The sequence below is a fragment of the Candoia aspera genome, chromosome 3 (genome assembly GCF_035149785.1).
Source record: "Candoia aspera isolate rCanAsp1 chromosome 3, rCanAsp1.hap2, whole genome shotgun sequence".
NCBI classification, from domain to species: Eukaryota; Metazoa; Chordata; class Lepidosauria; order Squamata; family Boidae; genus Candoia; species Candoia aspera.
The window spans coordinates 132,066,535-132,210,713 of NC_086155.1; positions in this window are offsets into that span (position 1 = coordinate 132,066,535).

A 144,179-nucleotide genomic window follows, 5' to 3' on the forward strand; every position below is an offset into this window, starting at 1 on the left:
GTTATTTCTGAATTTTGTTATAAAAATCACGGTGTAGAAGGACCAGATGGTGAGGGAAATGAGAATTCCCAAGCTACAAATACTATCTGACATAAAGAAATAAAACCACCTGTTATGGTATGCAAAAACAATGAATAGTCATCTTAAGTCAAATGAAGCTGTGCCTCTCTTGATTTTTTAATAGCCTGTGTAGGCTTATTACCCCATCCCTGCATTTTATTAGGGGACTTTACTGGTACCCAAAATGTATAATTTACTTATTATGAAATGTTTGCTTTTTTAGTGGAGGGATTAAGTACCATATTTGTTTCTTCCACAAAAGTGTGGAAGAAATAAATATAGTACTTCAAAAGAAGTCATTCTTTTGTTTCCGCACTTTTAAAATCATAGTCTGTCAGTTGAGAAACTTTTTACTTCTTTTTAAAAGATACATACAGAAGAAACCTAACGTTAGCAATTGCTTGGGAATTATTAATAGCTCTCCTAAGAGCACTTGTTTTATTACATATCCCCACCTTATCAAAAGGTCATGTTAATCAGAGGACCCTTGTTGAGAATAAATCAATGTGTCATTCAGAAGGACTCACAATGATGCTTTCAGTTGGGAGATATATAGACAGACTTACACACTTCCACCCATATACAGTACATGTATGCATATACAGAGCATAGGAAAAACTGGCATGCAAGAGAAACATAAAGAACAGATAGGTATACTGTATTCATAAAATCATAAGGTTGGAAGTGCCCTTGGAGGTTTTCTAATCCAACCACTTGCCCAGAACAGGAATCTTCATACCATCCCAGACAAATAGTTTCCAACCTTTGCTTGAAAACCTCCAGTGATGGAGCACCCACGACTCCAGCAGAAAGGCTCTTCCACTATTTTAATAGCTTTCATGGTTAGGGAATTCCTCCTTATTTTGAGTTGGGATCTCCTTCTATAGATTCCCTCAGGGGCTATGGAGAATAAATCCATACTCCCTTCCCTATGACTGCCCTCCAAGTATTTGAAAACTTTTTATCATATTTCTCTTAGGTTTCTCTTCTTTAGGCTAAACATACCAAGTTCACTTAACCATTCTATATAGGAGTTATTTCCAAGCCTCTCATCATCTTTGCTGCTCTTCTCTACATCCTTTTTAATTCCTTAGCAACCTTCTTGTATCATGGTCACCAGTACCCAGTATTCCAAATGTAATCTGACTAGTGAACCATACAGCAGAACTATAACTCCTCATGATGTTGACACTATAACTTTATTGATGCTGCCCCAAGTTGCATTAGCTTTTTTTTTGTTTTGGCAGCTGCACATACTGTTGGCTCATACATAATCTGTGGTTTACTAGGACACCCAGATGCTTTTCACAAGTAATACTGCTGAGCCAAGGACCATCTAGCTAGTACCCGTGATCCTGATTTTCCTTCCCAAGCATAGAATCCTAGATTTTTCACCACTAAACTGCATTTTGTTTGATCAAGCCCAATGTTCAAGTCTATCAAGATCCTTTTGAAACTTCAGCCTGTCTTCTGAGATGTTAGCAATCCTTCCCCCATCCCAACTTTATGTCTTCTGCAAATCTGATGAGCATCCATTCTATCTCCTCTGTTGTGGGAAAATTGCCCACTTAAAGTAGGAGTGAAAGTGATTGGAGTTAGATGCAACAAATTATCTTTTATTGGCATGCACAATTACAGTGGTCACTGGATTCCCCATTAAAGGAATGCAGAACAACCCCAAGCCCACAAGGTTAAGGATTATATAGCCCCTGGAAATGATATATAGGACTTACAAAAGCAATGTAAATTATGACATGGCCTTCACTGCAAGACTGTAGCATCTGATAGCAACATGGGATGACCTTATCATGGGCTGACACAACACCTCTATCTTCTGCTTTTTTAAAAAGACTCTGGGCCCACCCTATCTACTGATACTAGCAACTTCTAACAAAAACAGTGTCTTTTGTTGTAGCCATATACTCCCTTCACACCAAGGAAAAAGACCACAACCTGGTTTTGTTAACTATCTCCTTCCCTTCCAAGGTCACCAGGCAGCTTCAGTTTGCCTGCTCTGCTTAATATGGACTTCAGCCTCATGTATGTAGGAAGAATATTATTTGTTTTCCACAACTCATATAAGTGATATATCAAAATGGTGAAGAACACTGGGCCCAGGACAGAAGCCTTGGGTACCCCATTGGATACTTTCATCCATGTTGATATGGAACCATTAAGGACCACATGTTGGAAATAGTTTTTCAACTTGCTGAGAATCCATCTGGTAGTGGGATCATCCAACCCACATTTTTTTTCCATTTTATCAAGAGGAAAGCTCTGGTCAACTTCATCAAATGCCTTACCAAGTCTAAGAACACTATACCCACAGCATTCCCTTAGACTACTAATCTGGTCAGTTTGTCAAACAAAGGTCTGTCTGGCATTACCTGTCTTAACAACCTCTTGTTGGTTTCTAGTAATCACCTTGTTCTTTTCTAGGTGCTTGCAAATCTGTTGTTCAAACTTTTCTCGAATTTTCCCAGGTACCGATGTCAAGCTGACAGGTTTGTACTTCCTTGGGCCCACTTTTTCCCATGTTTAAAGCTATAACATTAACTCTTTCCACTCTTCTTGTGCTTCCTCTGTATTCAAGGAGTTCTCCAAGATTACAGTCAGGGGTTCTGAAATGACACCCTCCAGTTGATCCTGGGGACTTAGATTCATTCAAGATTTTAAAAGATCATTAAACTGCTCTTAATGGTTTCCCTCTGGTCTAGAAACTAACTGCACAGTTTTTGTTATGTTTCAGGTTTCTGCTCTTACTAATCCAGGTTGTTGAAAATAGAATATTCATAGGGTTTTCAGTATATGAACCTAAGTGATCTCCTGTGTGTAATGAAAGACTGTTTAGTTAGGCAAGCAGCTAAGGACAACTGAATCTGCTGCTTACAAACATGCAGATGGATGCCAATTCACTGCAGAGATCAGTTCACACTAACAATTTGCCATGGCATCAAGGTTCAGCCCTTATTGTTTTAAATAGATCATTATAGCCAGCCACTGTTAATTGAGGAGAAATAATTAAACCTTATTGAGTTAAATGGATAATTATGATGGGGTGCTCTAAACTGAAAAGGAGCAATGTATCTTATATCAAATGCTCACTAGAGCTGGTATAAAAGGATTGCTTACAAGGGCCCCAAATAGTTACAATGAAAACATGAATTGGATTCAGTATTTCCACTGAAATCACTGGAATATATCATTCATGATAAATTGATTACAGTGGTTTTATTTTAAGCATTACTAAATATGGCTCAAAATTATTGCATTTACAGTGCTTACACTGTTATTATTTCTTAGTTGGGGTTTCTCTTTTATTATCTCATTCTAGTAACCCAAACAAGATCTAAATAAAGAAGATGAAGTCACAGCTTTATACAGCCAGTCAGACTGGATATATATTAAAACGTAAAAAGACAAAATAATAAAATAAAATAACATATTTTTGAGGGATATACTTCCTGACAATACAAAGGATTTTCTTATTACCATTTGAATGGTGCTACCAACTAGAATAAAGAGGATCGATGAAATCATTAAGACTGATATTTCCTGAATAATTGAATAGTATTATTCCTGTTCACAACAATTCCCAAAAGTCTATCAAATTTGGAATTCTTTTTGATGCCAATAGAAACTAGACTGAGACATCCTTAATGTACTACATTCCTCATCCAGCAGCAGCAACATATTAAATCTGAGGGCAGTCAAATCAGAGCTAATTTACCCAAGCACTATTTTTCAGACTCATGAGGAAGCCTGAAGAAAGACATGGCTGCTTTAAAAAGGTGCTGCACTTGTATTATGAAGTTCCTCTTCTAAATAAGTTTTGATACAAGCCCAAGCTTAGTACATAATTATGAAAAGGCACTTCAAGTCGAGCTCTATTCCTGGAGTACATGAGCACATAGACAAAGTTTGCTTGGCAATAGTATGGAAGCGACAAAGCATACAATAACTTGGGATAGGGGGTTGGGAATTTGGATTTTGTGGGCAATAACTAGGGGTGGGTAAAAATGTTTGCACTTAATGAAATCTTATCCAGTTCTTACTTCTTGAAACCATATGCCAATGTTTTTTTAATGCTGTGATGCAGCCCATAAAGATCCAGAGAAAATGGCATGTGTTGGGAGAAAGTACATACACTTTGAGAAACAAACAGGTTGCAAATATAGGTTATATTAAGAAAACATCCTATGAAAATGCATATACTAGAAGGAAGAACATGAAACTAGTTTCAGATTTTTGCGGATAAATTATAAACTAATGTACTCCTTAATCTTAAAGGGCTAGCAAGATAGGTATATATTTATGTATCTATGTATAAACTAATTCAGAAACAGAATGGAGCAAACTATAGGTTGGAAAAATTGAAATAAAAACTAAGAGATTTTCCATTTTTTTAAAAAAATAGATAAAAGAAAACCCAACATGTATTATAAATATTATCTTTCCTATTCCCTCCCTTTCCCATATTAATTAACACTTTTACAACCCTTAAATTCAGGTGTATTACGTTGATTCAAAGGATTCTGAGTCGTGCAATACATAAACATTCTTATACAGAAAACTGTATTAATCACTCTATCACAAGAAGATTTGATTGAGGTCTAATTTATGTGCTAATTTTCCCAGCAAGTTAATGCAAGGTTCAATTTCTTCTCATCAGCTGCAAGCAACAGTGTACTGTAAACATGATTTAGGCATTTTCCTTTTTAGAGTGTTTGATTGCAATGGAAAGAAATATCTTGAATAGCTGGTCTTCTGCTATAGACAGCTTAATGTATTAATTTAGGATTCCAATCCAAAGAGACTGTGTGAACCTTTGGGCTCAGTTTATAGCTTGGATCAAGGAAAGATAGATGCAGCTTGCTGATCATGTATTGTGGCTGTCAGATGCTTGACAGCTTCCTGTTTCTGCATTCTTGGGGTTGCAGCAAGAAAGCACTTCTGAACAGATGCTGAACTGCCTAAAGTGTCAGACTGACTTCTGTTAGGCTTGTTGGGGCATAAGTGATAAAGGCCTTTTCACTTCCATGAGCCATCTATGGCCTTGCTTTCATATTTTCCTACTGAATGCAACAATAGTATCTGAGATTGTAAAATACAATAAGGTATGCCATGCCAATTGTTCCTCAACAGTATCTTACTATTTGCTTTTATTTTATTTTGTTGGTCTTTTTTAAATAGAACCTTTCGGCACAAGAAACGAATGGCTTTTAAGAAGATGCTAATTAACCACCAGTAGCATGAGAAGTCATCCAAAGATCACAACAGGTGGCAGGTTCTAGCTGACCTTGACTGATCTTGAAAATAGTAAGCAAGGTTGGATCTAGTTAGTTCTTCATTGACAAACCACAGGAAATCTCCAGCTATAGGCTAGGCTGGGAAATGAATATGTACTGGGAGAAGGCATTACACACAACTTCCAGATTATTCCCAAGAAAATTAAATGGAGATGTCCATATAGTCACCAGAGAGCAATTCAGGGGAGACTTTAGGGAGAGCTGTTTTGCTGTTTGCCTCACTCTTCTGCTAGAATGTATTTAGGCAGGTTTACTTGGAGAGAGATAAATTAATTCTGCTGCTTTGGTCTGGTTTAGACAATCTCACATCTTCCTTTTGAAAATCAATATCTATTTATCTTTACCTCTTCTTAATTTTCAATTTATCTGATGTGTTTTATGGACCATGGTGATTTTTCTCCAATCTGTTCACAGTTCTTCATTACTTTTCCATTCATCTCAATTTTTTTTAATGCTACTTGTTTATCTTCTCTTAGATTATAGAGTATAGAATATATAGAGAGTATCCAGAAGCTTCAGTTGGTTCAAAATGTGGTGACCTGCACAGTTTTGTGCACACCTAGATTTGTGCATGTGTCACCTCTTTTGTGGGAGCTGCATAGGTTGCTGATTTGCTTCTGGGTCCAATTCAAGATGCTGGTTATCACCTTTAAAGCCCTACATGGCTTAGGACCAGGTTTTCTGCAGGGCCACCTTACCCCAGTCACATCTACCCATCAGAGCAGAGAGGTGGGGTATGTTGTGGGTCCCATCAATCAGGGAAGTTCATCTAGTGAGACCAAGAAAAAGGGCCTTTTCCATGGCCTTCTCCCTCCATGGCCTTCTCCCTCCCTTTGGAACATCATTCCCTCAGATATAAGATTGCCCCCCTCCTCGCCCCTTTTCTGGAAGGCCCTGAAGACATGGTTTTGTCAGTGGATCTGGGGACCCCAGGTGACTATGGAGCTGATCAAGTGATTAATTTGAGTGTGTCTGTTGCCACTGTGGGGGGTGTTTTGTTTTATGGATTTTAATCTTGTAAGCCACCCAGAGTGGTGGCCGTATAAATTTGTTTAATAAATAAATACTTATATAAGAAACTATTTCTTTACATTAAAGTGCACTGTTTGTATATTAAATAATGATGTCACTCATTCATTTCTCAGACATTTTTTAAAAAGTGTTTTTTCACACAGCATTTGAAATGTCATTCCCAGAAGACAAAAGGCAATGAGATGTGCCAACAAGCCTACCAGCCCAGAAAAGCAAATGGTCAGAAGTTGGTGTACTCTCACAGTGGAGATGATGACTGCTGTGAAGAATGAAGACCAGCAAGTAGACCGGTCCTTTGGAATCTCTCTGGAGAAGGGAGAGAACAGGAGATTGCCCACAAGTGCTCTGAATGGCAGCTCCTCACAAGGGGACCATAAAACAGCAGTCTCCCATGGATTTGAGCACCAAGAGCCAGCAAAGACAACATCTTTGCTCTCAGCAGTGGTGGAGCCTATGATAAGGACACTAAGCCAGCTAAACTCACTTTCTAATCACATTCAGAAATGTTCAATTTAACTACTTCATGGATATTAGAGACCTTCAAAACAGAGCTTAATCTGACCCCTGGTGAGTTTTACTTCCTTCTTTGGATTTAAGATATTTTAAACAGAGACTTAAGAGTTTAAAATAATATACAATTGGCAAAAAGGAAAAAAAAATGATTTAAGAAAGGTTTAAATGGACTAGGAGACCAAAGAGATTTGGAATATTGGGGGTTTTTTTCTGTAAGATTTGAAAACAAGTATATAGTTAAATAATATACCCATGGGAAATGACTGAAATGAATGAAACCCATATTAGGAACTGAGGCTTGATAAAGGTTACAAATGGACACTAGATGGAACTAAAGGACCAGGCAGAAAAGAGTTAAAATGACTGAGCCACCTATAACTTTTCCTTGTCTCAAAGAATCCTCCAAAAATATGGGCTGAGATATTAATGACTAATATCTCAGAAATGATACAGATTTCAGTGGTTAAACTTTTCGAAGATGGTGAGAAAAAGTTTAAAAAACAACTCTTACCTGACACAAATATTACAAAAATTGAAGGCATGGAAGACAACAAAATTGGGATTACCAAGATGGGAATACAAAGGAGAAGTCAGGAAAAGAATCTGGGCATAGAACAGCTGTGACAAGAAATCCTGGATGATGTCTCTTTATGGGATTTACAAAGTAGGCTGGTAGGAAAGCTTTGAAGATTCCTCTTGAATGCCAAAGATTGATGAAATATCAAATCCTGCAATGCCATTGGGATGATTTAAAGGTCAAGGTTATGAAGAGCAAAAAGAAGGAATATAAAGTTGGACTATCTGAGTAGGGATAAACTGATGGTTTGATATTTCTGGTAACTCCTAATGGACTTTTTGCTGAACCAGGACTGAAAAGATTATGATTTGTGGATTGTGAATAGATTATGGGAAGAGGGTTTTTTTAATTATTATTTCTAATTTTAAAAGAGAGTGAAAAGTTATTATAATAGCTTATGCTTGGTGTGATGAAGGTTGGAAGCCTTTTCTTTTTTCTTTTTCTTTTCCCTTCTACTTTTTTTCTTTTTCTTTCCTTTTGATGTACTTTCTGAACTTTTCTTTTTCCTTCTAATTTAGTTTATATTAGTTTTTACTAAGTGTACTAATAACTTCAATAAAATTATTTTTTAAAAAAGAAACTGGCACATTCTGTATTAGGAGCTTGCTTTATAAACAGCATTTGAAAATGTCTATTTTAAGTCATGGTAGGAGACTTTATGCATTGGTTACACACAACTTTTCTGTAGTGACTTTTCTGGATAATTTGGAAGGGGTTGTGCTGCCATTATTATCCCTGCTATGCCTGTCTTAAAGGAGGTAATATATATTGATATATCCATCCATCCATCCCTTAAAGGGATCTAACTGAAACTTTGCAAGTTAATGTCCTCTAAAACAAGGGTTTTTAAACTTTTTCAGGCTATCAAACCTATTATTAAAAAATAAATAAATCCCAGAACCTCTGATCCAAAGGCAAAGCTCTAGAAAATTGTGTTCAGGTTATATATATATATATATATATATATATATATACATACATACATACATACATACATACATACATACATACACACACACACACACACACACACACACACACACACACACACACATATACATATACATATACATATACATATACATATACATATACATATACATATACATATGCATGCGCCCTTAGGTTCTCATGGAGCCACATCAAGTTGAACACAATCTGAAAAACCCTGCTTTAAAGCAGGGTTCCTCAATCTTGGCAACTCTAAGCTGTGTGGACTTCAACTCCCAGAATTGAAGAATTTCAATTCAATGGGAATTCTGGGAGTTGAAGTCCGCACAGCTTAGAGTTGCCAAGGTTGAGGAACCCTGCTTTAAAGGATCTCCCATCCCATTCATGCATTCATTCCCATCACATCAAGCCCTTTCAGGGTAAGCAGTATCAAGCAGAACACAGAAAAGGAATAAGGGTAACCCATTTAAACATATGAGATAAGGAGAAGGAAACATAGACAAAATTAGTTTAAAACATTATCCACTGTACCAGGGGGTATCCACATGGTACATGGTTGAAACAGTTAAGATGGTAGCTGTGATGGTGTGACTGAAGCTCTGCCTGGGTTTATGTAACATAACACACATAAAAACAGGCGGAACTTTGATCACACTGTTATGGCTGTCATCTTGATTTTTTTCCCCCTATACCTTGTGGCTATACCACTCCAATTTTGTTACCTTTGAGTCTTGAAACTCAATTATTGGGTTGAGTTCCATTTCTTGGCTGATATGCTTTCCCTTTATATTTAGAAAGTCAAGGGTTAACAAGGATTGTATAAAACTCTCACTTTTAAGTCTTACTTTTGCCATTGTAGCTGCCTGAATAGAGTTAGATTTCTTCTGATTATTACATGATCCTTTTTCTGTCCTCACAATATGCTTGTTATTTCTTCATCTACAATGAGATTCCACTGCTTGTTCTGCTTCTTCATCTAGCCACTTGACTTAAACCAAATATCAGTCTTTCCAATATGCTGCCTTCTAGATGCCTAGGCACATCAAGAATTCCCAGACAGCTGAGTCCATACTGCACATTTTTTCCATAGCATTTCTGATTTACTGTTTGATCATTATAAATAATTTTTACCAACTTTATTTTTTTTTTAAAAAAAAGTAACCCTGGGATTATGAATAACAGAAAAATAATGAATAACAGAAAAAAAAATTCAGCTAGTAATGAACACTCATATAAATAATCACATGAAAGGATATCACTGTAAGTTGAAAGCCAAGTAAGGATAATCAGTAGGGATAAATTAGTGTGTTGGATTATGACTTATGATTATTATTATGATTATGACAGAGTCAATAGCCATGGACAGAATTGTCCTGTTAAAGCAGGAAAATATGTCTAGAGTCAAGAGGACAACAAAGTGCACAAGATGGACCTTTCATCCTTTTAAAGAGCTCTATGACTGCAACATTAAAGCATATTTTAGTACTCAGTAAGTCATTTGTTATGGTCAATGACCAAAATTCATATTTTAGTAGGTGTCTTCACTAGGTCCTGCATCTTCTTCTGTGATGTGATAAAGCTACATTGCTAGGACACATGTTCTAGCCAAGATTTTGTTGTTACCTAGTTGTTTTTATATGTCTTGGCAGATAGTAATGAAATGGTTCATTTAACTAGGACCTATTTTTGAAGGAGAAAATGAGCACACATCCAGGATATAGTTTAAGTTCAGAAACTACACGTTGTTCAAGATTTACATTTGGAAACTCATGGCTAGTCAGAGTAAATAAATTACTACATACTTTAAAGCATTTTTTCTTATATTCTGGTTAATTTGATATAAGTTATTGTCAAAGAAATTAATCAGTGTGGCTAATAAGGTATTCTTTTTAATTATTACAATTTTCTAAGGAAAGGAAAATTGTTCATATGTAAATGAGGTCTCCACTTAATTAACAAAGGCACATTATCAGTCTTGGGTGCAAAGAGTGTGTAGGGTGGGAGAGGGGAGAGATTATTGTTTGGTAAAAATGATGTATTTGCTACTTTACAATCCTTGGTTACACATATAAATAAGTAAGAAAAGCTGAAACAGAAGCAAGAAAGAACTTTTGAGACATACAATATTACAGTGGGACAAAAGATACAATTTCACCTTGCTAAGCCTGCTGATAATTTTTATCTGGAGGGCAATTATGCTTTTGTATGGCTTCAGAGACAATCTTACAACTTGTGGTGAAATGTTTGGGGCTGTACCCTTCAGGAATAGGTGAAGGTAAATTCTGTGGACCATCCTTTCAACCTTTTAATGAGTGGAGTTATTCTTTGGTTTCTGATTTGCTCATAGAAGGAGCAGCTTAGAAGAATATGAGCCATTGGTTTGATTTCTCCCTTTCCACATTGGCAGACTCTTTCTATGTATGGAATCTTCTAATACCTGCCCCCCCCCAGTTTTTTCCCCCCTCTGTCATTTTATTGAAATAAGATTTAAAGCAGATTGTTATTTAAAGATGAACCTAAACTACAGTATATTGAAATTCTGAATGATTAAAAGATAACTCATCCAGCCAATAGCCAAACAATGCATACTCAGAAAAAAATCCCACTACATTCATTGGGGCTTGCTCCAAAGAAAACAGATATCAAGTTGTAGCCTAAGTGTTCAGTCAGAAGGTCCATGAAATTATATCCCAAAAGCCAGTCAGATGCTACAGATTCCTCCATCTATTGGCAGAGAAGGAAGTCCATCCACAAGGTCAGGCTTCACACTACAGGCAGGACTGAAACAATTAGGCAGGCTCAGAAGAAATCCAAGGACTTCTGCTAAGTAATATGTATTGAAGAAAGTTAGGAAGCCATAACCAAAAAATGTCAGCAGCAAGCCCTATATACAGAAACAGAATTCAAGACCTACTGTGTATCTTCTCTTTCCTTCCCTACTTAGCCCTCTCCTTTGAGTGGGTTAGCCTATGGTTTTGCAACTGTCAGTTTTGCTTTTTTTATTTTTTATTAACTGTCTGGGAACTAATTCTCACACACATTTAAGCAGGTCACAGATGGAAACTATCCCTCCTTGCCCAAAAGAGAATCATTTGCAGCATGGAAGAAGGAGTCACAAGAATTTAACACTGATTGCTATGTAAACAGAACACTTATTTGATACCTAGCACTCACAGGAATTCTTTCAGAATGGCTTTTTAGCTTTTCTACAATAAATCAAAGTTCTTGTACCCTTGTGTGCTTGTTTATCTTTTTCCATGTCTGCCTGACAGGAAGAAGTTATACAACTACCAGCTGAACTCCAGTGTTTCATTTTGAGTGCTTACAGGCATCAGCAAAAAGGAAAAAGGAAAAAAAAAACTTGTGACCACTACCTGGTGAGAGTAGAGATTTGGAATAGCAGCTGTGGGAAGAAAAGAAAGAAGCTAGGCTATCTAGGCTATCACTAGAGTGGAAGAGGGGAGCTGAAGGACTGGAAACTGAGTAGGATAGATTGGAACTTATTCACATGGAAGAGAAGGAACTGGGATGAGGAGGGCTATGAAAAGCTGTAGGATTCAACAAGGGAATAAGGAAGCAGAACAAGCAGGAAGAGATCAGTTATTTGTGGTGGGAAATATATGTAAGAAAGAATTTGGATAGGATTATCCTGAAAGAGAGAGAGAAACAAAAAACAAACAAACAAACAAACCAGTAGGGCAAGTTGATCTTTTGAGCTGGGATTGTGGACACAAAAGGAAAGGGAGAACTGTAGGTCCAAATTACAGATATTGCAATTATTCTGGCTTTGGAATAGGTTTGTTGTTTATTCGTTTAGTCGCTTCCGACTCTTCGTGACTTCATGGACCAGCCCACGCCAGAGCTTCCTGTCGGTCGTCAACACCCCCAGCTCCCTCAGGGACGAGTCCGTCACCTCTAGAATATCATCCATCCACCTTGCCCTTGGTCGGCCCCTCTTTCTTTTGCCCTTTAGCTTCAACTTTCTTTTTGTAACTTGCCTCCTCCACCTTGTTAACCATTTCATGAATGGACTCTCTGCATGACAGTCACTTCCTCAACATTTCTAATATGCCCATTCTTCCAAAACATTTGGGTATTCCCAGCCTAGCAGAAAATGGCTGCTAATGCAGTTACCCATATTAGATCTTTTTGTACTTTATAAATGAAGACAAAGTTTTAAACCAAAGGTTTAACAGAAGGTAGAGGTTTTGAAGAGCTTAGTTATTGCCTAAATGTTCTGGGTGGGAATTATAGACCTAATGTCTGGCAAAGGATTGTGGGAAACCTTCTAGAAGTGCACAAGATCTTTCAAAATACCCATTGACAACTATAAACATTATGATATACCTTATTTTGCAATACTTTAGGTCAATTCTGGTAATAACCCTCTCTTTGCATGATTTTTTACTGTTCTTGCTTAGCCAACAGGAGCAGTCAAAAGGCTAAAAAATTGTGCTGAAATACAAAGAGTTTGATCCATTGTCTTTGTCTGTTACAGAGATAGTGTGCACTGGAAGCAAATTTATGTACTCAAATCCTTGATATTATTTACTGCAATGCAATTGTAAATATATTATTTGCTTCAGGAGGTAGTTAGAGGAAGGCACTTGAGCATTTCAGTGTATATACCCAAGAGCAGCTTACATAAAGTAAAGGGGAAGTGGTCCAATAATGTATCTGACAAAACCTACTGAAGGAGCATCAAGTATGTATTTTTTGAAGCCTGTAATTTACACAATGTCTAACAAATTGCTTAAGTACCTTAGATTAATCTACTGTAGTTTACAACTGAATGCTTTAAAAAATACCCCCAAATGCTCTGCATTTCATAACTGTTTAATGTCAAAGCAGTGACAAATCTATACAGATTTTCCCAGCGGAGCAAGCATTTGCAGATGTTTTGCTTCTGAATTGCATCCTGGTACAGTTTTGCAAATATTGGAATCAAATACATTTTGTTACATATTTGTAGGGCCAAACATCCTCTACTGATATGCATACTAATAATTATAATAATACAATAATGGATGAATACTAATTAACAATATAAACAGTCTTATACTAAATATATTAAATATTTATTATAAGTGCTGCAACTTATTCAGACAACATATTATTCTATTCTATCATATTCTTAAAGGCTTTCCAGAACAAGCTGGTTTAACAATCATCTGGAAAATCATTAGGAAAGGAGCTACTCTTGTCTCTGGGAGCAAGCTGTTCCAAGGCACAGAAGCTCCTACAGGGAATGCCCACTTCCATATCTTTTTATGTCAGCCGTCTCAGTAAGAGGGACACTCAACAGGTTCTCTCTTCTTGGATGCAATGAGGGGGCATATTCTATGTGAAACAGGCAATCTTAGAGATAACCTGCACCTTGAATTGTACCTACAAACATACTGCTAATCAATGCAGTCCCTGCTATATAGAAAGGATGCAAAGTAAGTACTTTAACCATTTTGTTGCTGACATTTGCTTCTGCAAGACAGATCCAATGATTGTGGCTGAATAAACTTTTCTTGCTACCTGTTGGTCCCCACTACTCATTAGGTATGGAGTCATTTTTTGGTAACAGAAAGATCTGGAGAATTATGTTATAAATATATGTTGTAGTATCGGCTGAGGCAGTTGCAAAGAATCCCAGGGTGTTGCAGAAAATCCCAGGGCGTTGCAGAAAATCCCAGGGTGTTAGCAGCAAACAGTAATGCACATAGATAGCAAGCAAAGTATTGGCTAAGATATAACTTCCTTGTATCATTATCCCTCCCTATGATATCACTTCCTTGCCTGTTCAATAAAAGGGAGGTGCGCAATTGTTCTGGGCTCTCTCCCGCCTAAACGAACCGTTGTGCCAGTGTCATTCTTCCCGTGAGGAGCCCGCCCGGTCGGACCAGGCCGGTTGCGCCATCACCTGTTGGCAACACATCCCGCAGAGGACCCGCAACGCCACAACTGGTGACCCCGACGTGATCAATTCCAAATACACGGCGTGACCCCTGTCTAGGGGTGCGCTGCCTTCACTCTCATACTACGCACCTGGCATAGGCTCGCGCATCGTAAGTATGGGCTCCGCACTCTCTCAAGTTCAACGCAAACATAGGGATGAACTTCTCTCATTAGTGAAGAAGGCGAATTGTTTACAAAAGGTTAACGGCACAACTGTATACCCCGTGTCAAAGAAAAATCTGACCCTCTTTTTACAATATCTCGATAAGCATTGTCCAGCTTATCCGGCAGAGGGGACCTTTAAGCGTTCCACATGGGAACGTATGGGAGTTTGGCTTCATAAATCGCCTAGAGCTCCACCCGACTTCCTTTGTGTGTGGCGTGCCCTTATGGCAGCCCTCACGACTATATACCCTGACCCTTCCACCCTGCCCCTATTAGACCACGGGACCTCATTGCCACTGCCCGACTCCTTGTCTTCGGCTGAAGCCTCAAAGGCAGTCACCCCCAACCCTCCACCCCCTTATGGCCCTTCGGCCTCAGGCCCCTCCACTCTTTATCCGTCGCTACCGCCAGAGCCGGCGACAACACCCACTGCTCCTACCCCAACCCCGTGTCCGCCTCTAGATCGCTACCCCCCCCCCCCTGGTGTAGAACACCCCCCAGGAGGGCACATCTTACAAGCCTTGCAGGCCGCTCACTTGGCGGGCGAACTCGACCCCGATGAGTTCGAGACGTGTGCCGCTTTTCCTGTCACTTGGGGGCCCGCTGGGCAGCCGGCCCATTCCCCCTTGAATTGGAAGCAGATTAAGGATCTTAAAGAAGCGGTCCGGAATTATGGTCTTCAGTCCAGATATTCTTCCGGCCTCCTTATGTCAATGTCTTCCCACAACCGGGAGCTTTGTTTGGGGGATTGGCAGATGCTTTTTCACATGATTTTGACCCCTGCCCAGTATGTTCTATGGGAGTCGGAATATGGCAAACAGGTCATTATTCACGTCAACGCTGGCCTGCCCCCCTATGTTACCGTTGATGACCTCAAAGGGACCGGTAACCGGTCTACGATAGCCCAGCAGCTTATGTCTGCCAGGGCCTCTTTCCCGCTCATAAAGGAGTGTGTCATGGCGGCACTGCGGAAAGTGGATGACGTGCAGTCACGGCCCGTTCAGACCTTTTCCAAAATCATCCAGGCCCCGACAGAAGATTACTCCTCCTTTGTCTCTCGTCTGCAAACAGCTCTCGAGAGGCAAATTGACAACGTGGAGGCCCGCCATGAGTTGCTTTTAAAGTTGGCTTACGAAAATGCCAACTCCGATTGCCAAAAGGTCTTGCAGCCTATCGCTACCAAACCGGGCGTGACCCTGGCCGAATTTTTGCAGGCTTGCAGAATTGTTGGAACTACCGACCACAAAATGGCCGCCCTCGCCTCCGCCATTACCACCACCCTGCACCCGCCTTCATTTCCGGCCGCTAACGCGGCGGAAACGTATCCGGTGGCCCGCCCCTCAGGAAATTGCTTCAACTGTGGCAAACCTGGCCACTTTAAGGCGCAATGCAGAGCGCCAGGAGGGGGAGCCAACACACCAGCCCCTAGACAGCCTCTCAAGCCGAAAACAGTTTGCCCGCGGTGCAGGAAGGGCTTTCATTGGGCAAGCCAATGCCGCGCAGCCCCCCCCTCGCCGAGTCAGCCGGAAAACTATTAAAGGGGCGTTCAACCAGCCCCGCCTCCAAGGTTGACCCACTAGAGGGCGCTGTGGTCCCATCCTCCGTAGAGATGGTTGCTAACGATACCGTCACTTATTCCTTGCCCGCTCATGTCTATCACCTTTTTATTTCGCCCCGCTCGCCTCTCACATTGCCTCCGGGCCTACCAGTCCTCATATTCCCCAACTTGGACCTTGTATCTCAAGGAGTACTTGCCGCGCCGTTTTTGCGCAGCTCTGACTCCTTTTCTGATTTGGCTTTAGCAATTATGATAAATTCCCCGATAACTATAACTCAAGGCGAAGCAGTAGCCACTATGCTAGTACTTGATCGCCCCACAGATTGTCTGGCTTTAGAGCAAAATCTGAGACCCACCCGACCTACAGCGACCTTTCAGCTCAACGGCCGCTCTTTTTCTGGTCTTTTAGATACTGGAGCGGATGTTTCGGTTGTTTGCTCGGCTGAATGGCCTGCTGACTGGCCTACCGACCCTGCCCCGGCAGTTCGAGGGGTAGGCGGCACCCAGACTGCCCTTATTAGCACTAACTGGATTGCGGTCACTTCTCCTTCTACCGCTGCCACTGCCTTCATCAAACCCGTTGTGTTGCCACTACACACCAACTTATGGGGAAGGGACTTGATGTCCCAATTTCAGGCTAGACTCATTCTAAAATAGTCTCCCCGTCATGCCTGCCCCCTTTGTGCTCCGCTTGGACCTATTATCTCAGACACCCGTTTGGGTAGACCAATGGCCCCTGACTACCGACAAACTGCAGGCCCTTAAACAAATGGTCCAAGAACAACTGGATAAAGGCCACATAGAGCCTTCTACAAGCCCCTATAACACCCCCGTCTTTCTATTAAAAAAGAAGTCGGGGAGCTGGAGATTGCTGCACGATTTGCGAGCCATTAACGCCATCATCAAACCTATGGGAGCGCTTCAATGCGGCCTCCCTAACCCGAATTTAATCCCCCACTCTTATGATATGATGATCATCGATTTGAAAGACTGTTTCTTCTCTATTCCATTGCACCCTAAGGATACCCACATATTTGCCTTTACTGTACCAGCCCTTAACTATTCCCGCCCCACTTCTCGCTTTCAATGGAAAGTCTTGCCGCAAGGGATGTTAAACAGCCCCACCATGTGTCAACACTTTGTGTCTCAGGTATTACAGCCTTACAGGGATGCTTATCCCACTTTTTTAGTCTATCATTATATGGATGATATCCTGGTCGCCGCACCGGGACCAAAGGGCACTGTTTTTAAGACCTTGCCTCACCTACAACACATACTACGCCAAGGGGGCCTATTCATTGCCCCAGACAAAATTCAAATTGCCCCCCCTTTTAATTATTTGGGGCATAAGGTCCTTGCATCACATGCCACTCCGTGGCTGCCGGACATCCAATTACCTGCCACCCCAACCTTATTACAATTGCAGCAATATTTGGGATCCATTAATTGGATACGACCCTATTTAGGCCTCTCTACCAGCCAGCTCTCCCCACTTTTTGCAGCATTAACAGGAGGCAAACGCCCAGCAGATGTCGTTCCATTGCAATCTACCCAATTGGAAGTTGTTAAATTGATCAATCAGGCCCTGCTTACCAAATGGGTAGACCGCATCGAGGACAACGTCCCATTTTCTTTATTATTAATTAACACCCTTACATTACCAACTGCAGCTTTGGTTCAAGTGACCTCATCTCTATTGATCCTTGAATGGATCCACCTTTCGCACACGCCACGGGCGACCTTGACACCCAAGTCCTCTCAGTTTGCCTTTCTTATTCATAAAGGCCGTCAAAGGTCAAAAGCCTTGGCAGGCGTGGAACCCTCCGCGCTTTATGTGCCATGTTCGCTTGCAACGTGGGAGCTTTTATTCGCCTCCAGTGAGCAACTTCAATTTGCTCTTGTTGACTGGCCTGGCATTGTCTCTTGCCATCCCCCCCCTGACCCACGTCTCCAACTATTGAAGACCACGCCTTTTGTGTGGCGCTCTCCTTTTTCTTCATCACCCCTTTTGGATGCTGTTACGGTTTTTGCCGATGGCGGCAAGACCTATGGCGCGTGTGCCTGGCGGCAGGACGGCCGTTGGCACACCCAACTCACACCCCCTCAACCCTCTGCCCAACGTGCAGAGCTTTATGCCTCTCTACTTGTTTTCCAAGAATTTTCTGACCAGCCCTTTAACCTCATATTGGACAGTCTTTATGTCTCTCAAATTCTTTCTCACCTTTATGAGGCTTATTTGTCCCCCTCTATTGAACCCACCCTCATGTCCTTATTTTTGTCATTGCAACACTTTATCTCCGCCCGCATCCACCCTTTTCATGCTTCCCACATTAGAAGCCACCAGCCCTTTCCTGGGCCTATCCAGGAGGGCAATGATGTTGCTGATGCTGCGGCTGCGGCTGCATCTTCCCTTTTTTGCCTTTCCCTGACCACGGTTACACCATGGGAAAGTCACTCGTATTTCCATCAGAACAAGAAAGCCCTTATTAAACAATTTCAGATCTCTCCAGGAGAAGCGACGGCCATTGTCCAACAATGTCCAGCCTGTAGCAAACAAGCACATTCAATTCCCATGGGGGTCAACCCTCGTGGAACTGAATGTTGCCAACTCTGGCAGATGGATATAACCCAATATGCTTCCTTTTCCCCTTGGAAGTATTTGCATGTTTCCATCGACACGTTTTCAGGGTTCATCATGGCCACCCCCCAGAGAGGTGAGGCCGCTAAACATGTGATCAATCACTCTATTCGGACTTTTGCGACGCTGGGATGCCCAAAGCAATTAAAAACAGACAATGGGCCCGCCTACACAGGCGGTGCTTTTGCTGCCTTTTGTCAAAAATGGGGAATCACTCATAAACTTGGTATTCCATACAACAGTCAAGGCCAAGCCATAGTGGAAAGAGCAAATCAGACCTTGAAACATGCTCTTGATAGATATATTGACAACAAGGGGAAAGGGCCCCCCAGCCTCCCAGCGGTGCAAGATATTCTCAATCTCTGTCTCTATACTATCAACTTTCTCAACCTAACCGGACAGCCAGCGGCCTCTGCCGCTTCTCGTCACTTCGCATCGCAACCCACTGCTGACCGCCAACGACCACCTGTCTATTATCGACAGCTTCCTGACCTGACGTGGAGAGGTCCGGTGCAACTCATCACTTGGGGCAGAGGTTACGCTGCTGTTCAACTTCCAGACCGTGTCCTCTGGGTCCCTGGACGTCATATTCGACCGTACTTGGTGAAGTCCGCCCCTCAACCACTTCCAACCCCCGACCTTGCCTCTGAGGTTAACACAGGTAACCTCGCCTTTCAAGATGCTCAAGAGGAGTGATGGCCTTGTGTTTGGCCTTGTGTTTCTTTCCCTTCCTTTGTCCGCTTTGGCGCGACCCCCCGCTCCTGAGGCCCACCGACCTGTCAACTATACATGGACTGTGCGAGACTTCCAGGGTGTGTCCCTATTCAGCATTTCAAATCGAACTCTTTGGCCGTGGTTCCCTGTTCTTCATTTTGATTTTGCGGAAATGGGCTCTGGTTCCACTGCTTTTATAGATAAAAGCTCCTGTACCCCTTCGCCAAAAGACGTGTCTCTCTTCCATCTTTATTTTTGCCCGGAGCAGCCTGCAACACCAGCCCGATCCAACCAGTGCGGAGGCGCAGGCCATTACTTTTGTCGACAGTGGTCCTGCGTTTCCACCGGTGACATATATTGGGACCCCCCAACAAAACGGGACTATATAGCGATAACGCGAAGCCATGGTAGACCCACCATGTCTTGCAGGGATTGGCACTGTTGTGGTCAACGAAAAAATCCAATGAACTTTACCTTCACGTCCATTGGTCAAGCGGTTCCTCAAGCAACATGGCTTGCTGGCGTGCGATGGGGCGGCAGAAGATGGGACGGTGAGGGTGATATCGGACAGATCTTTTCAATTCAACTTTCTATCACTCCTGGGTTTTCGCGACCCATTGGCTCAAACAAAGCCTCTCCTTCCAACCCCCTTATTGTTCCGACTGATCCCCGACGAAACACCCTTTATAAACTTCTCGATGCCTCTTACCACATGCTTAACACCTCCCGACCCAGTCTCACTAATTCATGCTGGCTTTGTCTCACTGCTACCCCTCCTTTTTATGAGGCCTCCGGATCTTCAGAAAAGATCACCACTAGTACTCAGGACACTGACTGTCGCTGGGGCAACACCTTCCAAACGATTGCTGGCCTGTCGGGCCGCGGGTGCTGTCTCGGCCTCATACCTGCCAACCTCACTCAATATTGCTCCAAATCCTCACGCTGCGATATGTATACATGCCCCACACCCTGCTCCAAAACCTCCAAAACCATCTGTGGTTGGGCCTTGCCCTGGCAATCCGCAAACACAACTGCCGATTTTTCCTCTGCGTTTGCTAACCAATTTATTATACCAGGCAATGACTCTATGTGGGCATGTTCATTCGGCTTGTCGGCGTGTGTATTTGCACCAAAACTCGTGACTGACAATCATTATTGTATACAGGTTTATCTCTTACCTAAGATTTCATATCATACTGACTCTAATATGCTTTCCTTTTTTGCCTCACCTAATCCTATTGTTAAGCGTGAGGTAGTCACCACACTAACACTGTCTGTCCTGTTGGGTTTGGGGGTGGCTGGGGCAGCCACAGGCATCGCCGGTATTGTGGCTGGTCAACAAAGCTACCAATCTCTTCGTCTCAGCATAGATGAAGACCTGGAGAAGATCGAGACCTCCATCCTGCATTTACAGACATCCCTCACCTCCCTCTCGGAAGTGGTGCTCCAGAACCGCCGTGGCTTGGACTTGTTATTTTTAAAGAATGGAGGGTTATGTGTGGCCCTTCAGGAAGAATGTTGTTTTTATGCTGACCATTCTGGGGTAGTCCTAGATTCTATGAAGGAGCTCAAAAAAAAGGCTCACTGATAGGAAAAGGGAACGCGAGGTACAGCAATCTTGGTTTGAGGGATGGTTTAATATCTCTCCTTGGCTCACCACACTTATTTCGGCTATTGTTGGCCCTTTGATTTTGATTCTTATTATCTGTGCTATTGGTCCTTGTATATTTGGGAAACTTATAGCATTTTTGAAACGTCGCCTGCTGGCCATAGACACCGACATTACAAAGATCAATTTGCTGCTCAAAATCGAGGCTGATGCGAGGCTCTCCTCGGAAAAACAATCCCTACTGGCGCTCTCCTCTGATTCGGATGACTCAGGGGAAGAGTTTCCGCTCAAAGACGAAGGACCTCAAGATCCCATGTGTCACCGAGCCCTGGACTCGGAGGAGGTTTAGCCCCCGGAGACACAGGAATCAAAGGTCTGTAAACAAATAAAAACGGAGGAGATGTTGTAGTATCGGCTGAGGCAGTTGCAAAGAATCCCAGGGTGTTGCAGAAAATCCCAGGGCGTTGCAGAAAATCCCAGGGTGTTAGCAGCAAACAGTAATGCACATAGATAGCAAGCAAAGTATTGGCTAAGATATAACTTCCTTGTATCATTATCCCTCCCTATGATGTCACTTCCTTGCCTGTTCAATAAAAGGGAGGTGCGCAATTGTTCTGGGCTCTCTCCCGCCTAAACGAACCGTTGTGCCAGTGTCATTCTTCCCGTGAGGAGCCCGCCCGGTCGGACCAGGCCGGTTGCGCCATCACCTGTTGGCAACACATCCCGCAGAGGACCCGCAACGCCACAAATATAACCACGCCAAAACCATTGACTTTTTTGCTTAGCCCTCTTGCCCTTGGCAATGAAACTGGCCAAATACAAAATCATTATTTATATTCTAAAGGAAAGAAAGGCCATGGGACTCTGATAATTGGGATCAAAACCCAGTGTCATTCCCTTGTCCACGTTTGCCTATTTTGTATGAGCAAACAACAGTAGGGAATGGGCAGGCAAGTCCCACCCTTGATCACTCTTGCAGGTCATCTGCCAGGCCCTCAGATCAGATGGCAAGGTGCCCGTTCAGGTGTTTGAATCATCATCTTCTCTCAAGCATGTACTTTAGCACGTAGCAAAAAGAAATAATCTAACCCCTTCCTTTCCAGGTGGAAGAACTTTTGTTCTTTAAAAAGCTGCAGTTTGAGCTCCAGGTAGAAAGGAACAAGAAGAGTAAGCCAAGGTTGGGAAGAGGGCAGGAATCTCTTCAGCCTCTGAGAAACAGAGAAGAAAAATGTCAAGAAGATGGGGACTTTTGCTTTGGTCATCTTAAGGAATAGGTAACACCAGGGCTGCAACTAGGGTCTGTGTCACCTGGGGCAAACATGGATTCCACGCCCATTTTGCCCCCCACCCCAGTGTGGTGCCCAGGGCACATGACCCACTTGCCCACCCTAGTTGTGGCCCTGGGTAACACATTTCGATAGAAGTATTGTTTTAGATTACTTGTTTTAATTTTAACTGCATGTACCGTGCAAGTCAAATGTATGTTCAGTGACATTTATGTTCTCTGTACATGTTTGGTGAATTGTTTGCTTAAATGAAACTTGGAATCTTTTTCTTGTATCTGCACAGAACCTTACATTGCCCTTTATAGTTTTTGAATGTGAGATACTATAAATTATAATCTATTACTTGAACATCTATTACTTTATCTCCTTTGCCACTGTATGTTTTACACAGGACTACTGAAGCTGAACAGGATGTTTCCATGTTTTCCTTTCCTTCTTTTAATATAGTCTGACTATTTCCTTCTTTTAATATAGCCTGACCCTATTTATCTCTTGGGATTGATTTATCTTCCAAAGGAGGGCGGGGTATGATTTTGCAAGTTGCACACCTCAGCACGCAGGGCCTAGAGGTGGTTCTGTAGAAGTTATCTCCCCTTTTTCCTTTTGTTTTTTTTCTTCTTACTTGCCAGTAAGGCACATAGGCCATGGTTATGAGATGGTACCAGCTAAAGCAATTCCCTTGGAAGACACTGTAGGTGGTTGCAGAAGATGCTACCAAGCCACTACATCCAGACAGGAGGCAGAGCTAGGAAATTGAGACCAAGATGGCTTTTGGGAGAGGAAGTTGAGACCTCTAACTTTTTACTCTCTGGGTTCGGCCTGGCTGCTACAGAATGAGCGGGGACAGAATTTGGATCAGAGCCATGCTGTAGATGAGGGCTAAATGGTCAGTTGAAGCATTCTAAAAAGTGAATAAATGTGTCGGTATACTGTTACTGATTTAAAGTATCCTATCAAATCTTTCACTCAGCTTGATTCTGCACATATTCCCCTATTCAGCAGTGAATGTTTAGGTTATTTTACATATTTTCTATTTAACCAAAACATATTTTCTTGAACAAACTTCCCAAACATTATATTTTTAATGATATAGCTCACTACTTAACATCACACTCAGATAGCTGTGCTGACTATGAGAGCATCCAATTACTTTAAATTGGTATTAGGGGGATATACTGTGCTCTTAAAAAGGGAAACATGACAACTTGGGGAGCAAATCTGAATGTCAAGGATCACTTTGCTTAAGTTTATATTCCAATTAAAGAATAAAGATCCCTGTCTTGAATGAGAGTCATAATGTTTTGTTTATGGTTCAGACTATCTGCATTTATACCTCAAACTTACAGAGTATAACTGGATATATGTTTCCAACACTAAACTTCTCAGTAACACTCAAAATTATGCTGAATCCTTTTATTTATTTATTTTTATTTACTTTCACAATCTATTTTAATACAAATCAGGGGAATAATTTTAAAAACTCACAACCATAGCATACTGCAGAAATAACATGATTGGACCCTTGTTGTTTATTCGTTCAGTCACTTCCGACTCTTAGTGACTTCGTGGAGCAGCCCACGCCAGAGCTTCCTGTCGGTCGTCAACAACCCCAGCTCCCCCAGGGATGAGTCCGTTGCCTCTAGAATATCATCCATCCAACTTGCCCTTGGTCAGCCTCTCTTCCTTTTGCCTTCCACTCTCCCTAGCATCAGCATCTTCTCCAGGGTGTCCTGTCTTCTCATTATGTGGCCAAAGTATTTCAGTTTTGCCTTTAATATCATTCCCAAAAGTGAGCAGTCTGGCTTTATTTCCTGGAGGATGGACTGGTTTGATCTTCTTGCAGTCCAAGGAACTCTCAGAATTTTCCTCCAACACCACAGTTCAAAAGCATCTATCTTCCTTCTCTCAGCCTTCCTTATGGTCCAGCTCTCACAGCCATATGTTACTACGGGGAACACCATTGCTTTAACTATGCAGACCTTTGTTGTCAGTGTGATGTCTCTGCTCTTAACTATTTGATCGAGATTTGTCATTGCTCTTCTCCCAAGGATTAAGCGTCTTCTGATTTCCTGACTGCAGTCAGCATCTGCAGTAATCTTCGCACCTAGAAATACAGAGTCTTTGACTGCTTCTACATTTTCTATTTGCCAGTTATCAATCAAACTGGTTGCCATAATCTTGGTTTTTTTGAGGTTTAGCTGCAAGCCAGCTTTTGCACTTTCTTCTTTCACCTTCATCATAAGGCTCCTCAGTTTCTCTTCGCTTTCAGCCATCAAAGTGGTATCATCTGCGTATCTGAGATTGTTACTGATTCTTCCAGCGATTTTAAATCCAGCCTTGGATTCAACAAGTCCAGCTTGTTGCATGATGTGTTCTGCATACAAGTTGAATAGGTAGGGTGAGAGTATACAGCCCTGCCGTACTCCTTTCCCAATCTTAAACCAGTCTTTTGTTCCGTGCTCTGTTCTTACTGTTGCTACTTGGTCGTTATACAGATTATTCAGGAGGCAGACAAGATGATTTGGTATCCCCATACCACTACGAACTTGCCACAATTTGTCATGGTCCACACAGTCAAAGGCTTTAGAATAATCAATAAAACAGAAATAGATGTTTTTTTCTGAAATTCCCTGGCTTTTTCCATTATCCAGCAGATATTGGCAATTTGGTCCCTAGTTCCTCTGTCTTTTCTAAACCCAGCTTGTACATCTGGCAATTCTCGCTCCATGAATTGCTAAAGTCTACCTTGCAGGATCTTGAGCATTACCTTACTGGTATGTGAAATGAGTGCCACTGTTCGATAGTTTGAACATTCTTTAGTGTTTCCCTTTTTTGGTATGGGGATATAAGTTGAATTTTCCAATCCGATGGCCATTCTTGTGTTTTCCAAATTTGCTGGCATATAGCATGCATTACCTTGACAGCATCATCTTGCAAGATTTTGAACAGTTCAGCTGGGATGCCGTCGTCTCCTGCTGCCTTGTTATTAGCAATGCTTCTTAAGGCCCATTCAACCTCACTCTTCAGGATGGCTGGCTCTAGCTCACTGACCACACCGTCAAAGCTATCCCTGATATTGTTATCCTTCCTATACAGTTCTTCTCTATATTCTTGCCACCTGTTCTTGATCTCTTCTTCTTCTGTTAGGTCCTTGCCATCTTTGTTTTTAATCATACCCATTTTTGCCTGGAATTTACCTCCAATGTTTCTAATTTTCTGGAAGAGGTCTCTTGTCCTTCCTATTCTACTTCCACTTCCATGCATTGCTTGTTTAAAAATAATTCCTTATCTCTTCTGGCTAACCTCTGGAATTTTGCATTTAATTGGGCATATCTCCCCCTATCACTGTTGCCTTTTGCTTTCCTTCTTTCTTGGGCTACTTCTAGTGTCTCAGCAGACAGCCATTTTGCCTTCTTGGTTTTCTCTTTCTTTGGGATGGATTTTGTTGCCACCTCCTGAACAATGTTGCGAACTTCTGTCCACAGTTCTTCTGGGACCCTATCTACTAAGTCCAGTCCCTTAAATCGATTCTTCACCTCCACTGCATATTCCTTAGGAATATTAGTGAGCTCATATCTAGCTGATCTCTGGGTCTTCCCTAATCTCTTTAGTCTGATCCTAAATTGTGCAAGAAGAAGTTCATGATCCAAACTACAGTCAGCTCCAGGTCTTGTTTTTACTGACTGTATAGATGTCCGCCACCTTTGGCTGCAAAGGATGTAGTCAATCTGATTTCGGTGTTGTCCATCTGGGGAAGTCCATGTATAAAGCCGTCTCTTAGATTGCTGGAAGAGAGTGTTTGTTATGCAGAGTGAGTTGTCTTGGCAAAATTCTATCAGCCTATGTCCTGCTTCGTTTTGTTCTCCCAGGCCATGCTTACCTGTAATTCCAGGTGTCATTTGACTGCCCACCTTAGCATTCCAGTCTCCCATGATGAAAACGACATCTCTTTTAGGCATGTTGTCCAGTAGGTGCTGCAGATCCTCACAGAACTGCTCTACTTCAGCTTCTTCAGCATCTGTGGTTGGGGTGTATATTTGGATCACTGTGATGTTAGATGGCTTGCCCTGAATTCAAACTGAGATCGTTCTATCATTTTTTGGATTGTATCCAAGCACTGCTTTAGCCACTTTACTATTAATTCTGAAGGCTACTCCATTTCTTCTGTGGTCTTCTTGTCCACAGTAGTAGATTTGGTGGTCATTTGATGTGAAGTGACTCACTCCAGTCCATTTCAGTTCACTGATGCCCAAAATGTCTATCTTTAATCTTGACATCTCACCAATAACCACATCCAATTTGCCCTCACTCATAGATTTTACATTCCAGGTTCCAATGATGTGTTGATCCTTAGAGCATCGGATTTGCCGTTCACCACCAGCACCGTCAGCTGCTAGCCGTCCTTTCGGCTTTGAGCTAGCTGCGTCATCACGTCTGGGGCTAGTTGAACTCATCCTCTGTTCCTCCCCATAGCATTTTGACCGTCTTCCGACCTGGGGGTCTCATCTTCCGATGGTATACCGACATATCTCTGGTTGTACTGATCCATTGAGTTTTCATGGCAAGAATACTGGGGTGGATTGCCATTACCTTCCCCAGGGATCGCATTTAGTCTGATCTCTCTGTCATGACCTTCCCGTCTTGGGTGGCCCTTCACGGTTTAGCTCATGGCATCATTGAGGTGCTCAAGCTCCAGCACCATGACAAGGTAACGATCCTTTGCTAATGGATTGGACCCTACCCTTTCCAAAATTATAAATAAGGATCATGCTATAAAAAGAAACTTTGAATTGTCTAAGTATTACCAGCTGTAATTAATCCCCTGCAGGATGAAGGCCTCTTCCATTTCCCCATCTCATGTCCTAATCACTCTTGGAGATTCACATGGCTGATGGGGCTAGGGGAAGAGGAAGAAAGAAATAGAGGAAGGAAATAGTTGGATGCTCTTACATTAAAAAATGAATTTTGTGACACCTAATGGACTATAATCCTGAAGAATTTCACTGAATCTTGTAATCATAGAGTTAGAATAAGGTATTTTTGGAGGTCATCGTATTTTTGGAGGTAATCTAGTCCAATCCCTTGCCTATGTAAGATCTGCAGGGCAGGATACAACTATACACTTGATAGATGGCCATATAGGATTTGCTGTTGTTCTTCTACTACGTTTTAGAGCAAACTGATCCACCACAGAAAGACTCTCCACCTTTATTGAAGCCCAAACTCAGACAGACAACCTAGCTAAACAACATACCTTAGGGCAAAAGAATAATAAATCACAAGCCAATAAAGACGTCAACCTGATTACTGATGGAGGTGTGCAAGTACTCAAAGAAGTCACTCCATCAAAGCCGACCTGCCCTTTGCAATTAAATCAGGTTGCTCTTCATATATCCATGAATAGCCTCAATTCCAATCGCTGGATTTCCAGAAGAGCAATCGTAACTTCTCTGGGACAGCTTCTTTACTGCCACCACCAGCAAATAGATTTGTGCATGGTTGAGTGGTTTCCAGGCATGCCTGGCAGTAATGCTAGACTAGGCCCAAATGATAATCAGTTGTTTGCCAAATTCCTTCTAACTCCACCTAACCTGCAGACTGTCTCTCCCTTCTTAATTAGAGAATCTAAGGATCACATTGGAGATTTTAGGGGCCTATATATGTTGCCGACATTGTACAAGCTGGATCTCTAAATTATGAATGGCACCATCATTACTGACTATCCTGCAGATTTTTCACATTGGGCTGGTACAAGGCACTCTCTGATTGATTACACTGCAATATCAAGAAATCTATGTTCCTTGGTCCTTCAATTTCAGATTGACAACCACTCTGAGAGTGATCACTGTCTCAACATGCGGTTTTTGAATCCCTCTGGTGTTCCCTTTTTGGAAATATATCCTATTCCATCTGAAGATACCCCCATCAATCAAATACAAATGAAATGGACAGCTCACGTGAAGGATAAATTAACCCAAATGCTGTCTACTGATGAGGTATTCCAACTTTGTACAGCTATTCTAGATGACAGATCCTCCGACCAAATTTTGTCATCTTATACTCAACTAGTTCAGCTTCTTCAGCCAATCCTCTCCACTCGCCCAGCTGGTGTAAATAGGAGCCAGCGCTCTTTCAACCAACCCTGGTTTGATAGCTAATGTCATGGAGCTAAGAAACAACTGATCTCTTGCTTTAAGGAAAATAAAAATGATCCTCTCTCTTATTCAACCCAGGATCTGTTCCTCCTTAAGAGGAAATATAAACAGTTGCTACAGGCAAAGAAGAGGCAGGCTCCGAGAGAGTCTTGGAATCAACTAATTTCTGCTACTCGTTCTAAGAATTCAGCTTTATTCTGGAAATGTGTAACTCTCCAATCTGCTTCCTCTAATTTACGAATCTTGTCTCTTATTCCTGCTTCAGCCGGGGGAGACCACTTCAGATCACTGTATACACAGGAGGAATCATTTCACCCGAAGAGGGGATTAGACTATGAAGCTCACTTGCTCCCCTCCTGGCCCCCTGTCTCAGGCTCTGAGATTATAAACCTAATTAAACAGCTGAAGTCAAACAAAGCTCTAGGATATGACTTCATTTCAGCGGAGGTCATTCGCAACAATTTAGATTGATGGGCACCCGTTTTGGCTTCCCTATTCATCTATATTGACAACTATGCTAAGGTTCCTGATGATTGGGGTCTAGCTTTGGTTATTCCAATCTATAAAAAAGGAGGCAGAGATTTACCTGCCAATTATCAGCCCATCAGCCATCTCAGTGTGGTTAGCAAATTATATGCTAGATACCTATACAATAAGCTCCTGGATTGGGTTATAACTGAGAATATCTTGGCTGATGAGCAGGCAAGTTTTAGAGAAGGCCGCTCAATCTTTGACCACGTTTTAACTCTTCAACATCTAAAAGGTAAAGGTAAAGGTTTCCCTTGACATTATGTCCAGTTGTGTCCGACTCTAGGGGGCGATGCTCATCTCCGTTTCAAGCCAAAGAGCCGGCGTTTGTCCGTAGACACTTCCGTGGTCCTGTGGCCGGCATGACTAAATGGAATGCTGTTACCTGCCCGCCGAAGCAGTACCTATTAATCTACTCACATTGGCATGTTTTCGAACTGCTAGGTTGGCAGGAGCTGGGACTAGCAACGGGAGCTCACCCCGTCATGCGGATTTGAACCACCGACCTTCTGATCAGCAAGGTCAGCAGTTCAGTGGTTTAACCTGCAGCGCCACCGCGTCCCACATCTAGAGTTGAGAAATATTCCTCCAGAGCTCGCTCAACACTCTATGAAGGATTTATTGGTCTTAGATGTGCTTTTGATTTCATTGCTAGAGCCAAAGCACGGGAGAAATTGAACTCTTCCTCAACTGATAGAAGATTACTGTTCTTTTATATATACTTTATGAAAATATCTGGATGAAGGTGTGATGTAATATGTATGGATATTGCACCAAGGAAATCCCATTCAAGATAAGAGTGAGACAAGGGTGTATTCTAACTCCCCTTCTTTTTAATCTATATATTCTCTCATAAACAAACTGATTAGCCCATCTCTTTATCCCCCAAAATTGGGAAATAGACACATTGGTGGCACTGCGGGTTAAACCGCTGAGCTGCTGAGCTTGCTGATCAGAAGGTCGGTGGTGACTCAGCAGAGTGGGAGAAATCAGAGACACTGATTGGTCAAACTTCAGAGGGAGAATTAAATCCTCCAATCAGCACTCGAGAAAGACAAGCACAGAAGCGCATGATTCAAAAGGCAGCCCGATTGGTTGCAGGTGAGAAAAGGCTCAGAAAAGATCATTTTAAAAGGCAGGTGCACCAACAGCAAGCTGCCAGAGACAACCATCCTTTGAGCTCACAGCACCTGTGGAAGAGTCCTTGCACCAGTTGGAAGCCTTGCCTGCAGCCAGCGTGGAACCAGAGCCAGCACTTTCTGCTGTTGCAGACCTGCTTCCTGCACAAGCCATTCCAGTCAAGCCTCTCCTTGCATTGCAGTCTCACCTGCAGTTCTAAGCTTTGTCTCATTGCTCCAGCACGATTCAGTTTTACCTCTAGTCCCAAGCCTTGTCGAGACCATCCAGTCCACTCCAGCCTTGTCTCCAGATCCGAGCCTTGCCTAGATGCTTCACCCAAGTCCAGTCTTGCCACCAGATCCAAGACTTGCCTAGATGCTCCTGTCCAGCCATGTCTGGCCTCTGTGTTCCAACCTGGTCTAACCTGCATGCCTGTTTGCAGACTTGTGTGTCAAGCTTCCCCTTTGCCATGCACTCTAGCCCCTTCAAGTCTTGCAGCTTCAATCAGAGAACTAGCTGAGTTCTGCCTCACTGTCTTGCCCCAGTCTGAACCTGCAGTATCGCCTGAGGGTCCTTTGCAGCCTGGGTGGACTTGATTGAATTGTATTGCCTAATCTATTACAAGGACTTTTGCTATTGCAAATAGTTATTTCAATAAAGAATTTTACTAGTAATTCTGCCTGGCTGTCTCATAGTCTGAACAGAACATGCAGATGAAGCCGTGTTGCTTTCTCGGACACAGATTAGCCTGAACTGGGTGCTCTGTATGCTTGCTGAACACTGCCAAGAAGAATGGCTGGAAATAAACTACTCAAAAGCCAAGGTTATGCTTTTTGCCAAGTGCCCTAAGGAATATGTCTGGCAGGTAAACAATTATTTAATAGAGCAAGTTAAGACCTTTAAATATTTGGGGATTGTTTTTCATGCCATGGGTAACTGCAAATTCCATGCCAACTATGTCAGCCTGAATGCAGAAACAACAGCGTCAGCACTACAATCTTTTTATTTCTCCAAAGGTGCTCAATATATACCAGCAGCAATTAAAGTTTTCTTAGCTAAGATCTGAGTTCTGCTCCTTTTTGGAGCTTAGCTGGGCCCCTACAGGTCGTTCCTTTTTCTTTCGAGTCCAATCTAAGTTTCTTAGATCTAGCTTTCACATACCTCACTGCATCCCCAATGTGGTGCTTCGCCATGAAGCTGGCCTACAAAAAATAGAAACTTCTCTTTGGATTTACACTTTTTCTTTTTGGCTTAAGCTTTCTTTCTTCCCAGTTGGCCTGGCCCCTTTGATTATGACTGATAGTTTTCAGTCTTCTTGGTGCCAGGCAATACATGCCAAACTGCAATTATATGGCTTTTCAGGGGCAGCCATCATCTCATTGGGCTATGAAAGTGCACTAGCTGATCTCAGACAATGGGCCATTGATTTAGAGATACAATCAGATTTATCAGTTTTACCTAAAAACATTTTTGGGCCATTCTCCACATCTTCTCCAACCAGCCAGATATCTTATCAGCATAACGATTCCAAAATTTAGAAGGGCCTTATCTTTGGCTAGATTCAATGTCCTTCCAACAGCTGTTATTGAAGGGAGATATTGAAATATCCCTTTTGATCAAAGACTGTGCCCATGTGGCAGAGGAGTAATTGAAACGATGGAACACGTCATTTTATATCGTCCTCTCTATGCAGATGCTTGCCAGGAATTATCATCTCAGTTTTTTACTAAACATCCAGGTTGTTCGGATTCTTTTTATCTCAAGCTGTTTCTGTCTGACCAATCTGATTTTAGTTCATTGACCACAGCTAAATATTGCTCTATAATTTGTACAGCATGCCACAATATCTCTTCTAATTTTTCTTAGACTTTTTTTTAGAATTTTAAGTGTTTTTTTCTTTTATCCTATTCAGATGGGAATCTTCTGTTTTATTTGCTGGTCTATGACCAAATAAAAATTGATTTGATTTGATAATATAAGCTAGAATAGCTTTACATTCTCATGTTGTTTATTCGTTTAGTCGCTTCTGACTCTTTGTGACTCTCGCGAGAGCTTCCTGTCAGTCGTCAACACCCCCAGCTCCCCCAGGGACGAGTCCGTCACCTCCAGAATATCATCCATCCACCTTACCCTTGGTCGGCCCCTCTTCCTTTTCCCTCCACTCTCCCTAGCATCAGCATCTTCTCCAAGGTGTCCTGTCTTCTCATTATGTGGCCAAAGTATTTCAGTTTTGCCTTTAATATCATTCCCTCCAGTGAGCAGTCTGGCTTTATTTCCTGGAGGATGGACTGGTTTGATCTTCTTGCAGTCCAAGGCACTAATCAGAATTTTCCTCCAACACCACAGTTCAAAAGCATCTATCTTCCTTCTCTCGGCCTTCCTTATCGTCCAGCTCTCGCAGCCATATGTTACTACAGGGAACACCATTGCTTTAACTATGCAGACCTTTGTTGTCAGGGTGATGTCTCTGCTCTTAACTATTTGATCGAGATTTGTCATTGCTCTTCTCCCAAGGATTAAGCATCTTCTGATTTCCTGACTGCAGTCAGCATCTGCAGTAATCTTCGCACCTAGAAATACAAAGTCTTTCACTGCTTCTACATTTTCTCCCTCTATTTGCCAGTCATCAATCAAGCTGGTTGCCATAATCTTGGTTTTTTTGAGGTTTAGCTGCAAGCCAGCTTTTGCACTTTCTTCTTTCACCTTCATCATAAGGCTCCTCAGTTCCTCTTTGCTTTCAGCCATCAAAGTGGTATCATCTGCATATCTGAGATTGTTAATGTTTCTTCCAGCAATTTTAACTCCAGCCTTGGATTCCTCAAGCCCAGCATGTTGCATGATGTGTTCTGCATACAAGTTGAATAGGTAGGGTGAGAGTATACAGCCCTGCTGTACTCCTTTCCCAATCTGTAACCAGTCCATTGTTCCGTGGTCTGTTCTTACTGTTGCTACTTGGTCGTTACACAGATTCCTCAGGAGGCATACAAGATGACGTGGTATCCCCATACCACTAAGAACTTGCCACAATTTGTTATGGTCCACACAGTCAGAGGCTTTAGAATAGTCAATAAAACAGAAATAGATGTTTTTCTGAAACTCCATGGCCTTTTCCATTATCCAGCGGATGTTGGCAATTTGGTCTCTAGTTCCTCTGCCTTTTCTAAACCCAGCTTGTACATCTGGCAATTCTCGCTCCATGAACTGCTGAAGTCTACCATGCAGGATCTTGAGCATTACCTTACTGGCATGCGAAATGAGTGCCACTGTTCGATAGTTTGAACATTCTTTAGTGTTTCCCTTTTTTGGTATGGGGATATAAGTTGATTTTTTCCAGTCTGATGGCCATTCTTGTGTTTTCCAAATTTGCTGGCATATAACATGCATTACCTTGACAGCATCATCTTGCAAGATTTTGTACAGTTCAGCTGGGATGCCTTCGTCTCCTGCTTACATTCTCATAGTGTTTAACAAATTCTAGTATTACTTATGCCCTTTTATAGTTATGTGCCCTAGTTATTTATAGTATTTAGATTATTCATTGTAAAATTAATTGTTATTTTATAGGATTCTTTTGCTTTTTAATACCTGTACTCTGTAATTTTACCTTAATAATTTCATCTTTACCTTATTTTATGCTATCAATATGACTTTTTATTTTTATTTCTATTTTAGTGTAATTGTTACGTTACTAGTTGTATGCTGGTCTGTGACTGAAATAAAATTGATTGATTGATCCACCACCAAACTTTTCTTCCTGTCAGGGCATTTCTCCTAATATTGGACTTGAATCTGCCTCCTTGCAATGCCCATCTTTTGATTAAAATTTCCCATTCAGTACAAGTTAATCTCTGAATGGCAGCCCTTCAGATATGCATGAACCATTACATTGTCTTTCTTTAATTTTCTGCTGTCCAAGATAAATATACCAAACTTTTAAATCTGTTATTTATAGGACAGTATTTCTACTCACCTCTATAGTCTGACCACCTTCCCTTTGGATGATCTCAGTTTGTCAATGTTCTCCTTATTGTGGCACCCATGATTGGACAATCTAATCCAGATACAACCAGACTATCTTGGGGAAACAGCTTAACCTTGAAAAATGATTTTCTGGCAACTAAGTATTAATAAATATTATAAAGAGGACAATATTTGGACAATATTGTACCCAATTTATTATTAGGACAATAATTTATCTAGGAAAAAATATTTCTAATCAATAGGCATTAATGGAGAAAGTGCTGCAATTAGCAGTTAAACCTGGTTTTGTGGGTTGCCTGTTCTTTAAATTCCATATCCATGAGACAGCAGCATGAAGCCTCCCCATGATGGCCCAATTCAACAGAGATGCACATGCAGAAAGAAAGAGAGGTCCTGCAGACAAAACAAAAAGCTTGTGAAGTTATAGACCTGGGGAGACAACAGATTTTGGTTATGAGAGTTGAACCTTTTGGTTCAACCCCTCATACCTGTTAGCACATCAAAATAAGAAATAAAAATATATTTTGTGCATACAAAATGGTATTTTTTGGAAACAGGCAGTGGTATCCATAGGGAAGTTCAAAAGAGGCAACATGGAGGTTGAAGCACTGCAATCAAAGCCCTGGCCCTTTATACTTGCATGCAATGTCAACCTATAAAAGAGGTGGGGCTTCAATCATGATGACATGACCACCATCTTGCCTGTTTTGATCCACCCCCTGCACATGCTGCTGGAAGCAGTTTTTCCCTTAAGCCCAATCAGTGTTACTAATCAAGGTGGTTGGACTTTGTGCATCTGTATTTATATTTCTTAGTGTCTTGGTTCCTGTTCCAATGTTCCTGTGAACATCGTAACCAGTTCCCATGCCATGCTGGTGCTGAGACATGTTATTGTTCAGGACGGCGCTTCTCTTGTTCTTTTGTACCAGGCACTGATGTAGAGGCTTTGGAATGTCTATTTGGGTATCTTGCCTGTTCAAGGACATTTTCCTGAAGACTGGCAGGAACCGTTAGGAACACCTGCAGGCTGCGGGGAGTGGACTCTTACTGACTCTGGGGGGAGGGATTGGAACTGTCTAAGCTTTAATTGTTTGAAAGACCTGAACTTTTGCCATTCTCAGTGTTGCTCTTGAACCTGCATACTATCCAGTAATAAATCAGATATCCATAGCTTCTTGTGTGAGTCTGGTTGGAAACCTGGGTAGGTGTTCATCACATAAAGAAATACATGAACAATTTGGAAATTAAAATATTGTTCTGGCCCTCTGATATATCCAAAAAATAGATCCAATAAATATACTCAACCCTCATGGCTGACATTACCCATTGTATATGCTGATCACTCCCATCCACCCTATCTCTCCTGATAATGCTGTCCAGAATCAAGGGCCAAGAGGATGTCTTGTCACACGTTTGTGCTCATGGAATTCAGTGCACCCAGCGATCTAGGGAACACTATGAATCGATTTGACGATCTTCATTCAATTTGCATTTTTCCCAAAGAAGAAAGTAATAGTAGTGAAATTATCTTGAATAGGATGTGGGATTTTTGCACCTGTTTTAGAAGTGAGGTAGCCAAGAGGCATGTGGGAAGGTATTTCCTTAACTGCAGAATAATCTCTGCAGTGCTTGGAAGTCTCCCTAGTTTCCACCAGAAGCCTCTTTTACAAGAGAGGAAAACTTTATGAGAAGGGAAGAAATGATTTAAACATAATGTTATCAAATAACCAATAAAAGACAAAAAGGATGTTTCTGAAAGACATATTAGAAAAAAAAAAAAGTGGTCTTTCAATTCTGTTTACTAATGGTGTGCTGCTTTTTAATTTCTCAAATGTTTCCATGAGAAAGAGGCTTATTTTTTCTGTCAGTTTTTCAAAGTGAGCTGTGCTTGTCAGAGGCAGCAGAAGGAAGTATTGTTGATATTCTCTGTTATACATTTTTCTTTCAGTCTGCAGCTTTCCAGCCTAAATATAAGCCTTCCCTCATGATATCTCTTTGGGCCTAACTGAACTGTGGAGAACTAACGATGTTGCAAATGGCTGAAGAAATGATTGTGCAGTGAAAGACAGGAATTCACATGCATTTCGGGGGGTTGTCTGATAGCTAAATAAATAGTAAAATGCTTTCAAATGGACATTTCTGCCCTTTAGCATAACTAGTTCTTTCTTTTCATCTAAAATACAACCACTGGGTTGTCCTAAGCCAAATCTTGCCTTCTGAAGCCTGTCATACGCCTTGCTTTACACCAGCCACAAGTTCTTGTGAGGCATAGAATTTCCAGCCGTGAGAGAGGAGATGATGAAAAAGAGATGAAAATATGCCAGAGAGAAAAGAAAGGAGGGGGGGACCCTTTTCATGCTTCTCTGTTCTAATTGCAGGGGATCCTAGTGATAATGGAGAAAGGGCATAATAACTATTTAAAATGATCCTCTCGTTTGCTGCTGACTCACAGCGCAGACTGCATTTGTTCCATGCCTTCATATATTATATTCATTGCAGCTTCCCAGAAAATGTTCTTGCCCTTATTATTTCCTCTTTGGTCAGATGCCACTAATGAGGTCATTAATTTTTCAGTCCTGTGGTTACCCAGAGGTTGTTCTCTACCAGAGCTGAGTAAATGATTTGGGGAGGCTTCCTTTCATAGTACTCCAGAGGGGAGGGGTCTGCAGATCCTGCTACAGTACAGTATTGAATTACATCTAGGCAAATACAGCACCATGCATTTCTGTGTTATCTATAGCAAGATCTTTAATGACTGTAGGTCAAAGTGTTTGACTTTTATTTAGGGAGCATATTGGGTTGAAGAGGTTTGGAGGGTTATGTCTGAGGGGAAGAATTAATTTATCAGGCCTAGGTAAAAGATTTTAGAAGGGGATTATTGGGGAAAGTGAGTGGTATGGTATTTTTACTAACACACTGTGGAAGAAAATAATCCAGGCATGTGTGTCCTCTCTTAGAATTAATATTTTGGGACACAAAAAGCTTACAAGAAGTATATTTGTATTACTGAAACCAATTCTATTAATGTAAAAAAGGCATTATTTATGCGTACATTTCATTTACTGCGGGGGTTTCAGCTTAAGGAATCTCTAAGATGTTGCATATTCCCTCCCCACTTGAAACTTAAAAAGTACTTGTACATATTTATATGCACTTTTTATTAATATATTTATATGTATATACACTATTTATTTATTTGATTTCTATAGCTGCCCTTCTCAGCAAGTGACTCAGAGGGGCTATATATATTTTATTAATATATACTCTACATATTTGTAATGTTACTCTTTTTACTTTAAAATGTATTATATTAGGGAAATGTGTTGGCACAAATTTTAAGAAAAATGTGTAAAAAAATGTGTACCACAATTGATATATTAGGAAAATGTTATACAAATGGAAGTGGATCAGTTTTAGGGCTGCATTAAACCACCCAGATTCATTCATTCATTTTTTGAGGGGATGTGCAAGGACAGGCTGTACTCAAATTGTAGGCACCTGGGATCGCTTTCCTCCCCTTTTACTCCTAACGTTCCTCAGTGTAAGGATGGCAGGGAGATTGTTAAAAGCCCTGTGTTTGGAACAGCTGGGGGTGGGTGTGTATGGGGGAGGAGAAGAAGACAGGAGGAAGTGAGGGAGAGAGCAGCAGTACAGGCTTGCAGAAACACCAGAGAAGGAGCAAGTGAGACTTTGTCCTCTTAAAGGAGCACTGTGTCCTGGAGGAAGTTTTTATTTATTTTTATTTATTTAAATTTGTATCACCACCCATCTCCCCCAGTGGGGGACTCTGGGTGGTTAGCAGTAGAATTGTTAGTGTTTAATAGTTATTGTAATAGAGTACTATAGTGACAGTCAAAGCTTAGTGACCTACATGTATTAGTCAGGATAGACATAGCTTAGAGTAGTATTAGTGATAGAAATATAGGTTAGTTGGAAGGAAACCAAGAATTGTATTAGTTGGTCACAGAGTTAGAAAGAGCACTTTTATACTAGGAATAGTTGTTTATAAGTAAAATAACCACCAACATAAAAGGGGAGAACAAAAGTTTTTCATGTGCAGCGTCTCATTGGGGAACTTCTTGGTTGAGTCTGAATGAGCCACCCTTGGGTATCAAAAGAACCTGTGACAAAGGAGAACAAGAGTTTTGTTCTTTAAAGTCAACATGGTCCTGAACTGTGCAGACTTCTTCCCTCTTGTTAGAGATAATGCTTTCATAACTATCTAAACATTTCAGTGATTGCTGAGAAATACACTGCTCTTTCTCAGATTTGCTTCCCTATTCTGGCAATGGTTCTACAGGAACTCTACTGCCAGCAAAATGCCTTGGGGTAAAATGGCAAATCATCTCATGAATAAAGGGTACAAACCTGGTGGTTCAGCGAAATGACTGACAGAACAGCACAGATGTGCAGTCTTGCTAAATGTTTCCAGTAAAGTGGTGCTGGGCCAATTTATGATTCTTTTTGAAATAACTGTACTTTCACCCTGTTTGTGGGTTAATTAAGCCCTAAGTCATACTTCTGAACTTTCTCAGATTAATTAATTACAGAACGGTTATAAAATCAAAATGGGGGAGGAAAGAAACAGAATATTCAGAGAAAATAGAAAGTTGGGATATGTCACACGCTTTGTGAGAGTGACAGATACTCCTGTCAGAGGATAAAAGGGCTGTGTTAATTGGCTTCAGTAATGGCTTTTGGTCTGGAAGGACTATGAGTTCCATTCAGTTCTGATACTTAAAACAAATTTCTGAGTCCACAATTCCTTATTGTCAAGTTTGGCACTAGACTGTGGTTTGTTGTGGGGGGTGAATGGGGGTGGGGAGTTGGGTTGGGGGAAACTAAAGGGGATTTCTCATGCTTGAAATTTGTAGCCTGCCACTGAAAATGACAAATATAGTCTGTGGCTTAAGTATACACTGTGACAGTAAGTGTGCATTTGAGGACAAGAAAGGCTTGATTGGAGAATGTCTTGGCAACTATCCAAAGGGGTTCTTTATTTATGGAGAACAATAAAACACTGTTGAGATTTCAAATCCAGATTTTGGAGCAGATAAATAAATCCCATTTTTATAATCTCCTTAATCAGACTGTGCTCCTTTCTCCTTCCCCACTAGCATTCTCAATCCACTGTATGTGTTGATTGGTTTCTCTGCAATGTCATAAACAGTTATTTTATTAGGGCAATTAAGAAACAGTTGCAACAGCCAAATATTAGACCAAAGCAGAGCTGTGCAGGTTAGTTAATAAAAGTTATTGAACATAATTTGACCAAAGAAAAGGGTAAAATGCAACTATACTCTTTTGCCAACAATAATGGTTGTTACTTATATAATATGCCAAATACAATTTAATTTAATCTAATTTAATTTGGTCAGAATGAATGTAGAATATCTGGTATCTGATACAATGCTTTGCTTACTCATCTGGGAATGAGCATCATTGGACTCAAAAGGAAGTTAGTTTTCAGTAGACAAATGTAGGATTGCATTGTTCGACTCATTTTTATTTACCATGTATTTCAGAAATGTAATCTAATCCAGTAAATATTTAGAAGTAAATCTCACTGTGCTTATTTTCCAGTTAAAGTTGGGTTACATTTTAAGCTTTTAATGCTAGAAAAAAATGCCTCAGCTGAACCTGGTCTTACTTTCAAATGAATACATTTCAGATGTGAATATTAGTAATGGGTACAATTTCAAGATTCAGTATACTGTATGGAGATATGAATGAACTCACCTTTTACTTCTGAGCTGTTCAGTTGTATTTGTACTATTTGTACCCTAGTCAGTCTTAAAGTGTCCCCAAGTGATGAGATTTGATTTTCTTCAGACAAGAGTTATCCAAAGAGATCTTAGGATAGTTGATTTTGAAGCCATTAGTGGACAGCTAGGACCACTGAATGAAGCAGAGCTTAACACAGTGGAGAAGCTGCACACAGAAAAAGAATATTATCTTAAATAGCTTTAATGAGCACGTCAGAGAAACACAGGTTATTGATCTTACACATTCAGCCCTCCCAAGCATAAAGAACCTCATTCCTAGACAGAGTAGGTTCAGAGTAAAGTAAAAAGAGTCTTACTGACTTTATTCTTGGTGAATTTAGATTTCCATTCAGAAAGGATGAAATCTTTGTTTCTTCTTACTCTTAATTCACCCTTAGCCCTATAGCTGCTAAGAGCTATGTGGAAGAAAGGGGCAGTTACATGGCTTTAGGCCCAAGATGGAGAGAGAAGCAAAACATGCCTCTTCTCAGATGGTGAAGGAGGAAGAAGAGAGAGAGAGGAAGTGGGAGTGGCAACAAACAGCTTACTCTAACAAACATGGAGAGTTGCATCATGGAACAAACTCAATTTACATGCTAATTGAGGCATGCTGATTTGTTAACATCTCCAACAGATTTGTTGTTTGTTTAATATTGGAGTTTATTCACAAATATACAGAATAGGTAGTGTAAGCATTTGTATTACATCCACTCCTCATTTAGCAACAGCAATTTATTCCATTGAAATGGTTGCTAAGCAAAATGGTCACTAAGTGACTTAGAAAGAGAGAAAGATGCTGCAAAGATCACTGGCTGCTGCCAATTCTCTCATGCAGCAACACCAACATTACTCTCACTCTGGCATGCATTGTTGTCAGGCACACGGAATTTGGTCAAAAATGTGTGCATTGGTCAGAAAATGATTTTTTTTATTACCAGTTATTACCATCATATTTGCAAATGGTTTCTAACCAAGGCATTCACTATATGAGGACTGGGTGTAAAACAATCAAATTCATTGCTCCACAATAGATTTCCAGTTTTCTCACTATTCCACAGCTTACTTCTAAGATTCCCTCCTTCCCTCCCTCCAGGCACAGAGAGGGAGAAAACATAGAGAGACTACAGTGAGCTTTTCTGAGAGGGAAGTGATACTTGCTCCATGTAACATGGCAATTGTTGCTAGTTTCATTGTCATTACTGTCAATCAATTAATTTATTCTTTTGACCACTAGTCATAACAAATAAGATAAAACCTGCACAAAAGTGGCCAAACATTAATAAAATACATTAAAATGTACAAATAATAATAATAATAAAAAAAAATACAACAGTGTTATTACAGCAAATGCAATATTAGAAAGCCTTAGGAACTTTTGATAAAATATTATCAGCAAAAATCAGAGTCTTCCCCCCTCCCCAAATTGGAGCTGGTAATTCTGCCCTACTGCCTGCAATCGGTGCTTTCTCAAAGGCTACACCAATAGGTTCAACTTCAGGATTTTGTTGGCTGAGGGTGAAAGGCCATCCATAATCCACTGGCTCTAAACTCCCATGGCTTTTTCTTGGCTACGTTTGCGCAACCTGCAGATTCAAATAGCAAAATGTTTCCTAAATTGAACCATTTAACATACTTCCACACCATCATCAATTTCAAATGCTTAAAAGCCCTTGCACGTTGATCTGCGACTTTCAAATCTGCCAACCTCATAATACTGAAAAAAGGGGACAAAAATCCCTGCCAGGCTCATGTCACACAATAGGAATATAATTGCTTGCACCTATTAATGTTGAGTGTGTTATACAATTAGCCTTATACAAAAATATATTAATAGTTTCTAGAAAAAGAATTGAGCCACCTTTCCCTCTCAAAGACCTGAATCCCAGGAGTCATGGTGAGGCAGGAATTCCTGCAAATGGAGAAAGAGATTGAGCTTCATAAAGCTGCTCTTCCAACAATTACAGTGGTTAGTTTACTGTATTTTAAGTACACCAGAAATGGCACCCATGTCACACCTGAACTCAGATGCAAAGCTGCTTTTCATAGCTCAGGCTCCTTGTGTAGAAGAACTTTTAGATGGACATATTTGTATCCTAAGTAATGCAATAGGTAGACCAGAAGCTACCTTTTCTTACAATCAGACATACTTGAGGGATCTGTTCTTTGTAAACCCCACTGTACCCCGTACTAACATATGGCTGCGAGAGCTGGACCATAAGGAAGGCTGAGAGAAGGAAGATCGATGCTTTTGAACTGTGGTGTTGGAGGAAAATTCTGAGAGTGCCTTGGACTGCAAGAAGATCCAACCAGTCCATCCTCCAGGAAATCTAGCCAGACTGCTCACTTGAGGGAACGATATTAAAGGCCAAACTGAAATACTTTGGCCACATAATGAGAAGACAGGACAGCCTGGAGAAGATGCTGATGCTAGGGAGAGTGGAAGGCAAAAGGAAGAGGGGCCGACCAAGGGCAAGGTGGATGGATGATATTCTAGAGGTGACGGACTCGTCCCTGGGGGAGCTGGGGGTGTTGACGACCGACAGGAAGCTCTGGCATGGGCTGGTCCATGAAGTCATGAAGAGTCAGAAGCGACTAAACAAATAAACAACAAAAAAACCCACTGTAAACAGACTTGAGCTGTCCTTTCTGTACAAATGTATATTTTGTAATGAAATTATTCCCTGATTTTCATACACTGCATTTGGCTATGTAATTATTTTCTAATGAAATAATTTCATGAATGCTTACTTAGTAAGAAAATATGTTCAGAAAGATGTACCAAAATGTGTAATACTTTTTATGCACAAATGCTGAAACTCTACATGAATGTAGAAAGAGGATGATTTTTTTAATGAATTAATATCTGCAAAATTGCCATGGGTTGGAAAAAGCTTAGTTTGGCCATCCATTTCTAAAGCATAGCTGCTTCCAACTGCTGACACAATTAGCTTGATTTGAGTATGTGTTTGTGTTTCTGAAAGCATTCTAAGCATGTTGAACATTCTCATGGAGTTTGGTGCTTCTAAACAAACAAACAAAAAGATTTCAGTACCAAGAATATTTGCAGCTTCCTAGTTACTGCATTACCCTTTGTCACACTGCTTTAAATTGCTAGGCTACTAAATGGAGACATTGTATAAAGCTGGGAATGCAAGAAAAAGATGGGTTTCATACAGGCATAATATCCAGATAAGATGTAAATGTTTTGTTTTTTTTTAAAGGGGGGGGAAGTGAGCCTTGAGAGGAACAATTAGCAAAAAAGCAATTTTACCACAATAATTTCTTACAATCATCTCCTTCTTCTATATGGCACTCAAGAACCACTTCAAACATTCAAGTAGAACGCTTGTGGTTATGAGTGCAAATGATTGTAAACCAGGTGCGCTATTTAAAGTTAATTAGTCAACACCAGGTAATGCCATGAGGCTTAAAGCAACATCAACTTGCATATGCATGATCACTTGAAGATAGTCAAAGAGAGATAGAAAGAGGGAAAAGGAAGAGGAAATAAAGGCATAAAGAAAATATTTTATAAATGAGTCTAACTGAATTGTCTTGTGTCTTCAAATGGATGCCATAGAAAATCACATCCTGTGTAACAAAAAAAATTAGGATGTCTGTGACCCAAGTCATGAGCAAAATTATTCTCTGAGGTAAAGTAAAGGTAAAGGTTTCCCTTGACGTAAAGTCCAGTCGTGTCCGACTCTAGGGGGCGATGCTCATCTCCGTTTCTAAGCCTTGGAGCTGGCGTTGTCCCTAAGGACCCGTCCATGGTCATGTGGCCGGCATGACTCACGGAACGCCGTTACCTTCCCGCCAAAGCGGTACCAATTAATCTACTCACATTTGCATGTTTTCGAACTGCTTGGTGTGCAGGAGCTGGGACGAGCAACGGGAGCTCACCCCGCCGCGCGGTTTCGAACCGCCGACCTTCCGATCGGCAGCTCAGCGGTTTAACCCGCAGCGCCACCGCGTCCCTTATTCTCTGAGTATCTTGTCCAAATTGGATCAGGTAGCAGTGTTACATTTCAGTGATTATGTAGTAACAGAGGATTAGATCTAAGGACAGATCTCTCTTTATACATTCCTTGCCCAGTTCCTTACTAACGTATGCTACTTTATAGTGGGATTGTTGCTATCATTGAGGCAATAAATGAAGACATGTGTGTATATGCATGTATATATGTGTATGTGTGTATTTATTTATTTTATTTATTTATTTATTTATTGCTCAAATTTAGCCATCACCCATCTCCCCCAAAAGAGAGACTCTGGGTGGTTTACAATAAAATCCAGCACAAAATATAAACATTAAAATCACATAAAATGGTTATAATAAAATACGGTAACTAAATAAAATCCAAGAAAGGTATAAAATCCAGGCTGGTGGGAGGGACTCTTGGGTGCGAGCCACCCCAAAGAATGGTTATTCACGTTCCTGCCCCAGGCGAAACGGCAGAACCAGGTCTTCAGGGCCTTCCGGAAGGTCAGGAGTGAGGGGGCCTGTCTCACCTCCAGGGGCAAGATATTCCAGAGAGTGGGGGCCACTACAGAGAAGGCCCGTTTCCTGGACCCCACCAGATGAAATTCTCTTATGGACAGGATCCGCAACATGCCCTCTCTGGATGATCAGGTGGGGCAGGCCAATGTAATGGGGATGAGACGGTCCCTCAGGTAACCTGGCTGCATGCCATGTAGGGCTTTAAAGGTAATAACCAATGCCTTGAATTGGACCCAGAAGCAAACTGGCACCCAGTGCAGCTCGCGCAGCAATGGTGTTATATGTGTCGACCTAGGGGCACCAAAAATAGCCCGCACAGCTGCATTCTGGACCAGCTGAAGCTTCCGGATACTCTTCAAGGGTAGCCCCATGTACAGCGCATGGCAGTAGTCTATATGGGAGATAACCAGGGCGTGAGTGACTGTTTGGAGGGCTTCTCGATCCAGGAACGGGTGTAACTGGCACACAACATGAAGTTGCCCAAAGGCCCTCCTGGCCATGATTGCCACCTGCTCTTTGAGCAGGAGTCATGAGTCCAGGAGAACCCCCAGATTATGCACTGAGTCTGTCTGGGGCAGTGCCACCCCATCCAGACCTAAGGATGACAATTTCCCGGAAGATGAAGCACCATCAATCCACAGCCACTCCATCTTACCAGGCTTCAGTTGAAGCCTATTGTTCCCCATCCAGACCCCCATAGCCCCCAGGCACTGAGAAAGGGCAGTCACTGCATCACTTACCTCACCCGGGATAGAGATGTATAATTGGGTATCATCAGCATACTGATGATACCTCAACCTGTGGTGATGGATGATCTCACCCAGTGGTTTCATGTAGATGTTAAACAAGAGAGGAGAGAGAACCGAACCCTGCGGCACCCCACAATGGAGGGGTCGAGGGTCGGATCTCTCCTCTCTTATCACCACCGACTGGGACTGGCCCTGGAGGAAGGAGGCGAACCAGCGCAGAACTATGCCGCCCACCCCCAACTCCCTGAGCCGTCCCAAAAGGATACCACGGTCGATGGTATCGAAAGCCACTGAGAGGTCAAGGAGAGCAAGGATGGATGCACTGCCTCCATCCCGCTCCTGCCAGAGATCATCCATAAGTGCGACCAATGCAGTTTCTGTCCCATATCCTGGCCTGAAACCTGACTGAAAGGGGTCCAGATAATCCGTTTCATCCAGGACCCTCTGGAGTTGCAACGCCACCACCTTCTCAACCACCTTCGCTAAAAATTGTCCAGCACAGTTGGGTCCAGTGATAGCTTCTTGAGGAGGGGGCACACCAGTGCCTCCTTAAAGGTGACCAGGAACACCCCCTCACTCAAGGATGTATTTACGATCACTTGGACCCAACCACACGTCACTTCCCGAGCTGCCTTCACCAGCCAGGAGGGGCATGGATCTAAATGACAGGTGTTGGCATTCACAATCCGGAGGATCCTGTCCACTTCCTCAGGTCCAACTGGATCAAACTGGTCCCAGATAACAATGCTAAAACATTCCCTCAGTATCTCCACAGACCCTGCTTCACGCATGGAGTCCAACTTAAACCAGATCCGAGTGATTTTATCCTGCAGACTCTCAGAAAACTCTTCCGCATGGCCCTATAGGTGGGTCACTGGGCCCACCTTCTCCAAAAGGGTACATGTGATCTTAAACAGCGCTGTTGGATGGCAATCCGCGGATGCAATAAGAGCAGAGAAATACTGCCGTTTCGCCGCTCTTACCGCCACAAGATAGGCCTTAATAGCAGCTCTAGCTTGTGTTCGGTCAGATTCGGTCTTTGTCTTCCTCCAGCAGTGCTCAAGGCATCTCTTAAACCTCTTCAAAACCTTCAGCTCCTCCGTGAACCACGGGGAGTGTCGGGTTGGATGAGGCAAGAGAGGCCACACAGGCGTGATCCTGTCCAAGGCCCCGGCCACTTCCCTATTCCAGGCAGCATCCAGGGCCTCCGCTGGACCATGCAGCAGATCCCTGGGCACTACCCCCAGCTCCCTCTGAAACCTCACTGGGTCCATCAGTCGTCGGGGGCAGACCAACCAAATGGGTCATGCGTCCCTGCGGAGGGGAGCAGCATAGGAGAATCTCAGGGACACCAGGGCATGATCTGACCATGATGTTAATGTTTTCTACTACAGATTAAGGTTACTAAGGTAACTAGTCATTTTGGCCAGGTGAGGAGGTTGAATTCAACTGTCCCCTTTTCAGATGTTGATTTTTGCACCTGGGGGGAAGGAACTTGCTTGGACTTTTTTTAGTTTCTGTTTCCCTTCTGTGTAGGCATGTAGCTGCTCTAAGAGCCTGCAAGAATGCAGAAGCCATTTAAATATGTTTTGCTTTCTAAATAAAATTATTTTTATGGAAATGCCTGGTGTGTGACTTTTCTGATCTCTCCTGGGCCAAAGGCTTTCCCAGCAATCTGCCAACAGGTTCTGGGCCCAGTAAACAGCCCAGTAAGCCCAGTAAAACCCAGAGAGAAGAGAGAGATCAGCTCCACACCTCATGCACAATTTAAAGGCAGGTAGCAAAGACCTGTGAAGATTTTCTTTGGAGCCGCCTGGAGATTTTCCAGCAACTGCCGGTCTACAGGACAAAGAAGCCAGCTGAGGTGACTTGCAAAAGAAGGAAGAAGCCATGGCTACCTCCCAGCCCTCAGCGATGCCTCTGGAGCGCCTATCAGAGACCAACTATTTGAATTGGGCCCTGAAGATGGAGATGTATCTTTGTAGAGAGAAGCTTTGGCTGCCAATTGGTGAGCAAACCCCCCAAAATCCCAGTGCTGAATGGCTGAGACAGGATGAGCGGGCTAGAGCCACCATTATTCTGGGAGTTGAGGACAATCAGCTAGTCCACGTGCGAGGTATGCAGTCTGCAAAGCAACTCTGGGACGCTTTGAGAGACTTATATGTAAAGGCGACAGCAGGGAGTAAAGTTACTCTGACGAAAAAGCTGTACAGAGCCTACCTTGCAGAAGGAGATAGCCTTCCTGAGCACCTGCATTATATTCAGCAGCTGTTTGTTGAGTTGCAGGAGAGAGGAATGGAATTTATACCTCTGACAAAATCCTATATCCTCCTGTCCTCACTAAATGAAATGTGGGACACGCTGATTTGTACCCTGGAGGCTATGCCTGAAGCAGACCTCACCCCATCATATGTTACACAGCGCTTACTCACTGAATGGGAGAAGAGAGAGGAAAGATCCCCCCCATCTCTTCTGGAAAGCTGAAATACCAGAAAAGAAGGGAAAAGAAGGGAAAGGAAGCTGAGGCCACAGCACTAGCCAGCCAGCGATGCTTCACTTGTGGTTCAGCTGGACATTTGCAGAAAGACTGTGCCTTGAGACCCAAGAGTAGAAAGACAGAGAAGAAGAACACAAGGGCAACACAGAAGAAGGCTCTTCAGACAACCCAAATTGCACAGGTGGCTGAGAAGGGTAATTCTGACGTATGGGTGTTAGATTCTGGGGCCAATTGTCATTTATGTAATTGTAAAAGCTCTTTTGTGTCACTGTCTAAAACTGAAAGACAAAGTGTATCTTTGCCTGATGGGTCTGTGACCAAAATTATGGGACAAGGTGACTTGTATTTATCCTGCTTAGGAGAAACTGTAAAAGGTGTGTTGTATGTGCCAAATTTACAACCAAACCTTTTATCTGTGGCACAATTGGCTGCAACAGGGTATGTCATAACATTTAAGAAAAATGGTTGTGAGATATGTAAAAATGGAAAATTGTGTGCTACTGGTATATTAAAAGACTCCTTGTACATTGCGCAAAATGCAAGGAAGCCAAGCTGCAAGGCTGCAGTTGGCAACATGCCATATCATGACCAATGTGTACACCTGATGCACAGGAGATTTGGTCATGCTAATTTCAAGTATATAGCACAAATGCCACAGCTGTGTGCTGACCTAAAGATTTAACCCTGTGACAAATACTTAGACTGTGTAGTTTGCAAAGAATGCAAAACACTAAAAGCTCCTGTGAGTAAGCACAGTGACAGAGTTACAACTAGACCTTTGGAAATTGTACACTCTGACATTATTGGTCCTTTTGCTCCAAGTCTTGGACAAGCAAGGTATGCAATGACCATCATTGATGATTTCTCAAGATACACATTTATCTACATCTTAAAACATAAAGATGAGGCATTTGAGAAATTTAAACGTTTTGTGACATGGGCAAATGGAAAATTCCCAAGGCCTGTATCTGCACTCCAATGTGATAGAGGAGGAGAGTACCTTTCTCACAAATTCAAAAGGTTCCTAGCGGAAAAGGGGATAGAACAAATTCTTTCTAACCCTTACACCCCTCAGCAAAATGGTGTTGCTGAAAGAAGGGGCAGAACCTTGCAAAATGCGATGGAATGCATGCTAAAAGATTCACAATTATCTTTTAAGTATTGGGGAGAGGCCATATCTACTGCTTGTTATGTACAGAACAGGTTGTATAACTCTGTGTTTCAGGACACTCCATTCCATTTGTTTTATGGTGTGAAACCAAAGGTAAACCATCTTAGAGCGTTTGGTAATACTAAGGTAAAGGTAAAGGTTTCCCTTGACGTAAAGTCCAGTCGAATCCGACTCTAGGGGGCGGTGCTCATCTCCGTTTCTAAGCCTTGGAGCCAGCGTTGTCATAGACACTTCCGGGTCATGTGGCCAGCATGACGACTCGGAACGCCGTTACCTTCCCGCCGAAGCGGTACCTATTGATCTACTCACATTTGCATGTTTTCGAACTGCTAGGTGAGGAGGAGCTGGGATTAACAACGGGAGCTCACCCCGCCGCGCGGTTTCGAACCGCCAACCTTCCGATCGACAGCTCAGCGGTTTAACCCGCAGCGCCACCGCGTCCCAGTTGGTAATACTACATGGGTTCATATTCCAAAACAACAGAGAAGGAAAGGAGGCCCCACAACAAAGAAAGCCATCTTTGTTGGCTATGAACAAAGCCAAAGGAGCTACAGGTTCATAATGGGAGAGAAATTGATAATTAGCAAAAGTGCTTCTTTTGCTGAACAAAACTGGGGGAGATTAAACTCTAGCTCTCCAGTTGAACTGACCACCACGAGAGAACAGCAAGGACTTGCTGATGGTGATCTTTTGCCTGATGAGGACATTAAACCAGAAAAGCAAACTGAAGACCTGTCTGATGAGACAGATGCTTCTCAGGAAAGTGATAGGAGTCAAAATTTAAGCCCTGTTATTACCTCGCAGAGCTCAGAGAAGTAATAAAGGCGTTCCTCCATCATGTTTTCAGGCTGAAACAGTAAAGGCTTTTCACATATTCACAGAACCTGAGTCTTTAGAACAAGTGAATGCTTTACCACCTGAGATTGCACAAAATAGGCATTCTGCTGTGCAACAGGAATTAGCATCCTTGAAAGAAAATAAAACATGGAAACTGGTAAATCTACCTCCCAATGAACACTGTCTGGGTTGTAGGTGGGTTTTCAAACTGAAAAGGGATGCTGATGGCAAAATCCAAAAATATAAAGCAAGGTTGGTTGCAAAAGGGTTCACTCGGAGGAAAGATTTAGACTTTGACAAGACTTTTGCACCAGTTACTAAAGGTGAATCAATTAGATTACTGTTAAAAGTTGCTGCACTGAAAGAAATGTCAGTTCACCATTATAACATTCGAACTGCATTTCTCTATGGTGATTTAGACCAGAAATTATACATGCAGCAACCCCCTGGCTATGAAAAAGGGGAGAATCTAGTCTGTGAACAGCAGAAGTCAATCTATGGGTTAAAACAAGCTGCTAGATCCTGGAACCAAAAAGTAGATGAAAAACTGCAGAATTTTGGTTTTGAAAAAGGAAAAGCAGATCCATGTGTATATATGAAGAAAGAGAAACAAGGCTGTCTGTATCTGTGCATTTATGTTGATGATTTGCTGCTGTTCACACCAACAGAAAAACAAAGGCTTGATTTTGAAGCCTGCATGAAAAGCCATTTCACATTAAAAAGCCTTGGAACTATAACAACCTACGTTTGGAAATACACAGAAAGATTGATGATAGCTTTCTGTTAAACCAAAGGGGAGATGATGTTAAAATAATGTGAATGGAAAGACAGAGTTGTCAAAGAAAATTGGTTTGCATCTTATTCTGTAGTATAAAAAGGGGAGTGTTAATGTTTTCTACTACAGATTAAGGTTACTAAGGTAACTAGTCATTTTGGCCAGGTGAGGAGGTTGAATCCAACTGTCCCCTTTTCAGATGTTGATTTTTGCACCTGGGGGGAAGGAACTTGCTTGGACTTTTTTTAGTTTCTGTTTCCCTTCTGTGTAGGCATGTAGCTGCTCTAAGAGCCTGCAAGAATGCAGAAGCCCTTTAAATATGTTTTGCTTTCTAAATAAAATTATTTTTATGGAAATGCCTGGTGTGTGACTTTTCTGATCTCTCCTGGGCCAAAGGCTTTCCCAGTAATCTTCCAACACATGACAATGGGGATAGATGCAGCTCTCCCCTCAGATTATGTTGCCACTGGTCTGACAAGAAGACCAAGTCTGGAGTGAGACCACTGTCTCGAGTCGGGTCCTGGATGATCTGGGACAGGCCCATGGCTGCCATGGTAGCCATGAACTCCCAAGCTGCCTCTGAGGCACACCCCAGGGAAGGCAGATTGACTTCCCCCAGAACCATAAGTTTGGGGAACTCCACCGCCAAACCTGAGATGGCCTCCAGCAGCTTAGGCAGGAAGGTTGCTATGCAGAAGGGGGGCTGGTACAGTAGTAATGCTCCCAACTGTTCTCGGGATCCCAACTTAAAGAACAGGGTCTCACACCCGGCGACTTGTGGAGCAGGGCCCCTGAAGGCCACAAGAGACTCTCCAATGACAACAGCCACCCCTCCTCCCCTACCCTGGTATCTTGGCTGGTGCCACACCAGAAAACCCAGCTGGGCACATTTCTGAGAGGACTACCCCCCTTTCTGAGCCCAGCGAGGTTTCAGTGATACATGCCAGGTCTGCCCCCTCCTCTGCAATAAAATTGCATATGAGGGGGCTTTGTTGTTAACTGACCTTGCGTTAAGCAGCAGCAGCCAGAGACCAGGGCCCTCAAGGATCTGCTGTCCAGGGCCTGGGTCTGAACTCAGAGGGCCGGAACACGCCACCGGTAACAAACACCGGGGGCGTCTGTCCTAACAGTCAGAAATCACGCTGAGACGAGGAGTAGGTCTCTAGTGTTTATTACTGCTACATAAGACAGAATTCTAACAAATTGAAGAAGCATGGGAAAAACCCAGACAGATAAACCCCAAAAGTTAAGGCCGGTCTGATCTGTGTCTCTTTGAATGGCTGCTTAATTCCTCAGTACTACACATGTGTTTTCCCCCCTGGATAGAGGCCCCTTCTTGCTTGCCATCAGTACTCATGACAGTGTCTTCCCCAAAGATACACACACACATGCAGTACATACCCTTAAGTTGATGTTGAGTCTTAGCAGGCACATAAGTAGATTTTCTCCAGGAATATATGTCTCCAACAGATACATTTCTCAATGCAGTTTTTGCAATTGAGAGCAATATTGAAACTTTCTCCATGCAGGCACTTTTGTGTGCAATATTGAACTGAAAATTGTATTGCAGAACAATAAATTATATCAGTTTCTTTTAAAATGAATAGCAGATTGCATCTGCCAAATATGCTGCAAGCTTCAGCAATTTATCTTGCATATATTCAAAATTATCTTGCAAAAAAGGAAAGGGAAAGAAATAAAAGGTGAGTAGGAGGGATCTATGGACAAGCTGTCCAGGTTACTAACTATTGATTTAGGTTGCTAAACTGACTCTTTCACTGTTTCCTAAACCATCACCATTTAAGTTCAGAAGGTCTGTCAAATATACTGACTGCTGTAGTGTGGTTTATGTGCACTGTTGAGAAGCTGCACATAATATAGCATGCATTGAACAGCTGTTTCACAAAATGGGCTTTAGGAAACTAAAGATGTAGAAAAACTTCTTGTTTTCATAATCACCTTCATTTTTATAATTTAAATATCTTCTTCCATGTCCATTGGTTTTCACTTGTTAAATCACATGCAACTCTCATTGTTCCACCCTCCTCCACGTCTTCTACACATTCATTGTTTTACTGTTGTTTTTGCACACTGTGGACTCACTTCTAGGAGCTGATTTCTGTTTTTAACAGAATTCTCCCAAAGGAATAGCTGTAGGGCAGGCGTGTCCAACCCATGGCCCACATGTTGCCCTAAACAGCTAGTAATGTGCCCCCCCAAAATCGTAAAGTTTTAACATTATTTTGCGATTTTTTTGGAACCATCAGTGACTACTGTTGGAATTGCTGCTCCTGCTGCCTCTGCCTGGGAGCGAGAGCCAAGCGTGGCCCGAAAGTGGGAGAAAAAAAGAAAAGCGGGGAAAAAGAGGGAAGGAAAAAGGGGAGGAAAGTGAAAACAAGAGGCAGAGAGAGCAGAGTGCAGAGCAAGCTGCTTCCCAGGGGGATCCGGGAAGGAAAAGAAGAGTAGGCAGCAGGCGGCTGAGCCTCCTTCCCCCAGAGGGGAACTGCTGCTTCTGCTCCTCTTCCTCTTCCTGCATGCACAAGGTGCCACTGAGCAAGCAAGGAGGAGAGAAGAGGAAGGCGGGCACACAGGCGGGGGGCTGGCCCGGGCACAGGGCAGAGTGCACGCCCTCCTTCCTTCCCTGGCTGCCACAAGGGAGGGAGCACGTGTGGCTGCAGCGATGGCTGTTCAAGCTTGTGTCCACCACGCTGCACTGCCTTGCCCCACGTGCCCATCCTTGGAGAGAGGCAGCCTTCGCCTGCTGCTTGGCTTTTGGGGTGCACGGGGGGCTGCATCTGGACAGTGGGAGCTGCAGTTCCATGCATCGGGAGGCAGGGGCTCAAGAGTTTTTTTGGGACACTGCTGAGTTTGGTGGGGGGGGCAGGAGAAGGTGCGGGGCCTGGGAGTGGATTAAAAGGCATGGTCCTGGTTTATATATTTTATGTGTGGCCCAAGACAATTCCTCTTCACTCATTGTGGCCCAGGGAAGCCAAAAGCATGGACACCCATGCTCTAGGGCATGATCATAAAAATGGCTACTGCTTCCCCCTCCAGTCCAGACTGATCTAGGCTGACAAAGAATCTAGGGCATACTGGAAAAGTAACATAATGAACAGAAGATTATGGTCTCAGCAGAGAAAGCTGTTGCTGATAGAAGAAAAAAATAATAAATAAGCCATCCAGAGCAAATGAGTAAACAGTTGGAAAATGTAGAATTAAAAAAAAAATCCTTTGGTTAATTATAGTAGCTATTCTGTAATAAATATTAACTGAATTTGTTTTAGTTTTTCATTCATTATATATACTGTTATCATGAATCTTCCTGACTTCTTATGACTCAATCATTTGATTGCTTATTTGCTTTTGGACCCAGCTGACAGTGATTGTGATTTCTCTCCAAGCCTTAACTCAAGATGTCTAATTTGAAACTTAGGTACACATGACCCCAAAAGCTTTCTCAGACACCCAGTTGTTCTCAGTAAATTAAAATTAAAGTGATTAAAGTGGATAACATGGGAGGGGGTAAATACTATGGGAAATCATTTAACAACATGTAGCCTTCAATAAAACCCACCTGGATCTCTCTTATCATCATTCACCTCTATGCCCTACAAAGCCTGAGGCTTGTATTTTAAAACACACCTCCTTCCATATATTCTGCTTTTCTTCTGATATATCAGCTGAAAAATGAATTATTGTCTCAGATTCTTCGGAACCAACATGAGGGGTCCCATTTAAACCTCATCTTTCTTAGAAATCATTGCTGGCCTTATCAAAATACATCATACTTTCCTTAAAATAATTTAGCTGTTTTACTCAAGGAAAACCCAGCTTTGATTTGTCTAAAAAAAAATTAAGACAAAAAAAAAAAAGTGATAATTCCATACAAGCCGCCCAGAGTCACTTGCTGAGATGGGCAGCTATAGAAATCAAATAAATAAATAAATAAATACTGACATTGGCATCTGCTCCATTACATTGATTTGCTTTTCTGTTATCAAAAATAACCTGATATGTAATAATTCACACAAGAGTCTCCTATCAATGAAAACATCCTCCTTCCCACTTAATGTTGTTTATTTATTTATTTAACTTATTTATCAAATTTGTCACTGCCCATCTCCTCCTGCCGGAGGGACCGGTTTCCCAAATGCATAGCTATAATGAGTTTTTCCTTAATGCTGACATCATAAAGACTCACAGACCAAGACAGAGATGATTTCAGTAATTCTGCTCCCAGGAAGTCCTTCAGTATAAATTGGTTGTCTTACCTCTATTTGTAAGGTGGCAAAATTTTCAATAGCCATACTAAACATATAATTTGTGGTGACAAAATGTTAACCAGAGAGAAATTTCTCAACTGGAAATTGAAAGCTTCAGTGCTCTCTTGAAAGGCCCTCTTTTTTACATTAGCTTAGGGATATTTAAGCCCTCACTAGTTAGTCACTGGGAACTTATACTATTTTTTTTTCCAGGTATGAAAGGCAGTTTCTTGCCTGCAGCACATTTAATTAAAAGAACAGCTGGATATTCGATTTTGACATAGAAGAGGGAGTGGGAAACATTGTTAATACTGTGCAAAGTGCATGGAAGGGAAGTTGAGCTAGTACACAAAGGAAAAGTGAAATCTACCAACAATACCATAATCATCCTAAAAAGGTTTGGAGGTTACATCTCATGGCTATTCTATTCAAAGAATGCCTGAAACATGGCAAAAGAAGCAAACAGGTCACTATAAAATAGTCAAAGACAGTCAAATGCCCACCCTATTCTAAACCATAACTACGTGACTCTCAACACATCAAGCATGTCTCTCTAATAGAAAAGAAGGAATGAATGACTCTTGCAACTGGATGGTGATCAGAGTTAAAATCCAGGTGTGAAGTTCAAAGAACACACTATGCTGAAGGAGGAAGACACAAGCGAGATTGTCTTGGGTTTGGGCTCAGTACCCCCCCCCCAAAAAAAGACATCCAAGAATAAAGAATTGAGTAAGAATTTGCCAGAATACTCAGTTCCTCATAAGATCCAATTATAAGTCCCCCAAGCTCTAGGAGGAATGGCCATCTATGGGAAATAAAGAAAAGTTGGTATTCTCCAGATTGGAACTTCTTCTCCCAGGAAGTTCATTGTTCAATGTTTCTATTTGAAGTGATAAAGTCCTTACAATTGTGGAAAACATTTGGGAAATATAGCAATTAAACTACCTACTGAAAATATATTTAATTTGTCTATATAATTACATTTAGTGATTTTAAACTATTTTGCTGTTTTTTATTCTTTTGAAAAGCATGTTTTTTTTTAATTTCATTAGCTGCCTTAGAAACAATATTGTACATACTTAAATTCCATTATTTAGTTAATTTATACAACATTAAAAACAATTTGAGAAATTACTAACTTTTTGACACCTGACCTAGGCAAAAATGGGCCTTTTTTCCCCCTTTCTTGTTTAGTAAACCTAAATTAAAGATCTGCTACCATAGGACTGTGGAAAGAGAAAAGAAGGCTGCAAAGCCTATCCTGCTGTCTAAGGAGGTAACTGCTTGCTGGGATATGAGTAGGGAAGCTTGAGGAAAATTGCTACTCTGGCTTTTTACCAGGACTGTACTGCCTGTTTTCTATTTGTACATATTTGAAGAGAAAATACATTTAGAAATGCAGATTCAGAGAAAATGTGTGTCCAAAACCCAATATTTATACATAAATGAAGTTTTAGGCAGATTAATCTTAAATTTAAATTTAGATTGAGGTAGAAAAATTTACAGATGAAAATATGCAAGTTTGACATCACAAATGAATGGATTCCTCAATCCCTAAACACACATTGTGTGATTTTGACTTGAACATACATCCCTCAAATTCAGCAGTTTTCTTCATGGCACAAGGGTGTTGGACACTTGAAACAGCTTTTCTGTACAATAGAAACCAACTAGGTCAAGGGTATTGTTACAGATGATACCACATGATATTAAGGTATGAGTTCAGTGGTGAAAACAGAATTATTGTGGATGCTGGTTTGAATTGTATGAATGTACTGTAAGAATTCTATGTTAGAGAAAATTGTGTGTTCTTAATTAGCTGTTCTGTATCTAGCTTTAAATGGAGAAGGCAAACTCTATCTAAAAATAAATCTTTCAGAAAATGAATTTTAACTTTTGCTCCTAAGCACTACAGTGTAGTTCATATCCATTAGGTAGAAATGAACCTTTTGAAGTTGCAGGTAGTCCTCACTTAACAACCATACATTTAGTGATGGTTCAGACTTACAACTGTGCTGAAAGAAATGACTTATGACTGGAACTCACGCTTATGGCCACTGCAGCATCAGCATGGTCACATGATCACAATTTGGGTGCTCGGCAACTGGTTCACATTCATGACCATCACAGCATCCCATGGTCATGTGATCCCCAATTTCGACCTTTCCAGCCAGCTTCTGGCAAGCATAATAAATGGGGAACCATGTGATTTGCTTAATGACCACATGGTTCACTTAACACCCACAGTGTTCTGCCTAATGGCCACTGCAAAAAAGGTCATAAAGTCTGGTTGGATTTGCTTAATAACTGCTTCACTTAACAACCAATATTCCAGTCCCAATTGTGGTTGTTAAGCAAAGACTACCTGTATTTAGATTCCAGGTCAATGTTTCAAGGGCTGGGTATGTGTAGGTTCCCAGTTAGAAAGTAATTCCAACAAAGCCCTTGTATAATATTGTTGTTATGAAGAGGAAGAGGAACATTTCCAAAAGCATAGGCAGATTTTCATCAAAGTGTTAGCCCAATCTATTCCCAATTATTCAGATTCAATGTCATGCAGGCTGAACATAAATTGATTTTTTTTCATAGATTTTTTAAAAAAATAATACCTCCATAAAAGATTATGGATCCCTCTAGCAAAGCTTAAAGCAACAAGTTTGTAGCAAAGGCTTCATGTTCTTGGTAACACCTAAAGAAGTTTGCCTGGGAAAAAAAAAAAGGCTTGCTCCTTTTAAAGTTATGCTTAGAAACTCCCTGGCAGAAGAAGAAGAAAAAACCTTCATAAAACAGTATCAAAACCTTTGATCTTCTACATAGGTCTCCTGTGTTTTTGATTCAGCTTTCTGTTTTATCATATGATCAGGAAAAATCAGGGTTGAAGAGTGAGCAGAATCCATCTGGATCTGAGCTTGTCAGGAATAAATAAATAAAATTCTGATTGTTATCAGAGACAGCATATTAAAACAACTTCTGCGTCTGAAGGGTATGCTGTATAGAAATTGGTTTGCAAGTGTGCTTACAACAGCAACAGCAAAAGCAACACTGGTGGATTTAACTACAGTAACCAACTGATCAAAGGGGTATAAATGAAACATTTTAGTTTTTATAATTTTCCCCCCAAATCCTGGACTAGAAAAAGTTCAACAGCAACTAAAAATAATGCGCATGCTGGACTGCAGCCACAGCAGTAAACAACTGAAATGATTTGGGGTGCATGCTTAGGTCGGAGAAAAAGAAATGTTAGAACTCAAGTTGGTTTGGAATCATCACCGTGTTCTAGCACAAATGAAGACTTGGCTGTAGTTTACCCCACATACTCTAGTGCAGGAGTGGGCTATATACGGCTTTCATTCTTAGAAAATAAATTTTAAAAACTGTAGAGAGCTGTAGTTTAGTATTTTTAGAGGGTTGGGGGTTATATTTAGTGCTGGAAGGGAAGCAAGCTGAAGGGATTATGGTTTGGGAGGAACATGCAAGAAGATTAGAGAAGGCAAGGGAAGCTATTTTATTAACTGGCAAATCCGCCTCTCCACAGTGAGTTGTGAAGTTGCTCGTGACATGTTCCCAATCTGTCTACCAGTTCAAAAAGAAGATTTCTAAGGCTCCCTTAGAAATTCCAAAATAATTGAATCCCCTGCCAGTTTAACATTAAAACTGAGAACTAACTGTATGCCTAAGTAGAAGTATGACTAGACTCGGCCCAGCTCTCCAATACTGTCCTCCATAGCCTTTCTTAAATACACACCTAAGTTTCATTTATGAAGGATACACATTTCTGTCTTAGTAGATTTAACTGAATAACCCAAGTTACCAAGCCTAAAATGGATCTTGGCTATCCTAATGGGGACTAGGTTTTCCTTGAGGTGTGAGGGTTGTTGTTTTTTCCCCTAGATTTGCATGACTTGAGGGGATCTTGTCTCTCATATCTATTAACTGTTAACATGAAAAAAATTGAAACTTTATTCTAGCTTCACTCATTTTAATGGAAGTTGGAAGCCATATTATACTGTTCCCATAGGTGACAAATTTTGGTTTGATTTACCAGCCAACCACCATTTCTGGCTAAAGATACTGAAGACATCCATCACTAATACTAAAGCTACTGGAGAGATCCATCACTAATTTCTTTTCAAGCAAAATAGCATGATCTGCCAAGCTTGAATCTACTGAAGCTCACATTTCTGAACATTACAGAGTCTGCTGTCTTACATCTCATAACACTTCCTCTGCTCAATACCTGTATACAAAACTACATCTGAGGAAGTTTTATCAAGAAATGTACGTATTTGAGGGAGTTGTGTATTATTGTTGTTGCTATTTACAAGGCATAGAACAGATCAGATGAAAAATACAAATGCCTAAAATGCTAATCTGAAAGTTACCAGTCTTAATGAGACTATAATAAAAATAACCACACAGAAACCACTAGTCAAATAAGATGGTGTTTAAACCTTTTTAAAAGATTCTCAGCATTTCACAGACATTAAAGGAAAGAGAGAGATGATTCCAGAATTGGGCAGACGGGGGTGGGGGGAAAGCTCCCTAAAGTCTGGAATTGTAAGCACTAACACTTTTAGTTCCAATAAAAAGTGAAATGCAGATTCTAGGTTTAATGAAACATATGTACAATGCAAGAGAGAAAAGCCACAACTGAGAAAGGAGCACCAAATGGCTCCACTAAAAGTCTTTACAGTCCATCTCCCCCTTCTTCACAGATCCACCGGCATGACCCTGATTGCAGGCAATTAGCTCAAATAGCAATTTGCATTCCTGCCAGCCACCTCTCCCCCTCCTTTCTTGACATGCAGTAAATTATCATGACAGGCACACACGATCAAACGACGCAACCATCCTTGGATGTGGGGGGGAGCCTGACAGGAATCTGGAATCTAGAATCTAGAGGAGGGAGAAGAACAAAGGGTCTGTCCTGGGTTGTAGGTAGAAATGATGGCAGGAAGATACCGAGGACCTCATGTTTGGAGGGCTGTAAGCATAAGTTTTTGCTGGGCTCTGGCTCAAATAAGGAGCTAGTGAAGAATTCTGCAGTGTATAGGAACATAGGAATAGCTTGGAAGGTCCATAACAGTTTAAATGGCCTAGTTCTGGACTAGGATCAGGAGCCAGAGAGAGGAATCAGGAATGCCTACCAGGAGACTCTTGCAGTGGTCTAGGTATGAAACAACCAATGCATGCTTCAATAAAACTATACTGTAGCCTCCTCCACCAAAATTTGTTGAAAATCTGTGACTCTTGCTGTAAAATCAATAAACAGGCATGTAGTCAAGGCCTCCTAACTGTGGGCAGTTGAAGTTATTTGTTTCTAAATTTGCAGGCTGGTGAAGAACTTTGAATGGAGCAGAATAACACTGGAATCCATGTGAGAATAACACAGTCCAGATATAGTCTTTTTCTTATATCTCAGTTTGCAATTGCCAGTGATTATTCCTTTCTCTGGAGCCTGTGGTATGTACAAAAAATATTTTTTTTCTGTTTTTGAAAAAGCCTGGAGGGAAAAATGTTTTCCTACCTGAATTCTGCATGAAACATGAAGAACTTGGAATAGAGAGATGAAAAGATGTTTTTTAACTTAAAACAAAAAAAGCTTACAGTACTGTTCAACATTTTCATATTGGCACAAGTATCTCAAACCTTAAAAACAACAACTTTGGAATTCCAGGATTTATTAAAAATAACAAGAGAGAGAGGGAGGGAGAGAGAGAGTGCATCACTGAGGGTGCAACTCTTCCTAATTGTCCTTCAAAAGCTCTGTAATATCCCCATATAAAATAATTTCCTTCTTCCATCAGTAAACTCACTTTTATAGATATCCTGAGCAGTTAGCTCCTAATCACACACTTCTTTCCAAGCCTCAGGAAGTAATTAGCAAAGAGAAATGCTCAGCTACTCTGAGTAACTGCTGATTCCCATACTTTTATTAGTACAGAACGGGCAGCAGCACAGGCTAAAACAAGATCAGCTCCAGCAACCTTCTTATAGGTTTGATTTTTGGTATCATTGAAAGTCTAGCTGTTGATCATACGGCACTCCAAGAATTCAGTCTCTCATCTATTCAGCTTTTCAGATAACTTCCTAATCTATTTCACCATCCTTATAGTTGGGAGGGCATATTGCAAATTATAGGTGAGTTTCCTGTGGCAAACTCATAAGCCAAAGAAATTACAAAAGATTTTTAGGGCCCTTTCCCCAGATGGGAGAATCAGAACGAACTATGAAAATAATATTAGAAAAATTGTGCAAAATAAATGCAAAAGCACAATTCTGTTTACTTGGCTGAACTAAAGATCCAGTTGAAAATGGATTGCCTTGGCTTAACGTTTCTTTTCTTTCTTAAATGTTATTGCTTAGAGTATACACAGCCATGATTATTATGATAGAAAGCACTTGACATTATGCTTTATTGCTTATCAATGCCAACACAAAGCTTTAATCTTCTCTGCAGTGATAATGCCTGTGGTATGTTGTATCTCCCTGTGAACTGTCAAATTAAATAAATAGGTGTGACACATTCTGGACAAGTACTTTTAACAACTCATCTGGAAAATAAGGCATCATAATTTCTTCTCCAAATAATGTGTGCTTAAAACTGCTGCTGTGCACGTAACATCTGAAATATACCTCCTTTTCTGATTAACTGTTTCATTGACTTGGAGAACCCAGTTCCCTTTGATGACTTTCTGTGCAGTGCTGAATCTTGGTCACACTTTCTTAGCTTGTTTTCATGGCTCAGTTAAAAATCAACCAAGAGAAAATAGTGGGGACCTGATGTTTCTGAAAAATTATGTTAGCAGTTTTGGGGATTAGGCATGTCCTGTGGGGGATTGGCTGTACTACAGTTTCATACCTGAAGCATATTGGTTAGGGCTGTGCAGCACTTCGGATTAAGAGGCAAAAACATAGAGATCATGATGTGGTTCCAAGAAAACATGTATAGACTATGCTTATTTATTTGGGACGCGGTGGCGCTGCGGGTTAAACCGCTGAGCTGCCGATCGGAAGGTCGGCGGTTTGAAACTGCGCGGCGGGGTGAGCTCCCGTTGCTAGTCCCAGCTCCTGCTCACCTAGCAGTTCGAAAACATGCAAATGTGAGTAGATCAATAGGTACCGCTTCGGCGGGAAGGTAACGGCGTTCCGAGTCGTCATGCTGGCCACATGACCCGGAAGTGTCTATGACAACGCCGGCTCCAAGGCTTAGAAACGGAGATGAGCACCGCCCCCTAGAGTCGGACACGACTGGACTTTACGTCAAGGGAAACCTTTACCTTTACCTTTACCTATTTATTTATTTATTTATTTACTGACTTATTTATTTTTCTAGCCTTGTATGGTGTTCCAATCATGTCTGACTTGTCAGTGGCTTGTAGAACTCCAGCACAGTTATATGATTAAAATGAAACATAATAGTATGCACACTTTCTGAGCAATGATTTAATAGTTTTCCTAAGAAAACATAACAAATAAGATTTTGCAAAATAATCTTTTAAATCTGCTATGATTCATTTACTTCTTATTTATTTTACAAAGCTTGTATGTCACGCCAGTCATACCTTAGCAGCTTAGCAGACTCTTAGCAGCTTGCCCACCCCCAAAACAGTACCATGGCTAAAATGCAAGATAACAATATAAAGAAAAGCAAATAATAAAGTAGCCATGTAATAAACAAAACTCACATGCCAAGGAACAACCATTACTTCATCCTCATTGGGAAAGTCTAAAATAATCCCCCCCTGCCCCTGGAAGCCTACTGAAATAGCCAAGTCTTAATGGTTTTGTGAAAAGCTAACGTGGTCATGCCTTGTTTGATATTAGAGGGGAAAGAGAATGGGTATGGTGACTGAGATGGAGTAATCCTGGGAAACCTGCAGATGGCAGTCACTAAGGAATGGGATTTGGAGGCAGCCTTTTGTTCCAGAGTTAAATAGGCAGTGATTGCTGAGAGAATGCACCACCCCTGCAAACTGCAAACTCCAAATACTTGTGTGTGTGTGTACACATACACATACACACTGTACATACGCACACACACACAATTTTAATTATAATAGTAAAATCTAATACTGTACAAACTAAAAGAAAGAGAGAAAGAAAGAAAGAAAAGAAAAAGTGAAAGGTGCAAAAGGGAAGAAAAAAACATAGAAAATAGAAAGAAAAAAGAAAGGAATGAAAGAACATCACAAGTATAAACAATTTTTGTAACTCCTCACCCCCCTCTTACTTTACAACCAATGATCTCTTCATCCTATGCCCCATCTCTTATCTATAGACAGATCCACAGTGCATCATCTTTTCAATCCTAGTGTCAGCAGAAAGTCTATTAAGGGTTACCAGGAATAACAGCATATCTTATTTTAACTTTGATCAAATAAACCAACTTTATATCCATCCTTTTACTTCTAACATTCTTAATCTTTAGTCCATTCAAATAATGTTGTAGAATTTGATTTCTTTTCATTTCTTCTTTGTCCTTTCTCACAAGATTCTTCAAAGCTTTAACCAGCCTCTTTTGTAAATCCAATATAAATATAAATATATATCCAGGTCACTTTTTTGGCTTATTACTTATATTTCCCCTTTAATTTTTGAAACATCAATTGGTTTCTTTTGTATGTCCAGTGAGACATCATTCCCCATTCCCATAGCCTGTCATTTGTAGATCCACTTTTGATGCCATGTCAGTCTAGTCAAACAAAACTTCTTCCTCTTCTGCCATTTCTTCCATGACATATTTTGTACACAGTCTATCTATAGAAGCAAATGTCGCTATTGACACCATTGATACTAATTTCTGATTCCATTTTTCAAAAGTGTCCTTCAGTATTTTCAATGTTACAATGTTTTCCATCATTTTATAAGTCCCAGTTTATCAGCTATTAATCACACTGGCGTATTTTTCCCCTTTAACAAAAATCTTTAGTTGCCTCTAGTGTCCAGTTTTATTTATTATTCCTTGCAAAATTCCAAATAAATCTATTTCCCACAGGAAGGATTCTGGGAGGGCTGACAGATTCGTTATAATAAACTCCAAAATCTCATTCCATATTTATCTGGACCTTTAATCCATTTATAACTTTCTTAGATCAAAGTCTTATTTATCTTATTTATCATTTATTTCATTTTTTAAACAAATCTTAAGCTTATGATTCAAATTTTATTTTGTTAAGGATTGAAGGCAAACTCATCCAGTGTTTTCAGACTTGCCAATCTGAAGGTCTCTAATAGCTTAAAAGTAGTTAACAAGCAATTTCCGAATGCAATTAGAAAAGGAAGTTTGCAAACCTGGTGTCCTTTAAAAGGCAGTGGCCATGGTTGTGAGCAAGGCGGTTATTCCTGTTGACTCCCAATGCTCAAAACCCTTGCAGTCTCTTTGTGAGGAGCAATTGCTCAAAGCACATGTGGACAATCTTCCATCCTCTCCTTGTCTTGAGAGGTCCCAGTCTACTCACCAGCTCTTTGTTCTTCACTGCGGTCATTGGCTCTGCGTTTTGCTGAGCTGTCTTCAGTCCGCCATTTCTTTCTCCGGAAGTCCCAAAGCATTTTTTGTTCCTCCTTTGAATCCTATGGCTTGTTTGGCAATGTTTTTTTGCCATGGACTGACTTGCCAGGAGTGTGTTGTTCGAAATACAACAATAAATAAAAATAACAGCAACAATAGCAGCATCATATTTATTAAGAGTCAAAGACCAAAGGAAATAAAATCATGTCCATACATTAAATTGTCAGTTCTGTGTGGATCCTTGTGAGAACCTCAAACTGAGCCAAATATTCTCGCCCTGAACATGGGGTGTTGACGACCGACAGGAAGCTCTGGCATGGGCTGGTCCATGAAGTCACGAAGAGTCGGAAGCGACTAAACGAATAAACAACACAAAGTTTTTTAAAGCAGCTTTGGAAAGATTCTCAAACTTCAAATTCTCATGGATATTTCATTTAATTTATTTATGTAATATATCTGTACAGCACTTTTCATTTTGTGAGAAACATACAGGGAAAGTCATTCCTCTAACGAAATTCAGTGGAATGATTTATCTATTATGTTATATTCCAACTTGGCTAGAGAGTTTGGAGGAGCCAACAGTGAAGAGGTCTAAGTCTGTACTGAGAGCTAGTTTGGTATAGTAGTTCAAGGCACTGGGCTGGAAACCAGGAGACCTTGTTCTAGTCTCACTTAGGTATGAAGCCACCTGGGTGATTTTGGGCCAGTCATTCTCTCTCTCAGCCCTAGGAAGGAGGCAACAGCAAACCACTTCCAAAAATGTTGCCAGGAAAACTGTGGACTCATCCAGGCAGTTGCCAGGAGTCAAGACTGACTTGAAGACACACACATAGACACCCCTTTGGCCTTTTTCACATAGTCTAACAATCCACAGATTAAGGGAGGAGGTATTTGCAATAACAGCCATACCTTTCCATCCAGATTGGAAACTAGATTTGGGGTATTGATCAAAGTGAGTGTTATGTTAGGCCATGTCTTTAGGAGAAGTGTCCTACTGAGGCCAGATTGTCCAGGACTGCTGGTCTGGTCTGGTATGTCTAGTCTTCTTCTTTTAGTTGTGTGAAAAGAAAACAACCTGAGCTCATAAGAAAGCAGAGCCAAAACGAGGCTAAAAAGTCATGGAATAGAATGGAGACGTCCCTGGAAACTCAATGTACTGAAAAAGCCATCCGAAAGAATATAAGCCCTCAGGATATTAGCATATGCAATGGAGGAAGGCGACTGAATTTCTTTAAGTGCCTTTTGAATTTGCATTTTGCTGGTAAATCAGCATGACCAAGGTGGATAATTATTCCAAGCTGGTTATACATAGCACAGGGACTTTGAACAAGTGGGAAATAAAATGACTGCTTCTGCAGCCATCAATGGCTGACACTCATATTATGTGGATATCAGCCCTCATTCAGAGGATTATGATGGTAGTAAATGCTGTTTCATACATTAATGAAAAGTCTGCTTGATTTTTGACTGGAAAGCTGTTAGAGTACAACCACAAAGACCTTGCACATCTTTTTGGTGTCCTGTAACCTCAGTGGTTCCTTGTATTTTTGGATAAAGCAAGGTGGAGGAATAAAGGCCATTTTATGGGGGCAACAATAGGTGCAATTGCTCCCACAAATCAGGAAGACCCATTGAAAGTTTATTTCTGTTGGCAGAGTGCTAGAAAGCATTTGGCCCAGGAGAGATCAGAAAAGTCACACACCAGGCATTTCTATAAAAATATTTATTTACAGAAAGCACAAAAACATATTTACAGGCTTTGCATTTTCACAGGCTCTCTGAGAGCTGCTTACTCTCTACAAGCCTAAAGAGAAGGAACTGAAAACTAACAAGCAAACTGCCCTTGCTTCAGGCTATGCAACTATGAACACCTGAAAAAAGGACAATTAAATTCAACCTCTTCACCAGGCCAGAATGATTAGTTACCATAGTAACCTTAATCTGTAGCAGAAAACAATATACCAAAGAATTTCAACATTTAAAATCACGCAGTGGCCCAATACTTTTCATTCAAAACTGATTATCAAAACCAATAAGTTAAACTACATTCCCATAAATATTTGGCTTGTGAGAATCAGCTCTGTTTTGATTCAAATTGGAGACTGAAGATTTAAAGAGGACTTCATTTGATTTAAGATTCTACATTTGATAGAAACCTGATTCAGTTCAATCAAGATTAAATATACAGTTCAGAAGAATATCTGTCCATAGTCTATAAAGGGGAAGTTTCAAAATACCTGAAGCTGTCCATTTTTTGGCAAAATTAGATGAAAGTAATGCGGATGGGGATAAAACCTCTATGGGATATTTACCCTAACAAGTTTCAGTGGAAACATTCAAGGGTTTCACCACTACACTTCTTCTTAGGGCAGAAAGAGCAAAGGAAAACACAACAGACCTCCTCCACAACATTTGGAATAAAGAATTGGAATCTCCCGTGTTGATAAATCATAGTTAAAGTAAGTATGTGTCTTGTGATATTAAGATGAATTCAAGAAAAAGTTCTTTTGCCTGTTCTTTGAAAACCACAAAGAATGTTTAGAAAAGGGTAGCTGTCAGTATCATTATGTTGGAAGTATAAAATGAAGGAGGGAACTTGAGTTTGTCCACCTATTGTTCTCTTTTGGTTTGATATCTGTAACTTCATTAACATGGTTTTGGAAAAGACGAAGCAATGTAAAAAGTGACAAATGCCCTGATTAAGAGATAATAACCTATTCACAGCCGCAGCCCCAATGCCCATTTGGGAAAAGCCTTTTTGCTTGCTCATTAAGTTTGCTTTGACTTGAGGTTTAAACCTGCCCCAGACCAAAAGGCAGACATTCTGAGATCAATGGCTTGTATGTGGGCAGGGAGGCAGTTCTGAATGGCCCTTGAGAATACTCAATTCTCAGTTTCCAAAACCAATATTTTAAAGACTGTTGACAGGCTTAGATGAAGGAGTAAAACAAATCTGTGGGGCCAGTAAATGGGAGCAAAGTGTTTATGTTTTTTATATCTCTAAACAAACATGTAGGTCCTGGCCTAAACTAAGCTATAGCCTTTATCTCAGTTGGCTACCAAATTTGTGTGAGCTGCAAAAATCTATACAATTGCTAGATGGCAACAAAGAAATATCTTTGATGCCATCTACTGGATTTCTGTACCCAAGATATGGTAACCCTGATCCTTAGAAGTAAAACAATAACAGCAATAATAATAATAATAATAATTTATTAAATTTGCATGCCAGCCAACTCACAATGACTCTAGGCAGCTCACAAAAATCAAAAAAAGAAATTACAATAAAATCAATAAAAGATAAAGATAAAGATGGCAAGCACAATGAAGCCTGGGTGAAGAGCCATGTCTTCATGGCTCTTCTAAACAGTAGAGCAGGGCCCATCCATGGCCTCCATTCTAGTTCCAAACATTGTTGTCTTTGTTTAACAGCAACAATACACATTTGGGACCAATCCACTCTAGGCATTCACTCAGTACTGAGAAATTTATTTATTTACTTACTTACTTACTTATGCCTCATATTTCTTCATTGCCCATCTTGCCAAGCAACTCTATAGTTTTATAGCCTGTCCAAGGCAAATCAAAGAATTCCTTTCTCTTCTACTTCTATCTTTACCTTTTAAAAAAGATTACTGGATCTCTTTCTACAATCTCGACCAAAGAGGACATTAATTTGACAAGTACTAAATTACTTTTCCCACCTGCTCATTCCCAGAAGGAGTGAACTTTGTGAACCAAGACTCTCTCACTCAGTTCATGAATCTGAGTTCAGAGACTGTTTGATGAAGTCTAAGTTAAATTGTGTGACAAAGACTTCATAATGGTTTCTGCCTGAAACTATGTACCTTGCAAACTTCTGTGAACAGCTGAAAAACAAGACACATTGTCATCATCACCATCTTTAAAAAAGCAGTGCAGCATGCAACAGAATAATGGGGGTCACTCATTCTTCCTGAAGATCCATCTTATGATATCCAAACAGTAGGAAACTGTCCTTAAAAATGCAACTGCTGAACCATCTCATGCTCCAGGGAGGTTAGTGGAGAATGATGTCCCTCTCCTGGACAACCATGGTCAGATCCTACTACATGCAACTTTGAACTGAGAACAAAATAGTTTATGCCTCCCCTTCTTTTCCCAGGATGTCTCTCTTTCACTTCATTTCTTCTATCTCCCTTTCCCCAGTAGAAAGCTCCTCCCTCTCTCTCTCCCCCATAGTATTAGTGGTGCCTGCTAGTATAGGAGGAGCTGCCATTCTGCTACCTCAACCTAATCAGATAAGAAGACAGCAGGGAGTGGTAGACTAACTTGATAGTTTCAAAGCACATCACTAGTTTTCTACTCCCTCCCTGCCTGATGCCATAAAAAATAAATGTCTGAGCTGTACGAGTGCTAGTCTGTATCCTATGCACAATAGTCTAAGTTGAACATAATCCCAGACTCCCACCCCACCACCACTAAAGATTCATACTTATACTCATGCTCAAGATAAAGACAGACAATAAGTAGGCAAAGAACACAGGAATATATTTTTGGCTTTTTAAAAATAAATGAATGAAAGGGAATCAGTAGGGGGACCAAAAGAACTAAGTAGCAGGGGAAAAAAACCAGACAAATGGGATTTCAGTAATATAGATTTGGGGGAAGATAGAATTTCACACGAGAACAGTGCAGCCCTTGATTTGCTGCCCCTTTCCTAAAGCGTACCCCCTAACTGGGCTCAAGATTTGTGTGTGTAGTCAGAAAGATAAAAAATGCTGTTGGCAGCAAAGAGCTTATTCTTATAGTGAAGCTGGTATCCTTATACCCAAGAGGAAGGCAAGCAGACAACTCTGGTTGGCTGGCAGAGGACTCCAGACTAGTAACAAATCTGTGTACTTTTGGAGACTTTTTCATGATGCCCTGGGCTCAGGGAATTCTGGTAGAAATTGGGAACAAAATGATATTAAACTGTCCCAAGACTGATCTTTTCAAACAGCATCAGGACTATAAGATTGGGCAAAAATACTCTAAGCCTTTCCCCCTTTACAGATTCCATCTGTGGAATCTTTTTAGTAAGCAAATGAAGGAACCTGGAAATCCTTTCAGGCTACCAATCTCTTTATATACTTCTGTTTATGCCTGGGAGAAATGCCATGAGGCATACCAGAACTTTAACCCACCAATGGTTTCCCCTCCATCCTTCTCCTGACTCTTTTTCTTAGGTCCTGCCATACTCTCTTCTCTGAAGATGGGCTTGCTTGAATTATTTATTTATTTATTTATTTATTTATTTATTTATTTATTTATTTATTTATTTATTTATCCATCCAATTTGTCCCTGCCCATCTCCTCCCTTTGGGGGACTCTGGGTGGTTTACAGTAATCAATTAAAACAACAATCATAAAATATACATTATAAAATTACAATAATAAATAATATAAATAAGAGTAAAGATAAAAAGTTCAAGTGGCGAAAGAATCTAAAACAGTCCATGTGTGGGAGGAGTGGTCTATAGCAGCCATCCCCATCTAGATCTATTCCCCTCTCCACCCCAAGCGAGGTGGCAGAACCAGGTCTTCAGACTCCTCTGAAAGGCCAGGAGCGATGGGGCCAATCTCACCTCCGGGGGCAGCATGTTCCACAGGGTGGGTGCCACTGCAGAGAAGGCCCACTTCCTGGACCCCACCAAATGAAGTTGTCTTAGAGATGGGGTCTACAGCATGCCCTCTCTGCACAATCGGGTGAGATGGGGCTGATGTAATGGGGAAGAGGTGATCCCTCATGTAACCTGGCCCCATGCCATGTAGGGCTTTAAAGGTGATAACCAACACCTTGAATTGGACCCAGAAGCAAACTTGTATCCAATGCAGCTTGTGCAGCAGCAGTGTTACATGTGCCCTTCTGGGGGCACCAAAAACAGCTCGTGCAGCTGCATTCTGGACCATCTGCCTCCATCCCGCTCCCGCCAGAGATCACCCATAAGTGCGACCAATGCCGTTTCCATCCCATAACTGGGCCTGAAACCTAACTGAAAGGGGTCTAGATAATCTGTTTCTTCCAGGACCCTCTGGAGTTGCAAAGCCACCACTTTTTCAACCACCTTCCTGAAAAAGGGAAGGTGGGAGACTGGACGAAAATTGTCCAGAACAGTAAGGTCCAGCAATGGCTTCTTGAGGAGGGGGTACACCAACGCCTCTTTAAAGGTAGCCAGAAACACCCCCTCTCCCAAGGATGTATTAACCATTACATGGACCCAACCACATGTCACCTCCCGGCCTGGTTTTACTAGCCAGGCGGGGCATGGTTCTAGATGGTATGTGGTGGCATTTACTGTCCATAGGATCCTGTCCACTTCCTCAGGTTCAACAGGATCAAACTTCTCCCAGATAACTGGGTAAGCCCGTTCCCCTGGTATCTCTCCAGACCAAGCCTCATGCCTGGAGTCTAACTTGGAGCAGTTCCGAGCAATTTTGTCCTGCAGGTGCTCAGCAAATTCCTCTGCATGGCCCTGTAGGTGGGTCACTGAACCCACCTTCCCCAAAAGGGATCAAGTGATCTTAAACAGGGCCGTCGGGTGGCATTCTGCGGATGCAATAAGAGCGGAGAAGTATTGATGCTTCACCACTTTTATCGCCACAAGGGAGGTGTAATGTTTGCCTATTCTAAAACACTCTCAGACTCATGAGTAGAAATACAAAGATATCTGATTTATTAAAGAATATTATGCAGGATCACAAAGAAAGCTGAGAATGATGAAAGCACGCCAAAATCAAACTAAAAACCCTCGGTACAAATTAAATCCCTCCCCCCGTAGAATCTTCTCAAGTTCACAATCCCAGGTGCTCCTAATGGTTTCTGATGGTCTGTGTGAAAAGATCAAAATCATACTTTGTATTGAAACATACTGCCCCCCCCCCAAAAAAAGAAAAGACTAAGCAGCAGGCTTTAAAGGGTAAGCCAAGTGGAAATGGCAAATTAAATCAGGAGCATTAACGTGGTGAGCAGACACCCATTCAGGATGAGGAAAGTGTTTCCATCGGACCAGATACTGGAGGGTGCCTCGAAGCTTGTGAGAATCAACGACCTCCTTGACCTCAAAGTGCTGTTGGCCATCAATCATGATTGGAGCAGGAGGAGGAGGTTGGGGATGCCAGCAGGAAGAGTGGTGGACAGGCTTGAGCAAGCTGCAATGGAAAACAGGGTGCAAGCGTTTCAAATTGTTCCAGATTCTTGTGATCAGTCCAAACCTCGAAAGGGCACTTAGCACCTTCCAGAAGGTGACGCCAGGCTTCCAAAGCGGCTTTTACAGCAAAAGCCTCCTTTTCCCAAACATGCCATCAGCGTTCGGTTTCAGAAAATTTTCTGGATAAATAAGCGCAGGGTTTTAAGTGATTTTCAGAATCTCTCTGTAACAATATAGCCCCAACTAAGGAATCAGAAGCATCATCTTGGACCACAAAGGGGAGTTCAGGATCGGGGTGCTGTAGAACAGGCTCAGCAGTGAAGAGGGTTTTTAACTTCTCAAATGCTGCCTGGCATTCAGGCATTCAATTCGGCACTGCCCCAGGGTTTTTTACTTTGCGTGTCTCCCCCAAGCCCTTGGTACAGAGTAAATCAGTGAGGGGCAAAGCAATCTCAGCGAACCCCTGGATAAATTGGCGATAGTAATCACTGAACCTGAGAAAACCTTGCAATTGTCTCCGGGTGCGAGGACGTTCCCAACTTAAAATCACCTGAATTTTTTCAGGGTCCATTTCAATGCCCTTGTCAGATACCCTACAGCCCAGATAGTCAAGTTGGGTCTTGTGAAACTCACATTTGGGAAGCTTGGCATAAAGTTTGGCATCTCTAAGCTTGCTTAACACCTGTTTGAGGAGGCGTTCGTGTTCCTCCTCGGTTTCAGTGTAAATGAGAATATCATCTAAATAAACCAGGACCCCTTTAAACAAATGATCATGTCATACTTCATTAATCAATTGCATGAAAACTCCGGGCGCCCCTGCCAACCCAAAAGGGAGGACTTTGTATTGAAATGATCCTAGTGGGCAATTAAAAGCAGTTTTCCATTCATCCCCAGCTTTTATGCGAATGCGAAAGTAGGCTTTGCGAAAATCGAGCTCGGAGAAAATCTTGCCCTTTGACAAATGAGCTAATGTGTCCTTTATGATGGGCAGAGGTACTTGTTGCAGATTGAGACAGAATTTAACCCCCAATAGTCTGTACAGAGTCGAAGCGTGCCATCTTTCTTTTCCCGGAATAGCACAGGGGCCCCAACTGGGCAATTCGCAGGTTCAGTAAACCCCCTTGACAGATTTTTGTCAATGAAGTCACGTAATGCCTCAAGCTCCTTCTGAGTCATTGGATAAATTTTTGGCTTGGGCCATTGAGCATTGGGAACCAACTCTATTGCACAGTTAGTTTTCCGATGGGGGGGGGTAGCTGATCTGCCTCCATTTCCCCAAAGACATCTGCAAAGTCTTGGTACCGATCGGGCAAGCCTTCTAAATGTGCCAAGCTATTGCAGCCCTTCCAACCCCTGCATGTGAAGCTCTCTCCACTGTAGGAGCTTGGTAAAACCCATCCTTAAAAGTCACAGTTCTGTGTTCCCAGTTTATATATGGGCTTCGATAGGTCAACCAGGGGATCCCCAGAATTACCAAGGGATTGCCCACAGGTGCTACAACAAATTTTAAAGTCTCATGGTGGCTGCCCATTTGCATTGCGACAGGTCCAGTGAAATGGGTTGCTGCCCCCCACCACCATTGAACCATTCAACTGTGTGAAGATCAAAGGCTGCTGAAGGGGAAAGCTGGGCAGGTCCAAAGCAGCAACCAGATCAGGGTGAATTAGGCACCTGGAACACCCAGAGTCAACTAAAGCCCAGACTTCTGTAATCTTTGTGTGGGAGCCCAAGTTCACTTTTACTGCTAAAGTGGGACAGTCAGCACTCACCATAGCATCAATGCGCCCGTCCTCTTCCACCTGCCTGCAGGCGCTCTTCATGGCAGGTGGCTGGCATTTCCCGTCATCTTCAGCCTCTCCTGGGAAGTAGAATACTTCCTCAGCGTCGGCTGCCCCCTTTGCTGCAGTCATCCGCCACGAGGGGGGGGGTGCAATTTGGCTGGCAGCTTGCCCGCTCGATCTCCAGCCTTGGCTTTTGGGCAATCAACTGCTCGATGCCCTTCCTTTCCACATCGGAGGCACTGACTCCTCACGTAGTGCCGATCTCTCTCCTCTTCCCAGGCTCTATAGCCTGGCTGGGCAGCAGTTGCGGCACTTCAGGGTCCTCTTATGGTGGCTGGTGGGTTTTCAGGTTGTCTGGTTTGCATGAAGGTGTGCTGGGTGTGCTCAGCCTTGCCGGCCAGACAGATCCATTCATACAATAACTCTGGTTCATCTCTGCACAACACCCATTGTAGGATATCCCGGTTGAGTCCCTCTTTAAACCATTCTATTAAGGTTGACTGAGACCAGTTGGGGATTTTCCCAGCTCAAGCCTTAAACTCCAGGGCATAATCAGCTATAGACAGCTCACCCTGGGTAAGATCCTTCAGTGCCTTCCTAGCTCTTGCCTGGCCAGAGGATCCTCAAAATGCAGCTTTAACGCCCCCATAAAGTCCTCGAAATGCTCAAGTTCAGGGGAGTCAGCCTCACTTAATTGAACATACCAGTCAGCCGCTCGACCCTTCAACTTGGTGGCAATGGCAGTTATCTTAGCATCTTCAGAAGGGAAGTATGGTCCAAACTGCCTCATGTTTTAGCATTGGTTAGAAAGAAAGATAACTTGGTTGGATCCCCATCAAACTTGACAGAAAAGTCTTTCACCCCCACTCCTGTTGGAGCAGAACCGGTGGCTGCTTGAGTGTTTGGGCCCCTGATTATGGTGGTTGTCGCTCTGCGGGGTGGAGATTCATCCCGTAGCTGTCCCCGGCCCCACTTCGCTGGTGGTCCGGGTGGGAGGATGGGGGATGCTTGCGTGAGGCTGGGACCTCCGTCGTGCCTCCCCTGCCCCCCCAATGATAGAGACAGGTTTCTTAACATGTACTCCATTGATTCTATTTTGGCCTTCACCACTCTTAGTCTTTCAGGGATTGGAGATTCCTCCCTCCCCTGCATGGTAGGCTGTCTCTCTGTTGACACAGTGGTAAATTTTACGTCTTGGGTCAGCAGGAACCGATGCAATTCTCCCATTGCATCCCAGGTGATCAACTCTTTGGGCGATTCGCTGGGTGCCAGTTGCTCTGGTTCTCCCCCATCTTTAGATTCCTACACCTCAGGGCTGGAACTCGAATCCTGCCGGAAATCTGAAGGTTCAGGGGGGAGGTTCAGTTCTCCGCTCCTGACCCTCAACTCAGGCATCAAGCTAGCTGGCTCCTCAAGTCCCCCGGTCGTAAGCTTGGACTCGGCCATCGTTAACTATTTTCCTTCACAAGAAACTGATCTTGGTAGGAGCTAACAGTACAACTTTGGTGATTCTCAGCTTTATGTAATGTTTGCCTATTCTAAAACACTCTCAGACTCATGAGTTGAAATACAAAGATATCTGATTTATTAAAGAATAGCATGCAGGATCACAAAGAAAGCTGAGAATGATGAAAGTGCGCCAAAATCAAACTAAAAACCCTCAGTGCAAATGAAATCTCTCCCCCCGTAGAATCATCTCAAGTTCACAATCCCAGGTGCTCCTAACGGTTTCTGATGGTCTGCAGGAAAAGTCCTTGAGCAGAGAAGATAACCCAAACACATTCCATTGAAATACATTCCATTGAAATGAACATAGATACAGAGCTTGGTACAAGGTTTCACAGCAGCTCCTTCCCAAACAGAAACATGCATCAGCGCCATGGCATGTGAAACGTTATGATGTACAATGCACATTGAAACAGTGAACATGGCAGTAGGCCTTAATAGAGGCTCTAACCTGTGTTTGGTTGAATTCAGTTTTTGTCTTCCTCCAGTGGCGCTCTAGGCATCTCTTAATCCTCTTCCGAACCCTCAACTCCTCCATAAACCACAGGGAGTGCCGGGTTCAATGGGACAAGAGAGGCCACACAGGCACGATCCTTTCCAAGACCCCAGCCGCCTGCCTATTCCAGGCCACAGCTAGGGCCTCTGCTGGACCGTGCACCAGATCACCACGTATAACCCCCTGTGGTTCGATTAGTCCACCCCCTACCAGGTCCATCAGTCACCGGGCATGGACTAATCGAATGGGACCTGCCTCCCTGTGGAGGGGGGTGGCATAAGAGAATCTCAGGGCCACCAGGGCGTGGTCTGACCATGACAAAGGCAACAGCTGTAACTCTCCCCTCAGATTACATTGTCACTGCTCCAACAAGAAAACCAAGTCCAGGGTACTGCCACTGTCTCGAGTTGGGTCCCAAATTATCTGGGACAGGCCCATGGCTGCCATGGTAGCCATGAACTCCTGAGCCACCTCCAAGGCACACCCCAGGGATGGCAGGTTGAAGTCCCCCAGAACCGTGAGCCTGGGGAACCCCACCACCAGCCCCGAGATTGCCTCGAGCAGCTCAGGCAGGGAGGTTGCCACGCAGCAGGGAGGCTGGTACAGCAGCAACACTCCCAACTGTTCTCGGGAACCCAACTTGAAAAACCAGGTCTCACAACCAGCCATTTGTGGAGCAGGGGCCCTGAAGGCCACAAGAGACTCTTGGATGACAACAGCCACCCCACCTCCTCTGCCCTGGGGTCTCAGCTGGTGCCATACCATAAACCCAGCCAGGCACATTTCCGAAATGGACCCCCTCACTTCGGGGCCCAGCCAGGTCTCAGTAATACATGCCAGGTCTGCCCCCTCCTCAGTGATCAAGTCACATATGAGGGGGGCCTTACCTGACCTGGCATTAAAAAGCAACAGCCGGGAACCAGGGCCCCTATGGATCTGCTGACTAGGGCTTGCGTCTGAGCACAGAAGGCCAGAACACGCCACCGGTAACAAACACTGGGGGTGTCTTCGCTGAAGATGGCCCATCCTCCGGCTCCCACCATAGCATCCCCTACCCATCACCACCTCAATGATGCTCCCCGCCCTACAGCCCCCAGTGACTCCTAATCCATTAGCCCCCACTCCTGGACCTCGGGAGTCTCTGGTTCTAAGTAGGTCTCCCTCCTTCCATTCATACATCCTTACTCACAATCAATCACCCACAGGGCAATGGTAGGCCCTCCAGTTCACCGGCTTCCACTCTCAGTGCCGTCAGAGGCCAACCATCATCCCTCCATTTGTTATGCCCCCCCTCAAGCTCTCTCACTGCTCAACAGGGGGGCACTCATTCACTCCTCACCCACCCCCTGTCTCTCACTCAGGGGCTGAGTGCTCTTTTTCACAATTAGCTATCCTTTGGCTTCAATTCCCCTATAAGAATAATATTTCTGAAAGAAAAAGCAAAGCAATGAAAGTGATTGGGCTCATGTATACTGCTGCTGTCCTTTGTGTTGCTGTGGATTATCCCCACTATTATAGACCCACTTTTAGCATGACTCCTTATATCAGCAATACCAGTTCATTCACCCCTTCCCAGAAATCCTTGTTCCCCTTCTCCCCAGGAACAGAATTTCTCTTCTCTTTCCCTAGCTACACCATGCCTGCTCAAGCTATCCTCCTTTAGGGTCTGTGTGTGTGTGTAAGAGAGAGTGAGGTGAGTGTAAATTGTACATCTTTAAACTTACCTGCTTTGTGAGAGGCTTCCTATTCTTTCAACCTCACCTTCTGGCCTTGGTTAGGGTTACCAGCAAAAGGAGGACCTTTTGATTTAGCTTTAAAATCAAATATTTCCGGGCTTTTTGAGTGTCTTGGTGCTTGTTTTATTTCGTGTTTCTTTTAGTGTTTTCACAACAGTAGTCATTCAAACTTTCATGTATTGAGACCTTGTAAATGGTCTTCTTTTTCTACCTCTCCATTGACAGACTCAATAACCTAGATTTATGTTATTTAATTGATTTTCTGATTCCAGCAGTAGGCTTCAATCTAATCCCTTCAAATCTATGACCACTCTAATCTAGGGGTCCCCAAACTCTTCATCTCATTGACCCCTTTGCGAAGTTTCAGACTGTTCACCAACCCCCAAACATTTATTATAGGAAAATAATTTAATAAATACTATTTTAACTAATAGTACTACAAATAATAATAACATAGACCCCTTGGATAGTCCTATTGACTCTTGGGGGTCAATATTGACCACTTTGGGGAACCCTGCTCTAGTCTGTAGATCACATGACTCATCATATGTTTGTATGGTGAAATTTAAAAAACATGTCTTTGTCAATTCTGTTATTGCTAGCATATGTTCTTGAAAATAAAGATTTGTTGGAAAAATACTGCGATTGAAAAACCAGTTTTTCTGATGCTGGAAAAAGTAATTTCACATACATATAGGCCTAAATATATATATATATTTTGCAGTTTTTTAATGTAATTTTTGTTGCAGATGCCAAGAAAGTTAAACAGTTAGTGTATCCTCCCCACTCCCCTTTGTCTTCCTTTTCAATTGTCCATTTACTCCTTTGCATATTCAGATATCTGGTAACCCTGGCCTTGGTAAGATTTACAATGTCTTTTCTCTCCATTTTTCTGCTTCCTTCTTCTATAGCTGAACTCTTATATGTTCCAGTAAGTGAATCATTACTCAAAATCCACCACTTCTCATTTTCCTTTTTGTTCATCTTTCTGCCTGGGATTAAAAGGACACAGACTGCTTAAGATGGCTATGTTATCTTTAGACTTTCAAACACCCAGGTTGTTGAGTTAACCTCTACACTGTTGATTGAAATAATTGACTATTGTTATTGTTATTGTCTTGAATGTTATAACCTCAAATGTTATTTCATACATTGCATAGATAAATTATAGTCTCATTAACTTCCAGAATGGATAAGACTGTTTAATAACTTTTAGTGTTCATCTCTGATAGAACTGGAAAGAACAATTTGTCACATGAGCAAAGGATTTTCGACTCTTTCATTCTCTCCCCCCTCCTCCCAAATACATTTGAGCTACGATAGCAAGCAAATCCTAATAGATGAAGCAAAGAAAAACAAGGCATCAAGGACAGAAAATCAAAATTATGTTTGGCTCACAACAGCTCTGATTGGCAGAGTTTATTGAGGTGGTAAAATGTGTTGGCCAGCTGTTCATGTCAATGTCAGGGATCCCATCACACAATGCACCCTCTCCCACCTCCTCAGCTTTTTCCAGGATCTGAATTTGTGCAATACTGCATATTATGTATTGGGATCTCATTGTCATGTTCACTGTTGCAATGTATTTCAAACATCGTAACGTTTCACATGCCACGGCGCTGACGCGCGTTTCTGTTGGGAGGGAGCTGCTGTGAAACCTTGTACCAAGTTCTGTATGTGAAATCATTTCAATGGAAGGTGTTTAGGTTATGTTCTCTGCTCAAAGACTTTTCCCGCAGACCATCAGAAACCGTTAGGAGCACCTGTGGTTGCGGACTTGAGAGGATTCTAAGGGGGGAGGGATTTTGTTTTCACTGGGGGGGGTTAGTTTGAATTTGCCCGCGCTTTCACCATTCTCAGCTTTCTCTGTGATCCTGCATACTATTCTTTAATAAATCAGATATCTTTGAATTCACACTCATGAGTCTGATGGTGTTTTAGAATAGGCAACCATTACACTCATAAATTGGGGTGGGGTGGGGGCAGCAATAGAATCTCTAGATCAGTTTTAAAAGAACTGGATAGATATAGAGGCATCTAGTTTGATCTGTTGATGGATCCAGACACAGTTTCAATTTGTGAATCTAATTCAGATGACTGAGTTAAATGGATTTTCATTGAATCAAATCTCTGAATCCAATATTTGCACAGCCCTAATAAATATAAGCTCTTCACGTAGATGGATTTCAATTCCCAGAATTCTTAGCAATAACCAAGCTGACTAGGCAATTCTGGGAAGACCTCACCTTGAGGAAGTCTGCTGTAGAATGTAGTATGACATTCTGTCATACTAAGGAACTTATTCAAACCAACTCTTATGTGTTGAGAGTGGATTTGCCCATAACATTGATTTACTCCAGCTTTGTCTGCTGACATGTCTTTCAGCTTTCATCTCAGCTGACATGTCTTTCAGATTCATCTCAGCTTTCAGTATACACTTGAAGGATCTGTCCAGAACTTCTTGAAGGAACAGTTATTGGTTGTTACGCTCCTTTGTGGTCTGGAGTCCCTGCACCTATATTGTTGTTTACTCTTTCTGACATAGTTTGAATGTACAGGTGATGAGGTAGAGTCAGCAGATAAGGCTCTCTAACATGGCTCCATATCATGCTTCATGTTTCATGCTGCAAAAAGTGACACACAATTTTTAGTAGTCTCCTGTCCAGGCAAGCTGCATTTTGTGAGCAGAGTTCAACAATTCAGTTTTAAAATTGTTGTTTTCCATCATAAAGATTATAAGAAACTTTTTGGAGCTTGTCAATAAAGTCTATCAATAAGAAAGAGCCCTTTATCATATTTTCTATAGAAAGTTTATAACACAGTCAAGATATGCTTACATTTATTTGTCTCCCAACTTCCATGTCTTAAAATGCCAGTCCTTGACATTTCAGGCACACACTGAATATTTTATTATTCCATCCACTGTGTTATGTATAAACTTGCATGAAGCATAGTTCTGGGAATAATACAGGACTAATTATGTCATGCCTTGTTTGGCTATTTTGCCATTCTGTCATGAACTGCTGAAGACAGTGGTGTACTCTACAGGAATGCAGACATGAAGCTCAAGCTGCAGAAGTCATTGTTCCATGTGTGGGAGAGAATCATATTCAGTTTATTCATATTCCTATGGCTCTTTTGTTTATCATGTCTCAGGGTGCTGCACAAAATAAATGTAGTGCTTTAAATATATATGTGCCTCTCTTCCATCTGTGACAGCAGGAAGAAAACTGTGGAGCTAAGATCTTGTCCACATTCCAGTTTTTCCAGAAGATATCTTATTTATGTTTTTATCAAATTTATATGTGCCACAATCAACCAGACTCTCAGCAGGATTTTGATTAGTCATTGTTAAGGAGTTACATTGGCTGAATGTCACCAACAGATGCTTCTTTAAAAAGGAAGAAACTTTGCCTTCCCTGCTTGCTAAAAAATCTGGCCTGAGCAGAGACAATCAAGTGACGACCATAGCCATATTTATTCTGCCTCAACTCTCTGAGAGAGCCCTGGGATCTTAGACCAGATGCCTTATTCAGCACCATGCTGAAGGGTTGATTTATAGTCTGTCTGCTTATTGCACTGGGACACCAGGTCTGGAAGTGGACAGGGGACAGTATTTTAATTACCAGCTAAACTGGAGTGAGGTGAGACAAAGAGCCAACTGCATCCCACTAAAAACCTAAAAACTACCAATCTTCAGTCTGAGCATCTCTTGGACTGTCAGTTCTATTCTTACTCCCAAGTAAGGGAGCTTAGGACTTGAAGCACATGTGTCCAGAATAAATGTTGTACTGAGGAAAAGATTTAAAAAAAACACACAAAAAAACAATTTTTGCTCTTCTCTTTTACAGCTAGCCAATGACTCTCTTCCCCAGAATTACCTCCATGTCTACAGAATCCTCCTGCGACTGATTTCTGATCATTTGGAATACTATCAATCATCAAAATAGATCATGCATGCTCTTAGGACTGAAATAAGAATATGATGATAAAAACATGATTTGTATGATAAAAATAATTTAAAAACAGGATGAAGTAATAAGGCAGCATTGCAGGGCTGTTGAAACTACAGATGCTGGTATTCAGAGCCTTCCAGCCACAACTCACTCAGTATCTATCTGCCTTGATTTCTCCCTACAGTCCTGTTTGCTCCTTACATTCTTTAAAGCAAGACTTTTTTCAGTTTTTCTCTCCAGCACCCCCATTTTCGGGGATCTGGCCCCATCACTCTGTTGATAATCATTAACTGGACAAAGATGAGTCAGAAGGCTTGGTTTGTTTCTCTACACCCATTCTTCACAGTTCATCTCTGAATTGCTTCTTTGTCCTTTTTGTCCTGTCCAGGTAAATCAAATCAAATCAAATCAAAAAATAAATAAATAAATAAATAAATATTCAGTCTAAGAAAAATAAGACTGAGAGCAAACATGACATCAATGTTCAGTTGCACAAAAGGGTGCCATAGGGAAGGTGGACAAGAATTATTTTCTATTGCCATAGAAACTAGGGCCAGAAATAAAGGGTATACATTGCAGCTGATTTCTTTAACTATAAGCAACATTTTCTGATGTGAAGATCTGTATCACACTGCACAATCCACCTGCGGAGGTTGTGGGTTTTCCATCTCTGGAGGTTTTTAAAAAGAGGCTGGATGGTTTAAATGGTTTCCTGCACATTGCAAAGGGTTGGGCTAGATGATCTTTGTAGTCTCTTCTAACTCCCCACTTTATGATTCCAAGTTTTCTTTTGTATTCTCTCCAAGCCTCTCATGTCTCCTTCTATTTGTCTTCTCATAATCATATACTAAAACGTATATTCAGGAAACAGAAAGAGTTATGGCTATTTGTAGGTTGAGTTAATTTATTACTATGCCAGGAAGTAGTGTTTCCTAGTTCTTTATGTGCACTGGGTAGGCCTTTTGTATCCATGCTGCAAAAATCAGATGACCACTAGATGGAGACAAAGGGATGTAGACAGCCCTGCGCAACAAAATTTTTGCAGCCCAGATGTGTTAGGCCTAACTTTACTAGGAGAGCCAATCTGGTGTAGTAGATAAAGGCACTGGCCTAGAAACCAGGAGACCGAGTTTTAGTCCCGTCTAAGACATGAAGTTAGCTGGATAACTTTAGGCCAGTGGTTCTATCTCAGCCCTAGGAAGAATGCAGGGCTAAACATATTGCATGTTGTTCTATACCTATTTAGCTATAAGGAATGTAATAGAATGGATCAAATCTCCAAATCAAATTGACTTTTGTTTCTACCACAAAGCACCATCCCCCAACTCCTTAATACAGTATTTCAAATGCCTTTAATGCAATTTCACAAAGCTCACCTAGACAGATTATTAACATTCAGAATAAAGTAACACCACTGAAATGTCCTTCCAAGTAAATCAGCATATGCAGAGAATCAAGCTTCAACATCCACCAGTTTTTTTTAAACAACTACGTAATTGTTTAAAATATGTATAATCTGGTCCTTCCTTCCTTCCTTCCTTCCTTCCTTCCTTCCTTCCTTCCTTCCTTCCTTCCTTCCTTCCTAATATGCAAAGAGTTAAAAGTGCTTAAATGATATTTATATTGGCTGATGTCAAATGTATGGAAAAGGAGTTGCCTGTACATGTGTGTGTGGTATCAGTGAATGGTATAATAAGAGCAACTTCAGGTTTTAAAAGATAAAAGAATCTCTGACTAAATCCTTCTTATAATATAATTCTAAGACTGCAGTAGAAGAGGGTAGATAGGGAACATTGAACTACAGTTCCCCACAGGCAACATAAATATATGGACTAAACAAAGCCACAGTGAAAATAGTTTAAATAAGACTGTTTTAATGAGATAAGCTAAATGAATATGATCAGGAACTGTTCTTGGATTCAGTAGTAAAGCAGAAAAGTAGGAAATATTAGATACAGCTGCACTGAAATATCTTTCTCCTAGGAGTATGTGCAAAACAGGAGAAGTTTTTTGGGGGTTTTTTTGAATCTCAGAACAAAACAGCCCCATTCAGAATGTTTCATTGGAATAAAAGCCTTGAGAATGTTTTGAGAATCAGACAGGACACTGAAAACTTGAAACAAGATTTTACTTTCTTATTTTGAAGGGTAAGACCTCAAAGGGAGTTTCTGCTTATATTGCTTCTCTGGAATTTTTAAAAAAGATTAAACACTTTTTAAAAAATAAAATGTCATCTGTTTTGCCGGATGGATGGATGGATGGATGGATAGATATGCTAGATGGTAGTTGGTACTCAGCATAGACTACTATCCCACCTACTTTTATGGCTGTCTTGTTTCCTATGATAGAACATTTTAAAAAACACTCCAGTCTGCCCTGAATTCAGGATTTGTTCTGTTTTTCCCCCTAAGCTTTAACCATTTATATGCTCCCATTTTCCCCCTCATTTTTTTTTCTCCTCTTCCTCATCCTATGCCTTTTGTAACAGCCATGATAAATGGACAATTAAGCTAGAGAAAGATTTGTTCTTTTCTGATACACAACTACACCATTTGAAAATATTCAACTGTTATATTTATGTCAGGTAGTTGGTAATTGCACATTTGCATAAGTACTATTATACACATCTCTCAGAATCTTACCATCTGTAATTTCATGGTCTTCAAGCTCCTAAAATTTACCAGAGAATCCATGTCTTAATTGTTTTCTGCCTAGGATGGAGGCCATCTGGGCCTTGGATTTCTCTGGATCTGAGAAAGTTTAGTTCCAGGCTGCCCTTCCCAGTAGCTTCCCAAAGCAAGACTACCTGTAGCATCTGCTCCTGGGCTGCACACAGGATGGGCAGATTCTGCTTGGAGGAAATGGTCCTATAGATACCTTGGGCTCCAGCCAACAGTGTGTTGAAATGTTGATCATTGTGCATTACCTGCTTTCCCAAGTGGCCCTTAAACAAAAGTAAGAATGCGGTATACTGAACTTTTAATGAATGAAGTATTTCAGGTTGGTTCAAAAGGATTGAAAGCAGATTGCTGTTATGAAATTGAGGCTAAGCCTGTTAGTCATGGCCAGATGATGAATGCAAATATTAGCTTTCTTCTTAAATTTGATACTCTCAGATTGCAGCCTCAGATCCATATCCACCCAACCAAGCTGGCAGATAAATCCCTTCCTGCATATTTTGCTGTTCTTTGCATAAGCAAAACAGCAGGATTTTTGACAGAATGTTTGCTCTTGTCACTTGTAAAAGCAAGTTCTTTACTCATGATGATATTGACTATAAAATTGCAATATGGCATTGCAGCTTCCACCAATATGGTGAACAATCATACCTTTTGTTCCTCTTTGTGTGCAATTCCTAAAACGGTATCGTAAATTGGTCTTCTACTTCTTCATCTCAGGATCCTTTGAGTTTCACATTATAAATTAAATGTGAAATCTCAACTTAGCCTCTCTGGTCTACCTTCAAATAAAAAAGAGTTTTGTGTTAACAGCTCTCAGTTAAGGTATACTTTATTGCATGCACTATAGTAAATGTAGCTTCAAATTGCCTTTTGCACAGGGTATTTGTGTCCTTTTCTCCCTTTTTTAATCAATAAAACTTTCCATCTCGACCTTTGTACCTGAAGGACAATTATAAAACAAGAGATTGGGGCTTTTGATGCCAATTATGATGTCCTCCTACATAAGTGATAATGCTTTGGTTGGAGGGGGCAAAATATATATACATATTATTTGATTACACATCATATACTTTCAGCATTCTTCATTTTTTCAGTATGAGTTATTTCCCACATGTTTATGTAAGCTGCTGAATGGAAATTAATATTCCATTTGTCTGCTGGATTTTATTAGTTATGTCCGTCAGTTATTATGAATCTGAGGCTTTTTGAGAGAACATTTTTAATTCAGCAGTCATTTTATTTTAAAGTATTTTACTTTAAAACCTTAATTTAATATTTAAAGTATTTTAAAGTATTTATTATATTTACAGTAGAGTATGGAAAAGCAAGGACATCAGCCTAGCAATGAAATGCAGATTAGTTTGCACTATCATATTTCCCATAGCTACCTATGGTTGCAAAAGTTGGACCATGAAAAAACTAGACAGGAGGAAAACCGGCTCATTCAAGCTGTGGTGTTGGAGAAGGCTCCTGCACATTCCTGGGTCAGCAACGGTGACAAACAAGCAAGTACTGGAGCGTATAAAGCCAGACAATCAATCAATTTATTACAGTCATAGACCAGTACAAGCAGAGTGCTCTGTGACTATATATAAATCTATCTTAATAGATAATAAACAAAATAAAATTTAAGACAAAGTTAAAACACTTTTATAAAATAACCTAACTAACATACGTGAGTGGGCTCCAGAGTGCAGTCTATATTTAAATATAAAGCCAGACATATCCCTGGTGGACAAAATCACAAAATTATGCCTTACTTATTTCAGCCATGTCATGCAATCAAACTCACTGGAAAAGGCAGTTATTGTGGTGGAATGTGTCCCTGAAGGGCAGGGTGGTGGATTTCAGCACTGCCACTGGTTGTCAGGAAGGAGGGAGCGCATTCCAGGAAGATAAGGGAACTCTCAGCAGTCCAGAGAGTGTTGATGGGAAAGCAAAGAGATTCAGGATCTCACCCTAGATTCTTCCAAGTTATTTGTGCTTAGGTTCATCAGAGTAGCTTTAGTCTGGCAAGATTCTGTTTGTATGGTGAGAGCAAGTAAAGAGCTGGAGTTTGGAATACACTGATCTGGCATTGTTCTTGGGCTGCCCCCAACAGCTATGCTCGGAATGGTCAGTGGTAAAAGGAAACAAGGCTGCCAAAAAACATGGTGACTAGACACCATCAAAACCAGAGCATGAAACAACTAAAAGAAGCCATACAAGATCAGAAAATGTGGAGAGAGCTGGTCCATAGAATCGCTGAGAATCAGACACAATTGAACAGATAGCATCAGCATAATTATTTTACTAAACATTTACTATGTTGCAGACTGTTTTTCCTAACATAAGCTGATGTGATGTTTTAACTCCCCCCCCCTCCTTATAAAATCAATAAATGGAGTTAAGTACAACACTCAGATCTGGTGCAGTCTGTGTGATGTGGCACTTTTTTTTTTTTGTTCTCTTTGAAAATCCTTATGTCTTTGTTTACTTTATCCCCTGCCTTTCTGCTCAGATAAAACCATTAAGGGGGTTAACCAAATTTCAAAAGCAAAATACAAAACCAAGTTAAAAACACAACATTACATAATAAAGTTGGTTACAGATAAGTGACATTTTATGGATCAACTAAGTATTGAGAACTCCCCAAAACAGGCATTCCATAGTTGTGAACGAGAAGGCCTCTCCTGGATGCCAGACAGACAAGTCTCTGATACCAAGGTCAGAGTTTCAGACATCTTCAGCAAGGTCTCTCCCAACAGGTTTGTAATAGGAGAGCCCATTGCTCATATATTCAGGCCCTCAGCCATTTAGTGCTTTAAAGATCAAAACCACAGCCTTTAATTGTGTCTGGTAAGCAACTGGCAATCAGTGCAGATTCTCTCCCTTACATCAGTTAACAGACTAACAGCTGCATATTGTGCCAGCTGCCACTTCCAGAAAATGTCAAGGTATTTAGATACCCTGAAGTAGTCAAGATGAGATGTAACCAAGGTTTGGAGAAGTGTTGCCAAAATCAAATGGCTTAGCAATGATCACCAATGGTTTGCTAACCATAGTATAGACATGCTGTTTATCACAGCAAACCAATGACAACTGAGTATCGAGTTGTTATCACAGTCTGCAGGTCTGCACTTTCTGGACAAGTGCATTTCTTCCAAAACAGGCTCTACTTCAGTCCTCCAAATGAGTTTCTATTTAACAACTGTCTGTACCTGTTCTAGTCTGATTCCAGCTTGTTTTCTCTCATTGAGCTCATTATCAATTTAGACAATGTTCAAAGCTATTAATTGCTTCCTTGGACTTAGATGATATAGAGCAATACTGCTGGGAACCATCAAACTTGACAAAGTTGAAAGTTCCCCAGAACAGTCCTAATCTCAAGTCTTCAAGGGAGCTACCACAACACCTTGTGTTTTTATGTTACCTCCTGAATCTAGTGCAAAGGGACATAAAGCTCAAGTAGGGTTGAAGTTTCCTTCTTATTCAGCCATTTCCAAAAGATAAATCAAACTGTTTTACATATTTGATTTTATCCTTGAGATGGTATTTTATTTACAAATGGAACATTGGGAAAACATGTGGATGAAAGGGCTGAGATTTACATTGTTATAAGCTTAAAGAGATTTTTTATAAAATGATGTATCAATGGTATTTATCACTGGAAAGATTGTCAAATATATATAATGGGACTTCACATGTTTGTTGGAAATTTGTTCAACAAGAAAGGACTTTTTATCATCTTCGGTGAACCTGTAAAGAAACTAAAAAAAAATGGATTCAAATGTGTACATTAATCCAGAAGATTTTAAAGATTAATATACAATTGAAACTAGAAACATTTATTTTGGGACTGATGACTAAACAACTGGAAAAATCATATGGAACTTTGTTTGTATATATGACAGCTGCAGTGAGACTTCTATATGCTTAAAGGTGGAAAGACTCGATATTACCTACAATGGAAGAATGGATGGTAAAGTTGATGGAGTTGGCTGAGATGGCAAAATCGACAGCTTTGATTAGAGAAAAGACATTGACTAATTTTATGATGAATTGGAAGCCCCTTTTGGACTTTTTGCATGAAACAGAAAAGAATGAAATTATGATATATGGATGTGATGACTGGTGGTATATTGTTTTCTGCTACAGAAATTAATCTTACCATGGTAATTGAGTACTTCCTTAAGTATCTGCAGGGTGAAGAGGTCGAACTTAATTGTCCTCAATTTGGGTGTTAAAAGCTGCATTGCCTGGGGGAGGAACCTTGCCTGGACTTGTTTTAGTTTCAGTTTCCTTCCTTCAAAGCAGCCTTTCTTCCCAGTGCTCTGAGCGCATGTGTGAATGCACAGCTTGTAAAATATGTTTTTGTGCTTTCTGTAAATACATTTATTTTTATAGAAATGCCTGGTGTGTGTGATTTTTCTGATCTCTCGGGCTAAATGCTTTCTAGCACTCTGCCACAATGATTAATAATATTAGCTGACAATAGGAAAAAAATGGATGTTATGTTGTAACCTTAGAGTAAGAGTTTAATGTCACTTTTACCTATATCTGTTGTAAAATAAGTTGGGAGTTATTCCTTTTTTCTATTTCTTTTCTTTTCTTCTGTCCTCTTTCTCTTTCTTTATTAGTTTCTGTTGGATTTTATTTCTGTGTTTTAAAATATAATAAAGTTATAAAAAAGAGGGTATTTTATTTATAAAAAAATTAAAGCTCACCAGCTTTTTATTCATAACAATTTCAGTGTGGGCTTACAACAAAGTAAAATATATGTAGAGTGAATTAGAATCACTTAATATGACAGCAGCTTACAGTGATTATTAACCTGCCATTCTCTTTTAGTCTTCCCCTATATTCCAGGGCTGAGCTTGCAAAAAGTCCAGCCTTGTCTCCTAGACTTTCTGCAGCACTCCATCTACAAGCATGTGACCTTTTTTAGCTGTTTATTCCTCCTTTCTGGATTTTCCTGATTCTAGTAGTGATGCTAGAATGCAGAGAGTGATTCAAGGATGCAGGCCTCTGATGTGTAAATTTATTGTAGAAATCATTCAGAAAGAATACCAGCAACTTCCTACTATAAAATGCAAGCATATTTATGGGGAATTCAAAGTTTAAACTTTGCATCTCTTTCTCCATACCACATGGTGCAAGGGGCTCAGGGTTTCCTACTTCTGGATGTAAGGAAGGATTTCCACCTGTCTTTTGTTATGTAATGGACTAGTAGAGCTTCATGGTGTTTGTTTTCACAGCTGGCCTTGTTTATAACCTCTTGGGTTCCCAAGACATCCCCTGCTTCCATTGCCACACTGAGCTGTGGCAAAGGAAGTATGCAGAAAGCCAGATTGGTGGGTAAAGGCAGCCTCTATCAGATTCTGCAAAACATCCATGGTGGACTCAGCCCACCACCACGTTGTACCTGCAATGTTCATTTCAAAGTGAATAATCCTAAATCATTAGTAAATTCATGTTCTATTGCTTCAATTTGAGGTCCAATTTTGCCTCTTGCTCAGTTATACTTTTCTGTTTTCCTCTTGCTCAGGTATACTGAAGACCCTGACTCAAAAGCTTGCAATCTCCAGGATCATTAAGGGGGGAGAAAAAAAACTCTGAAAAACTGGAAAGATATCTGCAGTGCCCAGATACCATTTATAACACGCAATTGTCAGCACAAGCCCTGCACTTTTTAATTTTAGTGCTGCTGCTTATAGTTGCATAATGCACACTGTGTTGGGGGGGGCGGGGGGGGGCAGGTCCAAGCATCCTAGATTTCACTGTTACAGATAGGTGATTAGCTCACAATGCCAGAAGTAGTCTGAGGTCATCAAACCCAATTCCACTATAGCTATACAGCTGTTCCAGAGCAACTTTATCCAAACATTACCATTCTGTTACTTAAGGCAGCCAGTGTAAAATGCACCTCAACCAAAAAACAATGTCTAAAGATCATCACGTAATTCCAGTGCTCTGAATTTATATACCATGGGGTTGTGGTGACTTTACAGTATCATCAGGCACGAGTTCAGTTATCTTTGCTTATTTTTAGTTATCTTTGTTTATTCAGAAGTAAGTCTACTGGATTCAATGAGACATAGGGGCTAGAAAAGCAGATAAAAGATTGTAGCCTGCCCAGTATACTAACTAATATTTAATCTATACTTTTGTGTGTCCCTTTTTGTGCAAATGCTGATGAACATTTCCTAGGGGTTTCATCTACATACTTCAAGAGAGTGAAATACATGCTTCTGTTCCTTTGGTTATATTTCTGACCCTCCATTTTATGAATGGGTATCACTAATAACAAGAAGTAGATATTGGGGACCTGGCTGAGTTACATTTCCCTTAAATATACAGTACATTATGGGGCAAGGGGAGTGGAGGAAAGTATTCAAATGAACTGACACAGATGCTTTAGTGTTTCATTTTGTTTTTTTTAAGAAAAGAGGAGAGGAAGTTCAGTAGTGTGAGTCTGTTGCCCAGGTCTGTGAATGAAAGAATATGGTGTTGACTTAGTACAGTAACCAGCTTCTATGAACTGATTTCTCATGCTTGATGAGATGCCATGATACATGGAACATTAACCAGGAACTGTATATCTTGGTATGAGTGCATATACAGTGATACCATAAGAATGCAAACCAAATTAACCTTTTATCCCATTCTTTAGTTGTTCTGCTATATGTCAAATACAAAGGGAGAAGCCTGCTGTGTGCTAATACTTTGCCTTGAAAAAAGTTCCTATTGTAGATAATTTACCTTACAGGGGAGAGGATCTCCTTGAGTGTTTGAGCTGATCCAAGAACTAGAAAACTGGAGGAAGTGTAGTGATTAAAAAAAAAAAAAACCTGGAGAAAACACATGATGATGCCAAGGGTCTCAGTTTACATTGATTTGAGGGAACTCTTGCTGAATGTTTGTGTGGATAAAATCCAGTCATTATAAAAGATGGGCAAAGTATATCTATAGAAATAGATAGTGAATGTTTTGACTTTCTGTCTGCACTACCACTGTAGTAGGAGGAACTGCTTAAAATTTTGGGAATTATGTCAGCATAATTCCATCAGGCATATTTGTGTAAGAAGTGACTGAGTAGATGGTGGCTCTATTGAGTTTCTGCCTGCACAGTTACTATTAAAAATGGAAATTTGGGGGTATCTTGCACAAAATGTTAGGCACAAATTAATTAGGGACATCTCTCAAGAGATTGGGAAACTGCATGTCTTCAGTGTCCACCTGGATGCATCCCTTTCCAAACCAGGGTTGAAGACTAAAGACTAATGCACTCAATGCAGATCCCTAATTTATAAAGTCATTTAATATACAAGATTCAGTAAAGCATTTAAAGCTTATGTTATGAGGAATATTAAACTCTTGATCCTAATTTTTAATTTCCTGGGGTTTTTGAAGCATGAGTGGAAATTGTAATGATGTTAATACTCTCAATTTAAACTAAAGATTTTTAAAATTATTACTAAATGTATCTTCCTTGGTGCTGAAAACTTACACACCTTGGTACCAACTACAGCCAAACAGGGAATCAATTCCACAGCCAGAATATTTTTTTAAGAATTCTACCACCAGAACACAGATTGTTATGCAAAAGTGGACATGAGCGTTCAGCCTGATAGTTCAGTTCCAAAACTGTGTTGTATTTTCATCCTCCTGTTGGGAAAAAAAAAAGTATTTTTTTTTTTTTGTTTACAATATTTTAAACCAAATTGTGAAATTTTAGGTGGCAGGTCCAGAAACTACATATATCTGACTTTAAATTTGAATTTAAAAGGTTGAGTTATATTCTGATATTTAATGTCAAATGGAGCTATTCCATTGATAATAAATGGGCCTCACTTTGCCAAACAAAATAAAAAAGGAACAGTGGTTACATATTCTCCTGGGCATTTTAAAATCACTGTTTAGTGTTGCTACAACTTCATATTATTTTCATATTAGTCCCCCCCCACCCCCTTTGAGTCAGTGTTGACTCCTGGCGACTGCCTGGACGAGTCCCTACAGTTTTCTTGGCCACATTTCAGAAGTGGTTTGCCCTTGCCTCCTTCCCAGGGCTGAGAGAGAATGACTGGCCCAAAGGTCACCCAGCTGGCTTCATGCCTAAGGTAGAAGTAGAACTCATGGTCTCCCGATTTCTAACCCAGTGCCCTAATCACTACACCAAACTTGCTCGCTTCATATTAGCTTTAGGGAGATATTAATGAGATTCGTACATGTTGTGTTTATCTATATGCTACTAAAACTCTCATGTCTGTTTGTCTAACCTTCAGTTGGGCAAAGCGGTGCATCATAGGGCACAGTTTTTGAACCAAGGTACTTCAGATGGGCTAATTTGCAGAATGCATCCAAAATCCAGGACCCATTACTTCTGAGGGATTGAAATTTGGCCAAGTTGTTGTTGCTTCAGTGCTGCCACAGTCCGCTGCAGTCATGTGATTATCATGAGCATATCCCCAACATCTTTCCTGCCTCCCTCTGGTCTCTGTGCCCAATTGGTTGGCAGCAAGGCCCAACGGGCAAGCGGCAATTGGCTGCTTTGTAACTGAGGCTGAACTTTGAAGTCTCTTAATGTCTCTGGGTGGTGAGGGAAAGACAAGGGAGTGACTCAGATGCTTGCTGGCAAGGTAGGGCTGGCTGGGGGATGTTGGCAGTCAATGGGTGAGCCCTTTTCCTCCATGGAGGGAGGTGGCCCTTGGGGGCATGCTGGAATGGAGAGGGGGGTGCAGTTTTTCTCACTCACTTGGTTCCCCCTCCCCCCAGCAAAGTGGCAGGCAGTTTCAGAGGGGAAGGAGGAGGAGGAGGAGGCTTCTTCACCAGGGCTGTGCTGAGGGTTGTGAGGGGAGGGGAAATGGCACCAGCCTCTATTATAGGTGGAAAGAAGAATATTCCCTGCCAGCTTCCCATAAGTCAGTGGGGAAGCTGGCAGGTAGTGTGAACTCTATAACCGTATAACTCAGGGATTGAAATTTAGCAAACTTGTAGCTGGGACCCATTACTCCCGTGGGATTGAAATTTGACAAAGTCATTTCCAATACTCCCTGCCAGCTTCCCACAAGGAAAGTCAATGGGAAGCTGGCAGGAAGTCAGAATTCGCTCCCACACCCGCTGCTTTTTTGCCTGCCTGTGGTCATTCTGTTTCTCTGTTTAGGTAAGGAAATAAGACCCACCAAATCACAGGTTGTGTAGTTGTTATTATTATTGGTGAAAATGATTTTTACTTTGCTGATTTTCAGCAAAAGAACTGTTGTCTTTTGTTCCATTTTGTGATACATTCTTTATCTGAGCTGTACTTACAAAAGGGCCATAAATGTGTGATTTAGAAATAAAAGAAGTACATGCATGAGTCATTGAATAAGTAAATAAGAAATACTATCAGAGCATTGAGAAATCATTCAGTGAAAATGTCATGAAAATCATTGCTAGCATGAAATGTGATCTTTGAGTAGCGGACTAACAGCCATACTCCAAAAATGGATGAATGGGGTTAGGACGAAAAATAAATTTAATTTATTTTCTAATTAAACCGATCAGTAGAATTACTTAACACTGACTAATTATATCATTTTCCCCTTAAGTCACATTAAAAAAAATCAATTTAATAATAGCTTTTCTATGTCTGAGTTTGGCATACAAAGCTGTTGTGGTATGGGGACATCTAGACATGTGGGTTGAACAAGTTACCACACATTATCATCCTCCGAAGTATGTTAGCATACTTCATGTAAACCCAAGCCACAAAGGAGTTTCTAGGAAAAAAAAAATCCCTCACATGTTCAAAGTTTGGGTGAGAGGTCCATAAGGCCTTATTGCTTCCTGAAAGAGTAGGGGACTCTGCATATATTTATCATATAAGATATCCTCTCATGCTTGCTAAGTATTTGACTAGCAGGAGATGTGCCTGAAGATTTTCCACTTGCATATTATACAGTACTAGGCAGTGTTGAAATAAAGATTAATAGGTAGATGGTTAAATTTGCATACATAGCTGGAGGAAACTTCAGGAAATCACAAGATCAGATCAGCACTGTAAGATATACAAATATATTCATATTTATACATTTATTTAATGGATCCAAAATTTGTTACTCATTTCAGTAGACTGAGAATGACTAGAACTGTATGTGACTCCATAACTTCTGATGGTAAAGCTCTGTACAAAAAATTTAGTACTTTTTAATATCTGTATATGATAATTTAATACCTATATATGATAGTTCAGAGCTGATTTTAGTACCATTGACTTTGCAGAGACAGCATTATAATATTTAATTAGTAGCAAAAATCAAAAGTATGAGTAGAAGGGTGTGGTAGATGGGTGAAGTGGGTAAGTGTTTTTCAGATTTAGCTCCAATCCAGATTAGGAAAGTTTTTTAAAGCCATCCTTTTGTAGTAGTATTTACTGTTGCTAGTCAAAAGATTTGTCTAAGTAGATTGCAGATTGCTGAATCTGTGGAGATACACAGTGGAAAATGTTGGAGGTCCTGGAAAATCTGGCATGCCTCATTAGCATGTACATTAGCATGTAAATTGAGTTCATCCCATGATGCAACTCTTCGTGCTTCTGAGGAAGCTGTTTGTTGCCACTCCCACTTCCTCTCTCTCTTCCTTCCTCCTTCACCATAGGAGAAGAAGCATGTTTTGCTTCTTTCTACATCTTGAGCCTATAGCCATGTGGCTGCCACTTTCTTCCACATAGTTCTTACAAGCTACAGGGCTAAGAGATCACTAAGTATAGTTAAAGAAAGGAAGAAACAAGGAACATCATCCTAGCAGGCCACTAATGGCTTCAGAAAAGACATAATCTGATTTCATAAGTGTATAGAAAATGTTGTTCTGTGCCCCTTAACATTAGACTGAATTTGAAGGACCAGAGATACTGTATATCTGGAATGTCATTAACCCTTGGAGGAATGATCCCCTGAAGATGAAACTGCTGAATGAGTAGCACCATCCAGCAGTAACTGAGCCACTAAGAATGGAGATGATTGAAGGTTCAGAAGCAGGATTGGTTCACCTGCATAGAAAGACTTGTTGGATCTATAGTACACATGAATAAATCTTTACTTCCTTCTTGTCATATAATCTAAAAGTCTAAGTATCAGCAATTGAGCCTGAGTGGGGCTCTGAAGGTAGGTGCAGAAGAGTCTTCACTTTGTAATAGACCAGTACTGGAACAATATTGGCCAAGAGAGAAGCTATTTTGCAGTTAGTTGTTAGATTTTTCAGCTTCTTGAATCCTTCCATGACTTTAAAACCTTTAAATCTTCCAGACAGTAATTCCAATTTAAGTACCGTTGCTGCTTATATTTGTGCTTATTCCTCTCTGCTCTCAAGTTAATGATTCCTGCCTACAACTTGATACATAGCTATGTAATCTAGCCTTTTATTTCAGTGAAGCAATAACATTAGTAATATAGAGAAAAGTACACCAGATTACCAGCTACATGCTGCATTCCTGGTCAGTTCTAACACACTGATTGCCACAACTGCAATCAAAGCACAGTTTTATTTCAAGCATGCTTATGCTGTCCTATGCAAGTTAGGATCTCTGAGCTAGAAACTGCTTTGCCAAGTCCGTATCCCCCATCTCAGAGAGATATGCAATTTACTGAAGATACTCAGGATGCTTAACAGTTATCACCAATTTATATAATTTTTCAACAAGAGTATTGTAATGACTGGTTCATCCATATAAATTTAGTAGTTGAAGCTTGAAGCAATGGCTTATATGTCTGTCATAAATACAATATTCAGATCAGTTGTGAACCAAACCCAAGAACCTGGCAGTAGTTTTTTACTGAAGAATTTGCAAGCATAGACCAAAAAGAAAGCAAAATTAAGATGCAAGATATCCAAAATAAAAGCCTACTCACAGCAGAAGCTAAGTATGCCTGTGTTATTTTCAAAAACTGGCATATTTTACACAATTATGTGAATAGTTTAAGCTTTTTCCTTATGTCATATGCATTTATGGCACAGAACATCAGTAAAATGATAATATGCCTAAGTGTATTACATTTTTATTACATACATCTTTGCCAGTACAAAATTTTGATTGCCACATCTCTCTAATTCAGAGAGAGAAAACCCACTTTAGAAATTATAAAGACAGACCATGTTCAGTTGGCAATGTGTTTGCAAACTCTGTTCCTGTGTTGTCTATAGCCAATATGGATCCAATATCTGCACCAACAGAAATACTAAAATAATAGATTCATTGTACAGTTTTCCCACAATGAGACTTTTAAGAGAAAGAATGAGATATATTTAACTGAATTAGGCAATATTCGTGAACTCCCTTACTAGCCCAATAATGCTAGAGCTGTGGTGGGTTACTTGAACACTGGTTTTTAAGTGTCCAAAACATTTCTGACAAATTTAAATAAGATAATATTTTATAATAGGAAAAAAAAATCTCTGCTTGTGTTTATTTAATAAGGATGGCAGTTATGCTTCTCCATTCCTAGCCCTAGATTATATCACTATAGCTCCATCTTTATGGTCTGTAATAGCTCTGTCCATTAAACATTCCTCCTTAAATCAAAAACTTAAAAGATTCCTTGGCATTCATTAGGCTCTCTACATAATCTTAATTTAGCAAAAGTATTTTAATTAATGAAAAGTTGTTCTGACACCCAGTTAGCTTTCTTTGGCAGTGTCTTTTCACGTTCATCCTTAGCAACTTCTTTGATGGCATTCCACTGTTCCTCTGATTCCCTATCAATAAGTTCAAGATTTCAAAGCAATTCCTGATGTCCTCTTTTAAAACAGTGATTATATGTTCAAGATCATATTGTGGAAACTAGTCAGCTTTGCCCTTCCAGTTTAGCTTGATATGAAACTTTGACATGAGCAGTTTATGATCTGTTTCACAAATAGTCCCTTACCACATGTTTGCTGAGTTTTTTCACCACCTTGAACCAATAATATAGTCATTTGATTTCTGTATTCACTGTTTAATGATGCCCGTGTACATATGCATCTTTTTGGTGGTTTGAAGACTATATTAACAATTAAGAAATCATTTGATTGGCAGAACTTGATAAATCATTATTCTGCTTCATTTCTATTTTCTAAGGCAGACAGTCCAACCACATTTTCCTCCTTACTATTTCCAACTTGGCATTCCAAACTCTAGCTATAAGTAGCATATCTTGCTTACATGTTCTGTCAATTAATCAATCTCTTCTTCTGCATCAGTGACTGGAGCTAAACTTAGATAACCATCATTTAAAATATTGTTTGTGAAGTCTAATTGTTATTATTCAATCAGTGCCTGCACTGTGTATCCTTCTTAATTATAAAAGTAACACCATTCCTTTGTTTGTGTGTTTGTTTTTAGTGTTCTGAGTAGTAAATAGTATGATCTTTTGACTTGAAGTGTCCAATTCCAGTCCATATCAATTGACTGATGCCAATATGTCAATGTGTAGTCAATTCATTTTTCTTTCACTATGTTGAGATTTCCCTGTTCATGTTTCTTATGTTCCATGTTCCCACTGTAATTCAGTCTTTTAATCTTTAGCTTCTCTTTTCCTGCATAGTAATATCAGCAACTAGATGTCTTTAAGGTTCAATTGAGCTGCATCATAAACACATTAGTTATCTGAAAGATTCTTAGCTCTTCATCAGTAGCATGTTGAATGTCGTCCAAACTGAAGGGCCCATAATCTGGTACTATATTGTCATATCACTTTATCTTTTCTGGCTGTGTGATTTTCTTGGTAAAATATAGGAGTGGTTTACATTGCCTCATTCTTTGCAGAATGAAATGATGCCTTTGCCATTATCAGTAAAGTGATCATCCACCTCCAGTTTAGTCCTATATTGGGGCTGCCTGATATTAGTATCTGCTTGTTTTACATGGAGCACTGGGATGACCTTCGTGCCTTAGGTCACCCTCATAGTGGGACTCAAGGGGGATAAACAAACTTAAAAATCAAAAGTAGTCAATGTATTGTTTCGGAGGTTGTTTACTTCAAAGATGAAACAGAGAGACTGGGAAATAGAGAGCATACTGAAAAGTCAGGGAGTATGGCAGGAGGACATCCCTTCAGTTTACTTCTACGGAATGATTGTTTGTGTCTGTCCACACCCATTATGGCAGCTCTTTTGGTGAAATATATATCATATATATTCAACATTATAAATATGTTCACCAGCCTGAAATGATTGTCCATTCCCCAAGTCTCCAAGCACTTTTTCAAGTAAATAATTGAGGTCACAGGATATGAGAATGAAGAGAAGAGAAGTCTATGCATGGGGAACTGAATGAGATGAGGGTGCATATGGGAAAAAAAAAAACATTTTATTTTATTTTGTTTGTTTGTTTATTTCTCGATTTTTTACTACCATCCATCTCCCCCCAAAGAGGGGCTCTGAGCAGTTTAATTTAATGCAGAGGTAAGCATACAGAAAACTCTCTGCAAAGAGAGGAAGTGTGCTGTGAATGCAGAGAGAAAAGTCAATAGAGAGATGTTCAAAGGATCAGATGATTGGATGGCAAGAGACCAAAGATGATGCAGAGAAAGAGGAGGGACTAGCTCTGTACACCTGTTGAAAATGAAAGCAGAGGGAGTTGGAGGCTGTGCCCAGGGATGTAAAAGAAATTGGTCTGATATGTATCTTGAAATACTTAGATCTGCAGAAGAGAATTCATGGCAGGGAAGCCTGCATAGAATAAAAGCATGCATGAGGAGTAGTTGTGTGGAAAAAAGTATGTATTAGAATGGTTAATAAGTTACATAAGAAAATACATAAATTGTGTGCAACTCCTTAAATCAAGCATGGCTTTTCCTAGGATCATGAAGCTGGTTTAAAAGATTACAGATAGGCCTATTTGCTACATGGGAGTCCCCATGCACTCTGAAAAACCTTTTTGCACTCAGATCTGAAGTGCTGCACAAATCTGTTAGACAGGTATGAGGACAATTTATATTCTTCCCTAGTCCCTTTCTTATACTGAACTATTCTGAACTCAGTTGTCATAGTAGCTTGTTGGTCATTATAAAGATTCATCAGAAGAATAATCAGGTGTCCTGGCACACCCATTAGATTTAATAAGTTCTACACAATCAAAGGTCTTGCTGTTATCAATAACACAGAGGTAACTCCTTAATATTACATATCTGATTTCTTGTCCCTCTGCCTTTTCTGAACCTTGCCTGAACAAGCAGATGGATCCTTAACCCTTGTTTTCTGTACTTTAGAGAGCCTTAAGTAGAATCCAGGTGCTGCTTTAGCCTGTGTTAACATAAGATCTTTTTGCAAGCCTGGAACAATGGATCTTTCTAACTTAACTGTGATCATCCTTCCCATCCAGATCCTTTGCATTTTCAGCTATCAGGGTAGTGTCATCAGCATAGCACAGTTTATTGATGTTTCTTCCTCCAATTTTACTTTTAAAACTATGCTCATTGTCTTCCAATCTAGCTTCCCTCGATATATATATTCTGTATATAGGTTGAATAAATAAGGAGAGAGTATACAGTCTTGTCTCACTCCTTTGCCAACCTGGAACCAGTCTGTTTTGCAAAGTTCCTGACAGAACACTTAGCCACAAGATACTGTAAAGCCATTAGGAAGAGAAATGGCAACTTCTGGTTCAGAATAAATAAAATAGCATCTTGCAATTTACTTGAATTTTAAATGATGTTTAGATTCTTCTGACTTGCAAAGATATGTTGAATTATCAGGTGATATCCATGTAAACCAAGTGAGGTTAATGGGCAGAATAACAAAAATACTATATCATTTTGTTATTAGCATTTAAAAAGAAACTGTACAACTGAGAAACAGAAAGCCCCTAAGAAAGGCTGTGAAAGCCTCATCTCTTTCAAATATGAATCTGGAGAATTTTAATAATAATAAAAAAACCCTTTTCCAGCTGTTTCCTTATTTGCAAAATCAATGCAATGAATTTTAGAATATTTCCACCAGATGGAGAAAATGCCCACATTTCCAAAACTGTTAATGTAACTTAGATAGAGTTAATTCTGAACCATACGTTAGGAGAAACAAAACGTGCATCTACAGATTTATTTTTTTAACAGCTCTTCAAGAGCCATCTGTCACCATGAACTCAAATGCAAAACATGAGAGATTCCCCTTGCATGAAAACACCCCTGCCTCCCTCCCTCCCTCCCTCCCTCCCTCCCATTATCTCTCTCTGTGTTTTTTTCTCTCTCTCACACAAACACTGGTACCAAAGATATAGATATGAGTTTGTTGATTTATATGGCTGCCCTACTTGGCACACGACTCAGGGCTGTGCAAATCATCAGTAACAGTAATAATCAATAAAGACCACATAACAAAACATTTAAAAAGCTACACTCCAAAACAACATACATACAAACACACCAAGCAACCAGAAACAAGTTATCCAGTAGGCCATACAATTCCCAAACCCAATCTGAGGGGTGGGGGGTGGGGGGGAGGTTTTTAATGCCTTCTGAAAGGTTGCCAGGGTCAAAATAACCAAATCTTGGGAAATCCAAAGGGTGAGAACAGCAACAGAGAAGGCACGTTTCCTGGGCCCCACCAGATGCCTTTGTCTCTGTGACAGGACCTGAAGCTTTCCAACCCTGTTAGACCTTGTTACTGAACATGCAAATGTAATTAGAGATAGATGGCCCTGCAAGTAACCTGGCCCTGTGCCATGAAGGGCTGCATAGGTAAGAACCAGCACCTTGAATTGCACCTGGAAAAAAAAAAAAGGGAGAGAGAGATGATGATGATGATGATGATATAGGTATACAATAGTCATAGATATATCACATACACACAAAGGCACACACCCTTGCAAAGACAAAAAAGGGATATTTTATATCTAAAGATATTTTATATGTGTATGCGAATCATTTATATCTCAATGATTATGGGCCCAATCCAGCCATAGCTAAACTCTTTGCAATGACATTGTTTACAATGAGAGATGTTTAAAGGCATGTTTAAATCTGTTCTTGTCATGAGTGAAGGCTAAAATCGTTCAGTTCTACCTGGATCACACCGTATGATTTTTTAATAGTTCTAAGGTCTCTAAGGTTCTAATACTACATACAGGTTGCCTTTGGTAAAAACATTATGCTACCATTTATATTTTCTTTTAATAACCTAATGGCATACCAATCCAGCCTTCTAAAGCAATAGTTAAACAACTATAGAGTCCCCAAAGGTTGTTCTGATGGGCCTTCAGCCTTGGGGCACAGTTAGGGAAGCTGAGGCAGGATAGTCATTGACAATGACATTCTGATGGATATTGAGGTGGATGGGTCAAAAAGGCCCCAAACCTCCAGCACTTTTTGTTTCTCTCTCCTGTCCAGTTTTCTTTGCTGACTTTTGCACTGAATAGAGTCATGAGGTAAAAGTTCAGTCCAATGTGTTAAGACTCACCTCTTTGTCTTACTGCTTTGCATACAAAAACACTTGTTCTGACCCACCTCTTGCCCTTTATGGGAGAAAAATAAGACGTTTAACAGAAATTAATGAATACGTTTTATATGAATTTGCCATGTAAAATCTTGTAGAATACGAATGTATAGGTTCAGCAGAATGTATGTCTGCAGAAGTATACACCTTTTGAAGTTCTGTGATAAAACTATTTCCCTTCAAGTCTGATAATAATGCATATAAACATATAATTCAGGTTCCTTGGAAAATGGATATTTATCTAAAAATGTATCAAAGATATGTGCTTTGGGGAAAAGATTCATAAAAATATTTGTGGATTTTTAAACAAATCTTCAGGCACATTTTTCTTTTCAATTGTAAAACTGATAAATAAGTAAAACTAAATGTGACAGATTTGCCTACCCCTACTTAATATAAACAAAGGAAGCTCTGTTACATTATGTTGGCCTAATTCTGTCTTCAAAAATTTGCAGTAGGCAAACTGACATATAAATGCAGGTTCCCCACATTTGCTGTAGACTGTGATAGACCCTGGAGATCAGCCTTCTCCATCCTAGACATCCTTCATATGCATCGACTCCCAGAACTACCCAGCCATCATGACCAACTTGGATGCCGTCCCCAGTAGGGGCATCACCCAAATTGGGGAAAACTTGTCTAAACCATGTACAGCAGGGACCTGAGATCTTCTATGTAAGGTTCCAGCCAACCAGCCAAGTTGTTTTCCAAGCCATTCCATTCAGTTCCATTCCTCTTCCTTTTTGTTTTTCTAATGTTCTCCTCCAAACAGCCAGCCTGTTCAAGTTATGAATACAGGAGGAACTCTTCTTAGATGATGTGCATATGCAGAGTGCTAAAAGAATACCAAGTAGTTAAGCAGCAGAAAGTCCCATTAAAAAAAAATAATGTTCATAATATAGTTGCTGGGACACAGAATGTAGGCTTAGCTATCAGTGAATACTAATATACATTAATTACATTTGATTCAAAGTTAGATATGTTAAGGAATTCATAGGATAGGAAAGTCTCACTTCTATCTAAGCTTCTCTTATGTTGAAGAGAGGGAAGTACAAGGGGTGGGAGAAGGAGTGGTTCCATTTTTCTCTTGAACACAGAGACTCATTTAACTAGCATAAGCCAGATGAGAGAGACAGGCACAACTTGTGAAGACCTTCCTTTCATCTGCCTGTCGCTATCTGCCCTTGTGGTCAGAAGGCTTTAAAGTGCAAAGATGACCTAGCTCCAACACAACAAAAGTCATAGCCACTGTGTATTCTGTCCTCACTGAGATGATTTGAATTTTCATGCTCAGGTTTTTCTTATTGTCTCCTCTTGTCCTTTGGCAAAGCTTGTCATCTTCTCCTCATGGCGTTCTTTTGCCTACATGAGGAAATGCTTGCCATCTCTATATAGAATACTCAACTAAATGGAGAAGGATACCTTTACTCTTTTTTTGCAATTGCTAATTTCATCACCAAATGTCTCAGTGAAAAAATTAAAGGAAAATGCAGCTCCATGCTATTCTCAGGCACCGGAAAATGTTTAGGAACATAGATGATGTAGTTGTGTTGGGGCAAATGAAGGCTCAGTCTTGACTGATTAATCTGAACAAAGATGGTGTGCTTTGGAGGAAAGCCCTTTCAGCCTTTTATCTGTTCAAGGTGGGATACTGGAAAGTTAATAAAATCAGTCTGCTCTGGCTCATTTAGTCTTACCTAATAACATGTATGTACCATGAACGTAATCTATTTGACTCTAGGGTCTGATTAGAGCATTTATGGCTCTCATGAAGTAGCTCCCCATAGATGGCTCATTAGACACACACACATACACACACACCATCACCACCACCATCACCCCCCCCAAAAAAAAAAGAGTTCATTTTTTGTATGAGACCTCAGGCATACTTGTCATTGAAGCAGTTAAACAGAACTATTCAACCAGTGCCAGGAACTGTGTGCACTCTTCTCAAAAGTTACATAGTGCTGATCAATCAAAATTTGAGGCAGAGTGGAGCAGAAAATACTGATAAAAATTATGGTGCATTAAACTGTCTGATTTAAGCAAACAAAACGGTTACAAGTAGGCTGGAGCAAAAGATGCTAATCAAGCTCACTGAGTTTGAGATCGAAAATGAGCCTTAAGGGCTTATAAATCTCTTCTGGAAGAAGAGGCTGATTTTATGAACCCTAAATTCTTCTCTGACTCAGCCAGAGAATTCCTGGTATCTTTCCCGTTCTCCATGCCAGGTCTCAGTGAATTTCCCCACCCTCCCCTGCCACAATGCCCAATTTCTTCTCACTATTTTTATTATTTATTTATGGTCCCAGACCAATAAAACACAATACACAATTTGTAACACAGAAAAACCAAAGCTGAAACAATAATGGAAAAAAAAAAAGCATAAACCAACTTCTGCAAGGCATAGCTATTGCTAGAAACCTGGCAACCTTTATAGTAGTTGTCTAAGTTAGGTCCTGCAGGAGGAAGATTGTAACCTGTTGATTAGAAAGACAACTAACATTTCTTACAATCAGGTTGATGGGTGCCAGATGCCATGGGTGGTACAAAGGGCAATGTATACCAATACATGGGTTACTGACTCAACTTCTGTATCTGTCAGCCCTTCAAAGCAGATCAGACTAGGAAACCACTGTTATTTCGGCCAGTACTAATTTTATTGTAGGTGTGGGTTAAACCGCTGAGCTGCTGAGCTTGCCAATCGGAAGGTTGGCAGTTCGAATCCGCTTGATGGGGTGAGCTCCCGTTGCTAGTCCCAGCTCCTGCCAACCTAGTAGTTCGAAAACATGCAAATGTGAATAGATTAATAGGTACCCCTTCGGCAGGCAGGTAACGACATTCCGTTTAGTCATGCCGGCCACATGACCACGGAAGTGTCTATGGACAAACGTCGGCTCTTCGGCTTTGAAATGGAGATGAGCACCACCCCCTAGAGTCAGACACGACTGGACTTAATGTCAAGGGAAACCTTTGCCTTTACTATAGTAACAGAATCTTGCAAGTCTGACTGTGCTTCCCCCCACCCTCTGTATATCTTCATGTGAATTAGGGAGGAGCTTGTCTGAGACATTTGCGCATGTTATATTCTTGCCTTGTACTCAGCTAACCATTGCTTGATAGCAACTCTTACTCCTGTATCTCAAAGCCATTCCCTCTTCCCTCTAAAGTACCTTAGCATGTATTTATTTATTTAAAGGATTTATATGGCTGCCCATCTCACAATTGTGAGTTACACATACAGTCACTGTGTGGGACACTACTGTATTTGCCTATAGTCTATAATAGGTAGTGCACCAGTCTGAGCCAAGCTAAAAATTCTCTTATGTGGAACACATAAGATGTTATAGAAATAACTAGGGATTGTCCATGGAGAATTTGAAATTACACCATTTGGTAGATCTAAATTCCAAATCCTCTGTTTAAGTTTGATTAAGGCTTTATCTGGGCTGAGTGACAATATTGCCAGGAATGAGAAACCATAATATGCTCAGGTGTGGTAGCCAGAGCAGAGGCAGTTTGATAGGAGAAAGAGAAATGGATGCTTTCTCCTCTTCTCTATATGGACAAATGACCCAGTAGCCCACAACAAATGAACTTCAATTAAACTAATTTCCTGTTAAACTTTTACTTGGTTGTACATCTGACTTTAAAGACCAAATCTGCTGTCAATGTATATTCCATGGCTTTGAGGAATATTGAAAAGTTGGATGACCATTGGTCTCAATGGGCTGCAGGATTTATGGGCCTGGATCTTATATGAGAGTGATATCCCTGTGCATTTGTCATGTGGATCTTACTGGTGATTGTATGACAGCAGTTTTCCAGCTTTCTTCTGGAGAACCCTGATGTTTTTCAGAAATACTCTAGTGCTCCTTCTCATTTCCTCCATCCCAGAGACATCCCAAACCATTTTCCACATTGTATCTTTATGATGAATTTCAACTACTGTCAGTTGCTTTATAAGTTAATCTTCTTGAAAAGCTCACAAATGACATGCCAGTGCCAACTTTTTGATATGGTCAATTGACTAATCAATAAAGTTCTATTACTTACATGCCAGTGCAGAGGAAAAGATTTACTTACTTTCCTATATGCAGGTCCAGCCCTAGATATTTAATTCCCTGAGAGGAAAGGCAAAATTGCACTTTCCCCCTTCCTATTCAACATACATAAACTGATTAAATTTGAAGTTAAATCTTACTGAAGATTGAAAAACATTCTGTGCTATAGGAAAGGGGGGCTCAAGTAGTATAATCCAAATGTTCTCAGCATGATTTTGTTACTTCTTATCCTCCAGCATTCTGCCTGACAGTAAGGTCAACCCTAGTAGTATTTATGTGTTAGATTTGCATCTGCCTTTTCTCTAAGAGCTTAAGGCAGCTTACATTAGCATGAAGGTCTCCCTTCATTTTATGCCCTATGCAAAATGAAAAATGAGAGAGAGAGAGATTGCTCTAAAGTCACCTGGTGAGCTTCCATAGCTAACAGTGAACTTGAATCTCCCTCATCATAGTCCATCACCTTAACTACTAAACCACATGAGCTTTGAAAGTCCAAACATATCTAAAAGTCACATATAATGCTGAGGGTTTAGGAGGCCAAAATGTTTTGATTTTTTGACAGATAAATCAATTGGAATTTGTGTTGCTTAAAGCTAGGAAGCTGGAAAATGTACACGGTAACGGTGATAACTCAATAGTAGCAGTAGGGACAGAATAAGGTATTATCTCAATTAGGCAGCACCTGGTTCTGATATTCATTCATTTATTTGGTTTGATTTTAATAATTTGGGGGAAGGTGCTCATAGAGGAAGTAGCTACCTTGCCTTTTTAGTTTTCTAATATCAGTGTTATCTCCCTCCTGCAGGACTATTTTATTCTGACTTACCTTGTCCTTTTTATAAATAACTTTTAAAAGTAGCTCAGTGTAAGAACTCCTGATCCAGTCTCTTAAGGCTGGCATAGAGTTGGGCAACCAAGAACTGTCCCAATGAAATGCTTGTATGTAGCAGTAGACATCTGGCTAAAACTCACGTTATAGAAGATGCATTGAAGCAAGTAAAGAAAATACAAATAATTATGCCCCTGTTTGATGGTTAGATCTCTCATGACTGCCAAAGGAATTTGGAGTAACATTTCAATGGAGTAGTATAACAAGCAATTCATATGCACCAGTTGGAACCAGCTGATAACATTCTGGGATAGAAAGAAGTCAATGTTCAATCTATGGTACGTTTGCATGAATTTGATTCAAAGTTTGTAAAATTTTGTTTGACTATGGTGATGATGATGGTGATAATGTCCCATAGCTTGTATCTTGCTAGTCTTGCAAGAGAGCTGCATCTTAAACCATCAATAAAAATAAACTATTACAGGCACAGTCCTAAAGCAGAGATTTTGACCATGGGGACATCACAACCAAGAAGACCTTGAGTTGAGTTATGTCCCCTAGACATTGCCCATCAGCATCATGATGAACAGAGTCTTTTAAACATCTCAGAGTGTCAACTGGTACTTGCTAAGACAAACTTTTTTAAAAAAGCCTTCAACAATTGTGCAGACATTTTTTTTTTTTTTAACTTTAAAAATAAACACTGTTCCAGGGACAAGACAAAGACAGTCCTTGGGGGGAAAAAAAGGGACCATTGGAATGTAAGTTTTCTTAAAGAAGACTTAAGGACATAACTACTTTCCTATTTTTTAAAAAAAATAATCAAGAATGTGCAGCTAATATTGTTGAAATTTAATGCTTTCTGTAGAAATTCTGGGAGCATTTCCAACATTCAAAGAGGGCACTGAATTAGGAATAAGGAAGGCTTGCCCACTTCTGCCAAGCTAGTTACATTGCAAGATGACTAGATTCAGGAAAACAAAGTATACCAATAAACTACCATTTGAAAAGTACCCAGGATTTAAGTACTGATTAAATCAAAGTCCTTTCATTAAAACAGAAATGAGCAATGGAGGTGATTAACATAAGTGGACATTTTGAAGCCTTCCTGTTTAATGAGGAAGATCTAAAGAAATTGTCCAGGTCAACACTTCAAAGAGGATAAATGGACTTTTTAAAATGATACAGCTCATAGCTATTTCTGAAATGCTTCTTGAACATCAAGATAATTTCTGACTACACCTGCAAGTTTACAGAAATTTCAAGGCAGACTTCAGGATTCAGACTACATGTTACGAGAGAAACAGAGCTGCCAAAACTTCATATAGATTCCCTTTTGTTCCTTTATAATATTTAGAAAGCATAAGGTGGAATAAAAAATCACTATAATATGTGATGTCATAGCCCCAATTCACAATCATGAATTATTCCAGCATCTACACTGGCATAATCCATAACATTGTAACAAAGCATATACTGGGTTCAATTATATTTTGTGTAAAAGTAGAGGAACAGTCCATTGGTAAACTTAAATATCTTCAGAATGAATGGGATGCAATCTCTTACGTATAAAGCCATAAGCATTTCCAGTGTTTGATTCATATTCAGGAAAATGCAGCTGCCAGGCAAAATATGGATGGCAGATCAGTCTATGGGTCCTTGCTACTTTTCCATGTGCTTACTCAGAAGTCTGTTCTGGATCTTTTCCACACCATTCTATAGCTTAGAAAAATGGCTGAAAATATATAAATCTCTCTCTTTCTTCTTAAAATAGGCTTTCTAATTACCTTTTTTTTAAAGGTGGTGTAGACGTTTTTCCAAATGGGTGAGAAGTGCGAAAGCTAATGGTTCAGTTTCAAATTGCACTTGCAAGGACAGCAACTCCCAAATGCTGTCTTCTGCTGCCCTTTATACCCGATCACATTTCTCCAAACCACTTCTTTAAACTCCAGTCAAACCACAGTTATTTTGCAAGGCTTTTGGTAAAAAAAAAAAAATCTTAGTCCTCATTCTGCAACTTCAGTGAATTGTAACTAAGTATTGTAACTGCATTGATTCACATCAATCCTGTTGTTTCATTTATTTTCTCACCCTTCCTTCCCTCCACTTAAGCTGTAAATATCTTGGAGTAGTAGAGCCTTGTCTTTACTTTGTAGACCATATATTAATCGTGCCTCACTAGTAAATATAGCAGAAGAGAAAAGCAGTGTTTTAGATGCTGTATAACAGAATGCACAGACTGATATAAATCCTTCCTCTTTTGCTGTCCATGTTAGTAGGACAGTATTCTAGCCCACTGGTTTTATTTACAGATTTTTTTTAAAGGATTTCTGGAAAAATATCCCCAAGGAGAGGTGTTTTTAAATGTATGGTTCACAGTGTGTTTGTCTATGGCTGGGTAAATTTTCTACTGGGGAAAGGGGATTGCTAGTAGACTTTGCCCAATGCTCCCATTTGTGCTATAGATGGACTTGACAAAAATTGCAGATCTAACAAAATTTGCAGACCTGCTTCCATAAAAATTCACAGCCAATTTAATTCTAGTAGATCTTTCTTCCTACCTTAAAAATAGACATTGAGGCTCTAGAAGTCAGCAAATATAGCCTCTGGGGTAAATCCGGCCCATTGCATGTTTTTAGTGGTATCATAATATAGTTTCAATGGTGGATCTGGCTTGCAGTGTGTTGGCAAGGAGGAAGACCTTCTTGGTGGCAGTAGCCAATCATGGAATCAGTAAGAACAACCCCAGGTCCAGAACTTTGTATTAACTTTTCGTATTTTTATTATTTTTTGTATTTTTTGTATTTTTTTCATATTATAGCAGACCGTTTATTGTTGGTCATTTTACTGTTCATTTTGTACATTAATATGGGATAGTTTAAGAGGAAGAACAGTTAATAGTGATGATGTAGGTGATGATGATGATGGAAGAGGAAGGGAGGAGGAGGAGGAAGAGGTGGAAAGATTTCAGGACCCCTAGAATACTTAAAGTAAAAAAATATAACTGTACAAATAAAAAAAAAAAAGAGTCCCATGAGCCCATGAGCTAAGAATGGTTGGGTGAGCATGAAGCAGATTGCCAGGAGAAAGCCTCAGCTGGGCTCCAGGGACAGGGACAGGGCCAGGACCATGGTGACCTGGGCAGTAGCAGGCCTCCTTGCTGGTCGGCCAGCAAAGTCCAATGGTTGCAGTGCTCCTTGGCAAAACAAAGCATTTGACTTTCATATTTGCACAACTTGGGCCGAGTTAGTTTAGCCCTTTACAAAACCAGGTCTGTTTTGGATTAACTCCTGCAGGTAAGTCGACTGAATAAACTGCCCCCTTTCTGTGTCAGCACAACACAGGAGCCCTGATCTTGAGCTTGTGGGAAAGGATCATAAGTCTTTGGTTTTTAGACTCAACAGTGGGTTTGCAAAGAGGTTGAAGTTTTAGTAAAATCCTGGCTCAGATATATGTTTTGGGAAACATAAGATGGTGAATATTCAGCTTCAATGGCATTAGTTCTTTGTTAGTTATATTGGACCATAGAAATTGCTTATCATGCATGGCAGCTGTTTTCTACTTTCTTAAGAAATGTCTCTTAATAAAGATCTTTGGGACAATCACAGGTTTGGGGGAAGGACAGAGAGAGATATTGTGTTAAGAACCTGTTCTATATTATTTTCTTGGATACAACAAGTACATTTATTTCAGAAACTCTTGCTTTATATCACAGAAGCCATCGAATAATCCCCCAGAGGATATGTGCCTTCTTATTCAAATGAAATACGTTCTGAAAATATTTTTATTAATGTTAGATGATGTGATCATAACATTTAATTATGACTTGTACTGTTGCTGGTAATTTTTGTGCTGATAGATTTAAAATGTATATTCTTCAATTTGATTGTTTAATGTAGATGTTTTCATTTGCTGTAGAGGTGTTTTTTTTTTAATATGTTGCAAGGGAATATAAACTATTTTATTTTGCCTTTCTCCCCAAAGCAAAATAAGGAGATTGGTTTACCCCAGTGACAAGGAGAAGGAGGAGGAGGAGGACCCCACCCCCCAAGATTTGTTTGTTTGTTTGTTTGTTTTAAGAAATAAAATAAAATAAAAAAGTTTCAGACTGAAGCAGCTTGGCTAAAATAAAAATAAAACAAAATAACTATTTCCTTAAAATGATTGTTCTGAAGTATGATGAACCAACTATATGGTATATAGGCAATGAATACTAGCACTTACAAAAATAATTCTCACAAGCTAGAGTGTGGCATGATTTTTGTTGCTATAAGAAAAATTCCTTTGGCGCTAGTGATACAGTGATAGCTTATTCCATCCACACCATTCCCATCTGTAATGCCAGCTTGCTCACTTTCCCTTAGGACTGTGCAGTGTTTTAATAATAGAGTTGCAAGCTTCCCATTGCAAAGGGAAATATGCTAAAAAATAGGCAGACAAAAAGTGCCAAAGCAGTCCCCACCAGAAGTTAAACACTGGCTTTTATTTTCCTCTTCTTTTTGGCATGAAAAGAGTGGGACAAGATAATAGGAGCCTGTGGGCATTTTGACAATTTCAAGTACATTATGTCTACAAGCTGGTAATTATGCATTTCAAACACATTTGAATGAAATCTTAGGGTGGCATAATCATGGCTAGTTTGCTATCTTACAAATGTTATGAGGGCCTGGGAACCTGGCATTACTGCTTGGCTGTACCCATGCCTTACCCAGTTCAATGGACAACAGAAAGGCCTGGCTTATATTTTTCATGCCCTCTCCCCTAAATGAAAGGAAGAAGATAAAAATAAGGAAGAAGTAGGGGAAATCAGCAAAGTGCTTTAGCTTTACTATGCCATCTGCTGCCTTTGGTCATTGTTCTGCGGCTGGAAATAAAAGTGGTTTTTTGTTTTGTTTTTTACAATGGACAGATTGGTTTATTTTGAATATTTTTCTTGCTGCAGGCTAAGTTGTACTAATATTCAGAAACTCTGGCAATATTTCTCAGCAAGAATGTAGAATAAGGGAATCATTGATGCAAATGACAGATCCAGCATATTGGAGATTCAGAAACCATTGCCCTAACTTTCAATTCACTAGACAGTATTTGTTCTTAGTGATGTCATGATATAGTTTCAGTGGTGGATGTGACTTGCAGTGTGTTGGCTAGGAGGAAGACCTTCTTGGTGGCAGTAGCCAATCATGGAATCAGTAAGAACAACCCCAGGACCAGAACTTTGTATTAATGTTTTGTATTCTTTATTATTTGTATGGTGTCATATTATAGCAGGCTGTTATTTTATCAAAGTGTTTTTATTGATGGTCATTTTACTGTTTGTTTTGTACATTAATATGGGATAGTTTAAGAGGAAGAACAGTTAATCGTGATGATGGAGGTGATGATGATGATGGAAGAGGAGGGAAGGAGGAGGAGGAAGAGGTGGAATGGTTTCAGGACCCCCAGAATACTTAAAATAAAAAACATAACTGTATAAATAGAAAAAAAAAGTCTCTTATCAAGTGGCATCTTAATAATTATGCACACTTATATGTTTTGAAATGTATTCATTTTATTTATGCAATTCATCTATCGTCTCAATCCAGATGGACTCTAGGCAATCTACAGATACAAATAATGCATATTTGAGGTTTCAGCCAACCTCTGACTCAGAAAACAAAACTCTTTCTGAGTCAGAGGGGGAAACAGAAACTTACCAGGCAGAAACTGGGAAAGCAAAATCCAGAAATGACTCAGCAGCATGGGAAAAGTCACAGACACTGTTTGGCCAGTCTTCGGAGGAGGATTTGAACCCTTCAATCAGTGCATGCAAAAAATGTGCAGAAAAGCACACAAAGGAGAAGGCAGCCCAATTGGCGGCAGAAGGGAATAGGCGCGCAAGTGAGCGGCATAAAAGGCAGATGTGTGAAGAGCAAGCTGCTGGAGACAATTGATCCTTCGAGCTTTCAGTCCCAGAGGAAGAGTCCTTACCTTCATCAGAAACCTTGTCTGTAGCCAGAGGGGAATCAGCGACAGTGTTTCCTATCAAAGAGGACCTATATCCCACTACCGCCACTACAAAGGATCTTCTCCCTGCCAAATCCAGCAATCTCAGCCTCATGTCCAGCTTTGGACCTCACCATTGCCCCTTGGTGCATTCCAAGCACACTTCCAGCCTTGTTTCTAGCTTCCAGTCATGTCCAGAACCTTCAGTCCAGCTTCATTGTGCTCCAAGTCCTCAGCCTTGCCCAGGATCTCCAGTTCAGCTTTATCATGCTTCCAGCTCCCAGCCTTGTCCAGAGTCTCCAGTACAGTTTCATCATACTTTCAATCTCCAGTCTTGCCCAGGATCTCTAGTCCAGCCTAGCCACATCCCGGTTGCCCAACATTGTTCAGGAACTTTCAACCTATCTTGTCATGAAGTGGGTTCTCAACCTTGTCTAGAACCTGTGGTTCAGTCCAGTTGTGTCTCAAGCTCTCGACCTAGCCAAGAACCTCCAGTCCAGACTAGTTGTGTGCCAAGCTTCCAGTCCAGCTCAGAATCTCCAGTCAAGTCCAGCCTTGCTTTGAGTTATCAGCCTTGTTCTGAGTCTTCAGCCCAGTGTATCCAGTCCAGCCTGGGTCACCTAGTTCAGTCCAGTCCTGCCTCTAAAGTCAAGCCTTGCTCAGTGAATCCAGTTCAGTGTCACCCAGCTTCCAGGTGTCAGCCTAGTTTGAGTGGTGTTCCAGATCACAGACCATCATCTCCAGTTCCATTTGTGCCATGTGCTCTGGCTTCTTCCAGTTCCACAGCTCCTGTCAGTGAATTCCGCTCAGCTGTTTTACCATAGTCTTTTCCTGCAACCTTGCCGGTTCTCCCATTGTTGCCCAGTTCGTCTTGATCGGGAAACAGCTGATCTCTTGACCATAAGGACTTATTTATTGTAAATAGTTATTTAATAAAGAGTGGTTTTGATAAGAACCCTGCCTGGCCACCTCATAGTCTGAACAGGACAGCATAAAACAACAAATGACACAAAATTACATATTCTAAACAGATAATGCTTAAAAAATTGTACACATCAAATTCTAAAATATAATACCAAACCCCTCAAAAAAACTTAAATTGTCACTATCAGATATTTTGAAAATAAAACTATAATATTGTATGTATTATACTGAAAAAAAAAAAAAAAACTTTTATGAATAGAGTGCGACCACATTTTGACTTGGCTGATACAGAGAAAATCTAAGCAGGTTAAGACCTGGACAATACTTGGATAGGAGTTATTAGGAAATTCCAGGACTGTAGGCTAAATTAGAAAATTCTTAAAAAAAAAAAAAAATCCCTGAATTGCATACTGCCATATCTATGTAGTTATCAGGAATTCATCTCAAGCTGAAGGTCAACCTTCATACTGTAAGACTTAATTTGTGGTTGAAATTCTCCTTGTTGTATAGATTGCTCCTCTCTTCAATTCTCCTAGGCATCCACCATTAACCATGGTGACAAGAAGATAAGAAAATGAACTTGATGATGTTCACAGCACAAACCCAGATCTTACAGACTTGCTTCCTGATTGCAGAGACAAATATGCACATCACAGAGTTTGTGTTGGGATACCAAAATGTATCATCGCTTGCCACTCTGTGGATGCCTATAGATCCCAGTTATGATGGTTTTCTTCTGTTCCGGAGAGAATATCTATGCAAGCAAATGTTGTTATGGCTTGAGTAGAAGCGGATCATAGCACATATCATGAAGTTTGGCAATTGTTCCATATTTTATCTGCACAGGATTCTTCAAGGGTATGTTACATCAAACACATCGGGAAAAGTACACCCCCTATCTGTGGATGCACAGGGCAAGAAAGCACTTTTAATGAAAGTGACCAGGGCACTTAACAATTAGTCACTCCACTGGCTACATGGACCTGCACATGATTAACATTGCTCACTAGCTTGCAGACTCTCCAGCAGGTAAGATTGAGGTTCATGAGGTTCATTGAGGTTGGACTTGTAGATTAAGATGAATGTTTGGCTAGAATGTTGTGTTTGTTCCTGACAATACCGATTTTGACAACAGACCTACCATTTAAACAATGGCAGAAAAATATCTCTAAGTTCATTTGGCAAGGGAAGAAACCAAGAATCAAGTCTAAATTGTTACAAGATGCCAAAGAATGGGGAGGTCTAGGTTTGCCTGATTTGAAATTGCATTTTGTTGCCTGCTGTTTGCTATGGATGAAGGATTGGGTGACTCTGGAGGACACAAAATTATTGGAATTAGAAGGATATGAGCTCCAATTTGGGTGGCACTCCATTTGAGGTATGATAAAGGTAAAGTTAATAAAGATTTTAAAAATCGTTTTTTTAGGCGTGCCATACTGAGGGTTTGGGATAAATATAAACCAATATTGTCTCCTAATGTACCTATGTGGTTGTCCCCTCAAGAAGCTTTTTTTAGAAGAGAGATGGCAGGCAGACCAAGCTGGTTGAGATATGAAGATCTGCTGAATTTTGAAGAAGGGATACCTAAACTTAAAACAAGGGGACAACTGAAATTGGAAGGTTATATTTGTCACTGGTTTAATTACGCACAACTGTCAGAATGGTTTAATTTGGATAAGAAGGTATATAATTTTGTTCATGAAAAAATACAAATTGGAGTGGAACTTTGTACAAACGATGAGCATCTTATTAAAGAAATGTATAAATGTTGTTGCAATTGAATTTAGAAGATGAATATGTTAAAGATTGTATGATCAAATGGGCTAAGAATTTTGGATATAATATTATGCTTGAACAATGGGAGAATATGTGGAACAAAAGTATGAAGTTTACTCTGAATTATAATTTGAAAGAGATTTTTTATAAAATGATGTACTGTTGGTATTTAACTCCTAATAAGCTGTCCAAAATGTATAATGGGGTATCAAATGTTTGTTGGAAATGTTTACAGGGTGAAGGAACTTTCTATCCTTTATGGGAGACTTGTGGAAAAGCTAAGAAATTCTGGAATCAAATATGTATTATTATTCAAATGATTCTCAAAGTGCACTTACAACTGAAACCGGTGTTGTTTCTCTTGAGTTTGATGGACCAACAGCTGGAGAAGCAACATGGAACTTTGTTCTTATATATGATAACAGCAGCAAGACTCTTATATGCTCAAAGATGGAAGGATGCACAAATTCCCTCAACGGAGGACTGGATGATTAAGTTAATGGAATTGGTGCAAATGGCTAAACTGACAGCACTGATAAAAGAAAATACTGTAATTGGATTTGTTTCTATTTGGAAGTCACTTTTGGACTATTTGCTTGTAACGGAGAAAAAATGAAGTTCTGATTTTGGGTTTTGATGATTAAATGGTTTGATTTTAGAGAAATAATGATACTAAATGTTTAATTAATAGCAAGAAATTAACTGTTATGTGATTTTATATCTATGTTGGAGAAGGTTGGAAGTCACCTGTTTTTTTATGTTTTTCTGTCTATTCTTGTCCTGTTTTAGTTTCTCTTGTTTCTTTTTTAGACTTGTATCCTATGTGTTCTATATTCTGTGTTCAATTGATTTTATTACGGTCACTGACCAGTACAAGATACAATTCTATAAAAATATGCACATTAGTCATTAGCCATAAAATATGAGCCATCTAAATTAAAACAATTTTAAATTTGAGTTTACAAGTTCCAATTAGGTGTTAAAATACGTTTGGATCACAATGTAAGTGAGCCCCTTAATCAAGTTTAAAAACAATCTTATTATTTTGCATTATCATGACTAATATTCTATCAGGTATAAGTGTCTATAAATATATATATAAAATATTAAAAGGAGTGATAAAAAGAGTAAAATATCATATATAAAATGTGTTATATAGACCACAAAGTTATTACAAAGGATACATTACTACATTTTTCCAATCATAATCTGACATATCTTCATAGCAGCTGCGCAGAATCTGGCTACTTGCGCCATGACAGTTGGATATTCATCTATAAGTAACATTTGCATACAATCTATATCTTTCCATCTAGGGCCAAAGGTAATATTAGTTTACTCCTGAGCTCTTTATAAAAAGGACAACGGAGAAGCACATGGTCTGTAGTTTCTATCTCTCCATTGTTACAAGGGCACCGCCTTGCAGCTATTGGGATTTTTTTGTATCTGCCTTCCAAGACTGCAGAAGGGAGTGCATGGCTTCGAGCTAGGGAGAAAGCTTTCCACTGGCTAGGAATTTCAAGTTGAGAAAGGTAGTTAGCAGTATTGACAATATATTTATTATTCTCTGAAGATAGGAAATGAGGGGCCTTCTGTAAATCCATTTGTCTCTCTATATCCTTTATCCTTTGCTTCAGGGTCAATTTTGCCTGTTCGTAATCCATCCTATGAATTGAATCTGTAGAAAATCCTAGCTTTGTGAGGCTAAATTCAATGTCCTTTAACCAAGAGGATTGGAAGTAATCTTGAAAAATGAGTGGTGCTAAACCTTGGGGATAATGCTTGAGTTTTAGCCAAAGGTTCAGGGAGGCTAGACACACTCTTGCCTCAACTTTTATCATGCCGACTTCCAATCGAAGTTGAGTGTTTGTCACACATTTGGGCATTTGGAGTATTGCTCTAATAAATTTGGACTGCACTCTTTTCAGAGGTGTAATGCTTGAAGTCGGAGCACCAACGCAGGACCCGTAAAGGAGCTGGGCTAATGACTTCACCTGGAAGAGCTTAAGAGCTGCTGGAATATAGTGCCCGCCTTTGCTTCGGAAAAACTTTGGAATGGCATTGGCTGATTTTTGTCCAGAATCAGCTGCATACTCAAAGTGAGGTTTCCTAGATCCAGTGGCATGCACAACTACCCCTAGGTATTTGAAGCTTGTCACTTGCTCTATTCTGTGCCCATTTATATGCCAGGAGCGAAGTTTCGGCCTTTTAGCGAAGGTCATTATCTTTGTTTTCTGATAATTTATTTCTAACTGATTATTAATACAATATTGGGCCAAGGATGTCAAAGCTCTCTTGAGACCTATAGGAGTCCTAGAGAGTATGACCGCATCGTCTGCATACAGCAGCAGGGCAATACTTTGGTCCCCTAATTTAGGAAGATGAAAGTCTGGGTGACTTAGGCATCTTACCATATCATTAATGTAAAAGTTAAAAAGTAGGGGAGCCAAAATGCAACCCTGTTTCACCCCCTTTTGTAGTTTAATCGGCTTGGACAGTGACCCAGATCTATTGCACCTGACCTTCAAGGCCGTATCTGAGTGTAGGGCACGTATTAGGTAGAGAAGCCTGCTATCTATTGAGGTGACTTCCAACTTCTCCCACAGCTTAGGCCTAGATATAGAATCGAAAGCTGCCTTTAAGTCTATGTAAACAGCATACAATGATGTTATCTTGTTGGAACAATATTTTTCAATCAAGTGTTGAAGAATCAGGCATTGTTCAATAGTTCCTCTGCCCTCTCTAAAGCCAGCCTGTTCGTCCGCTATAAGATTTCTCTGGTCCAGCCAGTCTTTGAGTTTTCCTTGCAAATGTCTAGCATATAGCTTACTAATTATATTCAATAGACTAATAGGTTGGTTATTGGCAGGATCATGTATCTTCCCTTTTTTAAAAATCAGGACTATAATAGCCAGGCCTCAATCCTCTGGGATTCTCCCCGAATTATCAATATAGGTAAAAAGTGATGCTAAAATTGGGGACCACCATTCAACATTATTCTTTAATACTTCCGCTGAAATAAAATCCATTCCCGGAGCCTTCCCTTTTCTATGTTGTCCAATAAGAAATTTGATTTCAGCCACCAAGACTGGGGGCCTATATTCTGTATTTTGTGTTTTAATTATACCTTGAAAATTAATAAAGCTTTGTAAAAAAAAAAAAAAAAAGATAGAAGCCAGGATCTGGATTGTTATCTTTAATCACTGGCTAAAACCACTATTTAATGCAATGGCCTGACGTCCCTGTTAAATTCCAATCTATGTCATTGAATTGAATTGAATTGAATTGAATTGAATTGAATTGAATTGAATTAGGTGCTCCTCAGAGAAAAACTGGCAGCCTATGGCTTCTCTCTTCAGCAAAGGATCGTTACCTTGTTGTGGTGCTGGAGCTTGAGCACCTCAATGATGCCATGAGCTAAACCGTGAAGGGCCACCCAAGACAGGAAGGTCATGACAGAGAGGTCAGACTAAATGCAACCCACCCCAGTATTCTTGCCGTGAAAACTAAATGGATCAGTACAACCAGAGATATGTCGGTATACCATCAGAAGATGAGACCCCCAGGTCGGAAGATGGTCAAAATGCTACTGGGGAGGAACAGAGGATGAGCTCAACTAGCCCCAGACGTGATGACGCAGCTAGCTCAAAGCCGAAAGGACGGCTAGCGGCCGACGGTGCTGGTGGTGAACGGCGAATCTGATGTTCTAAGGATCAACACACCATTGGAACCTGGAATGTAAGATCTATGAGCCAGGGCAAATTGGATGTGGTTATTGGTGAGATGTCAAGATTAAAGATAGATATTCTGGGTGTCAGTGAACTGAAATGGACTGGAATGGGCCACTTCACATCAAATGACCACCAGATCTACTACTGTGGACAAGAGGACCACAGAAGAAATGGAGTAGCCTTCCTAATTAATAGTAAAGTGGCTAAAGCAGTGCTTGGATACAACCCAAAAAACGACAGAATGATCTCAAGTTGAATTCAGGGCAAGCCATCTAACATCACAGTGATCCAAATATACGCCCCAACCACAAATGCTGAAGAAGCTGAAGTAGAGCAGTTCTATGAGGATCTGCAGCACCTACTGGACAACACGCCTAAAAGAGATGTTATTTTCATCACAGGAGACTGGAATGCTAAGGTGGGCAGTCAAATGACACCTCGAATTACAGGTAAGTATGGCCTGGGAGAAAAAATTAAGCAGGACATAGGCTGATAGAATTTTGCCAAGACAATTCACTCTGCATAACAAACACTCTCTTCCAACAACCTAAGAGACGGCTTTATACATGGACTTCACCAGATGGACAACACTGAAATCAGATTGATTACATCCTTTGCAGCCAAAGGTGGCGGACATCTATACAGTCGGTAAAAACAAGGCCTGGAGCTGACTGTAGTTCAGATCACGAACTTCTTCTTGCACAATTTAGGATCAGACTAAAGAGATTAGGGAAGACCCACAGATCAGCTAGATATGAGCTCACTAATATTCCTAAGGAATATGCAGTGGAGGTGAAGAATAGATTTAAGGGACTGGACTTAGTAGATAGGGTCCCGGAAGAACTATGGACAGAAGTTGGCAGCATTGTTCAGGAGGCAGCAACAAAATACATCCCAAAGAAAGAGAAAACCAAGAAGGCAAAATGGCTGTCTGCTGAGACAATAGAAGTAGCCCAAGAAAGAAGGAAAGCAAAAGGCAACAGTGATAGGGGGAGATATGCCCAATTAAATGCAAAATTCCAGAGGTTAGCCAGAAGAGATAAGGAATTACTTTTAAACAAGCAATGCACGGAAGTGGAAGAAGACAATAGAATAGGAAGGACAAGAGACCTCTTCCAGAAAATTAGAAACATTGGAGGTAAATTCCAGGCCAAAATGGGTATGATCAAAAACAAAGATGGCAAGGACCTAACAGAAGAAGAAGAGATCAAGAAAAGGTGGCAAGAATATACAGAAGACCTGTATAGGAAGGATAACAATATCGGGGATAGCTTTGACGGTGTGGTCAGTGAGCTAGAGCCAGACATCCTGAAGAGTGAGGTTGAGTGGGCCTTAAGAAGCATTGCTAATAACAAGGCAGCAGGAGATGACGGCATCCCAGCTGAACTGTTCAAAATCTTGCAAGATGATGCTGTCAAGGTAATGCATGCTATATGCCAGCAAATTTGGAAAACACAAGAATGGCCATCAGATTGGAAAAAATCAACTTATATCCCCATACCAAAAAAGGGAAACACTAAAGAATGTTCAAACTATCTAACAGTGGCACTCATTTCACATGCCAGTAAGGTAATGCTCAAGATCCTGCAAGGTAGACTTCAGCAATTCATGGAGCGAGAATTGCCAGATGTACAAGCTGGGTTTAGAAAAGGCAGAGGAACTAGGGACAAAATTGCCAATATCCACTGGATAATGGTAAAGGCCATGGAGTTTCAGAAAAACATCTATTTCTGTTTTATTGACTATTCTAAAGCCTTTGACTGTGTGGACCATAACAAATTGTGGCAAGTTCTTAGCGGTATGGGGATACCAAGTCATCTTGTCCGCCTCCTGAAGAATCTGTATAACGACCAAGTAGCAACAGTAAGAACCGACCACGGAACAACGGACTGGTTTAAGATTGGGAAAGGAGTATGGCAGGCTTGTATACTCTCACCCTACCTATTCAACTTGTATGCAGAACACATCATGCGACAAGCTGGCCTTGAGGAATCCAAGGCTGGAGTTAAAATCTCTGGAAGAAACATTAACAATCTCAGATATGCAGATGATACCACTTTGATGGCTGAAAGTGAAGAGGAACTGAGGAGCCTTATGATGAAGGTGAAAGAAGAAAGTGCAAAAGCTGGCTTGCAACTAAACCTCAAAAAAACCAAGATTATGGCAACCAGCTTGATTGATAACTGGCAAATAGAGGGAGAAAACGTAGAGGCAGTGAAAGACTTTGTATTCCTAGGTGCAAAGATTACTGCAGATGCTGACTGCAGTCAGGAAATCAGAAGACACTTAATCCTTGGGAGAAGAGCTATGACAAATCTCAATAAAATAGTTAAGAGCAGAGACATCACACTGACAACAAAGGCCCGCATAGTTAAAGCAATGGTGTTCCCTGTAGTAACATATGGCTGCGAGAGCTGGACCATAAGGAAGGCTGAGAGAAGGAAGATCGATGCTTTTGAACTGTGGTGTTGGAGGAAAATTCTGAGAGTGCCTTGGACTGCAAGAAGATCCAACCAGTCCATCCTCCCGGAAATAAAGCCAGACTGCTCACTTGAGGGAATGATATTAAAGGCAAAACTGTAATACTTTGGCCACATAAAGAGAAGACAGGACACCCTGGAGAAGATGCTGATGCTAGGGAGAGTGGAGGGCAAAAGGAAGAGGGGCTGACCAAGGGCAAGATGGATGGATGATATTGTAGAGGTGATGGACTCGTCCCTGGGGGAGCTGGGGGTGTTAACCACCGACAGGAAGCTCTGGCGTGGGCTGGTCCATGAAGTCATGAAGAGTCAGAAGTGACTAAACAAATAAACAACAACAATGGCTTCTCTAATGAGGCAATACAAAGGATGGGATATGACCAAGCAAAAGATCATTGAAGGAGAAGATCATTGATATAGGATGGCAACATGACATCAGTTTAGTACCAAGGCCACATAAGTCTTGGAGACTATCTTTCACCACCAAGCCAGCTGATTATTGCCAATCTTTAATAAACAATAAACATTGCAGAGCATTTGCTTTGGCCAGATTCAATGCACTTCCTTCAGCAATTATTGATGGTAAATACAAAAAGAAAAAAATTCCCTTCCACAAATGACTTTGCCCCTGTGACTCCCATGCCATATGTTCAGCATGTCCTGTTGTACTGTAATTTCTATCTGAGCCTGCATGAGGTATTAATTCAGCCACTCATAAAGGAATTCCCAGGGAGAGATGACCAATGGTATCTCTCCTATCTTTTAGCAGTCCATAAAACCACTACCAATGATAATGTTGCCAAATTTTGCTTTGCTGCTACAAGAGTGAGGCAACAAATATTGTCAAATAAAACTGGATTTATTTGATACCTTTTTAATTTCCCCCTCCCCTCCCCTTCCTTTCTTCCCCTTTAAGTCATTTAACTTCTTTTAATTGCCATTTTAATGTATATTTTATGTATTTTAAATGTGTGTATACACACACACACACACACAAACATGTTGGTCAAAGGTGGTAATAAAGGTTTACCTTAACTATGTTGTATTCAAATATAAGTCAAGTAACTGATAAATGTTTTTTACTAGTTAAGTGGTTGACCCCAATAATATAGTATGAATGTAAATCATGAAGAGTAAAAGGAAACAATCTCATTTGTTTTATTTCTTTTAATTTTTTCCCTCTTATATTTCTACAGTTCTGTTTCTCTTTCAAATCCATATTTCCAACTGCACAAAAACCCTAGTTCCAACTGCACATTTTTTCCAACTGCACAAAATGTGTCCAGATTATCATCTTTCCAAACGTTTTCCACTTTCTCATTACAAAAACTGGCTTTAACTTTCTGGCTTGAAAAAGAGAGGGGCCTGATCATAGTCATCCTGCCCTGAGGGCATATTGAACAGGCTGAGCAACTGCAACAGACTTGCCAGCAGTAATAGCAGATAGTTTAGCAACAGCTGCCTGACTTTGCAGCCTCCTCTTGGACATCAGTTTGAGCTGTGCTGGGAACCCACTTGTAATGTTTAACCTCAGCATGGCATGCTGGACATAATTACATTATTTTTGTACTGAACAATAAAGATGCTTGTCTTCTCATTGCCTGCACTGCCACATTCTAAATGACAATGAGAATGTCAGTGACAGGCTTTTGAGTCAATGAGGTGGCTGTCCTCAAAGCCCACTGTGAACACTAGGTTGACAGCTGAATTTATATCCTGGCCTTGGTATGTCTCTGCTTCTATTTCACTTGCTATGTATGTAAGACTGGCTCGCATTACTGCCTCAGTCTCTATGTGCATTTATCTTCACAATGTCTGTTTGATTCTTTATCTTTCTGTGTTGGACTCTGTATTTGTGCTTCAGTGCTTCTTTAACCCCCAGTGTGCATGCTATCAGCATGATGCAGCTCCTAAGTCATGTCCTGTAAGGGACCTTAGAAGTTGATTTATAAATTAACATGGGGCTTTGGTAAACGACAAAACACTGATGGTATGTGATTCCATCCTGGATCTTCTTGAAATTATACTGATCATGATGCCTTAGCAGTTGTTGAGGACAAGGCATTTTTCATACTATTTCTCCCCATTAAAAGTAATTTACATGTAATGCATGATGGGCCTTTCCATGTTTGTACCTAACCATGGCATGACATGTTCTGGCCACATCTTTTTTTTCTGCTGTGTCCCCATCATTTTGCCCAACTCATTTCTTATGAGTGAGACAGCTTTATGTCATCCTTAGTTACACAAATGTGCTGCAAGTAAACAATTTGGTTTTTTCTCCATTTATTTCAACCCTGTGCAAGGACTCAGAATTGATGGCCATGTCTGAACCCAATATATCCCAAATATGTGTGGTTGAAAATGATCCATGACAGAGAATGTGGTTGAATGTACCTTAAATTCAGGAGACTCTTGCATGCTTAAAATATGGTATTTCACTAAAATATAGTTTTTAGTGAAAAGGGATTTAGGTATAAGGGCAAAAATTACAACCAATGATTTGAAAACAGCTTTTTAGTCCATTGAAAAAGTAAATTTATTCTATTTCTATTACTAAAGTGAGAGTGAGAATTTTTCGGTTATTCCTCACTCCCCCCTGGATGCATGTGCTATATTTTTCATCTCAACTTTTCTCTCTAGAATAAGTTTATAGTCTATCACAGGCCATTTCCTTGAAATAGCACAGCAGTTCTTCATGCCATAGGCCGTTTAATGCATATATTTTCAACACATTCCATTTTTGTTATTAAGAGCATCGTCCTTGACCTATTTAATCCACTCAGTCTTGGAACATGATTTCAGAGCACTTTATCTTTCTTTTCTTTTTTTTTTTTTAAGACAAGCTAATTGACTTCCCAGGTGTGGAATTATGACAAATTATGAAACATGCCTGCTATGGTGTAGTAACACTGTGTATCACCATTGAGTGCAGATGGACAGATAGTCCATTCTTCCACCATACCATGTTGTGCAAATTTTTGTAAGTCAATTCTATTCTATTTTTGCATCAGTCCATAAGTTATTGTTTAAGTTATTATAATTTATAATGAATTCAATGTATTTATTATTATCTATTTTTTTTTAATGTACATTTATATTTGTACACATTTTCCCCAAATGAGCATGCATTTTGCCCTTCAGCTTATATACTTTTGATCAGAAAATGGCATCACAGAATTTGGAGAATTGCAAATCCCAAAGGACATTTGAATTCTAATCCATATATTAGTCCAGTAATAAATCAGGCTTGCTAATTTTAATTTGAGCTACATAAAACATTACTGCAATTCCAAGTTTTGTCTTTTAGAAGATTCTGCTGCTTCTTAATTTTACAATATTTGCCTCATGCTAATGTTATCTTTTCATATTTTGAGGCTATATAACAACTCTACTTATGTAAAATATATTTGTGTTCTGGTTAGACTTAGCCAGTAGAATTCAATTAGAAATCTTTATTTACAAGCAAACTATTTACAGTAACAATGTCCTTTATTAAATGTTAGTTCAAACCCAAGTGGGAAATGGTGGAGCACTGGGCAAAATGACATTGCCAGGATCAACTGTGAACTACGGCAAGGCGACTGGATAAGACCCAACTGGAGACAGCGGCAAAACGGCTGGAGATCATGGCAAGACGGCAAGGCAAAATTCAGCTAAGGATCACAATGAGGTGGCAAGACTAGGCTTGACTGGACTCCATGGGAGGGCGGCAAGACTCGACTCGGTTGGGCTTCTGGGCAAGGCATCAAGACTCAACTCGGCTGGGCTTCTGGACAAGGCAAGACTCGACTCGGCTGGGCTTCTGGGCAAGGCATCAAGACTCAACTCGGCTGGGCTTCTGGACAAGGCAAGACTCGACTCGGCTGGGATTCTGGGCAAGGCGGCAAGACTCAACTTGGCTGGGCTTCTGGGCAAGGCAGCAAGACAGGATGTGATGGGGCTTCGATGCGAGGCAGCAAGGCAGAATTTGGAAGGCTGGGAAGGGTCTGGTTCCATAGTGGCTACAGGGCAAGGCTCTGAGGACAATTCTGGCTTGTCTCCAAAAGATGCTGTTAGCTCAGTGGAACATTTGTCTCCAGTGACCTGATCCACACACTGGCTCCTTTTAATCCAGTTCTTTTCGCACTATTCCCCTTCTGGAACCTATCGGGGTTCTTTCTGTTTGGCGCACTTTTCAGCTCGCCTTTCCCTCACACTGATTGGTGGTTTTAAACCAGGCTCCTATTTTCTTCCAATCAGCTGCTCGGAACTTTCCTGCACTGCTGAGTCACTCTGAGTTTCAGTTTTGTCCTGACTAAGCAAAGACCACTCCGAGATGAGGAGAAAGTCTCTAGTGTTTTATTACTGCTATTGTAGACGGGAAATCCTACCAAACTGAAGAAGCATGGGAAAAGCCAGACAGATAAACCCCCAAATTCAAGGCGGGTCTGTTCTGGGTTTCTTTGACTGACAGCTCAAAGTCTCTAAACTATGCCTGCATTTTCTCTCCTGGATAGGGCCCCCCTTCTGCTCACCATCAGTACTCATGACAGGTTTCCCCATTTTTCTCAGCATAAGTTTCGGTTTCCCCCTCCTCAACCTCAGAGTCAGACTCAAACCTTACAATTTGTAGGATTTTGAGAGACATTTATAGATTTTTTTTTAAAAAATCACAAAGTTTCCTAAAGGACTTCCTATATCTTTGAGGCTATATATGTGGTATTCTGGTCAGAATGCTTCCATTTTGCCTTATCATCTTCAAACATTGATATGATTTTTAATAGCCCCAAATCATGTTTGTGTTCTTCCCATCCAGTGATTGCTTCCAGTCCAAGTCAGATGGTGATTATGTGATGACAGCAAAAGTCTTTTAAAAAAAAAATTATCAGAAACATGAGGCTGTAGTGAAGCTGTTCCCATGGCAGTTAAAGCTTAAATTTATCCTAAGGTAATAGAGGTGACAAAGGTAGTGCTTACATACTTCCTTTTTAAATAATTTTTTAAATGAATGTTAAAAATATGAAGAAAATTCCATATATTTTCAGCAAAATTTCAGGGGGATGCACAGTTTTATCTCAACAGTTTTTAACATATAACATGCTAAAATGTTTAGTTACTCCTCCAAAAGTATCTTATACTTTGTCTTGCATTTATTCATAACATAAAGTACCATACTGATTCTATGGAAGTAGTTAGAATTTAGAAGCATTATATTACTTGTTTAGCCTCTTCTCATCAATTCATAAGTGGTATGCAGTCCTATTGAGATGAGGCTGGATATTAGCCATTTCATCTAAACACTTTCTGCATCCATTGAAATTTCTTAGAAGAATCATAAAATTGACCTGAGATGTTAGTTTAAATTCAGCAATTGTATTAACCTTTACCTCAAAACTTAATTTAACTCAAAACTGAAAGCTCTAGGCACACAATGCTACCTAGCAGGACACAGGAAATGGGCCTTTTCTATCATAGCACCAGCACTCTGGAACAACATTCCCCTGGAGAGGCACATGACTAGCTTTTAAAAAAGTATTAAAAACATGGCTCTTCTCCCAGGGCTTAGGGTAGTATGACTGCCCCCCCCCTTTTTTTTTCTGTTGTTCTACATCCTGATATGGTTGAGAGAGTTGGCTGTTGTTTCCTCTGGATTAAGCTATTTTGGGGGTTTATTTATTTTTTACTGTTTGTATATGAAGCTGCCCAGGGTTGCTAGAGCTGGGCAGCCTAGAAATTAAATAAATAAATAAATAAAAAATGTACTTTTCAACTGTTGCTGGATGCTGTCAGTTTAAGAGGGAAAGCACTGTTTTAACACTAGTACAACTGAGGATAAGTTAAGGTTTCCTAGCTTATAGGTTAAGGAGAAATGAAGGCAACTACATGGAGACATGGTAATAAAAAATACATTGGCATGGCATATTTGTACCATAGTTATATGCCAATATTCACTGTCAACCCAGTCATAAATGGAACAGTCTCACATTTAAGAATACCTGCTATTTCTTTCTTTTGTTTTCTAAAACATCACTTTATTATTTCTTAGAGCAGAGTTGCCTGTATAGAATGTATGAAATAAATCTGAAAAGATTGGAACCTGTGTGCAAAATGCTAAATCTAAAAGATTTAAACCCTGGGGCAAAGTCCCCTGGCCCCCTCCCCCCAAGAATCTATATTAGTATGGCATTGCTTTAGTATGGATCTCCTTCTTTAGGTAATCTGAATGGACCTGCTCTGCTTGTTCAAAAACATGCCCTTTTCTTACAGCAACAGGGCAAACATTTATACCTTGTTGTGGGGAAAAAAATATCCCTTTAAATAAGGAACCAAAGCATGGAGATTCAATAAATTATGTTTTATTGGCCTGTACAACATACAGTTATTACTGGGCTCCTCACCAAAGGAATGCAGAAGAACCCCAAAGCCCACAGGGTTACAGGCTATATACCCTCTGAAATGATACATAAGACATAGAAAGGTAAATTATAGCATGACCTTTTATGGCCAGAATGTAGCATCAGAGAAGAACTTGGGGTGATTTTACTAGGAGCTTCCTTGGCAACTCTATGTTATACTTTTCTAAGAAGGCTGCAAGCCTGCCCTTTCTACTGATACTAGCACCTTCTAACATAAACAATGTCCTTTATTGTGCCCTTATATTGACCCCTTTCACACCAAGAAAAAGACAACAACTTGGTTCTTGTTATCTGTCTTTCTCCCCTCCAAGGTCATGAGGCAGTTTCAGTTTGCCTACTCCTCTGCTGTGCAATTCGAAATCCCTCGCAGAAATTATGTACGTAAGGATGGAATATTATTCAACCCCACCCCCCTTCTGCAAAGCCAAGATTACAATTATTCATCATGTCGATGTTCATGTCCACATTTTGCTCCTGGCAATTGGGGATGGGGAGGAAAGCCTTGTGGCAAGCTCAGCTAACAAGTCTGAAGGAAATGTGCTGACCCACTTGTGCTGTTTCTTGGAAGCAAATTTATTTTACTCACTTTTCTCCCCCTCCCCCATTTTTGATAGATACTATGGTACCTTTTCATGTTACAAATAGGTTGCAAATTATGAGCAAGCTCATTTCTAGTGAGGCAAACTGTTGATCCATCTAGTTCAGTGGCAAAAGGGATTGAAGCATTTTTAAAGTCCAGAATGAGGTAACATTTGGAAGTGGGTCAAAAGGATGCCTCCTTAATTCATTGAACTATAAGGGGGAAGAGGTACAGCAAGATTCTGCTATTACAGCCAATCTCAATAAAAGTAGTTTTACCCTTCTTGTGTTGATTCCCTGGCCTGGTCTATCTGGTGGGGCTGACATCCCATGACTTCTAGGGGTTTGGACACAACCAATAGTAACTTTACCTGGAAAATGAATTTAAGATCTTCTTTTGTTGCAGAAACATGTGCTCTTCCATTCAGTTATAGTTCTTAACATTATTATAGTGGATAAGAGATTGAACTGTAAACCCATAAATCTCTATTTTTTTAGTGTTTGGTCATGGTTGCCTTTATCAAAACACTCTGTCTCAGCTTTAGGCACCTATCTATAATACAGATTATCAGAATAAATGGTTTAGTATCAAAGTAACTGAGACTTCACATGAAGTAATTTAAACTCTGTGGAAACATGAAAATATTTGAATTGTTCTGCCCCAGCAGCATTTAATGTGGCAGGAATGACTAAGGGAGGATGAGGGAGCTGAAGTAAATTGTACATCACCCATGTTATATTTAGAATAAATTGGAATAAAGTGGTTAAAAATAGCTGCATTTTTACTGGTCTTCCCTAGCCGAGCTACTGAATTACTTTTGGGGTGACAGGACTTCAGTTGTTCCCTGGCATGATTCTGTTCTGCAACTGGGGCATGTTTCTGGCATTCCAAACGCCAAGCTGGTCTGGAGCTTTGTTGGTCATCCTATGGCTCCTTATGAGCCTCCCATTGCTGGTTCATGAGATACTGTAACTCACACCCAATTACCTTGGAAATAGATCTAATCTAACTCCTCTACAAGTTGTGGTGTGAAAATGTCCTATCCCTGTTCATATTTATTTTTATCTGAGAAAGTATGGGTTGTCTCACTGCCAAACCATTCATTCAACTTGCCTAGTAATGTCAACAATTTTCTGAGATCTATCACCTGATATCTGATCCTGTTTTAATTGGAGATGGCAGGGCTAACCCTTGGATCTTCTACCTGCAAAGCATGTGTTCTATTACTGAGTTATAAGAACCAGTGAGGTCACCGGTTATTCTTTTCCACTCTCTTGATTTCTCTTCAGTATATGATTCAGTTACCTTTGCATGATCCATTTTAGCTAATATTAGCTCTGTAAGCCCTGCAGATATTGCTGAATTACAGATACCATTAGTGGTCAGATCTGAGAGATGCTGGAAGTTGTAATTTAGCAAGACCTTGAGAGTCATGGGCTACATTACCAATGCTGTATAACAGTCTTTTCAGCAAGGCTCAGTCTATTCTAAAACATAAATTGAAATTACATAAGTGGCTGGTTGGTTATATGAACCAACAAAGTCTATATCATTTATTCCAGTGGGCCCAAAGAATGATTTCCTCATGATTTCATTGTTTACAGAGAAACAGTGATTGTTACAGTCTTCCAGTTGATTCTTATTAGCATATAAGCATTTCTCTATATATTGTTTTTTTATGATCAAAATGAATCTCTCCATCAAATAAATGGTGTGGTAAGGGTAATATTTTGGCTATAGGCATTTGATCGTTTCTGTATCTTTAGTTATATCTGACAGCAATTCAGGGGTATCAGTATTTATGCTGGTCTGTTGCCATCTCCATGATTCACTTGGCTTCTAATGATTTCTTTAATTACTTTGCTGACATGGTTTAATGATCTTTATCTAGTAATGCCTTCCCACTTTAAAATTATTGGCCTTTTGTGACTGAGTTTGGTTCTTCAGCATTCTGCTCCCTGCATTTTATTAGCACGTAACTCTTTTTGACTTCAAAAAGCTGTGTAATTAAATGATTGTTGTATTACATTAAACTGCTGTAAGGTAAGACAATAGATCTTTTAGTGTATTGCTCAGTGAATGACAGGATTTTTTTTCTCTCTCCCCTTGAGAAAACAGTTTTTTATTTCATAAAATCAAAAATGTATTCAGCTATTTTTTTCTAAAAAGATTAGCACAACTGCAATTCAAGCATCTTTGTGTTGTGATATTTAAACAACCCAGTATTACAAAATATGCAGCTCTAAGGTGATGAAAGTACTAATCGATGCTTGGGAATCTGATGATAAAAAAGGGCATCTGAAGCAGAACATCCTGAGGCCCAACTAGTCTGTTTTGCTAAATATGTGACTTTTTAATATTTATTATCTATTTAGTTAAACCTCTTGCCAACTTTTCTTTTTCTTCATAAAATCATCTGGGCTATACTACCTTAAATTGGATAATAAATAATTACATAGTACTGGAGTATGGGAGTGAGCTTACAGCACTCAAGAATGGTTGTTTATTCACGATAGTGGCATGGATGAGAACTTTTCTGCTGACCTGAGATAAGTAGAATAAAACAGTACATTGTGCTAGTCAGAATAAAAGAATATCTGCATGTTCAGTAATCTCAGCCTTTCTCAACTCTTTGACCCTGGAGGAATCCTGGAAATATTTTTTTCAGGCCTCGGGGAACCCCTGCACATTTAGGCTCAAATACAGGCCAGAAGTTACAAAATTATTATATTTGTTTCATGTGTAAGCCTGTATATATGTATTAGCAGTGTTCTTAAACTGAAAATATAGAATGAAACATAATTCTTTAATGTGAAGTTGCCATGTGGAAGGACAGACTGGACTAAAATTGTAGTGCCTTCCTCCCCCTTTAAGCCTAACATACCTCAGCATAAGGAGGGCAGGGATACCCTTGCGTATCAAACAAACCTGTGACATGTCCAAATTTGAAATATTTTTTTAAATAAATCATGATCTCCCAGGGAACCCCTAGTGACCTCTCATGGAACCCTAGGGTTCCATGGAACCCTGATTCAGAAACCCTGGTCCAAGCTCTAGTATGTTCTCAAGATATTTAAATTGGGGGGGGGGTGACTTAAAAGGTTCCAAAATGGCTATTTATTAAGGTCAAATACGTATTAGTGTTCAGTGAAACTGAAGGCTTCTAAGCCTCAAAACACTGAAGATAACATCTGCAGCAGCTTGCTGGCTGGGAAATTCAGGGAATTGAAGTCCACAAATCTTAAAGTTGCCAAGTTTGAAAAACACTGGTCTAGATGCTTTTTTGGGGGAAATGGCTCCCCTTTTAAAACCATATTTGGTAGCATCTAATCCAGTTACTTCCATCCTTACCAACATTAACTTGTAGTACAAGCTTTATAGCTGTGGATATTGTACAAACTTTGTAAAGCTGTTTCTATTTTAATATTATTTTATATTCCTGATTTGTGCACTAAATCAATACTTAGCATGACTATTGGGCTTCTGTGAATTATTTTATAGTAAGGATGATGATGCTTCAGGCTGAAGAGTCTCCTCTTTGCCTCCCTCCTTCTTTATGTCACTAGTGTGCTTCCTCAAGGCCTTCATTGGTGCCAAAGAAGATTTTTTAAAAAAGAGTCCTTGCTGCAAAAAAATGTGTTTTTATGGAATGGTAACAGGTGGGGAGGGGAAGACTAATTCTCTCCTATCTGTACCTTGCTCCTGCTCTGGAAACATGCAGCAATTACGCTTTTTAAAAGCTTCCATTGATACCAATGATGGGTGGAAAAAGATCATAGAAAGAAAAAAAGAAGAGACAAGGAGAAAGTCTTGTACTCTGAAGACAGTCTAGGCTAGCAGGTGTCTGCTAGATTATGATATGACAACAATGATGTCCTCCTAAGCCGGAAGGTATAAAAGAAACAGCTGAGAACCTCCCTATTTGGAAGCTGACTTATTCAACAGTGAGCAGAGTAGCAGAGTCAGCTACTGTATGCACAACAGACATACCTCTCCCTAAGCATACATTAGCACAAGTATATGCAAGTATGACTTCAATAATGAATCTTTAGCAAGTGTTTTTTTTTTAATGTAACATCAATAATGAATTCAAACTGGAACAATTTTGTAGCCATAAAGCAGTGTTGTATCACATTTGGTGTTGGTCTCATGGTGTCTTCTGCCAGATTCACAGAACAGACTTGATCACTCTTGTTTTGATTTGGGAATAAAACCAGTTAAAGAAAGCTGTGTGCCTTTCCCAGGACAGAGCTGAACAGATGGATGGGAAATATTATGTTTGGATGCGGGAAAATGGGATGATACACTGGCATTGGATCTGCCCACTTTTGGCACTATCATTTACTAGGTCTGGCATGGACATTTCCCATGAGGCTATTTGGACTTGTCCTTGGAAAAAAGAAGGTTGCACCTCATTTATGATGTTAGTGATAATAAATATGATAATGGTATTCTTAATTAATCAACAGATTATATATGAGCCTGATGTAGTACATAAGAGATGTTTTCTCCCTGCACTTATTTCTGGCTGGGTAAAGACATGGTGCAAATCAACTTGTATCAGTGAAAAACAAAACAAAACAAAACCTCTATTTAATTAACATAAACAGCATTTGGTCTTGGCAAAGATACAGCATTTAGGCTTTTCTTACAAACTTCCATGTCAAGAAATCATTGGATGTAAAACTAATAGAACAGGAAGGAAGGAAGGAAGGAAGGACTTAGCAAAGGATGATATAAAATCCAAACTATGGTTGCCAATGCTCTTATTAAGTCATCCTTTCCTGCCCCTGTTTGGGGATTTATTTCTCTTCCTTTACACATTAACTTATATATTATGGATGACTTAAGACAGAAACATCATTATTCTTCAATTGCCCTTCAGTGAGAATAGGTTGCTCAAATTTAGAATCAGATTTTCACATTAAAACACACACACAAACATACATACATACACACGCACTATGATTATCATGTATGGTTTTCTTCCTGAGCAAACATTCAAGGATGAGTGTCCTAGCTACTGGAGTATGTACCCAAATAATGAGGATTGGGATACATCCTCAGGCATTGCCAGGTGAGCAGGACAATGGTGTATGTGTCCAAGGAATGTGAATTTTGCAGATCACTGTCAACAGAAGCAATCAAACTGAAGCTGCAGCTTTTAGGATTTATTTAACTGCAACCTGAGCATCCTATTCCAAACACGATCAAGTGTCTTGTACCTGTGGTTACATGGGGAAACCAAGAAAATAATATGTCAGAAAGAATCTCAGGTATGCGGATATAAACTGATACCCTTTGTGTTCTCAGAGTCCCTTGTCAAAGTCATATATAATTTGCTTTCAGAATATTATTTTTAATAGATTATGTGCTAAAATTTAGTAAAAGAAGTAGGATGGAGAAATAGGTTAATTTTGTAATAATAGTAATTTCTATTAAAATATAATAGTGATCTAATATTGTATTGCATTCTTAAGTATCATGGTAAAGGGATGTACAGAATAGAATCTTATCTCTGATACTTTAGTTCTTCTTGACCAGGGTCCTTTTTTTGTCTTTTCCAAAACTAGCAGAATGGGAAAAGGGTTAGGATCTGAAAGAGCTGGTGAGATGGCTAACTAGCTTATAGGAATACAATGGGGAACCCTGTTTTATCCAGTAATGGATGTTGTGATCCAGGCCATCCTCTTTCTCCTCATCTTCTCAATCTGAGTATGTTTTGAGGATGGAACAGAAAATGATCACTTTGAATAGGGGTTGGTTGGTTGGCTGGTTGGTTGAGCTAATCCAGCCAGATGGTTGTTCTATGGACTGAGGTAAGGTGTGCACCTAGAAAATGGGGTGATTCAGAAACCAAGTTGGTTGTCTTGTGCCATCTGTACCTAACATGGCCAAATGGTTCCAGCTTTTATTTATAGCTGTGTACATGCCTCTAGTTTTTGAATTTTGAATTTTAGAGACACAGTGGCAAAGAGCACAATCCTCCAAAGATCAGTGTCCAGGAACAGCCCTTAACCCTGAGGGAGAAAAGGCTACAGTGGGGGGCACAATGATTCAAAGTGGGTTTAGTTGTGTCAGATGTGTGTCCAGATCAAACTCGTGTGTGTGTGTGTGTGTGTGTTTCCCTGGGTTTTGGGAGGGTCTTTTGCAGCTTTTCTTCTTTGTTTTTGATTATGTCGATCATACTTGAAAATACATATTACTGTTTTTGTACTTTTCCCACATCAGAATGAAGTTGCGCTTCTGATTTTTGGTAACTGTAGTTAAGTCTCTGGAGACCTTAAAAGGATTTCAGGAATCACAGAACAGTAGTTCTATTCCCATACATACTGATCTTGATTTTCTTACAAGTACCTGTAAACCTAAATTGTCTAGCGAATACCTCAAGCATGAGGTGATTAAGTACCTTTTAATCTACTTGTTTTTAATAAGAATATCAGTTATCATTTCCTTGATTAAAAAAAAAATACTGGTTTCCATGAAAGATAGCCAGTTCCCCCTTTCCACTGAGCAACTGCATGGACATCTTGGCTTGGTTCTGCTTCCCAGATCACATTCTCACTGACTGGACAACACTAAACTCACTGAGTTCCATGTGAGATGTTGTGATGGTTGTGCCCATGATACAGTCAGGTATGCCGAGCAGAAGTGTCTTCAGGATATGGTAAAAAAGTCAAGATGACAGTCCCAACAGTGTACTGAAGCTTTGTGTGTGCAACTCACATAAAAACAGAGATTCAGTTGCATGTTGTACCTGCCATCTTGACTTTTGTAAAACACTAGATAACCTGTGACCTGTTGGGTCATTGTTTCAAAGATATTTCCTTACCTAAACAGAGAAACATAATGAACAAAGGCAAAAAAGCAATAATGGGTCCTGGATTTTGGACACATTCTGTAAGTTAGCCCATTTGAGGTACCTTGGTTCAAAAATTGTTGCCTTATGATGCACTGTTTCACCCAATTGAAAGTTACAAACAATCAAACAGACACAGGAGTTTTAGTAGTATATAGCTACTGTGTGGACACCCCTGATGCTGAGCTTCAGTGGAAAATATGCAGAAGGGAGAAAAAAAGTATCAGTTAAAACATGGGTTCATTAAGTTCAGTAATGGCCATACTGATTGGCGCAACTCTTTAGTATTTCAGACAATCTTATTTAATTTATCTACCTACCTTTATCTGGAGATTAAAGTTGTCTACTCCTGGATCAGTAGAGATGTACACAAGAATAAAAAGACTTTCAAACAGTCAGTGATGTCATGGTTTTCAGGAGTAGTCCCTTATTTTTATAGGAAAGAAAATGAAAATGTTATAAAGAATAAAATAAATGCTTTAACCACTTTGAATATTCCTTCTTTTAAGCACACACAGTACATGAACAAGATTTTTTCAGAAGAGGTTTAGTACTACATTTGCCCAAATAAAAGCCCACACTTTCACCTTGAAACCTAATCAGGTTACAAAGAGGAAAAGCAGAATATGGTACAGGTTTGCAGTTGGTGAAGATTGGAACATATTACTCTCAGTGTTCCAAATCTGATTCTTTAACTTCTCACACAGAATTGTACCTCTTAGCTGTCATAAATCAGAGCAAATGTGTTTAATGAACAATCCTCCAGATGAGAAAATGCTTACATATCACAAAATGGGAATCAGATTTATTTGAAAAGCAGGCTGTAACTATATGCATATAGAGGAAGCAAAATGGATTTCCAGATCTACAGTAACTGCTACTGGGCCCATAGCTGCATAAATTGAATCCTGGATTGCCATTCCTATTGGAGGCTTGCTCTATGCCACTTACCCCTTTGGCAGTGAGTATGATTAATATTGATTCAGTTTTACAAGCAATTAAATTGGAAAATGTAAACAGCCTTTTTATTGGCTTTTTGTGGGATAGAAATAAACATCTGGATTTTTCCACTCTTCCTGTGACATATTAATATCATAGCAGCCAAAAACATATATAAAGGTCAGGCAATTTATAGGAATCTCATTGCCTTGATAAATGCAATTAAGATAGATAGATAGATAGATAGATAGATAGATAGATAGATAGATAGATAGAGCTACTGCATTTATTTATTTTATTTTCTATCCTGCCTTTGTTATTTTTATAAATAACTCAAAGCGGCGAACATACCTAATACTCCTTCCTCCTCCTATTTTCCCCACAACAACAACAACCCTGTGAGTGGGTTGGGCTGAGAGAGGGTGACTGGCCCAAGGTCACCCAGCCAGCTTTCATGCCTAAGGCAGGACTAGAACTCTCAGTCTCCCGGTTTCTAGCCCATTGCCTTAACCACTAGACCAGACTGATGAGACAGTCACATTTCATGTTAACCACTTGAGTTAAACCTACCTAAGCATAGGTTTAAGTTGCTATTGTTATTAATAATGATGATTATAACAATAATAATATAGTTTATTAAACATGCATGCCATCTGACTCAACAACTATTATCTTTTTTTTCTTTAACCTGATTCTTCTTTGTTCTAATAAAATAAAGTGATTTCACATTGTAGGGGTGTGAGTGGGTGTATTCATTAATTGTTGAGATGCTTTTCTGCTCTAATAATACCCCCCAAATCCAAAGAACTTTCATTCTTAGGGCAGCGCACATAAAACTTAAATTCAGAATATAATAAAAGCAAACAGAACCTTATTAAAACCAATAAAATACCAGAGAGCAAATGATAACAAAAAGGATGTACAGGGGCAGCAAATGTAATACAGTTTCAATCTAGCCCTCTCCAAGGAACTGCAACATAAAAGCATCATTTGGTATTTGGGTACGGAAAATTCCCATAACTTGATGCCAGATTTCATTAAACTTCTCTTCCATCTTCTGCAGTGTTGCCATTATCCAATCAAAGGGTATTGCCAGGGATGAAAATAGTGCTTGGCCAGATGAATTAATGAGAATTAATTCCAATGAAATTTCAATTTCATAGGAATAACAGTGAAAAAGTGCACAAATCCAAAAACAAAGTCATGTGTGATTAATGTTAGTAGGGTTCGGATAAGCTGATCATCTGGAAAAGCACAGTGCCTTTTAACTAGAAATGCCTACCTTTTAGTAGCATTTCCTTTTGGGTTTATTAGAAGCAATATATTAATTCAGGAGCTAGGGCGGGGGTCACCTGGCTCCTGCAGAATTCTTCAGGGACAACACAAGAACATTGGACAGTCTCACCCAAAGACCCACTCATAGACACATCCTCTTGCTTCCGACCTCTTCTTTCCCCCTTACGATGGCTGGGAGGCTAAAAATACCTTAACCTTGTCTTAGCCCCCATTCAGCCATCTTATCCAAGGTAATTGCTTCTATAATGCTCTTCACAGCTGGGAAACAATATCTGTTCCTCAACTCTCAGCTCAACAGTGAGGAAAACAGGCAGGTTTCTGGCATGCCACAAGGAAAGCAGCAGCAGGCTGTTCTGTGGGTCCCAGCTGGCTCGTAAGTATGCTAGGTCACAGGTGTGCCACTGAATGTATGTCAGATATAAAGTTCTGTAACATTTGAACGTGGACAGTTGCTTGAGATATTTATTGCCAGCTTCAGAAGTAGTTATTCCTCCATAACTGAAATACGGACCATGAAATTGCTGAGTGTGCCATGCCTGGGGTGGGGGAACACCCTCATTTTCATGTCTGTCAGTATTCCTGCACCCATAAGGGCTTGTGTGTGGGGGTGAATGGAAAATGTGAAGCAACATTTTTTTCCCTCTTGAAAATCTTGGTGCTATTCTGGAAATTACTACATACCCAGAACACTTCTCCTGCAAAACCAGATTCACCATGTGCAAAATATGCAAATCATAAACATTTGCAGCAGCTTTCCTTCCTCTTTTGTGAGCAGCTGGAGTGACTTCCATTGTGTAGAAGGTATTCAGTCTAATACCTTTAAGTATCACCGACCTAAGAAAGATATTTCCTGTTTCATATGCACCACCAGAATGCAAACAGATAGTATGAGACCTGTTCAGTTAAACTGGACCATATAGGAGAGCAGATCTTTCTGGTAAATTCAGTTGCTTAGTTCACTGCTTGCTTTTTATGAAGACTGACAGTAGGACTCTCAGCTAAAATTAAATTAGAGTTCTTTGCTTTATCTAGCATCACGTTCACCTTCTGGAATGACCATTAAGGCACCACCAATTGCTTCTAACAAATAAAAAGTAGGTTGGCAATTAAGCTTATCTGGTTGGCTGTTAACAGCTATCATACACTTGCCTTATTAAGTGATCACCATTTGAAAGTCTCTGCCCATGCCTGCACTAGATAACTGATTAAAAATTATCCTGACTTTGCCTTTCATAGTAATTTAGATTTATGAATATGCCAACTTAAGGAATAGGACTCTCTCATCAAACTCGAGAAATATGAGTTCCTTTGGCCCCCACCCTCCAGAATAAGATGTTTTATTCATTGGCAAAATTCCCAGTTCAACAATATGATGGGAATAAATTATGTACATTTGCATGGCACTTTTGTAGGTTCCTAATTAAGAAATGGCACCACATCATCTGAAAAGATGCATTTTATTTAGTGACTGATGGGACAAATTCATTAACCCCTATAATTCTTAGATCTAGCAGGATGGATGGATTTATGATTGCTGTTAATTTTTCCCCGTTGTGCTAGAAAACCTTTCACCTTACAATATTGATTAAGAGCAGAGAGTGCATAAATCATAGTAACATTACAGGTACAGCTGCCAGTGTGACAATCTCAGCAGTGCATGATTAAGCTTTGGGCTGGTTTATTTTAGCATTTTTAACAATTGCAGAATAGTATATTCAGTCCACATATGTTCCATCCTTAAATTCAGGGAAACTGCTTTTATTAATAGCATGTTTGCTAGAACATGTGGTTGCAGGGAGTGTAGGTAGAATGTATGTGGGATACTACTACAAGTGAACCTACTATCTAATACCTTTATTGCTAATGTCTAACCTGAACATATAATCAGTCACATTACTGATGACATTACTGCAAAAGCATATAACAATAGCTAAATAGCTGCTGCCTTAAGACACCCTTTACTTCATTTATATATTCCTGGTTTGGGCTGTGCCTCTGGACTGAACAAATTAAAAAAAAAAAAAAAAGTGTGTGTGATGACTGGAATACTCAACTTTCCATTAAATCTGACTCATAAGCATTTACATAGAATTCTTTTTAATGGTGTGTAGCATTCAGTACAAAGGAAAAAGTTGTGAATGAAAAAGCCCATGCTTTTTCCCCATTAAACATCTTCAGTGAATTCAGATTCCCGCCACAACTCCCCAGCTCAGGTATGCACCCCTCCCTCTCATGCCAGTTAGTGTAAGAATCTGCAGCTGTCTTCAACGGCTCCTCGCAAACGACCTTGGCATTACAAGATAGTCCAAACAAAATGATTTCACACTCCAATGATGTTCCCCCTCCCGTGTCTTCAACTCACAAGAATAATGCATGTGTGGACTGAAACATGAATGCGAGTCCAATCAACTTGATCTGGGAGCGTGACATACTGCCCACCTAAAAAAAATGAAACACTAAAAAATTATTAGTAAAGCAGAGAAGAGAATAATATAACATACTGTATGAAGGCAATGGTTGTGTCATAAGTACTGATGACGAGCAGGAGGGGGCCTCTATCCATGGGAGAAAATGCATGCGTAGTACTGAGGAATTAAGCAGCCATTCAAAGAGGCACAGATCAGACCCGCCTTAACTTTTGGGGTTTATCTGTCTGGGTTTTCCCATGCTTCTTCAGTTTGTTAGGATTTTCTGTCGTATGTAGCAGTAATAAACACTAGAGACCTACTCCCTGTCTCAGCGTGATTCCTGACTGTTAGGACATCAATCCTAACAAACTCATACTCCCATTGAAAGAGGGAGGAACAAAGAAAAATAAAGGAGAGACATTTGGAAAATGTCTTTGAAAAACCAGGAAATTCGGCAAGCCATCCAACAATTGGCAGCAGCCCTGCAACAACACCAACAACAAGTAGATCTCCAGATCAACACATTACAAGCAGCCATGCTACAGCAATTACAACAACCAGCTCCGATTAACCCACAACCGGTGCCAGCAGCAGAAGCAGCAGCTCCGCCAGGAGTCTTGAGATCCCAGGGCAGTCTACCAGAGAAGTTTGGAGGAGAAGCAGGACAGTTGAGAACCTTTCTCACACAGTGTACAATGTTTTCAACAGCAGACTGGCAGAGTTTCCCACAGACAGAACCAGAGTCACCTTCATTCTAAGTCTGCTAAAGGGCCCAGCAGCCAAATGGGCTATTCCTATGGTGGAGAACAACGACCCAATTCTCAACGACTACCATAATTTTCTGGCAGAATTCTGAGCACACTTTGACGACCTGATCAGAGAGGTCACTGCCAGCTGAGAAATTCGGAAGCTCAAGCAAGGCAACAAGAGAGTGGGAATCTACATTGCTGATTTCAAGCTGTTAGCAGGAGATTTGGACTGGAATGAGAGTGCCTTGAAAGACCAATTCAAACAGGGGCTGGATGAAGAAATTAAAAATGAATTAGTGCACCAGGGAACACCAGCTACCCTAGAAGGTTTATATCAGTTGTCTGTGGTCATAGATGCCAGGCTAGAAGAGCTCAGACAGATGCAGCCAGGGAGAAACAGGGACCTCAGAGCACTTCCAGGATTTCCAGCTCTCTCCGCAGCATCTCTACTCAGGACCAGAGGAGCCTATGCAGATTGGGGCGAGCAGGAGGCTTATTTCCGAGGCTGAGAGACAGAGAAGGAGAGAGAGAGCCCTCTGTTTCTACTGCGGAGTCCAGGGGCACATGGTGAGTGCTTGCCCAGCGAAAAGCCAAGCAAATTCCGCAAGAGCCCCAGGGCAAGCAGCTGAACCAAGAGCCGCCTCCGCCTCTACTTCCAACTAGGGAAACTCTGTTGGTCTCCCTCCACAGAGCTCAGCCAGGAGACCATTAATCAATTAAGAAGGGCTCATTCCAAGGATTCCAAGCAATCCTTTTACTACTTACCAGTCATAATGAACGTAAACCCAGAGCACCGGGTCAAGCTGGAGGCCCTCGTGGATTCCGGAGCTTCCACCAATTTTATTGATGTACAGACTGTACAAGACTTCAACATCCTGACCATAGAATTGCCACGTCCCATAGAAGTGGAGACCATTGACGGCCAGCCCCTCAAGGCAGGGCTGATTAGAAGGTTCACAGAACCTTTGCAACTAACAATGGGAGACCACACTGAGTGGATCCAACTTTATGTTACGGCATCACTTATTGTGCCTATAGTCCTGGGCACACCTTGGCTGAAGATCCACAACCCATTGTTGAACTGGACTACGGGAGCAATCTCCTTCCCAGCTAAGGAATGCCAGCACCACAAGATTCAAGCTGCTCTCCACTCTCCAGCAACCAACAAAGCCACGGAAGCAGGGGGGTCCAGTTGCCAGCCAAGTATGCAGATTTTGCAGATGTTTTCAGCGAACAAGAGGCCACAGCACTACCCCCCCCCCCATAGGGACTGTGATTGCACCATTGAGTTAATACCAGGAGCCAAGATTCCAGAAAGGAAACAATATCCCATGTCCCACAAGGAACTAGCCACCTTAAAGGATTACTTGGATTCTAATCTCCAAAAGGGTTTCATCCGACCATCTACTTCCACAGCATCTGCTCCTACCTTCTTCGTACCAAAGAAGCCTGACCCGTTGGCACTGGCAAACCAGGAGGCACCCATGAGAGTGGTCCACGATTTCAGTTCCCTCAATAAACTCACAATAAAAGAAAATTATCCCTTGCTGCTAATATCTGATCTGCTGAATCGCTTACAGAAAGCACACATTTTTACTAGGTTGGACCTTAGGAATGTGTACAATCTGATCTGGATGAAAGAGGGGCATCAATATCTGACTGCCTTCAATACCAGGTTTGGTAAATTTTAGTGCCTTGTTTTGCCCTTTGGCTTGTCTAATGCAGGAGCCATATTTTCCCGATTTATTAATCAAATTTTCTCTGATTTACTAGATAAGTATCTGGTCATTTATCTAGATGACATATTAATATTCTCTGAGGATGCTACAACTCATGTAACCCGTGTACATAATGTCTTACAAAGACTGAGAGAGAACAAGCTGTTTGCCAAGCTAGAGAAATGTGCCTTCGATTTAACTGAATTACATTTCCTGGGCTATAAAATATCAACAGAAGGCATATCCATGGATCCTTCTAAGGTCCAGGGAATTCTCTCTTGGCAACCCCCCCCCCCGAAACGTGAAAGATGTACAAAGGTTCCTAGGGTTCTGCAATTTTTACAGGAGGTTCATAAAAAAAAATAGTGACAGGGCTAAACCCCTCACACAGCTTTTGAAGAAAGGATCAAAATTCATTTGGGGGGAGAGGGAGCAAGCAGCCTTCCAAGAATTTAAGCAACTCTTTGCATTCCAGCTGCTGTTAAAGCACCCTGATCCCGCTAAGTAATTCATAATGTATTCAGATGCTTCTGATATTGCCATTGGGGCGGTGTTATTGCAATATACAAACAAAACCGAGAATACATTGCTTCCGTGTGCCTTTTTTTCACACATGCTCTCACCAGCAAAGAGAAACTATAATGTTTTTAACAAGGAGTTGCTAGCAATTAAAGCAGCATTTCAAGAGTAGAGGCACTGGCTAGAAGGTGCAACCTTTCCTGTGAAAGTTTGCACTGATCACAAGAATTTACAGCTTCTACAAAACACCAGATCCCTCACCTCATGCCAAATCAGATGGAGCCAGTTTTTCTCCCATTTCAATTTTGTTATTTCTTATGTTCCCAGGGCGCAGAACTTATGTTCCCGGGGCCCTGTCTCAATCCATTCAGGCAACCCCCGCTACTCACCAGGAGGTACAGGCTACTATATTACAACCTCACAACTTTGATCAGTCTATGAGGGGGAACCAGACAGAGATTTTAGCAGCAGGCAGACAAGCAGAGGACCTATTTACAAGAGTCAGAGCTCAGCAGCAACAGGACCCATATGCCAGGGCCAGGATGGATGACCTCTAGAGGGGCCTGCAAGACACTGCCTCCCCATTCAATGTGGAGGCAGGAATCCTCTGGCGTAGCGGGTGATTATACCTTCCCCCCTCATTGAGGGAAGAAGTACTGAGACTTTGCCATGACCATCAAACGGCAGGCCACGGAGGTGTTTTCAAAACTCTCCATAGAGCTCTGAGAGACTACTGGTGGCCTAAGATGACTGCAGACATAAAGGGTTACGTGGCTTCTTGTCATACCTGTAGATGAGCCAAGCCTCTCCCAGGGAAGCCCACAGGACTCTTGCAACCCCCACCCACCCCCAGTCAGCCTTGGGATACAATCTCCATGGATTTCATCACTGATTTACCTCCGGTCCAGGGGCTGACTGCCATACTAGTGGTGGTGGACCTTTTCACTAAAATGGCACATTTTATTCCTTGCAAGGGCCTCCCATCTGCACAAGCCACAGCACAGTTGTTCATGGACCATGTTTTTAGGTATAGAGGCATGGTAAATCACTTGGTGAGTGACAGAGGCCCTCAGTTCACTCCCAGGTTCTGGAGGGCACTTTTGCAGTCATTAGGGGTCCAGATCCACCTATCATCATCGCATCATCCAGCTAGTAATGGGCAAGCTGAGAAAATTAAGCAATGGTTACAGCAGTATCTCAGTGTTACACCACTTATCAGCAAGACAACTGGCCAGCCCTGCTCCCCATGGCAGAATTTACCTATAACAACTCTGTGCAATCCTCTACCAAGATGTCTCCTTTCCAAGCACTCTACAGGGTTAACCCTTGGGTGTTGCCCACCTCCTCCCAGCAGGGAGCTGTTCCAGCCGCAGCTGATTTTCTTAAAGAGCAACAAGTTGCACAGGAGTTGTTAAAGGAGCAGCTGAACAGGGTAAAGAGTGCTTACAAGGGAGCTGCAGATGCTCACAGACAAGAGGGCCCAGCGATTGCGGTAGGAGACAAAGTGTGGCTCTCTACCAAGTTTTTGACCTCTACCAGACCCTCCAAGAAGTTGGACTCTAAGTTTGTGGGCCCTTTCACTGTGGTACAGCAGATAAATCCAGTGGCTTATCGCTTAAAGCTGCCAGCATCCATGAAAATTCATCCAGTCTTTCACAGAACCTTGCTAGCCAAAGACCCTCCCACAAGTACCTTGTGATCGCAATGCCCCCCCACCTCCAGTAATTGTGGAGGGGGAGAAAGAATACGAAGTCAAGGAAATTCTGGACTCTAGGAGGAGGGGAAGGGGCATCCAATATTTCATACACTGGAAAGGGTACCCTGAGGAAGAGCACACGTGGGAGAATGCCAGAGATGTGCATGCACCAACTCTGGTTCATCGATTCCATCAGCTTTTCCCTCACAAACCCAAGTCTCGCACTCTACCAGAGATTCCTCACTTGGCTGAGCAAGCAGAGGAATCCCAAGC